Consider the following 121,896-nt stretch of genomic DNA (forward strand, 5'->3'; position numbering starts at 1 on the left):
GCATATGTGACCTGGTCATTGACCCTATACACTGCCCACTGGCTTATGCAAGCTGAAATCCTCCAATGGTGTAGAAATTGTGGGCTGTGGTGATCTTCACTGGTACTGTGGTGAAGACATGCAACTATGGTTTCAGGTCCTCTCTCAGGAGGTGATACAACTCTCTGATGATCTTCATACTGAACTGGAGTGTCCAAAATTATTGCTCCTCACTAGCCCGTTCATCAAAGTACCTCCGAGTTGGTGCTCTCCTCCTCTGGTGCTGGCTTTCTGCTCTTGGGTCTAAAAGAGCATCCTGCTCATCCTCCTTCTTCTCCTCATCTTCCAGATTTCACATGTACACAGGAATTCCAAAGGGCATCCCCACTGACAGTTGTCCTCACTGCAGCAAAAACTTTTGGGAGACACTATCCCTTTAGAATAGTGGTAAAGCAATTAATTTTCTCAGCAACTGAAATTTCTGTATCTCATAATTCTTGCTGACTCAGTCCTCACAAAGCTCAAAAAAGCTCTTTGCTTTTTGTTAGCAGCCCCTTTATATGTGGGCAGCTAGCACATGGACTGCAACCAAGGCAGGAGCAAGAGATCGGGACGCTGGTCGTTCTGACATTATAAACCCAACAAAACTGGTTCATTTGAGTACCTGAGCCTCCTTTAGGTGCAGCACTATGGGGTCTTCTCAAATGAGGACAGGAAGTTTGTGGCCAGTGGAATGGAATGGGTAGGATAATGCTAGCTGGACAAGCAGCAGAAGCTGACCACTACTCTGTGCTGATAAGCTGCATGGCTTTAGCAGATTAAACTCCAGCAAAATTCCTGCATACACTTGGGAATCTCTAAACCTAGGCTTTTGCTGCCCTGCAAAAAAGCCCTCTGGACTTAAGTAACTTGTGTGTGTCTTTAAGGGGAGAGGGTGAGCACTCCATATCGGGTGAATAGAAATGCTACCTATGTGGATTTCTCAGTAACTTGGTTTTGAGACTTTTAAGCATGGCAATAGGTTTCTGCATCTATCCGACACCTGGCTGACCTCCAAAAAATTTCTGTCCTATACTTTACAGGGATAATTTAGAAATTTGTGCTACCAGCACAGAGCCATGCCTGCAAGAAGAACATATTGAGAATTTGGGCATGCACCCCCCATGATTGTCCATCCATTAATTCCTAATAAACAATCCTGACAGGCAAGGCTCCACCTCAGCAGTGCAAACTCTTAAATTTACTCCTTTTAAGTCTTTCTGGGAATATCCCTGTGCCAGCTCCTGACTCCAGAGTTGTCATTTCCTTGTCTGTAACAATATTACCCTGCAGTATCAGAAGGTGGGAACTGGCCCAAGAGGCCTGGAATCCCCCCAGATGACTTGGTATGTGTATTATCCTGCTCTAATTCTTGCCACTAATTAGTGTTAGTATTGCCAGCTCTTAGGTCCTTGGCACAATGGAATGCATTATGTGGACAGAATCTAATGTTGATTGAAAGCCTTAGTTCACAAAGTACTGTGATTGACAGGAATGTGGATAATCCTCTAATTAAAAAAACAATAAACATAAGCATACTGTGGATTGTAATTATGAACAGACAGCTTGATTGCAGAACTAGCCTACAAGCTGAGTCTTTTACTGAAGTGCCTATTATCAAGCTATTGTACAATTACTTTAATTATTATAATTTGATTATACTTTCACACCATTTAAATAAATATTTTGTAGGGATAATTTTAAAAAGTTACTTTGACATTCGTAGGCGTCATTGGAGTATAAGATGGGTCATTGAGGTCACAGGCAATAGGATCACACGCTAGCTCTATTAATGATGTAAATTACGCTGAAGTTCTAATTTCCACCTCTGGCATCATCATGGCCTCCTTAAACATGACTGGCAATTTGTACCAAACCCTTGCCCATGGAGAGGAGACATTTCATCCCATCATTTCAGGATAAATGTGAGTCTAGGTCCTAAAGGTGAAAGTATTCTTATAACTGCTCCACCCAGTCTCTAATGAAGGCGACTAATGTTTTAATACAAGAGGAGTTCTAAAAAAAAATTAACAGAAGAGTATTAATGAAGCTTTAATTTTTGTAGTGTAGCTTCCAACCCCACTGATGTAAGTCAGACAATGCATCAGAACATGTTGTAGCTCAGTGTGAGTGTCTTTGGTTTGTTCTTTTTGAAATTTAACGTAGTGCAATGGATGTGAGCTTAGTTGAAGCATTCACAAGGAAATTGGAGCTATTCCTGACTGAACAAAGAGTAGAGGACTATAAGGTTTGGGCACAAACAGATTAAAACATATATAAGGTGCGACTTTTGAATCAGGACCTAGGTGCTGGATAAAGCTAGATGGGCTGAATGATCTTTCTTTTAATCTATATTTTTTATGGTTTTGTATTCAACAAGTCGATCTCCTGTTGTGTGTACTGGGGTCATCTGGGGCCTGTAGTGTTGTTTTCTGATGCTTCACGAGTTGATGTAATACAGCAAATTTGCTGAACCAATATCTCACACGACTGACACAATTGTTACTGATACTGAAAGATACAGGCCTCAGATATATTTGTAATACTATTTACCCACCACTTTATAAAATCGTCTTAAGATACATGTGATTTTGAGTGTTGTTTGTTATGCAAAATCTCATTCTCAGTTATTTACATTGTACAAGGGTAAATTCAGTGATCTCATGCACCTGGAATGGTGTTTCCAGTGGGATGCTGCAGGGCTCGGTACTAGGTCCTTTGCTTTTTGTGGTATACATTAACAATTTAGACTTAAACATAGGGGCCATGATTAAGAAATTTGCGGATGACACAAAGATAGGCTGTGTGGTTGATAGTGAGGAGGAAAGCTGCAGACTGCAGGAAGATTTCAATGGACTGGTCAAATGGGCAGAAAAGTGGCAAATGGAATTCAATCCGGAGAAGTGTGAGGTAATGCATTTGGGGAGAGCAAACAAGGCAAGGGAATACACAATAAATGGGAGGATACTGAGAGGTGTAGAGGAAGTGAGGGACCTTGGAGTGCGTGTCCACAGATCCCTGAAGGTAGCAGGACAGGTAGATAAGGTGGATAAGAAGGCATATGGAATGCTTTCCTTTATTAGCCGAGGCATAGAATATAAAAGCAGGGATGTTATGCTGGAACTGTATAAAACACTAGTTAGGCCATAGCTTGAGTACTGCGCACAGTTCTGGTCACCACATTACAGGAAGGATGTAATTGCACTTGAGAGGGTGCAGAGGAGATTTGCTAGGATGCTGCCAGGACTGAAGAATTTTAGCTATGATGACAGATTGGATAGGCTGGGGTTGTTTTCCTTGGAACAGAGGAGGCTGAGGGGTGATTTGATTGAAGTGTACAAATTTATGAGGGGCCTAGATAAAGTGGATAGGAAGGACCTATTTCCCTTAGCGGAGGGATCAATAACTAGGGGGCATAGATTTAAAGTGATTGGTAGAAAGATTAGAGCGGAAATGAGGAAATACTTTTTCACACAGAGGGTGGTAGGGTCTGGAACTCACTGCCTGAGAGGGTGGTAGAGGCAGAAACCCTCAACTCATTTTAAAAATACCTGGATGTGCACCTGAAGAGCAGTGACCTGCAGGGCTACGGACCAAATGCGGGAAAGTGGGATTAGGCTGGGTGGCTCGTTTCTCAGCTGGCATAGACACGATGGGCCGAATGGCCTCCTTCTGTGCTGTAAATTTCCTATGATTCTATGATACCAGTGATATAGACATGCTTGAAGCAAATACTGGCTGGAAATAGGGCTACAACTCTATGGCATTGATTCAGCACTGACCTGCAATCCTTTTGAGTGTGGTTCCCTGGTGGAAGTGTAGAATTGATGAATTTTGGCCCTGTACTTTTTGCTCTACATCCCATATTGGTTTTGCACTGTGTGCTCAAGGTGCTTACTTTGCATTGGCATCTGTAAGATGGCTTTGTGGTTAAAAAGGCAAATCATGTGACAAATAATAGATATTGTTTGAAGAAGTGACCAACTGGATAGATAAAGGGGATGCAGTAGATATGGTGTATATGTATCTTAATTAAGCAGTTGATACAGTGCCTCATATAAGAAGGAAAAAGAAGAAGATCAAAGGGTCCACCACAGACATGCCAGGCTGAACAATCACCATAGGTGGCTTCCAGCCTATTACCCACTGAAATCTATGTCTCCCTGTCTCCAGATCTAGACAGGGCTACTTCATTGCGACCCTTTGGCAATGCTTCACAAGGCTGCACCTCCCTCATGAAGCAGTAATTGAGTTATGCCAGCTGTCAGACAGCTTCAAGTACAGCTCTTAAGGGAGATGTTCAGCTGACTAAGATGCAAGTCCATTGCCAAATGAGTCCGACCATCACGGTCCCCCTTGGGCAACAAATTCAACTCAGTCTCTTGCTGACATGACGCTCTCATCTTTATCTTACCAAGGCCCCCTTTTGGAAATTGTTCTGCTACTTCTTGAAGCAGGCATTCCCCCACCATGCCCCAAATCATTCTGCAAAATCCCAATGGTGACAAAAACATTTAATTGAAAACAAATGAATTACAATCTTATTTTAACTTCAACCAGTGAGTCATAGAACTCTATTATGCAAGGGCTAATGAGACGCTTGCCTGTTTTTGACAGGTGCCTTGGCTGCCCAAATCAAGGACTCCATGAAAATGGCAGCGATGGGAACAAGGCACTAAATGCTGCTTCATGATTTTCATCACGCTACTTCCCATTCCCAACTGGCAGTAAAGCCAAAAATCAGGGCCTATGTGTATATGCTTATTGTAGTGGTTATTTCCGAAAAGCTTTAAAAAATGTTTCTTTGCTCTGACGACTTGGGGAAGCTGTTGCAACTATTCCCTGCCCCTACGGAAGAGAGGTGGAATTCTTCAGCCACACTCCCTTGGGTGTGGTCATGTTTGTTGGCTGACTATATCTCCAGTATCATTGCTGCTTCTGTTCAAATACAAGTAGATGTGCTACTGCCGGGTGAGGTGCAGCTGGAAATCATCAAATTTGGTGGAATATGATGTTTCTGACTATCACATCGCCACTGCTTTTATAGCACAAATCCGCTACTGACCTCTGCAGTGCCATTAGCAATAAACTTACAGCACGTACATTTTGAAAGATGTCACTTTATATACTTTGATGTACTGAATGATAAGTAGTTCAAACAATACTTTCAAATATTAAATATCTATTAGCTTTTGGTTAGCTTTACCAAGGCCCCTGAAATTCCACTGTAGAAGGATCTCCTAAATAGTCATGATTTTTATTTGCAAAATTTTGATAAACATGCACGCTGACCAGTCTTGTATATTAAACATAATTTCTGAAAGTGGACTTTATTAAAATAAAGACCCGGTTCAAATCACATAATAACAACAACATAGAATCTACGGCACAGAAGGAGGTCATTCGGCCCATCGTGTCCATGCCAGCCGAAAAAGAGCTATCCAGTTTAATCCCACTTTCCAGCACTTGGTCCGTAGCCCTGTAGGTTACAGCACTTCAAGTGCACATCCAAATACTTTTTTAATGAGTTGAAGGTTTCTGCCTCTACCACCCTTTCAGGCAGCGAGTTCCAGACCCCCACCACCCTCTGGGTGAAAAAATTTCTCCTCAGCTCCCCTCTAATCCTTCTACCAAATACTTTGAATCTATGCCCCCTGGTCACTGACCGCTCTGCTCAGGGAAATAGGTCCTCCCTATCCACTCAACTAGTCCCATCATAATTTTATATACCTCAATTAAATCTCTCCTCAGCCTCCTTTGTTCCAAAGAAAACAACCCCAGCCTATCCAATCTTTTCTCATAACTAAAATTCTCCAGCCTTGGCAACATCCTCGTAAATCTCCTCTGTACCCTCTCTAGTGCAATCATATCTTTCCTCTAATGTGGTGACCAGAACTGTACGCAGTACTCAAGCTGTGGCCTAACCAATGTTTTATACAGTTCTAGCATAACCTTCCTACTCTTATATTCTATGCCTCGGCTAATAAAGGAAAGTATCCCGTATGCCTTTTTACCACCTTATCTACCGGTCCTGCTACCTTCAGCGATTTGTGGACATATATTCCAAGGTCCCTTTGTTCCTCTACACCTCTCAGTATCCTTCCATTTATTGTGTACTCCCTTATCTTGTTTGCCCTCCCCAAATGCATTACCTCACACTTCTCTGGATTGAATTCCATTTGCCACTTTTCTGCCCACCTGACCAGTCCATTGATATCTTCCTGCAGTCTACAGCTTTCCTCCTCACTATCAACCACACGGCCAATTTTTGTATCATCTGCAAACTTCTTGATCAAGCCCCCCCAACATTCAAGTCCAAATCATTAATATATACCACAAAAAGCAAGGGACCTCGTACTGAGCCCTGCAGAACCCCACTGGAAACAGCCTTCCAGTCGCAAAAACACCCATCAACAATTACCCTTTGCTTCCTGCCACTGAGCCAATTTTGGATCCAAATAGCCACTTTCCCTTGGATCCCATGGGCTTTTACTTTTTTGACCAGTCTGCCACGTGGGACCTTGTCAAAAGCCCTGCTAAAATCCATGTACACTAAATCAAACGTGTTACCCTCATCAACCCTCCTTGTTACCTGTTCAAAAAATTCAATCAAGTTAGTCAGATACGACCTTCCCTTAACAAATCCATGTTGACTGTCCTTGATTAATCCGTGTCTTTTTAAATGACAGTTTATACTGTCTCTCAGAATTGATTCACCACCGAGGTTAGACTGACTGGCCTGTAATTATTACGTCTATCCTTTTCTCCCTTTTTAAACAGTGGTACAACATTAGTAGTCCTCCAATCCTCTGGCACCACTCCTGTAGCCAGGGAGGATTGGAAAATAATGGTCAGAGCCTCTGCTATTTCCTCCCTTGCTTCTCTTAACAGCCTGGGATACATTTAATTTGGGCCTGGCAATTTATCTACTTTCAAAGTTGCTAAACTCCTTAATACTTCCTCTCTCACTATGTTCATCCCATCCAATATTTCACACTCCTCCTCCTTAACTGCAATCTCTGCATTGTCCCCCTCTTTTGTGAAGAAAGACGCAAAATATTCATTAAGAACCATACCCACATCTTCCGCCTCCACACATAGGTTACCTTTTTGGTCTCTAATAGGCCCTACTCTTCCCTTAGTTATCCTCTTGTTCTTTATGTATTTATAAAACATTTTTGGGTTTTCCTTAATTTTACTTGCCAATATCTTTTCATGCCCTCTCTTTGCTTTCCAAATTTCCTTTTTAATTTCACCCCTGCACTTACTATACTCCTCTAGGCTTTCCGCAGTATTGAGCTCTCGGTGTCTGACATAAGCTTCCCTTTTTTTGCCTTATCTTCCCTGAATGCTCCTTGTCATCCAGGGGGCTCTAGATTTGGCAGCCCCTCCTTTTTTCTTTGTGGGAACATGTTTGCTCTGAACCCCTTGAATCTCCCCTTTGAATGCCTCCCATTGCACTGACACTGATTTACCTTCAAGTAGCTGTTTCCAGTCCAAATGAAACATATATTCAAATGAGTTTTTGTTAAAGGAAACATTTGTCCTCTAACTGTCTTGAATGCCTGACTGTAAACAAACAAGGCTCCACACCACGGAACATTGATCGATCTGTTTTTTTTTAGCAGCCATGTTCATTCACTGTGGCAGTTGCAGCTCATTAGTGTTTTCCCTGCTGACATATCAGACAATTTGTTTTAATATTCTCTATAATTTGTTCTAAAACACAGTGCCTAATAGCTATATATTACCCTAAAAATGTTAAGCTTTTAAATCATGGCTTGCTTATGATGTTACTATAATGCTATCTGACATGAAATCCATGCTTCAGGCACAACAACACTGCTAATAGAGGACCCGGTTACTTCAGTAATTTACAATGTGACAGCTTGACATACATTTTTTGTCCAAAATTAAGTAGTACAACGCGTCTGGATTTTTTTTACTGTGGATACTTTATCAGCCACATTGGATGCTAAAAATGTTAGCAATCTTTCTGACTACGAAATAGATCAATTTTATACGGAATGAAAACAGAAGATTCTGGACATACACGATAGTCTAGATTTTCCTATTAGCATTACTTTAAGGCTAGTGTTAACCCATTTATTTTAAAAGTTTAATGATGGTGTTAAAATAATGCCACTGGAATACCTAGACCAGAAAGTCCATTTGCATCTGGAACAAGAAATGATAAGTAATTGTTTGGATAAATTTCCTTCTTCAGAACTGGAAGAAGAGGCAGACGAACTTCTGAAAAACAAACAATAACAGCGAAAAGTTTCAACCTGACTTACGAGCATAGGAACATAGAAATATGATGGGCAGGAAACGACCAGCTGGTCCATCAAGCCTGCCCCATACTAATGATGCCTGGAGCATCATGACTAGATACTTCCTACCCCCTGGAATCATGTAATCTCCTGGGAGAAGCAAAAAAAACAGGGCCAATAAGGGGAAAAAAATCTGGAAAATTCCTCTCCAACACCCTCCAGGGGATCATATTGACCATGCGTACGCTGACTTTTAATCCAGTTACCTTCCATATGATGCGATCTCTGACCCAGCCAAGAACCGATCCAGCTCCCCCATGAAGGCATGCAGAAAGTCAACACCCACTGCACAAGCCAGCAACGCATTCCAGAGGCTCACTACTCTCTGAGAAAAGAAAAACTGCCTAACATATAGCCTATTCCTACTTTTGCATAGTTAAAACTCATGTCCCCTGATCCTCCCCAATCTGTCAAACTGAAATAATAGGCATGTAATCCAGCCCTTTCATTATTTTATATACCTCTACCAGGTCGTCTCTAAATCTACACTGGTTTAAAGTAAAAAGACCCAGCTCTTTAAGCCAGTCTGACAATATAATTACATTCCCGACATTGTTTTCTGTCATTATGAACTGCCTAGGCCCCAACCTCTGGAATTCCCTCCCTAAACCTCTCTGCCTCTCTACCTCTTTCTCTTACATAAAACGTACCTCTTGGACCAAGCTTTTGGTTGCATGTAATAATATCTCCTTATGTGGTTCGGTGTCAAATTTTGTTTGATAACGCTCCTGTGAAACACCTTGGGATGTTTTATTATTTTAAAGGTGCTATATAAATGCAAGTTGTTGTTGTTGATTGGGAAACAGCATAGGAACATACCTAAATCTGAGTATTTCCAGGAAAATGAACTGCTCCCTTTGTGACTGTGGGTGGAGGGGGAGCACAAGCCTGTGTGTGATGATGTTCCCAAGAAAGGAAGAGATTGGTTGTGAACTGTGGATTATAATAATTATGATTCCCTCTCACTGAAATGAGAGTAAAACTACTCTGCCATTCTGACTGAGAGAACACCCCAGTAAGAGGACAACTATGCTCCATCTGCAACATTTGAGAGTGTGGTTATGCTAATAGCTATTATTTCAACAAATAAGTGATTTGAAATTTAAGTACCTTTATATGTGTTAAAAGAATTATAATTTTTTTTTTCTTTTTAGATTTCACCTTTTTCTACATGAGTTTGAATGAAGACAGCATCTCAGCCCATTTGATCTCATCCTTACAGAATGCCAGCACTATCCTCTTCCTGTTATCTTGTTTCTGAATCAGAAAGTTGTGGGTTCAAGCCCCACCATGGACTTCAGCACATAATCTAAGCTGATATTTCAATGTGGTACTGAGGGAATGCTACGTTATCAGAGGTGCCATCTTTGGAGGCCCCATCTGCATGCTCAGATGGGGCTAAAAGATCTCATGGTATTATTCAAAGAAAAGCAGGGAGTTATGTCTGTGTGCTGGTCAACATCTATCCCTCAATCAACATCACCAAAAATTGATTATCTGACCATTATTTCATTTGTTGCTTGTCAAGCTGTACTGTGTGCAAATTGTCTGATGCATTTGACTGTAGAACAGTTGAAAAGTAATCCATTGGTTGTGAGGCACTTTAAAACATCCTTAGACTATGAAAGCTGCTCCAGAAAGGTAAATTTGTTTGTTCGAGTGGGTTAATTTCAGGGGTATGGAGACTGAGCTTAGCAATACAAAGAGAAAGGGTGGCACTCACAAATCTAGAGTCCCCTGGATGTCAAGGAGCATACAGGGTAGGATAAGACAAAAAAGGGAAGCTTATGTCAAGTACCAAGAGCTCAATACTGCAGAAAGCCGAGAGGAGTATAGAAAGTACAGGGGTGAAATTAAAAAGGAATTAGGAAAACAAAGAGAGGGCGTGAAAAAATATTGGCAAGTAAAATCAAGGAAAACCCAAAGATATTTTATAAATACATAAAGAGCAAGAGGATAACTAAAGAAAGAGTAGGGGCTAATAGAGACCAAAAAGGTAACCTATGTATGGAGGCAGAAGGTGTGGGTATGGTTCTTAATGAATGCTTTGCAAAAGAGGGGGAAGGATGCAGAGATTGTAGTTAAGGAGGAGGAGGAGGAGTGTGAAATATTGGATACGATAAACATAGTTAGGGAGGAAGTATTAAGGGGATTAGCATCTATGAAAGTAGATAAATCGCCAGGCCTGGATGAAATCTATCCCAGGCTGTTAAGAGGAGCAAGGGAGGAAATAGCAGAGGCTCTGACCATCATTTTCCGATCCTCCCTGGCTACAGGTGTTATGCCAGAGGACTGGAGAATTGCTAACATAGGTCCATTGTTTAAAAAGGGAGAAAGAGTTAGACTAAGTATAGGCCAGTCAGCTTAACCTTGGTAGTGGGCAAATTATTGGAAACAATTCTGAGGGACAGTATTAGTTGTCATTTAGAAAGGCACAGATTAATCAAGAAAAGTCAGCATGGATTTGTTAAGGGAAGGTCGTGTCTGACTAACTTGATTGAATTTTTTGAGGAGGTAACAAGGAGGGTCGATGAGGGTAGCACGTTTGATGTAGTCTACATGGATTTTAACAAGGCACATGGCGGACTGGTCAGAAAAGTAAAAGCCCATGGGATCCAAGGGAAAGTGGCTAGTTGGATCCAAAATTGGCTCAGTGGCAGGAAGCAAAGGATAATGGTCGATGGATGTTTTTGTGACCAGAAGGCTGTTTCCAGAGGGGTTCCGCAGGGCTCAGTACGAGGTCCCTTGCTTTTTGTGGTATATATTAATGATTTGGACTTGAATGTTGGGGGGGCTTGATCAAGAAGTTTGCAGATGATACAAAAATTGGCCGTGTGGTTGATAGTGAGGAGGAAAGCTGTAGACTGCAGGAAGATATCAATGGACTGGTCAGGTGGGCAGAAAGGTGGCAAATGGAATTCAGTCTGGAGTATTGTGAGGTAATGCAATTGGGGAAGGCTGCCAAGGCAAGGAAATACACAATAAATGGAAGGATACTGAGAGGTGTAGAGAAAGTGAGAGACCTTGGTGTGCACATCCACAGATCCCTGAAGGTAGCGGGCAGATAGATAAGGTGGTTAAGAAGGCATACGGGATACCTTCCTTTGTTAGCCGAGGTATGGAATATAAGAGCAGGGAGGTTATGCTTGAACTGTATAAAACACTAGTTAGGCCACAGCTTGAGTACTGCGTATAGTTCTGGTCACCACATTACAGGAAAGATGTGATTGCACTAGAGCGGGTACAGAGGAGATTTACAAGGGTGTTGCCAGGACTGGAGAATTTTAGGTATAAGGAAAGATTGGATAGGTTGGGGTTGTTTTCTTTGGAACAGAGGAGGCTGAGGGGAGATTTAATTGAGGCGTATAAAATTCTGAGGAGACTCGATAGAATCATAGAAAGGTTACAGCACAGAAGGAGGCCATTCGGCCCATCGATTCTGCGCTGGCTCTATGCAAGAGCAATCCAGCTAGTACCACTCCCTCGCCTTATTCCCGTAGCCCTGTAAATTTTTTACTTTCAAGTACTTATCCAGTTCCCTTTTGAAGGCCATGATTGAATCTGCCTCTACCACCCCCTCGGGCAGTGCATTCCAGATCCTAACCACTCACTGTGTAAAAAAGTTTTTCCTCATGTCACCTTTGGTTCTTTTGCCAATCACCTTAAATCTATGTCCTCTGGTTCTTGACCCTTCCGCCAATGGGAACAGTTTCTCTCTATCTACTCTGCCTAGACTCTTCATGATTTTGAATACCTCTATCAAATCTCCTTGCATCCTTCTCTGTTCCAAGAAGAACAACCCCAGCTTCTCCAGTCTATCCACATAACTAAATTCCCTCATCCCTGGAATCATTCTGGTAAATCTCTTCTACGCCCTCTCTAAGGCCTTCACATCTTTAGATAGAGTGGATAGGAAGGACCTATTTCCCTTAGCAAAGGGGTCAATAACCAGGGGGCATAGATTTAAAGTAATTGGTAGAAGGATTAGAGGGGAGTTGAGGAAAAATGTTTTCACCCAGAGGGTGGTAGGGAATTCACTGCCTGAAGGGATGGTAGAGGCAGAAACCCTCACTGCATTTAAAAGGTGCTTGGATGTGCACTTGAAGTGCCGTAACTACGGACCAAGAGCTGAAAAGTGGGATTAGGCTGGATAGCCCTTTTTTGGCCAGCATAGACACGATGGGCCGAATGCCCTCCTTCTGTGCCGTAAATTTCTATGATTTCTATGATTCTACGAAACATAGACTGGGGGTGGGGGGGGTGGCGGGGAAGGGCGTTGTGGAACACTGAGCAAGAATGAACCTGTTGGGGATAAATGAATATCCTTCAAAACAATATATGGGTCATGCAGAACAAGCACAGAACGGAAGGAGGGGCATCCTATATTCACAGGGGCACAAGAGGCCCTCCAGGCATATGCTCCTGAGGCAGTAATGGATGTGGTCAATGCCAGCAGCATAGCACCATGAACATGAATGCAGTGCGGGAAGAAGTTCAATGATTTAACACGAGTTGTCAAGATGCATGAGTTCAAGTTTCAAGTGGCATATCCTACCAACTGCACCACCAGCCGCATCCACTGCTCCACGCACTACACCCATCACCCACATACCAACAAACTCTTTCAATCAATACTCAACTCATCCAATCAGATGCTTCATCCCACCCTCACACATTACCACTGTTGCAAGCCGCACACCAACAACTTAGCAGCTATTCAACCATGACAGGCACATCAGCCAAACATCTTGCAGGACACTCACCGACACACCTTCCGCTTTCTTGCAGGAGAAGGTGGCACATACCAGGAGGCAGAAAGTGGCAGTGGCTCCATGGAACGTGAACCTGATGTCCTCTCTCAGGATGACAGCATTCCTGTCCCACCCCTGGCACTCTGGAAGTGCCCTTGCTGTTGCCTGTCAGCTAATCAGCCCACTCCCTGTAGAGTATTGAAACTTTATTATAGGAACAGGAGTAGGCCATTTAGCCCCTCGAGCCTGTTCCACCATTCAATGAGATCATGGCTGATGTGTGACCTAACACAAAATACCTGCCTTAGCCCCATATCCCTTAATACCTTTGGTTAACAAAAATCTATCAATCTCAGATTTAAAATTAACAATTGAGCCAGCATCAACTGCCATTTGCAGAAGAGAGTTCCAAACTTCTACCACCCTTTGCATGTAGAAGCATTTCCTAACTTCACTCCTGAAAGTCCAGGCTGTAATTTTCAGGCTATTTCCCCTAGTCCTGGTATTCAAATATAGGACACCTCCAAAAACAGGTACAAATGCATCAGCAGCCAGAAGTAATAATCCAGCAACTAACCTGTAATTACTGCAAATTCCCTTTAAATAGCACTGGTTGGGGGGTGGGGGTGGTCCTCCATGCCGTTTAAGATCTTTTCAGCTGTCGAGGTTAAGGCAGTGCATTGGCAGGAGCGTGGAATTCCAAATTAGCAGCGGTCCCTTTAAATCAGCATTGCACATTGATTTACATCGTAATCGCCCTACTCTACATGCTGCCAGCGCTCATTAGGTGCACGTGCGCAACCACCTTTACCAAGATGGCATCCTGCGCACATCACGCCGGAAGTGTATGCGCATGCTCAGACACCATTGTCGGGGCTTAGGTGTCCTTGTAGCGCCTACAGAACGGGCGCTACATGGCTCAATTTAGCCCCCAGTATCTTTGTTCTAAATGAGATGAAAGTCCTAGCCAGGCAAATTGGACTCTAAATAAATAAATCCACAAGGGCAGATAGTATTAATCTCAGAGTGCTGAAGGAGATTTGTGAGGCACTAACAATCATAATGAGGGAGTTAATGAACACAGGGAAGTACCAGAAGATTGGAAACAGGCTAATGTTGTAGCCATATTCAAAAAGGGTGAAAAACAAACACAGGCAATTACAACCAAGTAGTCTTACTTCCATTCCATGTACAATAAACTTGAAGACAATAACCCAGGTAACATCTGTAAACAATTTTACAACACCAAGTTATAGTCCAGCAATTTTATTTTAAATTCACAAGCTTTCGGAGGCTTCCCCCTTCGTCAGGTGAACGATGACGAAGGGGGAAGCCTCCGAAAGCTTGTGAATTTAAAATAAAATTGCTGGACTATAACTTGGTGTTGTAAAATTGTTTACAATTGTCAACCCCAGTCCATCACCGGCATCTCCACACCAGGTAACATCAGTCAACATGAATTCAGAAGAGGAAAATCCTGCCTGATAAAAATCCTTGACTTCTTTGAGGAAGTGACAACTCCGGTGGATTGTGGTAAGCCCTATGAAGTGGCGTATCTTGACTTCCAGAAGGCTTTTGATAACACAAAAGGTTATTAATTAAACTCAGGTTATGAGGATTCAGAGTAAACCCTGGGAATGGATTGAAAACTGGCTGAAGGGTTAGAAACAATGATTACTCATTAGAGGAGTTATGTCACAGTGAGGACTGCCTCGGGGCTCGGTGCTGGGACCATAACTGTTTCTAATTTACACAAATAACCTGGATTCAGAAACTCAATGCAAAGTGGTCAAATTTGCAGATGATACAAAAGTAGATGTGGCAGTGGAATGGGAAGTGGCAGCTCAGAAACTACAGAATGAGTTGAACAATAAATGCGAGTGGTTAGAACAATGGCAGATGACATTTCATGAAAATAAATGTAAAGTGCTATACAAAGGAGGAAAAATAGGTGAAATGCATAATCCATGAATGACTCAACGTCAAGAGTGCTACTGAGCCAAGGCTGACATTTTAAAAAGCCTACATATGAAACCAGCTGACCCCACCTGCGGACGCAGACTCCTCATTGCTGGACCCTACGCCTTCACAGAAATTGTAGTATCATGGCTTAGCCTAGCCTATCCCCTAGAACTAACTACCTTCCCACTTTTTGATAATTAAATTCAAACCAATAACTCTCTTTTTTCCTTTTTCCCACCTTTAAATGTAATTATGGGGTTGAAATTGTATTAGTAAACACATCTGCAGGAAATTCCCATTTGCATTATTTAAAACAAAGTCATTAGCCTAGTTAAAATAAATAGGTTAATAACTTCACTAAAATAATGCACACTGGAATTTAACACGGAGGAGTTTCCTTTCAATAGGTTCTGCTCATGTCAATACCTATCTCTAGCCAGGGGCCAGATAAGTGCCTACTCCCAGGCCTTTCCTTTCCCTTTCTGCGCCAGATTGCCAGAAGGACTGCAAAAGTTCACTCAGTGATTCTGTTGCTGATGTTCATCTACTTCATTCATCTACTATCTATATAAGTTTAAAGTCTGACATATTTCAGACGTCTTGTTTCAAAGTGTCAGAAGTATAAGAAAATAATGTTGTTTTTTTTTCTGACATGGAGCCAGAAATTTACAAGCATCTGAAAACTTCCCTCCCCAATAGCAATTAACCTCAGGATCTCCTATTTATAGCAATTTGTGTTTTTAAAGGGACTGGCCTGGTTAAACATCATTGCACAACAATAATATATTGTACATTACGTACTCCTGTTGTTAAAGTACAGTGTATCATCTGATTTACTGTGAGAAACACCAAGGAAGATCTTAAATAGAGGTGATCAGCGCAACAAATACTGGATGTTATAAATCATGGCTGCAAATCCTGTATAGTGCTGAACTGGGGTTGCCAACTCTGGTTGGATGTATTCCTGGAGGTTTCATCACATGACCATGTGCCTGGCCCCCACTCTCCAGCCATTGATTCATCCTTCGCACTAATTGGAAAAGAAACAGGCACTTTGTTACCCAATTGGATTCATCTTGACTGTTAATGAAACAGTCTTTTTCCCCATCTCCAATATTTTTCTAACTAATAAATGAAAGTGCTTGAAGAAAATGAAAAGTACTGAATTTTTTTTATGCCCCATGATTTTTCTCCTGGGTTGCTTGCAGCAGTGTCCTGGAGATTAATCATCAATTCCTGAAGACTCCAGGACAATCCTGGAGGGTTGGCAACCCTATGCTGAACTACTGGGCTATCAAAACTACAAATTTTCAGATGTCACTTAGGACATTACAAACTCTTTTGAGATTTTCCAGAAGACATTGGGTATTGCATTGTTGTGTTGAAGATTTCCCCAAGTTTCATCAGTCACCATTGGCAATCTCATACAGACAGACCAGAGGATGGTGAGTGTGTGAAATGGGAAATATCACACTGAGGCCATAGAGGGTACACATCTGAGGCTGGGGTCAGGGCACATTGTTGGGGAAGAGCAGTGGGAACTTTATTCTGCACACAACCCATGCTATACTTAATTTTATTTGATTCTGAGACCAGGGCTAGCCTTACACTTTGCAAGGCATCTGTGCAGCAGACATCCTGGAACCTCTTCAACCTTGATCAACAAATAAAAAGGCTGATTCTTCATGCTGAGTTGGGGTATGACACTTGCAGGGAATACATCGCGAGAAATTGTAAGCACAACTCTGTAGGGGGTGGTGGTGTGTGTCAGCTTCACCTCTGACTTCTGAGCGGTCCGAATCGCTCCCACTCCCTGGGTTCTAGACCTTGGACTTATTTGGGGGTTGTGACAAAGTGCAGCAGACAACTGGTTTTGGTGCAAGAAACTTTGACCTTTATTCAAGAGAGTAAATACAACACAACAATCTTAACGCTCTAATAAAATGGGGAACACTCCAGTACACACGAGGGAAATTAGTCGGAAGGATACCTCACCCCTCCCAATCCCACTGCATTAGCTAGGTTGGACTCTAAAGGACCAGGGATAATGCTCACCAAACGAAACCTTGACAGTAATTCACCCAGAGGTAAGTCAGAAATAGATTGTAGAGTGGAAACTTTGCGGATCTTCGGTTTTCTCCCGAGTTGGTTTTCTTTGATCACGGTGGCTCAATATTACCCGGTTGGTTGGTGGTAATATTCGGTTGGTTGTTTCATAAGGCCCTTGTTGCCGCGAGGTGTCTGATGGTCACTGCGACTATCGCTCTGGTTTCTTCTTGTGTGTCGGCCTGCTTCTAGAGCTGCTGTCCTTCCCTGTCGAACTGCTTTCCTTGTTGTCTGCTGGAAACTGCCTTCCTTTCAGAGACAGGCAGAACCAAGACAAGCAGCCCACCAGAGCCAGCAAGCCAGAGAGAGAGAGAGAGAGAGAGAGAGCTTTCGCCTTGTGGATGTCTCTTACAAAATGGTCTGTTTAAACAGTTCTTACAACCAAGTCCTTAAGAATCTTTGATGGCTTTTTTTTTGATGGTGCCTCATCATATTGTAATCGCTTCTCCCAATGGGTCATTGTTTTAATTCCGATTTAGAGCTTGTCACATAAGGCTTCCTTTTGTATCCAACCTCCTAGGTTTTGATGGTTTTGCTTTAAAACAAAGGCATGGCCCCACCCTGTCTGGAATAGTTGTCTCTTTCATCCACCGACCTTCGGGTAAGCGTACTCCAAGGCGGCCTTCGAGACACACGACAACGCAAAATCGTCGAGCAGAAATTGATAGCCAAGTTCCGCACCCATGAGGACGGCCTCAACCGGGATCTTGGGTTCATGTCACGCTACACGTTACCCCACCAGCGAACAAATGTTATCTGTTTTTAATATAATGGGTCATTTGCTGGCTCTCTCTGCCTTCCGGATGTTTCTGCCTCTCTCTGTTTTTTTTCTCTGTTTTTTTTCCCTGTTTGTCTTTTTGTTGAATGTGTATTCGGGGGTTCTGCAGGTGACACCTCTCTGTCTGAACACGGTGATTGCCTTGGCAACGGGCAGTTGCAGGGGCAGTCTGTAAACACCATGTATTGTTCTATATGTATAAATGCGTAGGCTTCAAGGAGCTCCTGAAACATTTACCTGAGGAAGGAGGAAGTCTCCGAAAGCTTGTGAATTTAAAATAAAATTGCTGGACTATAACTTGGTGTTGTAAAATTGTTTACAATCTTTCAATGGGAGTGATTGTCGACCCCCTGCTGTCCGTTTTGCATTAAAACAGAGACAAGTCTGAAGCTCCACGGTGTGTGTTTTGTTGATTTCGTCTGGTGACCTCTCAACTATCCTTCCATTTTAGGATTATAGTCAAGTTTTCCCATACTCAGGGTTTTTCTCTGAGTTTTGGGGGATCTGTGAATTTTGAGAATCTTACAACTCCCCTCTGGGAGCATGGAATGTGCCCTATTGTATTTTATATACAATTGCCAAATCTTTCTGTGCAAGATATTCAGATCTGAAACCAGATTACATAAGGAATTTACCACTTGAAATGAATAAATATATATTGTGCAAGCCATTAAGACACTACTAAAGCTACAATGAACAAGGGCATCAAATATTTTTGATCCAAAAAGGATGGTGAAATTTACACAATTTTATTCAAGGCTCCAGAAAGTTTCACAAATTTGAATAAACACAGTAATGAAATCATAGCATAATGGAAATTAATATTTCTTCCTCACACTTACAATAAATATATTTCATGAATAGTTGGATTCCTTTCCATCTAACTGCAGTACCACTAACATCAGTACACAATGGTACACAATCGAATTAAACTTTACGAACATTTTAATTAGCTCCATAAAGTCTCCATTGTTCTGAACATACAATCTATCAGTACTACCATGCAAAACTGTGTATTGACTGCAAGATACTGGCTGATGTCTAGAAGGTTGTTGACATTCTTCCAATGTTGCAGTTTATGCATAATTTTTGTTTGATTCTCCATATCAATAGTTAATCTATGATGAAACTGTACTTCCAACCTAAGCCATGGAGTACTATTTTGAATATGATCACTTGAAGTGTCTCGTTTCTATTAGCTGAATGGAGGCCATTCTGAACAGTTTGAAGCAACAGAAAAGCAGCATCTTTTAGCATTTACAAGCCACCTTTCTTTTAGGATACTCTCCATTTGGAAGCTTGCCTTGTGGTAATAATGAGAAAAACATCTTTGGGAAAAGGGCAATCAGTTATTTTACCAGCTTTCTCTCCACAAAAAGATCTTTGGTTTAGAAATCAATCATTTTTTAACTTTGCTCATCAGTGCTGACTACATGGTGGTTGTGACAAGTTAGAAACTGCTAGATAGCTCCCATTTAGCATTTAACTTTTTTTGCCCCTTCTTGCTTTTCCATTTTCTGGAAGCTTACTTGCATCCTCGCAGCAATTGGCATGAGAGGAGTTCATACTGAGGATTCCTAAAATTAATGTTGCTATTCATAAGACGCCAATGGTAATAAACACATAAGGGAAAATATTAAGAAATGGCACTTCTGGTGGGGAACCTTGCCCCACCAACAGTGTGTAATGGGAAACCTTGGTGTGCTCCCGATCCATTGGAATACAGTTTTGGAACAATACTTGGGCGATAACGGTAGCATTCTGCTATAGAAACCATTGCGTTTTGAGAAACTAAGCTCATTTCAATTGTTGCTCCTGTGTGAGCAGTCTGTCTATATATGTGGGCATGATGTGGAGATGCCGGTGATGGACTGGGGTGGACAAATGTAAGGAGTCGTACAACACCAGGTTATAGTCCAACAGCTTTGTTTGAAATCACTAGCTTTCGGAGCTTTGCTCCTTCGGCAGGTGAACTTCACCTGACGAAGGAGCAAAGCTCCGAAAGCTTGTGATTTCAAATAAAGCTGATGGACTATAACCTGGTGTTGTACGACTCCCTATATATATGTGAGCTTATGAAACAACTAGCACATTCCTCTCCCCCCAGGATGGATTCTATGCAGCTGCATAGGTCTGAGGTATCACTGTGAGGCAGAAATGGGAAAATGGTCCATTTCCCCATGCCTACTTTTATCAGTTCAAAATTCATCAAATATAAAAGAAACTTAGTATTGGACTGATTAAAGGTAATATGTAACAATGTATCTTGTCATTGTGAAACATCTGGGGTTTATCACCCAGAAGAAATAGTCTTGATACTTGGTAAATTGTTTTCATTTTATTAATGTCTCTATGAAACTTTCAATATTTTGTTGGAACTGTAGCTGTGAGAAGTTAACTTTGTAATCTTGGATAATGTATTCACACCAAGTGTTCCAACAGGTGGAGAATATACTTCACCCAAGCATTGCAATCATTTTTTTTATGTTTGTACAGAATTGTTCTGCTGGGTTGCTAAATTGAAGGCTATATTTAATCATGTGGCTTACAATTCATCTGCTCCCACATTCTGCTGCACATCCAAGCGTTACATTGCCTCGTAGTCTTGCTTCCTATGCATCAATAAAAAACTGTGACATGATTAAACTGCCAGTTGTACTCCATCCTGATTTATAGAAAAAATTGCAACCAAACAACTTTTATTGGATAAACAAAATACTCATTCAATATATGGTGCCAAAATTAATCATTTCATCTACACATTAAAACATTAAAAAAAAGCCCAACAGCACTTCAAGGGAGTAGGAGGTTTAAACCCTAGTTCAAATAGATCTTAATACCACAATTACAATTTTGGGTCTCTAGTAAGCATTTCCTTGGATTCAGTGACGTCAGTAACTCCCGTGAGTGGATCGCACACCCCTACGTACCAGAGTAGACTCATACTGCTCAATATTTTCTTGCACCACAGCATAGCCCGGGTGTAACAATGATGCTCCCTTGTGATCTGAACTGGATATTCATGTCTTTCGCACTTGTCTCCATGTGCCACTGCAATTTTTTATGAATACAGACCAACAAAACACCTCGTAAGATGAGGCCAGATTCAAATTGTTAAGCTGTTTTATTTCACAGAAAGTGAAAATACAGAGCAACGGTAGTGATTGGACTCACTTAAATCAATCTGTATAACTTGATTTCATTTAATAATACAAAAGTAATGAACATTCTACACTTTCCCATATTAGTAGGTTGTCATGCTTGAATTAAACAAAATAACTTCTAATTATCTTCTTGCGATTTCCTTCTGAACCTGGCAAAAGCTTGCCATCATAGCTTTCTGTTTAAAAATCTGACTGACTGCACGGGGTAAATTTTAACCCCCCAAGAACAGGTGGGTTAGGGGCAGGTGGGGAGTAAAAATACTCTGTTTTCAGAGTGGGACCACATCCCGGCTCCAACACGTTTGCTTCTGGGTTTAACCCAGGCAGGTTTGTCTGCGTGTGGAGAGCAGACACCAGGAAGTCCCTCCCCACTTAAAGCCGGTGGACCGATACTTCAAAGGGCAATGTACCTCATTGAGATACTTGAGGTACTTAATATTTTGCGTATTGGAATAATAAAATAAATTTAGCCTTACCTGTTTGGGTTTCCCATCGTTTTCCATTCACGTCGGGTGAAAGCAGGTGGGAAGGGCCGAATCCATGAGATGAATGCATTTATTGCACTGCTTGTGGGCCCAGAGGAGTAGGAGTGCATCATCCAGTACCAACAAGCTCGCCTGGCCAACAGGACATTCGCGATCGGCAGACCCCCCCCCCCCCCACCCACCCCGCCACCCACCCCATCCCCACCCCTTGATGGTGGACCCCCACCTACTTCAGACTCTTCATCCGACCTCCAGCGACCTCCGATCTTCTTCCCAGCACCCCCACCCCGATCTTTTTCTCAGCCCCCACCCCCCAAACTCCTCCCCCCCCTCCCAATCTTCTCCCTGGCCTCCCACCAATCTTCTCCCCAGCAACCCCTCCCCCCAGTCTCCTCCCGGGCCTATTATCCCTCCTTCTCTCCTGCCTGATAGACAGCCAGCCTGTCAATCAGGCTGGCTGCCAGGCGCGAAACCCGGAAGTGCAATTGATGGGCCTCATTGATCATGACCCGCTCACTTACCTTCCGGGTTTTGCACCTGGAAATCTTTGCCCCCGCTCCCTTCCAGCTGGAGTTAAAATTTACCCCCATGTATCTCATTATCTTTCTGTGTTCATAACCTTAAAGGAGCGTCTATGCCAGGCAAATCTTGTCAAGCACCTGGGACCAGGGACCTCCTAACACAATGGATGTGAAGTGTTAATCAATTTTTAAGACAGGTTAATAAATTGCTTTTCATTTACATGCTTTGGGTAAATATCAAAGCCTAACCTATTAGCATTTTACCCATATTTTGATTGTGCGTTTTTTTAAAACTTGTATGAATACACTTTGCTTTATGACATAACCCTTAAATGCTTAATACCTAAAATAATAACTAGCCACTTTAGAATGTCTTGCTCCTTAATTATTAGTTATTAAATTGTATCATAAAGAGTCAGATGGCAATTATTCCTGTCTGCAATCATTTTAAAGGTGGTAAATTCACCCAATCACAAAATCAAACTGTAAAATTCAGGCCTGAGACAATAAATGCAAGCACCAAAGTGGCGCACTGTATTGTGGTTCAATACATTGCAATCAAAGTAGTAGGCTAAGGATTTCAATCTACAATTTCCAACATAGCAAGTTATTGATCTCCCCCGTGCTGTCATGGATACATATGTTGTCAAATCAGAAATGTGTCTTGGTTCATATCATAAAAGACTCCAGCTTGGATTTTTGGCTCAATTAGATGCCATAAATGGGCACAATAAGTGTGTGCAAAAATGGATGAAAATCAGTTATAGAATCATAGAAAATTTATGGCACAGAAGGAGGCCAGTTGGCCCATCATGTCTGCGCCGGCTGAAAATGAGTCACCCAGCCTAATCCCACTTTCCAGCGCTTGGTCCGTAGCCCTGTAGGTTACGGCACTTCAAGTGCACATCCAGGCATTTTTTAAATGAGTTGAGGGTTTCTGCCTTTACCATCATTTCAGGCAGTGAGTTCCAAATCCCCACTACCCTCTGGGTGAAAAAAATTTTCATCAGCTCCCCTCTAATCCTTCTACCAATCACTTCAAATCTATGCCCCCTGATTATTGACCTCTCTGCTAAGGGAAATATGTCCTTCCTATCCATTCTATCTAGGCCCCTCATAATTTTGTACACCTCAATTAAATCACCCCTCAGCCTCCTCTGTTCCAAGGAAAACAACCCCAGCCTATTCAATCTTTCCTCATAGCTAAAATTCTGAAGTCCTGGCAACATCCTCATAAATTTCCTCTGTACCCTCTCTAATGCAATCACATCTTTCCTGTAATGTGGTGAACAAAACTGTATGCAGTACTCAAGCTGTGGCCTAACTAGTGTTTTATACAGTTCCAGCATAACCTCCCTGCTCTTATATTCTATGCCTCAGCTAATAAAGGAAAGCATTCCATATGCCTTCTTATCCACCTTATCTACCTGTCCTGCTACCTTCAGGGATCTGTGGATATGCACACCAAGGTCCCTCACTTCCTCTACGCCTCTTAGTATCCTCCCATTTATTGTGTATTCCCTTGCCTTGTTTTCCCTCCCCAAATGCATTACCTCACATTTCTCTGGATTGAATTGCATTTGCCACTTTTCTGCCCACCTGACCAGTCCATTGATATCTTCCTGCAGTCTACAGCTTTCCTCCTCACTATCAACCATACGGCCAATTTTTGTATCATCTGCAAACTTCTTAATCATGCGCCCTACATTTATGTCCAAACCATTAATATATACCAGAAAAAGGAAGGGACCTAGTACTGAGCCCTGCGGAATCCCACTGGAAACATCCTTCCAGTCACAAAAACACCCATCGACCATTACCCTTTGCTTCCTGTCACTGAGCCAATTTTGGATCCAACTTGCCACTTTCCCTTGGATCCCATGGGCTTGTACTTTTTTGACCAGTCTGCCATATGCGACCTTGTCAAAAGGCTTGCTAAAATCCATGTATGTACATCAAATGCACTACCCTCATCGACCCTCCTTGTTACCTCCTCAAAAAATTCAATCAATCAACTTTGTCAGACACAACCTTCCCTTAACAAATCCATGCTGACTGTCCTTGATTACTCCGTGCCTTTCTAAATGACGGTTTATTCTGTCCCTCAGAATTGATTGCAATAATTTGACCACCACCGATGTTAGACTGACTGACCTATAATTACTTGATCTATCCCTCGCTCCCTTTTTAAACAACGGTATAACGTTAGCAGTCCTCCAATCCTCCGGCACCATGCCTGTATCCAGTGAGGATTGGAAAATGATGCTCAGAGCCTCCGCTATTTCCTTCCTTGCTTCTTTTAACAGCCTGGGATACATTTCATCCGGCCCTGGTGATTTATCTACTTCCAAAGATGCTAATCCCATTAATACTTCCTCTCTCACTATGTTTATCGCATCCAATATTTCACACTCCTCCTTCTTAACTACGATGTCTGCATCGTACCTCTCTTTTGTGAAGACAGACTCAAAGTATTCATTACGAACCATATCAACATCTTCCGCCTCCACACATAGGTTAATTTTTAGTCTCTATTAGGCCCTACTCTTTCCTTAGTTATCCTCTTACTCTTAATGTATTTATAAAATGTCTTTGGAGGAGAGGGAGGTAGAGAGGCGGAGTAGTTTACAGAGAGAATTCCAGAGCTTAGGGCCGAGGCAACTGAAGACATAGCCATCAATGGTGGGAGTGATGAAAACCAGGGCTGTGCAAGAGGCCAGAATTGGAAGACCACAGAGATCTCAGAGAGTTGTAGGACTGGAGGAGTTTACAGAGATAAGGAGGGGCGAGGCCATGGATTGATTTGAAAACAAGGATGAGAATTTTAAAATTGAGTGTAGGTAGATAAAGCCATAGAAAAGGCCAATAGAATTTTGAGTTTTATAAATAGGAGCATGGAGTACAAGAGCAAAGAGATAATGGTATATTTGTACAAAACATTGGTTAGGGTATACTTTTGAGTGTCCATTATAGAAAGGACATTAAAGCCATAAAGAACATACCACATAGATTTGTCAAGATTGGAAAACTATAGTTATGAGGAGAGACTTGAGATACCAGCGCTATTTCTACTGGAGCAGAGAAGGCTAAGAGGAGATTTAATAGAAGTTTTTAAAATCATGAAGGGTTCTGATAGATTGAATAGAGAATTACCATTTCCTCTGATTATGGAGTCAGTGATGGCAAATCATCAATTTAAAGAGTGTGGAGAGGTTAGGAGAATTGTTGAAGCATGGAACGCTTTGCCAAAGACAGTGGTTGAGGCAGAGACATCTGTTAAGGGAAAAATGGATAAATATTTGAAGCAGAGGAAGATGCATGCTTATGGGGAAGAGCAGAGCAACGTGATTAGTTTTGGATTGATCCAACAAAGAGCCAACACAGAAATGATGGGTTGAATGGTCTCCCGCTGTAAATTTCTACAGTTCTATAATATTAAAATTATGGTTAGATGACATCACAAAGACATCCCCGGTATTTTGTAGCTAATTTGTTGGATTTAGGATCTTTCACCAATGTTCTGTTGTAGAATGGGCATTTAGGATTGCAAGGCAGCAATTGAATGCAAAAGTGAGTGTTTAAAGGGTGAAAAAAGACAAATTATGAGTTTTGAAGAATCTTTTATAAATGTCTGTGCATTTTTAACCATGTTTTTAGGAACATAAGAAATAGGAGTAGGCCATACGGCACTTCGAGCCTGTCATTCAATAAGAGCATGGCCGATCTTTGACCTCAACTCCACTTTCCCGACCGATCCCCATATCCCTTGATTCCCCTAGAGTCTAAAAATCTATCGATCTCAGCCTTTAATATACCCGACTGAGCATCCACAGCCCTCTGGGGGTAATGAATTCCAAAGATTCACAACCCTCCGAGTGAAGAAATTCCTCCTCATCTCAGTCCTAAATGGCCGACCACTTACCCTGAAATTATGCCCTCTAGTTCTAGAATCTCCAGCCAGGGGAAACAGTCTCTCAGCATCTACCATGTCAAGTCCTCAGAATCTTATATCTTTCATTGAGGTCACCTCTCATTCTTCTAAACTCCAGAGAGTATAGGACCATTCTACTCAATCTCTCCTCACAGGACAACTCTCTCATCCCAGGAATCAATCTAGTGAACCTTTGTTGCACCGCCTCTAAGGCAAGTATATCCTTCCTTAGGTAAGGAGACCAAAACTGTACACAGTACTCCAGGTGTGGTCTCACCAAAGCCCTGTACAATGGCAGCAAGACTTCTTTACTCTTGTACTCCAACCCCCTTGTAATAAAGGCCAACATACCATTTGCCTTCCTAATTGCTTGTTGTACCTGAATGTTAACTTTCTGTGCTTCTTGCACAAGGACAACCAAATCTCTCTGAATACCAACATTTAATAATTTCTCACCATTTAAAAAAATAGTCTGCTTTTCTATTCTTCCTACCTAAGTGAATAACCTCACATTTCCTCACATTATATTCCATCTGCCACCTTCTTGCCCACGCATTTGACCTGTCTATATCCCTTTGCAGACTCTGTGTCCTCCTCACAGCTTACTTTCCCAGCTAGCTTTGTATCATCAGCAAACTTGGATACATTACACTCGGTCCCTTCATCTAAGTCATTAATATAGGTTGTAAATAACTGATCCTTGCGGCATTCCACTAGTAACAGCCTGCCAACCTAAAAATGGCCCGTTTATTCCTACTCTTTGTTTTCTGTCCGTTAATCAATCCTCTATCCATGCCTATTTGTGCTTACTTAGGTGCTGAAAATGCTTTGTGCCATGGAATCTGGCAGTACTATATTTTGCTCAAGTCTTCAATTTCCCTATAGAAATGCAACTACTTTTATGTTTTTGGGAGAAGAAGTGGAGGAGTAACAGAGGGATGCCTTGCAAGTGAGGTTGCACCAAAGGAACACTGTGGCCCATCCGACATTACTGTCCTACCTGCAAACACAGGAAGAGATGTACTGACCTGGATTTGTCCAAGCAACTCTGGTTGGGTAGGCTCCGATTTACCATGGCAGTGGTGATCGAATTTTACTGCATGCTGCAATCTGACCTGCAGTCAAACTCCTCCATAGGCGCAACACGTGGCTGTGAAAATCACTTCAGCCCTTCTCTTTTATGTCTCGTGCTTACTGTAGGCGTGCTTTCCTATGGGGAAGGTAGTCTGCAGTGCTAAAGAGAGTAATCCCTCTCACATCCAACTCATGCAGTATAATTTCCACTTTGCCAGTAATGAAGCAGGGGGTTGGGTGCTGAGAACAAAAGTGGACCCACCACTGACCCCTGGGGTACAACATTTCGAACCCTTCTCCAATCTGAACTGCACGTATTTAACCTAACTCTTTCTTCCCCGTCAGTCAACCAACTTTCCATAAGCCTGAATTTTTCTAATCAGCCTCTTGTGAGACATCATATTGAACACCTTCTGAAAATCCATATATACTACATCTATTGCATTCCATTATCTATTCAATTGGTAACCTCCTCAAAAGAACTCTATTAAATTTGTCATGACCCCAGACTCCGTATGATGCCTCCACACTGTGTTTCCTTTCACTTCATTTCTACCTAGCATTTCTTTCTCCTCTCTACCTTAGCATGCGCTACGAACTGGTTAAAATGCCTTTTGCACTTTTCTAAATGTTGTAAGAATTTTTGTCCCTCATGTGGCCACTTACTGTTAAATTTTGCCTACACCATGATTTTTTTTGTCTCCTCATTAGGCTCGCCCTCTGCACAAGGCCAAAGCTGCACTGGGAGCTGTGAATAATTATGACAATAAGCTGACCGGAAAATTGCATACAGTCAGCACACTACAGATTTGCACTGGAACTTAGCTATTCTGGACTGAACTTTGCCAGTAATTGAAAATCTATCCGATATTTCATTACTTTATTAAGAATCTGTAGTTTGCCAGCTATGTGAGCACTTTAAAATGGCTTCTGAAAACTACTTTTTGAGGGAAATCCTCTGCTAATTTAGGGTAAATTGTTGATCCTGTGCTCCCAGCAGGCAGTCGTGATTAATGGAAACATGGTCAAAACTTAGTCTACAACACTGTAGCATCAATTCTTCAACCTTGGCGCACTTTGCATATACCTACTCAAAGAGAACAACTTATATTTATATAGGAACATAGGAACAGGAGTAGGCCATTCGGCCCCTCGTGCCTGCTCTGCCATTTGATAAGATCCTGGCTGATCTGTGATCGAACTCCATATACCTGCCTTTAGCCCATATCCCTTAATACCTTTGGTTGCCAAAAAGCTATTTATCTCAGATTTAAATTTAGCAATTGAGCGAGTATCAATTGCTGTTTGCAGAAGAGAGTTCCAAACTTCTACAACCCTTTGTGTGTAGAAATGTTTTCTAATCTCGCTCCTGAAAGGTCTGGCTCTAATTTTTAGACTGTGCCCCCTATTCCTAAAATCCCCAACCAGCGGAAATAGTTTCTCTCTATCCACCCTATCTGTTCCCCTTAATATCTTATCAACTTCGATCAGATCACCCCTTAACCTTCGAAACTCCAGAGAATACAACCCCAATTTGTGTAATCTCTCCTCGTAACTTAACCCTTGAAGTCCGGGTATCATTCTAGTAAACCTACGCTGCACTCCCTCCAAGGCCAATATGTCCTTCCGAAGGTGCGGTGCCCAGAACTGCTCACAGTACTCCAGGTGCGGTCTAACCAGGGTTTTGTATAGCTGCAGCATAACTTCTGCCCCCTTGTACTCTAGTCCTCTAGATATAAAGGCCAACATTCCATTTGCCTTCTTGATTATTTTCTGCACCTGTTCATGACACTTCAATGATCCATGTACCTGAACCCCTAAGTCCCTTTGGACATCCACTGTTTTTAACTTTTTACCATTTAGAAAGTACCCTGTTCTATCCTTTTTTGATCCAAAGTGGATGACCTCACATTTGTCTGCATTGAATTCCATTTGCCACAGTTCTGCCCATTCAGCCCATTCACCTAATCTGTCAATATCACTTTGTAATTTTATGTTTTCATTTACACTGCTTACAATGCCACCAATCTTTGTGTCATCGGCAAACTTAGATATGAGACTTTCTATGCCTTCATCTAAGTTGTTAATAAATATTGTGAATAATTGAGGCCCCAAGACAGATCCCTGTGGGACTCCACTCGTCACATCCTGCCAATGTGAGTACCTTCCCATTATCCCTACTCTCTGTCGCCTTTCGCTCAGCCAACTTCCTAACCAAGTCCGTACTTTTCCCTCGATTCCATGGGCTTCTATCTTAGCTAAAAGTCTCTTATGTGGGACCTTATCAAATGCCTTCTGGAAGTCCATATAAATAACATCCATTGACATTCCCCTGTCCACTACTTTAGTCACTTCTTCAAAAAATTCAATCAGGTTTGTCAGGCACAAATCCATGCTGGCTCTCTCTGATTAACTGAAAATTCAAGGTGTTCAGTCACCCTATCCTTAATTATAGACTCCAGCATTTTCCCCACAACAGATGTTGGGCTAACTGGTCTATAATTCCCCGGTTTCCCTCTCTCTCCTTTCTTAAAAAGCGGAGTGACATTTGCAATTTTCCAATCTAGAGGGACAGTTCCTGAATCTAGAGAACTTTGAAAGATTATAGTTAGGGCATCCGCAATGTGCTCACCTACTTCCTTTAAAACCCTGGGATGGAAACCATCTGGTCCTGGGGATTTGTCGCTCTTTAGTGCTATTATTTTCTTCAAAACTGTTGCTTTACTTATGTTAATTTTATTGAGTCCCTGTCCCCGATTCAATATAAGTTTTCTTGGGATTTCCAGTATGCTATCCTCTTTTTCGACTGTAAATACTGACGCAAAGTAATTGTTCAACATGTCCGCCATTTCCCCATTGTCAATGACAATATCCCCACTTTCAGTTTTTAAGGGGCCAACACTGCTCCTGACCACCCTCTTTTTCCTAATGTAACTATAAAAGTTCTTCGTATTGGTTTTGATATCCCTTGCGAGTTTCTTTTCATACTCTCTTTTTGTAGCTCTTGCTATCTGTTTTGTGACCCTTTGTTGATCTTTGTATCTTTCCCATTCGCCAGGATCTGTGCCATTTTTTGCCTTTTTGTATGCCTTTTCCTTATGTCTTATACTGTCCCTTACCTCTTTAGTTGTCCATGGCAGTTTTTTTTGGCAAGTAGAGTTCTTGCCCCTCAGGGGTATAAACTGATTCTGTATCACGTTAAATGTTTCTTTAAACATTTCCCACTGATCATCAGTCGTTTTACCCATTAACAGATTTGCCCAGTTTACTGTGGACAGTCTCTGTCTCATCCCATTGAAGTCGGCCTTGCCCAAGTCTAGAATCTTAGCAGCTGATTCACTTTTTTCCCTTTCAAACACTACATTGAACTCGATCATGTTATGATCACTATTGGATGGATGTTGACGCACAGTTAAGCTGTTAACTAAATCTGGTTCATTACTCATTACTAAATCGAGTATGGCTTGCCCCTTGTTGCCTCTAGGACATACTGCTGCAGAAAACTATCCCGGACGCACTCAAGAAATTCACTACCTTTCTGACAGTTGCTATTCTGCTTTTCCCAATCTATGTGAAGGTTAAAGTCCCCCATTAAGACCACTATGCCTTTCTTACACGCTTGTCTAATCTCTGCATTTATACAATCTAGCACTTCAGAGCTGCTGCCAGGGCTCCTATATACAACTCCCACTGTAGCCTTAGATCCTTTCCTATTTCTCAATTCAACCCATAAGGTCTCTGTTGGCTGCTTACCTCTCGTTATATCCCCCTTTATCATTGAAGTGATTTCATCTCTAATCATTAAGGCTACTCCTCCCCCTCTTCCATTTTCCCTATCACTCCTGTAGACCTTATAACCCGGTATAATTAGTTCCCAATCCTGACCATCCTGCAGCCAAGTCTCAGTAATAGCTATCATGTCATACCCTCCAATTTGAATTTGAACCTGTAGTTCATTTAATTTATTCCTTATACTCCGTGCATTTGTATATAGAACTCATAGTTGGGCCACACACCCTAGCCTGACCTTTAGCTTTGATGCTGGGTTAATCGCCTTACACCTTCTAGTTTTTATTTTATCTGTCATGCCTACAGTACACTTTCTTTCTGCTGCTCTACACTTTTCCCTTTCACTTGTTCTTGAACAACTGTTTGTACTATTTGTATTGTAGATTTCCCCTGGGTCTTCCCCTCTCTTGCTGCTCTCAACTTTATTCCCTTCTGACTCCCTGCTCAGGTTCCCATCCCCCTGCCACTCTAGTTTAAACCTTCTCCAACAGCACTAGCAAACACCCCCACGAGGACATTGGTCCCGGTCCTGCTCGGGTGTAACCCGTCACGCTTGTACAGGTCTCACCTTCCCCAGAACCGGTCCCAATGTCCCAGGAATCTAAATATAGCGCCTTTAGGATATAAAAAGCATCCTTGCTGGAAACAAGGGATTGTTGAATTTACTGTTTAATTTTTCGATATTGCAGGGAATTTACATGGCTGTCTGTGATGCAGATTACCATTTAAAAGGTGGAGTTGCAGTGTAGCAATTTGGGGAAATGTCCCTTTATCGCCACATGATTAAAATTTTGTAGTTCATTTAATGGGCTCTCTATCCTAATAATAAACTCCAGGCATAAACCATAGCTTTAAAAGAAAAGGATCATTTATTATATACCAGACAAATATGGACCTAGAGTTGAACAATATCTACAGTTCATACATGATTTAGAAGTGTTTTAACAACAAAGAAAGGAGAACCTTCAGACTCCAAAAGGGATAACCTTATTAGAGAAAAGGTCTATTTTACACTAACCCCTTAAAAAAAAATTACATATACTTTGAGTTGGCTCAGGCTCTGAGGTTTGTTGAGACCTTGTAGATGTCTCAATGCCCATGGGTAATTTTGGAGCAAATATCCTCTTCTCAGCATCAGGGCAGCAACAAAGGAAGTGACCAGGAAGAAGCAGCAAGGCAGAACTATGGCTTCCTCCAATTTTATAGGGTTCCCTTAATTGAGACCACACCTTTGAGGCAGTTGCTTGCCAACAATAGGCTTGTTCAAATAAAACTCAGGAATTGATTGGCACTCCCTTTATCTTTGATGTGGCTCAGTTATGCAGATTATATATAGTCTGCATGCACTTCCTGTGCCAATTTTTTTCATCATAAATTCCTATATCGCATTTATGATGGAAACTGCCTCTGTGAACTTATCATGCTATAATTAGACACACCAGTCAGTGGTGGAGCTATACTACAACAACAATGAATTGCATTTATAAAGTACCTTTAACATAGTAAAATGTCTCAAGGCGCGTCACAGGAGTGTTATCAAACAAAATTTGACACTGGGCCACATAAGGAGATATTAGGACAGGTGACCAAAAGCTTGGTCAAAGAGGTAGGTTTTGAGGAGTGTCGTAAAGGAGGAGAGAGCGGTAGAGAGGCAGAGAGGTTTAGAGAGGGAATTCCAGAGCTAAGGGCCTAGGCAGCTGAAGGCACAGCCGCCAATGGTGGAGTGATGAAGATCAGGGATGCGCAAGAGGCGAGAATTGGATGAGTGCAGAGATGTCGGAGTGTCATAGGGCTGGAGGAGGTTACAGCGATAGGGAGGCGCGAGGCCATGGAGTGATTTGAAAACAAGGATGAGAGTTTCAAAATCGAGACATTGCCGTACCTGGAGTCAATGTAGGTCAGTGAGCACAGGGGTGATGGGTGAACGGGACTTGTTGCCAGTTAGGATATGGGCAGCAGAGTTTTGAATGAGCTCAAGTTTATGGAGGGTGCAAGGTGGGAGGCCGGCCAGGAGAACAATGGAATATTCGAATCTAGAGGTAACAAAGGCATGGATGAGGGTTTTAGCAGCAGATGAGCTGAGGCAGGGGTGGAGACGGGTGATGTTACAGAGGTGGAATATATAGTGTGTCAGTTGAGTACTCAATTGTTCCAACCAACTTTACTTTTCTGCTTCCCAAATTGCTGTAAGTTTTGCTATTTAACCATAAGTAATAACACAAAATCAAAGTAATATAAGTAATATAAGACAGAACATATAACTTTAAAATTAGGACTGAATTATACCCTCTGTCTAACTCTGTTAACAGTTGTAAACAATTTTACAACACCAAGTTATAGTCCAGCAATTTTATTTTAAATTCACAAGCTTTCGGAGATTTTCTCCTTCCTCAGGCAAATGTTTCAAGAGCTCCTTGAAGCCTACGCATTTATACATATTGAACAATACATGGTGTTTACAGACTGCCCCTGCAACTGCCCGTTGCCAAGGCAATCACCGTGTTCAGACAGAGAGGTGTCACCTGCAGAACCCCCGAATACACATTCAACAAAAAAACAAACAGGGAAAAAAAACAGAGAAAAAAAACACAGAGAGAGGCAGAAACATCCGGAAGGCAGAGAGAGCCAGCAAATGACCCATTATATTAAAAACAGATAACATTTGTTCGCTGGTAACAGTGGAAGACATCGCTGTCTTCTAATCACCCACCTTCTATAACTCAAAGTGTCTCTTGCAGGAGATCGTCCAGCTCCCTTTTGACCACTTACAGCAAATTCACACTCATTACACTTACTGGTAACTTATTCCAGAGTTCAACAGCTCTCTACGAAAAGAACTTCCTAGCATCTAACCTAAATCTATATTTTCATAAATTGTACCTCTGTCCCCTAGTTTTCCTCTGCCTATCTAGTTCAAGTAACCTATCCACGTGGACAGAATTGAATCCCTTCATTATTTTGAAGACCTCAATCATATCCCTTCAAATGTAAGGAGTCTTACAACACCAGGTTATAGTCCAACAGTTTTATTTGAAATCACAAGCTTTCGGAGGCTTCCTCCTTTGTCACCTGACGAAGAAGGAAGCTTCCGAAAGCTTGTGATTTCAAATAAAATTGTTGGACTATAACCTGGTGTTGCAAGACTCCTTACATTTGTCCACCCCAGTCCATCACTGGCATCTCCACATCATATCCCTTCAAAGCCTTTGCTTTTCCAAGGTAAAGGGGTTGATTTTCGGATGTCTGAGCGAGTGCGTTCGTGGTGGGGGGGCTGCTAAAATTCAGGATTCTTGGGGCCGGTCCGCAGCCTGGCTCCAACCCGCCCACTTCCGGGTTCCCCAATGACGCGCTTAGATGTGCGCGCAGCCCCCTCATGCGGGACTCCTACCGGCAATTAAAGCTGGCAGGATCCCACTTAAACCAATTAATTTGATAGTTCAGGTCATTTGCAGACCTGATTGGGGGGATATTTTAGGACGGGTGGGATTTTCATCTCAACTGAGCGTGTTTCCCGTACTGGGGGAAACACTCCCAGGTGAAACAGACGTGTTGCAGCCACCAGCCTGTGGGAGCTGCAAAGGTCCATTTGACAGGTGGGGGGGTGGGGGGAGACCCTCACTCATTGCAGGAGGCCACTCTGTCACTTTGGACAAAGTTTGGCCTTCACCACCCTCCTCCTAACACAAAAATTCACAAACTTGGAACCTCAACTCCGCTGTGCAGACACATTTACCTACCTTGCGGACCCCCTCAAATGTACATCTTGCGGATGGGGGCCGCCATAGCTGCAGTCATGACCGCATCGGAGGGCGAACAGCATCACCAGTCTCGCCGGCCACGCCGTCCATCTCTGACACGTGGAGCTCCACAACACAGTGCTGTGACACATCCACCTGCACAGCAGGAGGGAGGGCAACTGCAGAGAGAGATGCGTCGCAGAAGGCACTACCCTCCCCACAGGGTCTACAGACCGAGGCTCAGTTTCCTGGACCTCTCTGAGGAACAGTGCACACGGAGGCTCTGAGTCACTCAACATGTAGTCGTGGACGTCTGCAGCCTCCTTGATGCCGAGCTGCTCCCGGCTGGCCTGAGCACCATCTTCTTACCTGTCGCTGTCAAAGTCACCACTGCCCTCAACAACTTCTCCTCCGGATCCTTCCAGGGTGCCACCGGGGACATCACCGGCGTCTCTCAGTTGTCTGCACAAAGGAGCCCTGCAAATACACCTACACCCACTCTGCAGTGACACAATGGGTGGCATCAGGTGTGGGTCTTCATGGTGATCCTCAGGAAAGGGAAGTATTGCACAAACCAAAAAAGATTTGCAAAGACGTGGCAGTAGTGGTGATAACAAATTTTAATGTGGTTGGCAAAACAAACAAAACTAAATCAAAAACATGACATTCTGTCATACACCCTTATGCATCCCCTTTGTGCTCACAAAACCTTAGCCTTATGTTTATAGGAACCCTTACATGGCACTACCCCTGTGGCTTCAGCAGAGGTAGTGGCAGGTTGCTCTTGTCCATGCCCTGACCGATGAGATGCTTTGCACGGACACGCTCTGGGTTTTGGTGCCCGTGAGGGCCCCTCCAAAGACTGCTCCACCTGCACCTGTACAGGGGCAGACTCGGCCACCTGGAGAGGAGGCAGCATTGTGGGTACTGGTTGAGAGGAGGCAACGGGTGAGATGTGGGAGCACTTTGAGTGGTGTCCCCACTTCCATGTCCCCTTTCACCATCATCCCTCTCCTGGCCTAGGCCCACATCACTCCTTCCACCCTGCTGGACGACAGTTTGAAGGACTTGTGTGAAGCCTTCGAAGGCCACTTGTAATGTATCTGTCAGCCTGTTTAAGGCGGCAGAATGTTGCTCACCCAGAATCCAAACAGCTGTTGTCAGGGCCTGAATGGACTCATTGTTGAGCCGTGCCTGAAGCTTGACGGAGGCTAGCCTTTCCTCTATCGTAGACATTCCCGCACCTACCCGCAACACTATCTCAGAGATGCCTTCACGTCCCTGTGACAGTATTCCACTTATGCAGGAGTTGGACCCCTCCATCCTCTGCGCAACTGTGGAGAGTGCGCGTGGCAACTGTTCCAGTTCCTTGGCAATGTGCTACTGGCCCTCGATAACTCTCCTTCTCATGGCTGGCCCCCAGCGTTCAGCATCTGGATCCAGCTGATCAGAGCCTGGAGAAGAGTGCCCCCACTGACGCAGACTCTCCACAGCTGCCCCTGCCACCAGGGTCTGCTCGTGCTCACATGTGCGTGGTGACTCACCATGTGCAAGCCCAATTAACTGAGGACGGGGACCCACCGAGGTGTGTATCTGCGCTGGTGGATGGCTGGCTCACTCAGATATGACGATGCACTCTCAGAGGCCGGCAGGTCCTCTGAGGAATCGCACTGTGCAGTCACGGTGGTCGCAGATGGGCCTGCAAGAGAACAGAAAGCAATATTTATCATGTGGACAGATGTTGAGGTACTTCAGATGCCAAGTGATGTTAAGATCATTCGCTATCATGAGTGCTGAGTGTTAGATTTCTGTCACCAGCCGTTTGTGCGCTCCTAGTCTCGGCGTCCGCCAGACAGGCACTTCAGCGTGTGGATTAGTTCAATTGCCTGCTGCTCCACGTCCGTTAGGACCACCTGGTGTGGCGGGCCCCCTCCGGTCCTTGCCCTCTCCCGGGCATTCTGGCATCTCTTCTCCTATCAAGGCAAAATACGGAGAGGCGTGATTGAGCGATGGTTGCATAGTGACCCGCTGCATGCATTGGTGTGAGTGGGGGTGACCGTGAGGGAGATACATGGGAGGGCGCATTTGAGTCATAGCCATGAGATTGTATGAGGATTGGGTTGCGTGGCAGTGTTCGAATGGGAACTGGGGCGGTGAGTAAGTGCAGGCAAGGTGAGGATGGTGGTTGAGTGGATGTGAGGAGTGATGCAAGAGCGTTGTGGTGGCAGTGCAGAAGGAGTTGTGTGGTGGTGGAGGTGATGTGGAAGACGGAATGTGGGAGAATGCGTAAGTATACTCACTTTGGCTGACGTGGTTAAGTCATTAAAGCGCTTACTGCACTGGACCCAGGTTTGGTATTCATTGCTGCTGCTGCTGACCTCCTCGGCCACCTCGAGCCAGGCCTTCTTGGTGGCAGAGGGAGGCCACCTCCTCCCATCAGATGGGAAAAAATGTCCCTCCTACACCTCACCCCATCGAGAAGCACCTGGAGTGAGGATTCAGAGAACCTTGGAGCAGCCTTGCCTCTGGGATGCTCCATGCTGCCAATTTGGCTCTTTGCTGCAGGAAGAGCATTGGAGGACTGCGCCTTTAAATAGGGTTCTGCCTGCTGACAGCCTGTGATGCGAGTGCACAGTGTGCCTGCTGCACAGGTCTGGAACGGGAAACCCGGAAGCGCGCATAAGTACCTTCAATTAGGCTGCGATCACTTGTGGTGCACCCCGATTTCACTGGGCGTGTTATCCTAAACTGGGTATAAATCAAGTATTCCTCCTCTGGACCTTTTGCAAGGCTACAATATGACGCACCAGGTGAAGGGAGCAAACTGGACACAATGGGCAGGATTTTAATATGCCAGTGGGACTTCCAGCTTCCTGAAGCATGTGCGCACCCAGATGGGTCTGGGTCATATGCGTTTTTTGGCGCGTTGGAGCCGGGAATCCTTCCCGCTCCGGAAATCCGTGATTTTGTTTGCCCCTCCGCCCCCAAACTTTGGGGATAAAATCATGCCCAATATTCTAGATGTAGCTGGACTGAAGCCTTGTACAAGGTAAGGATTGTACTTCTAGTCTTACATTTAATTTTCCTAGCTTTGCATCCTAACTCAATGGGCAGGAGAAGCTGGGGTTATTCTCCTTAGAGCAGAGAAGGTTGAGAGGAGATTTGATAGAGGGATTCAAAATCATGAAAGCCCGAGACAGAGTAGATAGAGAGAAACTGTTCCCATTGATGGAAGGGTCAAGAACCAGAGGACATAGATTTAAGGTGATTGGCAAAAGAACGAAAGGCGACATGAGGAGAAACTTTTTTACACAGCGAGTGGTTATGTTCTGGAATGCACTGCCTGAGGGGGTGGTGGAGGCAGATTCAATTGTGACTTTCAAAAGGGAATTGGATAAGTACTTGAAGTGAAAAAAATTGCAGGGCTACAGGGAAAGGGCAGGGGATGGGACTAGCTGGATTGCTCTTGCAGAGAGCTGGCACAGACTCGATGGACTGAATGGCCTCCTTCCGTGCTGTAACCATTCAATGGTTCTATGAACACCCTATTCACTTTCGCAACAGCCTCACGGCGTAGTTGTGAACTTTCAATGACTCATAAACTATAATCCCCTGGTCCTCATTCAAATTTGATTTTTTTTTAAGTTGAATTTTGAAAGCAAACAAAACCTCTGAGGGAAACAGATAGGAAAGGTTGGGAGTGGTAGGAGAGAAACTGGTGAGTGGGCCTCTGAGCACACACCCTTGGAGTGATCAAATGGGGTGGTGAGGAAGAGTGGATTGTGGGTTAAGGGAAAAGGTTGGGGAAGCAATAGAACTGATGGGGTGATAAGGATGAAGATTGGGTGGTGGATAGGGTGTCAACCCTCCATGATTCTCCAGAAATTAAAGAAAATCGCTAAAACACTGCTGCAAGCAACCAGGGAGAATCATTTTCCAATCCTCTCTGGCTACAGGCGTGCTGCCAGAGGACTAGAGGACTGCTAACATTGTACCATTGTACAAAAAGGGAGAAAGGGAAAGACCGAGTAATTACGAGTAAAGTCAGCCTAACCTCGGTGGTCAGCAAATTATTGGAAAAAATTCTGAGGGACAATATTACTCGTCATTTAGAAAGGTACAGATTAATCAAGGGCAGTCAGCTGTTGGACTAAAACCTGGTGTAATACTCCTTACATTTGTCCACCCCAGTCCATCACCGGCATCTCCACATCATTAAACTAGAGTGGCAGGGGGATGGGAACCTGAGCAGGGAGTCAGAAGGGAATAAAGTTGAGAGCAGCAAGAGAGGGGAAGACCCAGGGGAAATCTACAATACAAATAGTACAAACAGTTGTTCAAGAACAAGTGAAAGGGAAAAGTGTAGAGCAGCAGAAAGAAAGTGTACTGTAGGCATGACAGATAAAATAAAAACTAGAAGGTGTAAGGCGATTAACCCAGCATCAAAGCTAAAGGTCAGGCTAGGGTGTGTGGCCCAACTATGAGTTCTATATACAAATGCACGGAGTATAAGGAATAAATTAAATGAACTACAGGTTCAAATTCAAATTGGAGGGTATGACATGATAGCTATTACTGAGACTTGGCTGCAGGATGGTCAGGATTGGGAACTAATTATACCGGGTTATAAGGTCTACAGGAGTGATAGGGAAAATGGAAGAGGGGGAGGAGTAGCCTTAATGATTAGAGATGAAATCACTTCAATGATAAAGGGGGATATAACGAGAGGTAAGCAGCCAACAGAGACCTTATGGGTTGAATTGAGAAATAGGAAAGGATCTAAGGCTACAGTGGGAGTTGTATATAGGAGCCCTGGCAGCAGCTCTGAAGTGCTAGATTGTATAAATGCAGAGATTAGACAAGCGTGTAAGAAAGGCATAGTGGTCTTAATGGGGGACTTTAACCTTCACATAGATTGGGAAAAGCAGAATAGCAACTGTCAGAAAGGTAGTGAATTTCTTGAGTGCGTCCGGGATAGTTTTCTGCAGCAGTATGTCCTAGAGGCAACAAGGGGCAAGCCATACTCGATTTAGTAATGAGTAATGAACCAGATTTAGTTAACAGCTTAACTGTGCGTCAACATCCATCCAATAGTGATCATAACATGATCGAGTTCAATGTAGTGTTTGAAAGGGAAAAAAGTGAATCAGCTGCTAAGATTCTAGACTTGGGCAAGGCCGACTTCAATGGGATGAGACAGAGACTGTCCACAGTAAACTGGGCAAATCTGTTAATGGGTAAAACGACTGATGATCAGTGGGAAATGTTTAAAGAAACATTTAACGTGATACAGAATCAGTTTATACCCCTGAGGGGCAAGAACTCTACTTGCCAAAAAAAACTGCCATGGACAACTAAAGAGGTAAGGGACAGTATAAGACATAAGGAAAAGGCATACAAAAAGGCAAAAAATGGCACAGATCCTGGCGAATGGGAAAGATACAAAGATCAACAAAGGGTCACAAAACAGATAGCAAGAGCTACAAAAAGAGAGTATGAAAAGAAACTCGCAAGGGATATCAAAACCAATACGAAGAACTTTTATAGTTACATTAGGAAAAAGAGGGTGGTCAGGAGCAGTGTTGGCCCCTTAAAAACTGAAAGTGGGGATATTGTCATTGACAATGGGGAAATGGCGGACATGTTGAACAATTACTTTGCGTCAGTATTTACAGTCGAAAAAGAGGATAGCATACTGGAAATCCCAAGAAAACTTATATTGAATCGGGGACAGGGACTCAATAAAATTAACATAAGTAAAGCAACAGTTTTGAAGAAAATAATAGCACTAAAGAGCGACAAATCCCCAGGACCAGATGGTTTCCATCCCAGGGTTTTAAAGGAAGTAGGTGAGCACATTGCGGATGCCCTAACTATAATCTTTCAAAGTTCTCTAGATTCAGGAACTGTCCCTCTAGATTGGAAAATTGCAAATGTCACTCCGCTTTTTAAGAAAGGAGAGAGAGGGAAACCGGGGAATTATAGACCAGTTAGCCCAACATCTGTTGTGGGGAAAATGCTGGAGTCTATAATTAAGGATAGGGTGACTGAACACCTTGAATTTTCAGTTAATCAGAGAGAGCCAGCATGGATTTGTGCCTGACAAACCTGATTGAATTTTTTGAAGAAGTGACTAAAGTAGTGGACAGGGGAATGTCAATGGATGTTATTTATATGGACTTCCAGAAGGCATTTGATAAGGTCCCACATAAGAGACTTTTAGCTAAGATAGAAGCCCATGGAATCGAGGGAAAAGTACGGACTTGGTTAGGAAGTTGGCTGAGCGAAAGGCGACAGAGAGTAGGGATAATGGGAAGGTACTCACATTGGCAGGATGTGACTAGTGGAGTCCCGCAGGGATCTGTCTTGGGGCCTCAATTATTCACAATATTTATTAACGACTTAGATGAAAGCAAAAAGTCTCATATCTAAGTTTGCCGATGACACAAAAATTGGTGGCATTGTAAGCAGTGTGGATGAAAACATAAAATTACAAAGCGATATTGATAGATTAGGTGAATGGGCAAAACTGTGGCAAATGGAATTCAATGTAGACAAATGTGAGGTCATCCACTTTGGATCAAAAAAGGATAGAACAGGGTACTTTCTAAATGGTAAAAAGTTAAAAACAGTGGATGTCCAAAGGGACTTAGGGGTTCAGGTACATGGATCATTGAAGTGTCATGAACAGGTGCAGAAAATAATCAAGAAGGCAAATGGAATGTTGGCCTTTATATCTAGAGGACTAGAGTACAAGGGGGCAGAAGTTATGCTGCAGCTATACAAAACCCTGGTTAGACCGCACCTGGAGTACTGTGAGCAGTTCTGGGCACCGCACCTTCGGAAGGACATATTGGCCTTGGAGGGAGTGCAGCGTAGGTTTACTAGAATGATACCCGGACTTCAAGGGTTAAGTTACGAGGAGAGATTACACAAATTGGGGTTGTATTCTCTGGAGTTTCGAAGGTTAAGGGGTGATCTGATCGAAGTTGATAAGATATTAAGGGGAACAGATAGGGTGGATAGAGAGAAACTATTTCCGCTGGTTGGGGATTTTAGGAATAGGGGGCACAGTCTAAAAATTAGAGCCAGACCTTTCAGGAGCGAGATTAGAAAACATTTCTACACACAAAGGGTTGTAGAAGTTTGGAACTCTCTTCCGCAAACGGCAATTAATACTCGCTCAATTGCTAAATTTAAATCTGAGATAGATAGCTTTTTGGCTTCCAAAAGAATTAAGGGATATGGGCCAAAGGCAGGTATATGGAGTTAGATCACAGATCAGCCAGGATCTTATCAAATGGCAGAGCAGGCACGAGGGGCTAAATGGCCTACTCCTGTTCCTATGTTCCTATCTTCCTATGTTCCTAGATGCATTGGTATTAATTTTCCAAATTCCCTAGATTCTGGAAGGGTCCCATCAGATTGGAAAATAGCAAATGTAACTCCTCTATTCAAGAAAGGTGGGAGACAGGAAACAGAAAACAACAGGCCAGTTTGCTTAACATCTGTCATAGGGAAAATGCTAGAATCTATTATTAAGGAGGTTATAGCAGGGCACTTAAATAATCTAAATGCAATCAGGCAGAGTCAACACAGCTTTGTGAAAGTGAAGTCTTGTTTGACTAATTTATTCGAGTTCTTTAAGGAAGTAACAAGCAACGTGGATAAAGGGGATCCTGTCGATGTGGTGTACTTGGATTTCCAGAAGGCATTTGACAAGGTGCCACATCAAAGGCTACTGCACAAAATAAGAGCTCATGGTGTAGGGGGTAATATATTAGCATGGATAAAGGATTGGTTAGCTAACAGGAAACAGAGAGTAGGTATAAATGGGTCATTTTCAGGTTGGCAAGATGTAACGAGTGGAGTGCCACAGGGATCAGTGCTGGGGCTTCAACTATTTACAATCTATATCAATGACTTGGATGAAGGGACTGAATGTATGGTTGCTAAATTTCCTTGTGACACAAAGGTAGGTAGGAAAGTAAGTTGTGAAGAGGACATAAGGAGTCTGCAAAGGCATATAGATAGGTTAAGTGAGTGGGCAAAAATTTGGCAGATGGAGTAGATAACGTGGGAAAATATGAACTTGTCCACTTTGGCAAGAGGAATAGAAAAGCAGTATATTATTTAAGTGGAGAGAGATTGCAGAACTCTAAGGTACAGAGGGATCTGGGGTCCCAGTACATGAATCACAAAAAGTTTATATGCAGATACAGCAAGTGATTAGGAAGGCAAATTGAATGTTATAATTTATTGCAAGGGGAATGGAATATAAAAGTAGAAATGTTTTGCTGTAGTTGTACAGGGTATTGGTGAGACCACATCTAGAATACTGTGTGCAATTTTGGTCTCCTTATTTAAGAACGGACATAATTGCTTTCGAGGCGGTTCAGAGAAGGTTCACTCGACTGATTCCTGGGATGAGGGGATTATCTAATGAGGAAAGGTTGGACATTTGGGCCTGTATACATTGAAGTTTAGAAGAATGAGAGCTGATCTTATTGAAACATATAAGATCCTGAGGGGAGTTGAAGGGGTAGATGCTGAGAGGATGTATCCCCTTGTCGGAGAGACTAGAAATATAGGACACATTTTAAAAATAAGGGGTCTCCCACTTAAGACAGAGAATTTTTTTCTCTGAGGGTCGTGAGTCTGTGGAACTCCCTTCCCAAGAGAGCGATGGAGGCAGGGTCATTGAATATTTTTAAGGCTGAGTTCGATAGATTCTTGATTAACAAGGGAGTCAAAGGTTATTGTGGGTCGACGGGAAAGTATGGTTGAGGTCACAATCAGATCAGCCATGATCTTATCAAATGGCAGAGCAGGCTCGAGGGGCCAAATGGCTTACTCTTGCTCTTAATTCGTATGTTCGTCTGCGATGAATACAACACCAACAATTTGCATTTACATAGCGCCTTTAACATCCTAAAGCACTTCACGGGGTGATTTTCAAACAAAATCTGACACCGAGCCACATAAAGAGATATTAGGTCAGGTGACCAAAAGCTTGGTCAAAGTGGTAAGTTTTAAGGAACATCTTAAAGGAAGAGAGGTAGGGAGGGAATTCCAGAGCTTATGGCCTCGGCAATTGATGGCATGGTCGCCAATGTTTGAGCGATTAAAATCGGGGATGCGCAAGAATTAGAAGAGCACAAAGATGTCAGAGGGTTGTAGGAGGTTACAGAGATAGGGAGGGGCGAGGCCATGGAGGGATTTGAAAACAAGGGTGAGAATTTTAAAATCGAGGTGTTCCCGGACCTGGAGCCAACTTAGGTCAGCGAGCACAGGGATAACGCGAAAATGGGACTTGCAGTGAGTTAGGATACGTACAGCAGAGTTTTGGATGAGCTGAAGTTTACCGACGGTGGAAGATGGGAGGCCGACCAGGAGAGCATTGGAATAGTCAAGTTTAGAGGTAACAAAGACATGGATGAGGATTTCAGCAGCAGATGAGTTCAGGCAGGAGAGCTGACGGGCGATGTTATGGAGGTGGAAGTAGGCGGTCTTGGTGATGGAGCGGATATGTGGTTGGAAGCTCATCTCAGGGTCAAATAGGACGCCAAGGTTGTGAACAGTCTGATTCATCCTCAGCGGATGGCCAGGGAGAAGGATGGAGTCTGTGTCTAGGAACGGAATTTGTGGCAGGGCTGAAGACAATGGCTTCGGTCTTCCCAATATTTAGTTGGAGGAAGTTTTTGCTTATCTAGTCCTACAAGCAGTGTGACAAATCAAAGAGAGTGGAATGGTGGAGGGAGGTAGTGGTGAGATAGGGCTGGGTGTGGTAAGTTTACATGTGGAATCTGACGTTTTGTTTTTAGATGTCGTCTTCTTGGGGCATCCTAGGAGCCCTTGGGGGCTGCATTTTCCCACAACCCTCACTATCCGCTTGCAGCCACTGGCCACGGCAGCTCCTTTCCCTGTTAAACCACAGCATCCCATCCGCCATCTCCCATCCGAAAGGAAAGGAATAACTGAGAGGCAAAAAGAATTAAGGAGAGATAAGAGAGGATAAGTAACGGGGAGACAGTAGGGGCAGACAAATGAGTGACCAGATTCTGCAAATTACCCACCGGAGATCAATCAGCAGACAATATAAACTTCACAGCAGCAGTTCCAGAGGTTGACAGCTGTTAAAGTCAGAACATTAGAGGCTGTGAGTTGCTTTGATTGTGAACCTATTGAAATGAGATCTCACTCTCTGAGTGAGTCCGATACAATCTGCAGTCTCACAGGCAACTTTTGATTGTGAACCTAGTGAAATGAGATCTCACTCTCTGAGTGAGTCCCTGACACAATTTGCAGTCTCACAGGCAACTTTTGATTGTGAACCTAGTGAAATGAGATCTCACTCTCTGAGTGAGTCCCTGACACAATTTGCAGTCTCACAGGCAACTTTTGATTGTGAACCTATTGAAATGAGATCTCACTCTCTGAGTGAGTCCCTGACACAATTTGCAGTCTCACAGACAACTTTTGATTGATGGGTCTGGAGAGGGAGACGTTGTGACGTCACTCCGTCCCTGCGTGACGGCGGCGATGAGGTGGCCGGTGTGGGTCACGTGACGATCACCCCGGCTGGGCGCCGATGAGGTGACGGGAAGGTGAAAGGTCGCGGGAAGCGACTTGGTTTCCTCATCAACGGGTCCGCCGCCGCTGCTGCCGTTGGGGCTGAAGCCGGAGCCCCCCGTCCCCAGCTCGACAACATGAGGCCGGAGACAGCCGCTGTACCCCGTCTCGGGCATCTGTGACTGACACTGCGGCCGCCGGCTACAGGGTGGACTGGCTACGGGGAAAAGGAGCCGGTAAGTGAGGGTGAGCTCTGCACAACCCGCGTCCGGGCTCGGGCTCTGAGTGTGTCATCAGGGCTCGGGCCTGGCCTGGCTCGGCTCGGGCCGGGCTGGTGTCACTCAGGAGGCTCTTACTCTTACTCAACATTGGTCGCTGTTCTGAAAAACGAGCAGCGGCTCCTGCTGTTTAAAACGGGCTGGCGCCGTGTCTTCACTCTTTAACCCACTCCCCTGACGATGGTTCTGTGCCGGTGTCTGTGTCATTCCACTGTCAGCGTCCAGGAAATGCTGGGAATGAGACTGGTGATGGAAAGGCAACCAGGCAGATCCGCAAAGTAATTTAAACATCTCGGGCAGGTAGCTATGTTTAAATTAAGATTTTAAAAAATAAACGTGCATGCTTCAGTTTAATTCTAAAGCTTGTTCATTTTGTTTTTACGAGCTCTCAAAGTTAGTAACAGGAATGTGTTCTTGAAGTAAGGTGAAGGTTCGAGATCACGAATGAGTGTTACGAGTACAAGCAAGACACTTTTTAAATTTCTTTCGGATAATAATGTAACTTAGATTCAAAGACTGTTAGCCAGCTAACTTTAAAAAAATGTTTTTATGTTCCCTTATGCTGTTGCTACATTCTTACATGGGAAGTAATCGCTATTAACTAATAGTAATATTCAGGATGCTCAAAGCTGTTTTTATATATTTAAAAAATATTTAAAAGATGCACAAGTCATGTCTAGAGTATTATCTCTAGGCTCCTTCATTCACTGTCCCCAAAACTGTAATAGAGGGTTGTATATCTGAATTTGCAGATGACACTAAATTAAGAGGCACAGTAAGTTTTTGTAGCTGGGAGGAGGATCTTACAAAGGGACACAGACAGATTAAGTGAGTGGGCAAAACTATGGCAGGTGGAGTTCAATGTGGTGTAGTGTGAGGTCAACCACTTTAGATCTGAGAAAAACAATATAGAATATTTTCTTGATAAGCGACTCGGAGCTGTGGAGGAGCAAAGGGATTTAGGTGTATTACGTAATCAAAAAAGGCTAATGGAATGTTGTCCTTTATCTCGAGGGCTGAAATTCAGAAGTCAGTAAGTGATGCTTCAGTTGTACAGAACTTTGGTCAGACCCCATCTGGACTACTGCATTCAGTTTTGGACACTGAACCTCAGGAAAGTATTATTGGCTTTGGAAGGAGTATATTGCTGAATCACCAGAATTATACCAAGGCTTAAAGGGTTAAATTATGAGGCCAGGATGCATAAACTTGGTTTGAATTCTCTTGAGTTTAGAAGTTTGAGGGGTAATCTGAGAGGTATTTAAAATGATTAAGGAAATTGATAGTTTTCGTGCATTTAACTTATTTCCTGTGATGGGGAATCCAGAACAAGAGGGCATAATAAAATTTGAGCTTGGCCTTTTAGGATTGAAATCAAGGGGCACCTTTTCATACAAAATAGGTAGTAAAATCTGGAACTCGCTCTCTCAAAAGGCTGTGGGTGTTGGATCAATTAAAAGTTTCAAGACTAAGATCAATGGATGTTTGTTAGGTAAGTATATCAAGGAATATGGAACGAAGGTGGGTAAATGAAGTTGAGGTACAGATCAGCCATGAATTGTGGAACAGGCTTGAGGGGCTGACTTGCTTACTCCTGTTCCTATGTTTCTATGATTCTGTGATTAATGCTAGCATTGGAGAGCTTTCCTCACTAATCTTGACACACTTGAAGCTAATAAAAGCCTGAAGGCAGTGAATTAGTTGATCTCAAAGAGATTCAAAAACATAATTGTTGTTTCGGGGCCATTTAAACCTTGGTGTAAGTGTCCTCCAGTCAGGAAGGTAGTGTGGTCTGGGCAGTGGAGTACTCCATGATGTTGCTGTTGCTAAATTAGATGATATAGTATTTTACAATGACCGGGTGTAATGTACAGTATTATTCTGCTGCTGAGGTGGAGCTGGATTTAACTGGACCTATCCTTTAAAGCCAGAAAGTCTCAAGTTTATGCAGGATGTAAGATGGGAGACCAGCCAGGTGTAGAGGAACAGAGGGAAGTTGGAGTGTATGTCCACAGATCCCTGAAGGAAGCAGGATGGGTAGACAAGGTGGTTAAGAAGGCATATGGGATACTTTCCTTTATTAGCCTAGGCACAGAATATAAGAGCAGGGAGGTTATGCTAGAACTGAATAAAACACTAGGCCACAGCTTGAGTACTGCATACAGTTCTGGTCACATTACAGGAAAGATGTGATTGCACTAGAGAGGGTACAGAGGAGATTTGCCCAGGCTGGAGAACTTTAGCTATGAGAAAAGATTGGATAGGCTGGGGTTGTTTTCTTTGGAGCAAAGGAAACTGAGGGGAGATTTAATTGAGGTGTATAAAATTATGAGGGGTCTAGGTAGTGTGGATAGGGAGGACCTATTTCCCTTAGCAGAGGGTTCAGTGATCAGGGGGCATAGATTTAAAGTGATTGGTAGAAGGATTAGAGGGGAGCTGAGGAGAATTTTTTTCACCCAGAGGGTGGTGGGAGTCCGGAACTCACTGCCTGAAAGGGTGGTAGAGGCAGAAACCCTCAACTCATTTTAAAAAGTACTTGGATGTGCACTTGAACTGCCGTAACCTACAGGGCTACGGACCAAGTGCTGGAAAGTGGGATTAAGCTGGATAGCTCTTTTTGGCTGGCATGGACATGATGGGCTGAAATGGCCTCCTTCTGTGCTGTAACTTTCTATGATTCTAGGAGAGCATTGGAATAGTCAAGTCTAGATTACAACAGAGACTTCAAAAAGTACTTAATTGATTATAAAGCGCTTTGGGATGCCCTAACTTTGTGAAAGGCGCTATATAAATGCAAGTCTTTCTTTTAAAGCATGGATGAGGGTTTCAGCAGCAGATGAGTTGAGGTAGGTGTGGAGACGGGGAATGTTAGAGGTGGAAGTAGGCGGTCTTGGTGATGGAGCGGATATGTGGTTGGAAGTTCATCTCAGGGTCAAAAAGTATTCCAAGTTTGCGAATGGTCTGGTTCAGCCTCAGATAGTGGTCAGGGAGAGGGATGGAATCGGTGGCTAGGGAGCGGAGTTTGCGGTGGGGACCAAAGACAGTGGCTTTGGTCTTCCCAATATTTGGCTGTCACAGTGCGACAAATGAGACACAGAGCAAATGTGTGCAAAATGCAAGACTTTTAATATGTTAGTGGATTTTATGTTGTTTTGCTAAGGGGAAGGGTGAGGAGGTTTGATTAATTTGTGACTGTGCTGCTGGTGTCAAAGTCTTTTTTTGTTGTATTTATTAGTCAGTTAGTTAATTATTGGCTGGCTAGTTGTGATAGAAGTTGCATTGAATGTGCTTGCGTGATATTTAGTTTATTTGTAAATTTGTCATGGTATGGTTGGCTAGAAGATGATTATATATGTGTAGGTAATTTATAGATGTCCTATTCTCAAAGACTGATTTTATATATTTAGTGACCATTTAGTTAATTAGTGATTGGTTCATTATGGCTGAAGCTTCATTGGATTACAGCATTTATTTAATTGCGATTAGCATGTTTCCCATGAAGGATGATTGTATTTATTGAGTGTATATTTAATCAATTCTAAGCGGAAGGTATGTGGTGCAATGGGGTTTTGGAGGCCCAAATTAAATTTACTGATGTGGTAGGTTTGGATGAGGGGACCAAATGTAATATTTCCAAGTTTGCTGATGACACAAAACTAGGTGGGAATGTGAGTTGTGAGGAGGATGCAAAGAAACAGAAATGCAGGATATTTTTTAAATGGTGGGAGATTGGGAAGTGTTGATGTTCAAAGGGACCTGGATGTCCTTGTACATGAGTCACTGAAAGCTAACATGTAGGTGCAGCAAGCAATTAGGAAGGCAAATAGTTTGTTGGCCTTTGCTCCTGTGCTCAAATCCTCTTTGTAATAGAGATGTCTTACTGCAATTATATAGGGCCTTGGTGAGACCGTACCTGGAGTATTGTGTACAATTTTGGTCTCCTTACCTAAGAAAGGGTATACTTGCCATAGAGGGAGTTCAACAAAGGTTCACCAGACTGATTCCTGGGATGGTGGGATTGTCGTATGAGGAGAGATTGAGTAGACTAGGCCTGTATTCTATAGCGTTTAGAAGAATGAGAGGTGATCTTGTTGAAACATACAAAATTCTTACAGGGTTTGACAGGGTAGATGCAGGGAGGATGTTTCCCCTGGCTGGGGAGTCTAGAACCAGGGGTCACAGTCTCAGAATAAGGGGTAGGCCATTTAGGACTGAGATGAGGAGAAATTTCTTCATTCAGAGGGTGGTGAATCTTTGGAATTCTCTACCCCAGAAGGCTGTGGAAGCTCAGTCATTGAATACATTCAAAACAGAGATCGATAGATTTCTAGAAATTAAAGGCATCAAGGGATATGGGAATGGTGCAGGAAAATGGCATTGAGGTAGAAGATCAGCCATGATCTTGTTGAATGGCAGAGCAGGCTCGAGGGGACAGATGGCCACCTACTGCTCCTATTTCTTATTTTCTTAGCTCTGAAACTGAATGTTTTTTGGAGGCTAGATTTATTTTTTTGTCTGGTTCCTGGGAAGCCTAGAGGAGGTTTTGCAGGGTGGAATTATTTCCTCATAATTCAAAGTTGCTTTTTGAGAACTAACGGGAGTAGATTGCATCTATCTATGTATTTAAAAATCATACAATGTTACAGTATAGAATCAGGCCATTGGACCATCAATATTCCACATAAACAACCTCACCTAATCCCACTCTCCTACTTGCTTCCTGTATCTTTAACGTTCCCCTTTCAAGCAACTAATCTAATTCCCTTTTATTAAAATAAAGTCTCTGTTTTAGCAACAATTTGTGGCAGGGTGTTGCACATTCTGACGATACTCTGTAAAGATTTCTTTTTCTAACATCTTTAATTATTTTTGTCATTATCAGCGCCTCGTAAAAATCGGGGCAAAGTACTCATTTGTATCTCCGCTATTCATCCTCCAGGCGATTTTCTTTTTTCTTTTTTGTTCCTAACCAGCCCTACTCTCTCTTTAAAGATTAATTTACTTTAAAGTTCTGTACTATTTCCCTTTGTTCTCTGCCAGTCTTTCTTTAGATGCCCTCTTGGCTTTATTCATTTTTTTACTTCCACTGCATATTTTCCATACTCTGACTATCTTTTGTATTATTCGTGCTAGATTTGACACATGTTAGGGCAGACTGGCTCCCCCGAAAGATCACGGGATTCTCACGTGGGCCATTCTTGGGAAATCTCCTCCTGATTTTTCCATATGGCCAGTCTGCCCCAGGGCAATGCCTCTCTTTTTTAGTCTTATTTTAATTTATCTACTTATCCAAGGAACTCCAGCTTTTGTTGCACCTCTTTTACTTCTTGCCTGTGCTTTAATCATGTCCTGTTTTAAAGTTCCCATTATTTCTCCACTGTCTTATTTGCCAGTTTTTCTTTCCAATTTATCTGAGCTAGGTTCCTTAATTTATCTTTTTGAAATTTGCTTTTTTTCCAAGTCAAGTACCTTTTTATCTTTCCTCTCCTGTCAATTTTTATATTGAGCCTAATCAGCTTCTACTTCTCCTGGGCTCACTTAATATGCTTGCGATAATGGACTCTTTAACAATTTAGTTAAACTCACTGGCCTGTAGAACCATAAAAGTTCACACAACAAAAGAAAGTCATTTTGTCCATTGGGTTTGTGCTGGCTCGTTGCTAGAGGAATCTAAAACTAATCCCACTGCCTTGCTCTCTCCCAATAGTCCTGTATCATCCTCTGCTTCAAATATTTATCCCATCTTCCCTAGGAAGATGTAATGGTCTCTGCCTCAAACACTTTCTGTGTCAAAGCATTCCATATTCTCACAACACTCTGTGCAAAGAAATTTCCCCTAACCTAGGAACTCCAGCTTTTGTTGCACCTCTTTTACTTCTTGTCTGTGCTTTAATCATGTCTTGTTTTAAAGTTCCCATTATTTCTCCATTGTCTTATAGATAAATTTAAAATAAGACCTAAAAAGAGGCATAGCCCTGGGGCAGACTGGCCATATGGAAACTCAGGAGGAGATTTCCCAAGTGCCCCAAGAATGGCCCCCATGAGAATCCCACGATCTTTAGAGATAATTTTAAATTGCTGACCCCTTGTCACTGACTCCCCAACCAGAGGAAATAGTCTTCCCTATTCATAATTTAAAAAACTTCTATTAAATCTCCTCTTAGTCTTCTCTCCTCCAGTGGAAATAGTCCCAATATCTTGAGTCTCTTCTCATAACTATTGTTTCCCAACCCTGGCATCAACTATATGAATCTATGCTGAACGTTCTCTATAACTTTTAATGTTCTTTCTATAATCCACAATTACATGTAGTACTCAACTGTGACCTAACCAATCTTTTGTATCAGTTTATCATTACTTTTTTGCTCTTGTACTCTATGGGGTTTTAGAAATGGGGGCAAATTCTATTAGCCTTTTCTTTAGCTTTATCTATCTGCACTTGCACTTTTAAGGAATTATATATTTGAACCCCTATGTCTCTATTCACCACAGTCTTCAATGTCTTTCCATTAAGTGTGTCCTCCTATTCCTGTTTTTTCTCTCAAATGTATTGCCGTACACTTATCCACATTTAGGTTGGATCTGAAATGGCCAGGCACATGGCAGATGAAATTTAATGCAGAGACATGTGAAGTGATTCAATTTGATAGGAAGAATGAGGCAATATAAACTAAATGGTACAATTTGAAAGGGGGTGCAGGAACAGAGACACCTGGGGATGTATATACACAAGTCTTTGAAGGTGGCAGGACAAGTTGAAAAGGCTGTTATAAAGGCATTGGGGATCCTTGGCTTTATAAATAGAGGCATCGAGTACAAAAGCAAGGAAGTTATGCTAAACCTTTATAAAATGAATTTCAAGTAATTGGTAGCAGGATTTGAGGGGAGTTGCAGAGAATTTTTTTCACTGAGGGTGATGGGGGTCTAGAACCTGCTGCCTGAAAGGGTGGTAGAGGCAGAAACCCTCATAGCATTTAAAAAGTGCTTGGCTATGCACCTGAAATGCCGTAACCTACAAGGCTGTGGACCAAGAGCTGGAAAGTGGGATTAGGCTGGATAGCTCTTTTTCGGCCGGCAAAGACTTGATGGCCTCCTTCTGTGCTGTAAATTTCTGATTCTATGAACACTGGCTAGGACCCAGCTAGAGTATTGTGGCCATTTCTGGGCACCACACTTTTTAGGAAGGATGTCAAAGCCTTAGAGGGGGTGCAGAGGAGATTTTCTGGAATGGTACCAAGGATGAAAGACTTCAGTTACGTGGAGAAATTGGGGTTGTTCTCCTTAGAGCAGAGAAGGTTAAGAAGAGATTTGATAGAGGTATTCAAAATCATGAAGGGTTTTGATAGAGTAAATAAGGAGGAACTGTTTTCAGTGGCGGGAACATTGGTAACCAGATGACACAGATTTAAGGTAATTGGCAAAAGAACCAGCAGCGACATTAGGGGGGAAAAAATTTACACAGCAAGTTGTCATGATCTGGAATGCACCTCCTGAAAGGGTGGTGGAAGCAGATTCAATAATAACTTTCAAAAGGGAATTGGATGACTACTTGAAGGAAAAAAAATTGCAAGGCTGTGGGGAAAGCAGGGGAGTGGGACTAATTGAATAGTTCGTTCAAAGAGCCGGCACAGGCACGATGGGCCGAATGGCAGCCTCCTGTGCTGCGTCATTCTATGATTTATGTATACTAAGAACAAAAGTGAACTCAGCACTGACTTCTGGGGTGCACCAAACCTTCTCCAATCTGAGCAGCAATCAGTTGCTCAAACTTTGTTTCCAGTCTGTTAACAAGCATTCTCTTGAGATACCTAATATGCCTTCTGAAAATCCATAAATGTACATATACTTCATTCTCTTCTGATTGGTTGCTCCTTCAAAAATCTCTCTTAAATTTGTCAAATATAGTTTGCCTTAACAAATGTATGGCGGTTATCTTAGATTAACCTATGCATTTCTAAATGATTACTAATTTTATCTCTAATTATGGATTCTAAGACTTTTCCCACAATTGACATTAGACCCAATGTATCTTTGTTTCCTTTCTTGAAGATAGGTATTGCATTGGCTACTCTCCCATCCAATGGCACAATTTGCATGTTTTAAAAAGCTTGAAAAATTGTGGCCAGAGCCTCTGTTATCTCCTTTCTGATTACTTTCAACTATCTATGTTGCATGCCATCAGGACAGTGACTTATCGACCTTGAGTTCTGCTAATTTTTTTCAGAACCAGTTTCTTTTCTCAGCTGTTCTGTTCTAATTGTTCTCTACAGTCCTCTGGTACACCTACTTTCTCACTTTCACCATAATTTGTAAAAAGCAATGCAAAATATTTATTTAATATCTCTACCGTACTTCATCTTTTACATTTAGACTCTGAGTAGTCTTACCCTTTAACTATTCTTTCACCTTTTTATATTCTTACAAAAGTCATTACTATTTATTTTTATATTACCCTCTAACCTTTCTTCATATTCTCTTTTAGTCCTCCTAATCTCTCTTTTCACTTCCACACTACACTTTCTATATTCCTTATGATTTCCTTCAGTATTGTTAGCTTGAATTTTATCATATGCTGCCCTTTTAAGTTTGTTTAGTTTCAATCTTCCTCTTTTTTGCACGGAACTTTATTCTTTGCCTTATATGAATATATTGATTTTGTGTTTTTTTTTACTGCTGATCTATTGATCTGTATCCCCAATGTCCTTGCCTATTTATTTTTATTTTTAAGTGCTTCACCTTCAGTGTAAAACGTTGGATATTTGTCTGGCTTCCATCAGCCCAATAGTTCATCGGTTATATTTTGACTTGAAAATATATTGTAGACAATTTGGATTTTTACTTGTGTTGTGTTGCTCACACTTCAAAAGTGGTCTTCGCAGTGACTATATTGTTATCCCTTCCAGCTGGAGCTGTTTAATTGGTGAAACTCAGCAGCATTTTCGCAGAGGATTTCACATTTTCTAACATAGTCCAACCTGTAATCAGTGTTTCAGAAACTGCTGTCCTACCTCAGCAATACAAACAATTGCACCTTCAAATCCTCCTCTACTGTAATTTAATCTGCAGAAACTAGCCTGTGAAGGATTGAGCATGAATTCGAAGCAAAAGAATCTATTAGGTACAGCATATACTGGTGTAAGACTCTATTTGGCTTTATAGAACCAAAAGCTCTAATCTAACAAATTACTGCTTTGCTAACCCAGGAATGTGTTGTCTGGCAGTGATGTCAGCACGTATCAAATGCATCTACTTCCTGAATCTGGCATTAGATAAATAATAAGCAAAATGATCTTATCAGTGTAGCATTGAGTCACTAGGTGTAATAGGATCTTTCTGTAGCAATAGTTCTAGCCTTATGAGGGCTGATAGCTAACGATCACAATATGAACAATTTTCTTTATAAACATACTTGTTGATGGAGTATCTTGACTAATAAAAATGGCAGAACCTCCTAATTCAATAGGTGTGTTTTGAATTGCAGTGCAATATACCAGCTGTATACTGAAACAAACTAACTTAGCTCAGGACCAAAAAGGAGATCTACACGTGGAGGCAGAGGGCATGGCTGAGGTACTAAATGTGTACTTTGCATCTGTCTTTACCAAGGAAGAAGATGTTGCCAAAGTTACAGTAAAAGAGGAGGTAGTTGAGATACTGGATGGACAAAAATTGATAGAGGGGGTACTAGAAAGGCTGGCTGTGCTTAAAGTAGATAAGTCACTCGGGTCGGATGGGATGCATCCTAGGTTGCTGAGGGAAGTAAGGGTGGAAATTGGGGAGTTACTGGCCATAATCTTCAAATCATCCTTGGATACAGGGGTGGTGCCAGAGGACTGGAGAATTGCAAATGTTACACCCTTGTTCAAAAAAAGGTGTAAGGGTAAACCTAGCAACTATAGGCCAGTCAGTTTAACTTCGGTAGTGGGGAAACTTTTAGAAATGATAATCTGGGACAAAATTAACAGTCACTTGGATAAAGGTGGATTAATTAAGGCAATCCAGCAGGGATTTGTTAAAGGCAAATCGTTTTTAACTAACTTGATAGTTTTTTGATGAGGTAACAGAGAGGGTAGATGAGGGCAATGTGGTTGATGTGTATATGGACTTCCAAAAAGTGTTTGATAAAGTACTGCATAATAGGCTTGATATCAAAGTTGAAGTCTATGGAATAAATTGGGCAGTGGCAGCATGGTTATGAAATTGGCTAAGTAACAGGAAACAGTAGTGGTGAACGGTTGTTTTTTGGTCTGGAGTGGGGGGTATACTGTGGTTTTCCCCAGGAGTCGGTACTAGGACCACTGCTTTTCTTGATATATATTAATGACTTGGACTTGGGTGTACAAGGCACAATTTCAAAATTTGCAGATGCCACCAAACTTGGAAGGGTAGTGAACAGTGAGGAAGATAGTGATAGACTTCAAGAGGACATAGACAGGCTGGTGGAATGGGTGGACACGTGGCAGATGAAATTTAATGCAGAAAAGTGAGAAGTGATACATTTTGGTAGGAAGAATGAGGAGAGGCAATATAAACTAAGGGGTACAATTCTAAAAGGGGTGCAGGAACAGAGAGATCTGGGGGCATATATGCACAAATTGTTGAAGGTGGCAGGGCAGGTTAAGAAAGCATACGGGATCCTGGGCTTTATAAATCTATGCATTGAGTACAAAAGCAAGGAAGTTATGATGAACCTTTATAAAACACTGGTTCGGCCACAACTGGAGTATTGCGTCCAGTTCTGGGCACCACGCTTTAGGAAGGATGTAAAGGCCTTGGAGAGGGTGCAGAAGAGATTTACTAGAATGATTCCAGAGACTTCAGTTATGTGGATAGCCTGGAGAAGCTGGGCTTGTTCTCAGAGCAGAGAAAGTTGAGAGGAGCTTTGATAGAGGTATTCAAAATCATGAAGGGTTGAGACAGAATAGATAGAGAGAAACTGTCCCCATTGGCGGAAGTGTCAAGATCCAGAGGACATAGATTTAAGGTGACTGGCAAAAGAACCAAAAGCAACATGAGGAAAAACTTCTTTTACACAGCGAGTGGTCATGATCTGGACTGCACTGCCTGAGGGGGTGGTGGAGGCAGATTCAATCGTGGCTTTCAAAAGGGAATTGGATAAGTACTTAAAGGGAAAAAATTTGTAGGGTTATGGGGATAGGGCGGGGGGAGTGGGACTAACTGGATTGTTCTTGCAGAGAGCCGGTACAGACTCGATGGGCCAAATGGCCTCCTTCCATGCTGTAACCATTCTATGATTCTCTCGGGGAGCCTCCAGCTGCAGCAAAAAGGAGTATGTACAAGCACATGTTGGTTTGGAAGAGTTTTTTTCCATCAGTATGGATAACGTTCAGTTTTTTTTAAATTGGGAATTTAATACATCAAATTAGCACCATGTTGTATCTTAAATGGCACAACAACAATAACTTGCATTTATATAGTACCTTTAACGTTGAAAAGTGTCCCAAAGCACTTCACAGAGGCGTAATAAAACGTGGATGCCGAGCCAAAGAAGCAGATATTGGGACGGTTGACTAAAAAGCTTGGGCAAAGCAGGAAAAGAGTCTTAAAGGTGAAGAGGGACATGGAGGGGTTTAGGTAGAGAATTTCTGATCGTGGGGCCTAGGTAGCTGAAGAGACAGCTGCCAATGGTGGGTCAAGGAGGGAGGTGCACAAGAGGCCAGCGTCAGAGGAACAGAGAGTTTGGGAGGGCTGTAGAGCTGGGGGAGATGGGAAGAGGCTTAGGAAATGGGCAGCCAATGCAGGTCAGTGAGGAACGGGGTGATGGGCAAGTGTGGCTTGGTCCAGGCAGCAGAGTTTTCAATGAGCTGAAGTTTACGGAGGGTGGCAGATGGGAGGCTGGCCAGGACAGCATTGGAATAGTCGAGTCTGGAGATAATGGCATGATTAGGGTTTTAGCGGCTTTTAAACCGAAGTAGGGCAGAGGCGATGTGGTGATATCGAGGTGGAAGTAGGCGGTTTGTGATGGAGAGAATGTGGACTCGGAAGCTCAGCTCGGGGCCTAATAGTACACCAAAGTTGTGAAAATACGTGTTTGCAGTCAATAACATTTTTGTAGATGGATTTTAAACTTTTACTTATAAAGTGCCTTGTCACATCTTTCAAAAATATCTTTGAATGCTTCACACACGATAAATTTAGTTTGAATAATTTGATACTTTTGTCTGTGGGTTTGAGCTTCTTACTTAGTCCATGAGCTCATATTTTAGGTTGATATTCCAGTCCAGTTCTGAGGGAGTGCTGCATTGTTTTAGAAGCGTGTCTTTGCATTGAAATATTAAAAATCCAATGGCATTACTTGAAGATGAGCAAGGACTTCTACCAGTGTCCTGGCCAATATTCCTCCCTCAGCCATTTACAAACTGGTCATTCCTGTTTATGTAATGTTGCTGCAGAATGGCTGCTGTGTTTGTCTACATATGTCACCTGACTACAAAAAGTAACTCATTGCCTGAACGGCTTGGAGATGCTTCAGTGATGTGGTAAGGTGCTACATAAATGCAAGTATGTGGTAAATATTCAAGAAAATTTAACTATTAGTGAGCTTCCCATCTAAATACTCAAGCACATATGTCTCAACACAGGCAAATTCTTTTTGTTGAATCAGGGATTCTAGCATGAGCCATAAAGTTGGTCTACTGCAACCACAGGGCAAATAGGAGTTTCTACTCTTAGAAATATCCCACCCCCCTCCCCTGCTGTTTTTACATTTGTACTTTTATTGCCAAGGTAAGTTCTCCTTGTGAGGTCAACCTGGACTTATACCTCTTCTGTCAAAGGGGCAGACAAACAACTTGTTCTAGACCTTTATTCAGAGCCCCCTTTTGTGGGTTGCCAGGAGTTGAATTATGGTCTAGGTTGAAGTACCCATTTTTTCCCCTCTTCATGCTGGGCAAGAGGATTTTGGGTTGGACATAAAGGATGGGTGTCAAATTTTAATGATACCAAAGTAGAAGGAGTAATCAACTGCCAGGAAGAATTCAAGGGGACATAAACAGGCTTGGATAATAAACAAATAAGTGGCAGATGCACTTTAATACAGAAAAATGTGAGGTAATGTATTTTGAGAACAAGAATAAAGAGTGGACGTATACCTTAAATAATAAATTTCTTAGTTCAGTGAAAGAGAAAAGGGATCTTGGTGCACAGATATATAAATCTTCAGAAATGATTGGACAGGTTTAAAAAAATAGCCATTGAGATGGCTAATGGGATTTTGGGGATCATAGTGAGACAGATTGAATACAAAAGCAGAGAGAGGGCATGCTGACTACAAAATGTTGTTTAGATCACAATTAGATTACTCTTTGCAGTTTTGGACTTTTCACCACAGGAGGCATATAATAACCCTGAAAGTACAACACAGATTTACTAGGGATGAACTATGGTAGCATAGTGGTTATGTTACTGGGCTAGTAATCCAGAGGCCTGGACTAAAATCCAGAGTCATGAGTTCAAATCCTGCCACGGCAGCTGGCGAATTTAAATTCAATTAATTAATTAAATTCAATTAATTAAATAAAAATCTGGAATTAAAATACATGATGGCCATGAAACGACCGGATTGTCGTAAAAACTCATCTGGTTCACTAATGTCCTTTAGGGAAGGAAGCCTGCCGCCCTTACCCGGTCTGGCCTATATGTGACTCCAGACCCACAGCAATGTGGTTGATTCTTAATTGCCCTCTGAAATGGCCTAGCAAGCCACTCAGTTGTAAAATCTCGCTACGAAAAGTCATAATAAGAATAAAACCGGACGGACCACCCGGCATCTGACCACGAGGCACCGGACACGACAACAGCAAAACACCAAGCCCAGTCGACCCTGCAAGGTCCTCCTTACTAACATCTGGGGACTTGTGCCAAAATTGGGAGAGCTGTCCCACAGACTAGTCAAGCAACAGCCTGACATAGCCATACTCACAGAATCATACCTTTCAGCCAACGTCCCAGACTCTTCCATCACCATCCCTGGGTATGTCCTGTCCCACCGGCAGGACAGACCCACCAGAGGTGGCGGTACAGTGATATACAGTCAGGAGGGAGTGGCCCTGGGAGTCCTCAACATTGACTCTGGACCCCATGAAATCTCATGGCATCAGGTCAAACATGGGCAAGGAAACCTCCTGCTGATTACCACCTACCGTCCTCCCTCAGCTGATGAATCAGTCCTCCTCCATGTTGAACACCACTTGGAGGAAGCACTGAGGGTAGCAAGGGCACAAAATGTACTCTGGGTGGGGGACTTCAATGTCCATCACCAAGAGTGGCTCGGTAGCACCACTACTGACCGAGCTGGCCGAGTCCTGAAGGACATAGCTGCCAGACTGGGCCTGCGGCAGGTGGTGAGCGAACCAACACGAGGGAAAAACTTACTTGACCTCGTCCTCACCAATCTACCTGTCGCAAATGCATCTGTCCATGACAGCATTGGTAGGAGTGACCACCGCACAGTCCTCGTGGAGATGAAATCCCGTCTTCGCACTGAGGACATCATCCAACATGTTGTGTGGCACTACCACCGTGCTAAATGGGATAGATTCAGAACAGATCTAGCAGCTCAAAACTGGGCATCCATGAGGCGCTGTGGGCCATCAGCAGCAGCATAATTGTATTCCAGCACAATCTGTAACCTCATGGCCCGGCATATTCCTCACTCTACCATTACCAACAAGCCAGGGGATCAACCCTGGTTCAATGAGGAGTGTAGAAGAGCATGCCAGGAGCAGCACCAGGCGTACCTAAAAATGAGGTGCCAACCTGGTGAAGCTACAACTCAGGACTACATGCATGCTAAACAGCGGAAGCAACATGCTATAGACAGAGCTAAGCGATTCCACAACCAACGGATCAGATCAAAGCTCTGCAGTCCTGCCACATCCAGTCGTGAATGGTGGTGGACAATTAAACAACTAACTGGAGGAGGAGGCTCTGCAAAGATCCCCAATCTCAATGATGGCGGAGTCCAGCACGTGAGTGCAAAAGACAAGGCTGAAGCGTTTGCAACCATCTTCAGCCAGAAGTGCCGAGTGGATAATCCATCTCAGCCTCCTCCCGATATCCCCACCATCACGGAAGCCAGTCTTCGGCCAATTCGATTCACTCCACGTGATATCAAGAAACGGCTGAGTGCACTGGATACAGCAAAGGCTATGGGCCCCGACAACATCCCAGCTGTAGTGCTGAAGACTTGTGCTCCAGAACTAGCTGCGCCTCTCGCCAAGCTCTTCCAGTACAGCTACAACACTGGCATCCACCCGACAATGTGGAAAATTGCCCAGGTATGTCCTGTCCACAAAAAGCAGGACAAATCCAATCCGGCCAATTACCGCCCCATCAGTCTACTCTCAATCGTCAGCAAAGTGATGGAAGGTGTCGTCGACAGTGCTATCAAGCGGCACTTACTCACCAATAACCTGCTCACCGATGCTCAGTTTGGATTCCGCCAGGACCACTCTGCTCCAGACCTCATTACAGCCTTGGTCCAAACATGGACAAAAGAGCTGAATTCCAGAGGTGAGGTGAGAGTGACTGCCCTTGACATCAAGGCAGCATTTGACCGAGTGTGGCACCAAGGAGCCCTAATAAAATTGAAGTCAATGGGAATCAGGGGGAAAACTCTCCAGTGGCTGGAGTCATACCTAGCACAAAGGAAGATGGTAGTGGTTGTTGGAGGCCAAGCATCTCAGCCCCAGGGCATTGCTGCAGGAGTTCCTCAGGGCAGTGTCCTAGGCCCAACCATCTTCAGCTGCTTCATCAATTACCTTCCCTCCTTCATAAGGTCAGAAATGAGGATGTTCGCTGATGACTGCACAGTGTTCAGTTCCATTTGCAACCCCTCAGATAATGAAGCAGTCCGAGCCCGCATGCAGCAAGACCTGGACAACATCCAGGCTTGGGCTGATAAGTGGCAAGTAACATTCGCGCCAGATAAGTGCCAGGCAATGACCATCTCCAACAAGAGAGAGTCTAACCACCGCCCCTTGACATTCAACGGCATTACCATCGCCGAATCCCCCACCATCAACATTCTGGGGGTCACCATTGACCAGAAACTTAACTGGACCAGCCATATAAATACTGTGGCTACGAGAGCAGGTCAGAGGCTGGGTATTCTGCGGCGAGTGACTCACCTCCTGACTCCCCAAAGCCTTTCCACCATCTACAAGGCACAAGTCAGGAGTGTGATGGAATACTCTCCACTTGCTTGGATGAGTGCAGCTCCAACAACACTCAAGAAGCTCGACACCATCCAAGATAAAGCAGCCCGCTTGATTGGCACCCCCATCCACCACCCTAAACATTCACTCGCTTCACCACCGGCGCACTGTGGCTGCAGTGTGCACCATCCACAGGATGCACTGCAGCAACTCGCCAAGGCTTCTTCGACAGCACCTCCCAAACCCACGACCTCTACCACCTAGAAGGACAAGAGCAGCAGGTACATAGGAACAACACCACCTGCACGTTGCCCTCCAAGTCACACACCATCCCGACTTGGAAATATATCGCCGTTCCTTCATTGTCGCTGGGTCAAAATCCTGGAACTCCCTTCCTAACAGCACTGTGGGAGAACCGTCACCACACGGACTGCAGCGGTTCAAGAAGGCGGCTCACCACCACCTTCTCAAGGGCAATTAGGGATGGGCAATAAATGCCGGCCTTGCCAGCGACGCCCACATCCCGTGAACGAATAAAAAAAAAAGAACGGTCTGAGTTACTAGAAAGGCTGGAACAAGTGAGGCTGTATTCTCTCTCACTTGATTGAAGAGGACGTGCAGGCAGGAAAGGCTGAAAGGTCTTGTGCGCTAACATTTCTAAGTTTCTAACCTGCATCTCAAACGCTGGTGGTGCTGCTCAGAGGTACACTACTATTTGTGAATTTGTTAAAAAAATTGAATAGGAGGTGAAAAATTGTTTCGTTGAATAAGAGCATTCAAAATTGAAATAGACAAATCCTTGATGCAACAGAAAGGAGGATGTTTTGCATCAAGATATAAGGGGGATGAAAATGACCTAAATGGGTTCTGTACATGAATCTAACAAGAGCAATGTGGCCTGAATGATTTTTTTTTGTTGCCTTTTCATATGTTCTGAAGCTACAGTTATAAATATACAAAGTTGTATGTTTCTTGAGATACTACCTGCAACAAATTTACAGTTTTCATTGTTTTGTTTGACATGTAGCCTGTGCAAATCAGCAGAAGAGAGACAGCTTCTGCCACCATTGGTGGGATTCTATGAAGGTGTGATCATGGAAGGACTAATTATAGAAGATGATATCTCTATATTGAACCATGAAGAAGCAAGCCCTGAACTAACACATTTCAGAGATAGCCCTATTGCAGTTTCTTCAGGCGATGAATCTGTCGCTTCCCACTTTGCACTTGTCACAGCTTATGAAGACATCAAAAAACGACTGAAGGAAACGGAGAGTGAAAATTCTTTCCTGAAGAAAAGAGCCCGGATGATGGAAGAAAGGGTAAATTATTTTGTGTTAAACTGTACAATTATAATATTTGGTTTTGAAGAGTTGTTAATATGGCAGAGATTAATATTTCACAATCTAATATACAGTGTAAAAATGGTGAATAGTCCATTAGTTTTTTGAGTAACTTCTGAAGTATAAAAGCAGGATTCAAGTTTACGAGTTTGCTAGTTTGTATTAAATAAACATGCAGAAATTCTATATCCCTTTTCATGTTTAAAAATTGTTTTTGTATCTTTAATGCTACATTGCATTATCTGACATAAGTTTAACAAGAGTAAACATGGATTGAACCAATTATAAAGAATGAATTCTATTAACTGTGTCTTTTCCTGACTTTTACTGAGCTGTGTATATAAGTCACTCATAGATAAGTCTTTAATGCCACTGATGGACTTGATGTATTTAATATCTTTTCTCTGATGAAAATAATTTATTATATCATGTCCTGAAACTGAACTAATGAATTTCTGGTTTGTGTGATATGCCATTTGCCATGTTTTTGATGGGAATGTTTGCATTTAAGCATAAAGTATAGAATGTTAAAAGGTCTGTTCAGCCTATCAAGTCCACTCCTTCCATAGACCATGTACATTCTATCCTATCGTGGAATCTACCATTTTATTTCCTAATGGAAAGTTCTGCATAATGACTTCCTGGACATCATAAGTTATCAATGCAAGGTGCATCTATCCTTGCACACCAGTAATCAACTCTGGTCCTCTGCCGTCCACAAACCATGTTTCTTTTCTTTCTCCTTCTCTAGCAGTGCTTAAGTACTCCATTCCCATGAAGTATTTAATCAACATATGAACCATTATGTTGCAATTGTTGTGATGTGTGAAATCATTGGGCTGAGGCCAATTTGAATTTAGGCATGTAGTGTGAGACTACCTCAAGGAATTTGAAGCCAGTTTCTGTATACGTCCAACTGGTTTATTTTTAAACTTCAAAAAAAAATTCCAACAGACTGTCCCTACATTTTTAGACAGAGTAAAGAGCTGACAGAATGGTTGACTTTTTGCTAACATGGAAAAAGGAATAACCTGCATTCCATTTTAAAGCAGACGCTGGTGTTAATCTGTCACCTGCAGTTTAAAGATGCCATTAGTCTATATTTAGTCCAGGAACTTTCAGGCCTTTTTGGCTGAGAGATTGTTCTACATATCCATGAATCTGCAGTGGTGTCGCACCTTATTTCATTACGGCTGTAAGTTTCTCCCCTCTGTTGCAACATTTCTCTATAAGAATACATCTTTGATGTGGGAAAAAAAGATAAATTACCTATGGGAATATTTGTACGGAAAAGGAACTCAAGGTACAAAATAAAAAGGCACTCACTATCCATGGTAAAATACTTCAGATGTTGAGATTTATATTGTTGAGCAGGAAGAGGCATCATAGCATATAGTTCTAATCTGCACATGAATTTGGGATGAAAAACTGATATGAAAAAAGACAACACTATAAAAGAAGCAATAAACAAGCTGTTAAATTTTCAGTTACAGTTTACGGGTAAATAAGTTACACTTTTTTCCTATGCCTAACATAGTGTAATGGCCTTCATTAAGTTATGTCAAAACAATGTACTAGTGCTCTAAAATAAACAGCATTTCTTTGTAAAAAGTTTTTATTAGATAGTGTGTATAGAAGAAAGTACCAAAAATAAGAGTGAACAGTGGTGTATTGGTTGTGGTACTGGACCAGTAACCCAGATGTTGAGTGCAAATTTCACCATAGCAAATTGTGAAAATTAATTCAATTAAGTGTATGCTTCCATTCCTTTTTTTCCCCCTCCTCCCAAAATGTATTACTGCATACTAATCCACATTTAAGTTGCATCTATCACTTGCCTGCCTCGTCTCTTAACCTGCCTGTTTTCCTGTGAACATTTTGAAATTTTGCTACTGTAAAACACCATTTTAAATTTTCTGGTTCATCCTGTCTTTATCAATTGTTCTGAAACACTCACTGATATTGTACTTTCTATTGTGAGTATAGATTTGGTTTAAGATCTGAATGCTCATCATTCATTTTGAAGTAGATAAAAGCTTATGACAGGGCCCACGTTTGCTTAACCATCATTTGCACAATGGTCGTAGATGGTGGATGAGATCGGCTGTGCCAATGTTTTGGAGGAGAGAGAGGAGAATTGGGATAGGTTGTCCGTGGAAGGAGTGGACTTCGTGAATCAAATGGCTTTTTCTCTTTCTATGCTTTGTTCCTTTAGGAATAGATTTCACTTCAATATCATACTGTATCTTTATAAATGGCATATAAATTGAAATGTAAAAATGAGTGCCTTTTAAGGCATGTTATTAAATCATACAAATACCATTTGGGGGGAAAAAAACAGCTGCCTTAGCTAACACTAGCTTTACTTTGAGATTAAGATTCACTCAAACACAGTACTAACACACAACTTGGTCCTAAAGACAAAATAATTATCAGGCTTTGTATAACTTATTACCGTTGAGGGTCAGAAATAGCATTTCTGAAATTTGGCATTCAGTTCAACAGTATCAATCTAAGAGGCCTCACTAGAAGTTTGCATCTCTGTGTATGTAAATATACGATGGAGGGTACAAGTGACCTGCTGCCTGAAAAAGGCATTACTTTTTTATGAATTTTTTTTGCTCCATACTTTCAGCTCCTTAATGCTTCTCTGGACAATGAAAAAAGTTCTTTAGGACAGGAAGAAGTGAATAAAGCTTACCAGGCTTATCGGGAAGTCTGCATTGAAAGAGACAAAATGAGACAGAGACTGGAAAGAATGGTACTATCTATAGTGTATTTTTACTTTGATATATTGTAAGATTACAGATGTAGATGTTGAAATTGTCTTTCATGCATGTATAAAATCTAAAGAGAAAATCATTTAATATTTTATAATCTGATATTAATTTTATGTGGAGTTTGAATTTTTGACATATTGAACATATCACTGGTGTAATTATGAATTTATTGTAGTGTTCTTGACCTTTTATGTCCTCGGAGCCTTGTCAAAAAAAGAGTAAAAATCTAGGTATTGCAATATATTCTATGTTGATAAACTGAAGATATTTTAATGAAATTGGGTTTGGTATGGTTTGCATGCCTTTTTCTGTGGCCGTCTTCAAATGAAGTAGCTTCATTAACGTTTGCGTAGCTGGGAGCAGTGGAAGTTCCCTTCAACTGTCAGAGCTGTTTACAATCTGCCAGATTGGCATAAACGAGTGACAGCTCTTCGTCCTTTGCTACAAAGTTTTCAATTGTGATTCGGTGTGATTCTTCAGCGTTAAAGGGGCAGAACTTGATCCCAAAATAACGGAGGAGCTCAACAGTGCTGCCAGTTTTTAGTGGTGAATCGAAGCAGCAAGTTCCCATGTTTGCACATGTGCAGTAAAACGCTAAAATCGTGAACTTGCTCCTAGTGATGAGCGGGCGATATGACCGCTTCGAATTGAAGGGCCATTGCCTGCTGCAATCAGAGAAACCATTGATGAGGGGTAAACTTTCTCATCTGCCCAGCTGGAAAGTAACTAATTATGCCATCAAACAGGTATGCTTAAAAATAGCAGGTCCAAACTAACTTTTAACAGCATGGATAGTTTTAATGACTGCCAATCAACTAAAAATTAACTTTTAAAAATGTGGAGTCTCATATTACTCCTTATTCTAATTGTTTTTGGCCATTAAAAAAAATTAAAAATTTTTACTTTTCCCTTCCGCGTCTTCAATTTAATTCAATTATTTCTTTGGCTTTTTATTTTTTTAAAAATGTAAATTTTTTTTTATAATGACTTACAGAATAACTAACTTTAAATGAATGAAGTCTGCTTGCCTGCTTGAGCAATGATGCCTGAATCTGTGGGCGTGACTTCTCTTCCTGACAGATTTTGTGGGTGTGTCTTCTATTCTCACAAACTGTTCCATGCACGTCAACTCACTCTGCTCAGAGGCTGAGTTGATAGCGCACAATTTTTTAAAAGTTCAACATCAAGCAAGTCGACGGTACAGAGCCCACAATAAATATTTAATTTAATTCGCAAGAGCTTTGGCGAGTGTTGCCTTGCCGCTGTGCGTGAGTTCTAGCCCAGTGAAGACTTTTTTTTTGTTGTACATGTCACACTACTACTGACAAAAAAAACTTTTGTGTTTCATAAAGATCAAAGAGCAGATGGATTCCGTGCGAACTCTGAACGAAACTCTTCAGGCTAAAGAAGTAGAGATTCTTCAACTCCGAAGTGAAGTTGAAACCCATCAAGGTAGATCCTTCGTCTATAATATTTTTGGTTGTATATGAAAGCTGAAAATATAACTGTGCTTGTTGCTAATAAAAAGAAGTCTTAGAGTTGTGAGGAATAGGGTTTTTATGTGAATTGAACATTCTACATTTTGTTCACCCTAACTGTTCCATGAGTAAATACATTGCATATTATGGTACTGATCAATACCAGGAAGGTCCCAGGTTTGATCCCTGGCTTGTTCTGAGTTATTTAATCTTGGCTAAGGTAATGAAGGGGCATCCGCTGACTTTGGAATCCCTGGCCTAAGGAATGAAATAAGGAGCCAAAGTTTCTGCACTTAATCATTATCCAGTGATTGCTGATGGAATACGCTTGTGTGATAAGGCTTGAATGTAGTATCTATCTTGTTGGAATAACCTGCTGGCACTCACTGGCATAATACAAGAGGAGATCAAATTATTGGAGAGTGGTTCCAGCGATACTGACAATTCGCCAGGAATGAAAAAGGAAAGAAAATTGGGAGGGGCAAGGAAAGTGTGAAAAAAAGTTGTATTTTTACATAGGAATAACAAAATGGCAAAATGTGCTTAATATTTTTAAAAATCATTTGAAAAGATTGCAGAATAACCTAAGTAAGTTGTGTTTTATTCACTTGACCCCTATTCTGAAATAGCACAGATGTATTTAAGAGGAAGCTAGATGAGCACATGAGGGAGAAAGGAATAGAAGGATATCCTGATAGGGTTAGATGAAGTAGGGAGGGAGGAGGCTCGTGTGGAGCATAAACACTTTCATAGACCAGTTGGACCGAATGGCCTGTTTCTGTGCTATAGTTTCGATGTAACTCGACATAGATAAAGTATGCAATTATTTTTCAGGCAAGTCAGTTTTTACCCTGGGTATACACAGAAATAAATGCAAATATATTGGAGTTTAAAGTAGGTCAATAAATATAACAAACATGGCTGTATTATTGTGGATTGAGATGACATAATAAAAGATGTGACTCAAAGCAAAAAAAATGACTGATCGTGCTTTAGATGGTTGTGAATACAATTACTTTTAAAATTTGTTTGGTGTAGCTGTTATAGGAACATTTGTGTTCAGTGTAGTTTTTCTATTTTGTGCAGCTGAAGGGAACATAGCAGTTGTACTCTTTCAAGCCTATGTGAAGAGAGAAAATAATCTTGTTACGATCATCCTAATGCCATGTAATACAATTTGCACACCTCACTTGTGGTATAAATGCAGCATGAAAATCCCATCATGGAGCTGCCAAATCCAAAGTAGCTTTTTGTCAACACTACAAATGTAGTGGTCTGCAGTTTCACTCTAAAATTTGGAGCCAATGCGTTGCCTCAATCAGCGTTTATATCTAGCTGCCAATGCAAGTCCAACCCCTTCGTGGCTATAGGCAGATAGATGTAAGGTAGTCTATATACATTTCTTTTTACAACTTTCTCTGAAGCTCACATTAACAGTGTAAATAGGGACTTATTGAATCTTGCACAGTGCACTGTGCTTGCAATGATGCTTTAAGAGTTTGAGGAAGGTGGGCATCCAATTGTGTGTGGCTAGTATAACTTGGTTGGTACAACTTGGGAGATATTATTCAATGTTGACAGGTTAAGTGTAATATGTTATGCAGTTATATTTGTTATAAAAATTTACATTTCATTATGAAAGTTCAAGTCACAGTTACCCTAACCTCCCTCCATCTTGAAGTAAAGTACCAATGTGCAGCACTTGAGTCAAGTAATCCAGGTTTAATTCTCCTCTCCTGAGGCCCAGTTCTCAGCTTTGCTGAGTGGAGACCAGGTATCTCCTCTTAGGAAGGGAACTAAGAGAGTGAATCATTGGGTTTTTGTAAATCTTCCAGTTGCTATATGAGAATAGCATTGGCAGAAGACTGAGTGGGTCACCCACATCATTTGAGAGATGTGAGATAACAAGTCTCTGTGGGGTTACTTTCACACAAGGTAAGTGGTAAAATACTCATTGCGGGACGTGGTATCCTCCATTACACTTAACAGTATTTATGGCAGGAAGTAATTTACATTAAAAATACTTGTTCCCCTTTCCTACCCTAATGGTGAAATTTTCCTTTAAATTGTATGTAATGATCTAAATTTTCTGACCATAATAACGATCGTATCCCGTTGAAAACAAATGAGCTGCCATTGATGTTACGATTGGAAAACCTGAACCATCTTGTCAGCTGTTAGTGAATACACCAATTATGTTGGGTCCATCACACAGTTGGGATCAAACAATCCAGGAACTAGTACTGGTGGGTGAGCTGATAGTGGAACAGTCAAGAAATGGAGATGGACAGGGAGAGAATGGAGAGAAGAGACATTCTTCATTATTTACTAATATTAATCCAAACTTTTAAGAAAATTAACATAAATACAGAGGTTAAAACTCATTACAAAACATGAAACTTCAAGTTTTTGATGGAGGAATTTTATTACAAACGCATAGAGATCTTTGATAAATTCTTTATAAAGAAGGCAAGACAGTTTCTGTAATTTTTGTCAGCTAAGTCTTTTATAGTATTTATTTTTCATTGTTTTGTAGTGATGGATGATCTGCACAGAACCCAGAATTCCTGGGATTTAGAAAAATCAAATAATGAACTGAAGATGCACACCCTGAAGCAAGAGTTGGAGATCCTTAAACGGGAATGCAATTTCCTTAGAGTAGAACTACACAATTGCAAACTGAAGGTAAATTGAAGGTTTCGTTCATGAATTATTGCCTATATTCCTGTACAACAAGGTACTATTCAAGTGGTCATACCATTTTAATTGTGAAAATTAAATGTTTTTAAAAAAAAAGTTACAGATGAACAACTTATAAGGAGGTACAGAATAAGGGAAAAAGGGGTGGGGAAAATGACTACAATCACAAGAAAAGAAAAAAAAAGATCTGTAAAGTCATTAGGTAGAGAACAGGAGGTGATAAAATGACAAATGATGATGGCATAAGACGAAAGGAGGTATGATGAGAGAAATGAGAAAAATGAAAGATATGTGCTGTCAAGGATTGGCAAGTAAAATAGTAAATGAGCAATGGGATGCCTTCAAAGAGACTAGAGTACAGACTAGGCACATTCCCATGAGTGGGAAAGAAAGGGCATCCAAAGCCGGAGCTCCCTATATGACTAAAGATACAGAGATTAAAATGAAACAGAAAAAGAAGACATATGATAAATGTCAGGCTCATAATTCAGTGGAGAATACAAAAAGTACAAAGGAGAACTGAAAAGGAAATAAGAGTCAGAGAGTGTATGAGAATAAATTAGCAGCTAACATAAAAGAGAACCCAAAAGTCTTTTATAAACATATAAATAGTAAAACGGTAATCAAAGGAAGGGTGGGGCTGATAAGGGACCAAAAAGGAGATCATCTTGTGGAGGCATGGCTGAGGTACTAAATGAATACTTTGTATCTGTCTTCACTAAAGAGGATGCTGCCAATGTTACAGTAAAGGAGGAGATGGTAGAGAAATTGGATAGAATAAAAATAGATAAAGAGGGGGTACTAAGAAGGTTGGCAGCACTCAAAATAGAAAAGTCACTTAGTCAGATGGGGTGCATCCTAGGTTGCTGAAGGAAGTAAGGGTGGAAAAGGGTGATCACAATCTTCCAATCCTCCTTAGATATGGGAATGGTGCTAGAGGACTGGAGAATTGCAAATGTTACACCCCTGTTCAAAAAAGGGGAGAGGGATAAACCAGCAACTGCAGGCCAGTCAGCCTAACATTGGTGGTGGGGAAACTTTGAGACAGTAATTTGGGACAAAATTAATTGGCACTTGGAAAAATATGGGTTAATGAATTACTGATTTATTAAAGGCAAATCTTGTTTGACTAACTTAATTGAGTTCTTTGGTAAAGTAACAGAGGGGGTTGATAAGGGTAGTGTGGTTGAGGTGTGTATGGACATTCAAAAGGCATTTGATAAAGTGCCATATAATAGATTTGTTAGCAAAATTGAAGCCCATGGGATTAAAGGGGTAGTGGCTGCTGGGTACGAATGCACAGATTTCAGAAGGGAAAGTCATGCTTGACCAACCTTATTGAATTCTTTGAAGAAGTAACCGAGTAGACGAGGGTAATGTAGTAGATGTAATCTATTTGGATTTTTAAAGGGCCTTCAATAAGGTACCACACGGTGGTTGTTCACAGTTTACATTGACGATTTGGACTTGGGAATCGGAAGCCCAATTTCAAAATTTGCAGACGGCACCAAATTGGGAGTGTATTTACTACAAAGTAAGAATGCATCAAAATGCAAGAAGACATTAATAAACTTGGAGAGTGGGCATGTAATTGGCAAATGAATTTCAATATAGATAAGTGTGAGGTGGTGCCTTTTGGTAGGAAGAATAAGGAGGCCACCTACTGCTTGGATAAGGAGTCTAAATGGGGTAGAGGAGCAAAGGGATCTAGGGATACAGATACACAAATCACTGAAAGCAGCAATGCAGGTTAATAAGGCCATAAAAAAGCAAACCAGGCACTGGGGTTCATTTCTAGAGGGATAAAATTGAAAAGCAGAGAAGTTATGTTAAACTCATAGAACCTTGGTTAGACCACACTTGGAGTACTGTGCACAGTTCTGACCCCCATATTATAAAAAGGATATAGAAGCATTGGAGAAGGTGCAAAAAAGATTCCCAAGGATGATAGCAGAACTGAGAGGGTATGCTCATCAGGAAAGGCTGAACATGCTGGGGTTCCTTTCTCTAGAAAAGAGAAGGTTTAGGGGTGAGCTGATAGAGGCCTTTAAGATAACGAAAGGGTTTGATAGGATAGATGTAGAGAAAATGTTTCCACTTGTGGGGGAGTCCAAAACTAGAGGTCGTAAATAAGATAGTCACTAATAAATCCAATAGGGAATTCAGGAGAAACCTCTACCCAAAGAGTGGTAAGAATGTGGAACGTGCTACCACTCAGAGTATTTGAGGCAAATAGCATTGATGCAGTTAAGGGAAAGCTAGATAAACATGAGGGTGAAAGGAATGCTGATGGGGTTGGATGATGTAGGGAAGGAGGAGGCTTGTGTGGAGCACAAACGCCAGCATAGACCAGTTGGGCCGAATAGCCTGTTTGTGCTGTAGACTCGATGAAATTAGCTAAGGGATAGAAAGCAGAGACTAGAGGTGAACCATTGTTTTTCAGACTGGAGGGAAATGTACAGTTGTGTCCCCCAGGGGTCAGTCTTGGGACCACTGCTCTTTTTGATACATTAATAACCTGGATCTGGGTATGCAGGGCATAATTTCAAAGTCTGTAGATGACCCAAATCTCGGAAATGTAGCAAACAGCGAGGAGGATAGTAACAGACTTCAGGAGGATGTAGACTGGTGAAATGAGCAGACACGTGGCAGATTAAATTTAACACGGAAGTGTGAAGTGATTCATTTTGGTAAGAATAATGAGAAGAAACAATATAAACTAAATGGTACAATTTTAAAGGGGGTGCAGGAACAGAGAGACCTGGGGCTGTACATGCACAAATCTTCAAAGGTGGCAGGACAAGTTGAAACAGCTGTTATGAAGGCATACAGGATCCTTGGCTTTATAAATAGATGTAAGGAATCTTACAACACCAAGTTATAGTCCAACAGTTTTATTTGAAAATCACAAGCTTTCGGAGGCTTTCTCCTTCGTCAGGTGAGTGTCGAGATTCATTGAAAATTACCGCATATATAGTCATAGAACAATGCCTGGTGATTACAGATAATCTTTCCAACTACCTGTTATCAAGGCCATCAAATGAATTGAATAGTGTTCAGACAGAGAAACCTTAGATACCCCAGACAACTGAATATACAAACGGCCAGAGCGAGAGAGAGCCATCCGAAAGAGAGAGAATTACCAGTTGTATTAAAAACAGATAACTTTTTTTTCCCTGGTGGGGTTACATGTAGCGCAACATGAACCCGAGATCCCGGTTGAGGCCGTCCTCATGGGTGCGGAACTTGGCTATCAATTTCTGCTCGACGATTTTGCGTTGTCTTGTGTCTCGAAGGCCGCCTTGGAGAACGCTTACCTGAAGATCGGTGGCTGAATGTCCTTGACTGCTGAAGTGTTCCCCGACTGGGAGGGAACCGTCCTGTCTGGCGATTGTTGCGCGGTGTCAGTTCATCCGTTGTCGCAGTGTCTGCATGGTCTCGCCAATGTATCATGCTCCGGGGCATCCTTTCCTGCAACGTATGAGGTAGACAACGTTGGCCGAGTCACAGGAGTATGAACCATGTACCTGGTGGGTGATGTCCTCTCGTGTGATGGTGGTATCTGTGTCGATGATCTGGCATGTCTTGCAGAGGTTGCCGTGGCAAGGTTGTGTGGTGTCGTGGATGCTGTTCTCCTGAAAGCTGGGTAATTTGCTGCGAACGATGGTCTGTTTGAGGTTGGGTGGCTGTTTGAAGGCGAGTAGTGGAGGCGTGGGAATGGCCTTAGCGAGATGTTCGTCGCCATCGATGACATGTTGAAAGCTGCGGAGAACATGGCGCAGTTTTTCCGCTCTGGGGAAGTACTGGACGACGAAGGGTACTCTGTTGGTTGCGTCCTGTGTTTGTCTTCTGAGGCGGTCTATGCGATTTTTCGCTGTGGCCCGTCGGAACTGTCGATCGACGAGTCGAGCGTCATATCCCGTTCTTACGAGGGCGTCTTTCAGCGTCTGTAGGTGTCCATCGCGTTCCTCCTCGTCTGAGCAGATCCTGTGTATTCGCAGGGCCTGTCCATAGGGGATGACCTCTTTGACGTGGTTAGGGTGGAAGCTGGAAAAGTGGAGCATCATGAGGTTGTCCATGGGCTTGCGGGAGAGTGAGGTGCTGGGGTGCCCGTCTTTGATGGAGATTCGTGTGTCCAAGAAAGAAACCAATTCTGAGGAGTAGTCCATGGTGAATTTGATGGTGGGATGGAACTTGTTGATGTTATTGTGTAGTCTCTTCAGTGATTCTTCACCGTGGGTCCATAGGAAGAAAATGTCGTCTATGTATCTGGTGTATAGCGTTGGTTGGAGGTCCTGTGCAGTGAAGAAGTCCTGCTCGAACTTGTGCATGAAAATGTTGGCGTATTGGGGTGCGAATTTGGTCCCCATGGCTGTTCCGTGTGTTTGGGTAAAGAACTGGTTGTCGAAGGTGAAGACATTGTGATCCAGGATGAAGCGGATGAGTTGTAGGATGGCGTCTGGAGATTGGCTGTTGTTGGTGTTGAGTACTGAGGCCGTTGCAGCGATGTCGTCATCGTGGGGGATACTGGTGTAGAGTGCCGAGACGTCCATCGTGGTGAGAAGTGTTCCTGGTTTAACTGGTCCGTGGGTGCTGAGTTTTTGTAGGAAGTCTGTAGTGTCGCGACAGAAGCTGGGGGTTCCCTGTACGATGGGTTTCAAGATGCCCTCGATGTATCCAGCGAGGTGCTCACACAGGGTTCCATTGCTTGATACGATAGGACGTCCGGGTGTGTTGGCTTTGTGTATCTTTGGGAGGCAGTAGAAGTCTCCCACGCAGGGAGTACGTGGGATGAGAGTGCGTAGGATGCTTTGAAGGTCTGGATCGAAGGTCTTGATCAGTTTGTTGAGCTGGTGGGTGTGTTCTTTGGTCGGATCTGCGGGTAATCTTCTGTAGTGTTCCTGGTTGTCCAGTTGTCGGTATGCTTCTTTGCAATAGTCCGTTCTGTTCTGTATGACGATGGCTCCTCCTTTGCTGGTTTGATGACTATGTTGCGGTTGGTCTTGAGAGCGTCGATGGCGTTGTGCTCTGGTGACATTCTGGACTGTCTTCTGAGTGCGGCTGATGAATCTGGCATTGACGCATCTCCTGACAGCTTGAGCATACATGTCAAGCTTAGGGCAGCGACCCTCTGGAGGAGTCCAGTTTGACTTTCTTTGATTGCTGTACCGCAGATCCCTCTGTCTGCTGTTCTGGATCGTTTTGTCTCATTGGGTTCGCTGCTGAAATCTTGGGATTTGTAGAAGAATTCCCGGAGCCTCATTCTCCTGATGAATTCCTCTGTGTCCACCGCTAGACCGATGGGGTCCATTCTGGTGGTGGGGCAGAAATTGAGCCCTCGGCTGAGAACTTCGATTTCCTCTGGTTGAAGGGTGTGGGCGGACAAATTGACTATAGACTTCCCTGTGGTTGCAACTGTGGTACCGGGGGAAGCTTGGTCGATGCTGGTGGTGATGCCGAGTTTCTCAAGCTTCCTACTCTTGGTTTTCATGTAGGCAGCGTAGTTCCGTTGCCTCGTCTGTTTGGCGGTGTCTCGTAGCTGGTCTGCTGTGTCCTGAGTACAGGTTGAGAGTATGGACTCTATCTTGGTTTCGAGGTTGCGGCGTCTGCTGTAGAGTTGGTGTACGAGATGGTTGCGGAGTGTGCGAGAGGTACGACGGCATAGAGTAGAGACATAGAGTACAAAAGCAAGGAAGTTATGCTAAACCTTTATAAAACACTGGTTAGGCTCCAGCTGGAGAATTGTGGCCAATTCTGGGCACCACACTTTCGGAAGGATGTCAAGGCTTTGGAGAACGTGCAGAGTAGATTTACTGGAATGGTACCAGGGATGAAAGACTTCAGTTATGTGGCGAGACTAGAGAAACTGGGATTGTTCTCCTTAGAGCAGAGAAGGTTAAGGGGACACTTGATAGAGGGGTTCAAAATCATGATTGGTTTTGATAGAGTAATTAGAAGAAACTGTTTCCAGTGGCAGAGGGGACAGATTTAAGGCAATTGCCAAAAGAACCAGAGGCAACATGAGGAAAAAAAATTTCTGCAACGAGCTCTTATGATCTGGAATGCACTGCCTGAAAGGGTGGTGGAAGCAGATTCAATAGTAACTTTCAAAAGGGAACTGGATAAATACTTGAAGGGGAAAAATCTGCAGGGCTATGGGGAAAGAGCAGGGGAATGGGACTAATTGGACAGCTCTTTCAAAGAGCCGGCACAGACACGATGGGCAGAATGGCCTCCTGTGCTGTATCATTCTATATACAAGACCCAAAGAATGTATGTGTGGTTAAGCAGAATAACGGAAGGGGAGGGAAGCATAGAGAAACTGACAAAGTGGAAGGCTGGGAGTGTGCTGGAAGAAAAAGGTAGGTAGACACCAGGGATGCACATCACCCTGCCAACCATGTACCAATGGGAGATTCCTAGTATAAAGATGAGGTGCTGTTCCTTGTGTTGAGCTTCACAGGAGCAAACGCTGATTGGGTGATCACTTTGCTGAACAACACCTTTCTATCTGCAAGTGTGACCCTTGAGCACTGGTTGCTCGCTACTTTAATTCTTTGCCCGATTGCAACTCTGACCTCTGTCATTGGCCTTCTACGCTATTGCTGGCCTCCAATGAGGGCACATGAGCTGACTGTGACCGGCAACCTCTGAGCTCGGGCCTGGGAAGGCTTGGCTGCACACTGATATCTCAGCTGTTGCCAGGACCGTCTGGCACTGCTGGCTTTGCGGCACCAGGACTGAATGAGGAAGTGGTGAGGGAGCAGGCATGCTGTAATCCTGAGAGGAAAATATGCACTTCTTCAATGCTGCCCCTGCCACTTGCATAGGGCGGTGCCTCAGCATTCTCACTGATCTGTGGGAGAGCAGACTGTAGGAATATTTCTGGAAATGTGGGCTGCAGGTAAGCAGTCTTATTACTCTCCTGGAAGCACCATGGCACTGTCTAAATGTAAGTTGTTGTATATCTGTCCACTAGATGGTGATCTAATCCTTTTTTTAAAAAAACCTACTTGAACAAAATCTAAGCAAGAATTTTTAAGCCTTTAACATTGCCGGATAGCTATTTTGCATTAATGCCCAGTCCTAGCAGTTAACGACCAGGCAATGACCATCTCCAACAAGAGAGAGTCTAACCACCTCCCCTTGACATTCAACGGCATTACCACCGCCGAATCCCCCACCATCAACATCCTGGGGGTCACCATTGACCAGAAACTTAACTGGACCAGCCATATAAATACTGTGGCTACGAGAGCAGGTCAGAGGCTGGGTATTGTGCGGCGAGTGACTCACCTCCTGACTCCCCAAAGCCTTTCCACCATCTACAAGGCACAAGTCAGGAGTGTGATGGAATACTCTCCACTTGCCTGGATGAGTGCAGCTCCAACAACACCCGAGAAGCTCGACACCATCCAAGATAAAGCAGCCCGCTTGATTGGCACCCCATCCACCACCCTAAACATTCACTCCCTTCACCACCGGCGCAGTGTGCACCATCCACAGGATGCACTGCAGCAACTCGCCAAGGCTTCTTCGATAGCACCTCCCAAACCCGCGACCTCTACCACCTAGAAGGACAAGAGCAGCAGGCGCATGGGAACAACACCACCTGCACGTTCCCCTCCAAGTCACACACCATCCTGACTTGGAAATATATCGCCGTTCCTTCATTGTCGCTGGGTCAAAATCCTGGAACTCCCTTCCTAACAGCACTGTGGGCGAACCGTCACCACACTGACTGCAGCGGTTCAAGAAGGCGGCTCACCACCACCTTCTCAAGGGCAATTAGGGATGGGCAATAAATGCCGGCCTTGCCAGCGACGCCCACATCCCGTGAACGAATAAAAAAAAAAATGTAATGGACAATATAGTACTTTTCTTGTAACCCTTTCAGTACCATTGATCAAAAAACTAATTTCAGTGGCATTTTTCTCTCTGCTATTGACAAGTCTTTTCTCACATTCTCTCAGGAGCACTAAGATTTTCTGCCTATTTTCTAGTCTAATTCAGGCTTTCATTGGATAAGTTGTTGCTCATGCACACTTTCCTGTTATCTAGACTATAAGTACCGTGTCTTATTTTTTCCTGTGATGAAATGTTCTCCTTGTTGGAAGTAGCCATTTTTTATATAGTTTGGCCTATTATTGCATTAGTGACTCTGGATCAGGATCAAAACAAAAATTCTGCTCTCTCTCACAGCACCTTTTACTTTCACCATAAACTTGCTAAGCATGCTGGTAAACTTTTTAAAGAAAAACATTCTGTCCTCAAAATATTCTCAATTTCAAAATGTTCTTTTAACTTAGGATCACTACAGTGAAAGATATAACGGTGATTCCCTTAAATGATAAAAATTTTGTAAGAAGTGGTGCTTGTAGGCTTAGATGTTTGTGGCTGGTGACCATTTAAATCCATTGTGATGCATTTCACTAAATTATGAAAGAGCAATTGCAGTAACCGCTTAGAGCATCATAACTTGTTACCATTTAACAATAGCATCTGTGGGCATTATCTAAGATGCCTTCACATTAGCTTGGATCTCGGAAGAGTGAGCAAACGGAGCTGCTGGCTTGAATTTAGTTTTGTAATGTGCAACCAGTTATCATGTAAATTGGCTGCACTGCAAAGGCCCAACATTCTGTGTATGCACAAGTCTGGCATGACATTTTGGAGTAGTTACTGTATTATTAGATCACTATGAAGATGACAGTGTTTACTTTATGACACCACATCAGCAGCAGCAGCATGTTTTCTAGTCTCAATAAGGCCACTAGCAGATGAGAAACCCGTTTAGTTATGCTTTGAACTTTTACTTGAAATATTTATCTCAGGTTCATCCTTTCAAACCACTCCCATAGGCAAGCCCTTGTTCCCTACAAACTGGGTTATGCCTTTACCTGCCCTGTGTCTAGGTATTTGCAGGGAACCTAGGAGTCAAAATGAAAACCCCCTTCACTGTATTTCGGCTTACAGCTTATAATCCCGTGCCCTCATGTGACTTCAGATGGTGGTAGAATGAACACTTTACCCGATTGTGGCTTAGGCTATAAACTGCCAAACAGATTTATTAAACAGTAAATGGGTAAGTGAATAGCAGCAATGACACCATGTAGATTTATAGTAGTTGCAGGCTTTACTAGCCCTCCTCGGAAGATTTTTTAAAAAGTCATGTTTGCTGAGCTTTTCACCTGTGCGGAAGATCCTGAAAATTGACCTTACATGGTGGTTTGCTCCCAGCTTTCCACGGAAGCTCCCTTGCTATTTATATCTCTGATGACTTCGGACAGCTCGACAGACTGAGATATACTTTTAAAATTTGACAGAGAATAGAAATTTGTTGATGTACCTCTTAAATTCAAACACAGCTGTCAATCAAACAAAACTCTCAGGCTGCTCGTATTTGAACTGAATTGGACTCCTCCCTCGGATACCTGTTGCAGATAGAAAGTCTGTCCTGGACCCCATTAAGTATCAAAATAAGAGGTCTTTAATCTCTCCTTCCTCAGCCTTCTCCAGGGTGGCCATGGTGCATAGGGTGACCATCACTGGAAAGGTTAGGTTTTAGCATTCACATGATATACCCAGTTCTTATGTAGTCAGTTGAGTATCTTGACATGTTATCAACCACATCGTATCTCTCCACACTGTGTATAGACCCAGCCAGTGGGCTTGTAATTTGTTATGCCTCATTGGTAGTAGAACTAGCATGCCCTGGCCTACCTTGTACTCCTGGTCTGGCATTGGGGTCTTATCAGCTTTTCTGGCACTCCTGCACCAGTTCTAGATTCTGTTGTGTGCGCTCGGCCAAAATCAGGTCATCCTTCAATTTGAGCGCATGCACATTATCGGAGGACTTCTCTGACTTTTCTGAATAGCATTAATGGACCGTGCACTCAACATCCGTATAGTAATTCAAAAGGAGAAGCCTATAGATTCTTGGATTTTTAACCTCCCTGTAGGCAAACAATAAATATGACAAAGTTTTATCCCAGTCATTTAGGTTATCCTCAGTGAATGTGCACAGAATGGGAGTCTCTACCAGCTCATTTGATGATGGAACAGGGTAGATTGAAGTTGTTTTATTTGATACTGTTGCCAAGTTGAGGCATAAACCTAGCCCCCGATTAGAAAACTATCTCTTCGGTGGCACCCGATTTATTTTAAACAATGCATTAACCACAGCATCTCCATCCATTAAGCGCGTGTTATCATGTCTGGATACAGACATATAGTCTACTATGGTTAATATGTACCATGTCCCTAATTGATTCCTGACAGACATGGGACTCATAATATCTTTGCCCACCCACTTGGAAGGTCCATTAATAGTGGGTAAGAGTTGCAATGGTGGTGTTGCAATTGCCCAGTTTTCCCATATGCTGACATTGATCATGCATTTTACACAATTCAGCATGTCCTTAGAGATACCAACTAAAGTGGGCAACAGTGTGTCTATTGTATAGTTTATCCACTGATGTCCTGCAAGAGGATGTCATGGGCTGCCTTTAGTAAATCTTTTTGATGTGTCCCCAATACCACTATCTGGCTGAACACTTCCAGTTCCTGTCTGACAGCTGATTTTGACTTGTAAAAAAAGCTTGTGCTAATAACTATACCACCTCACTGTGCAGGCTATGGACACCTGATGCCCCAGGTAGCCTGAGCTCATGCACCCTTTAACATATCACTCTGCTCAGCCTTTATTCTCATTACCAGACTAACTCTTGATGCACCCTTTATCTGGCTGTTCAAGAGCACGTCAGTGTTGTTTCTCCTGGCAAGATTACACCAATATGCCACCGGCTGAGGGAGAGATAAGCTACAGAACCTGGCAGCTGAAGAACAATATAAAAGTGGCTTAAGATTGTGAGCTCGCCACGAGCTTCTTCTCTTGTAAATGTAAGCTTCAAGTAGTAGCTTCTATTTAAAGATTGCACTGATTACTGCTGTTAGATTGTGACAGATAGTGGAATGCCACGTTAAATGCAGTTGCTTCCCTGTTATATTTACAATCTTAAATTTCTGATTTTCTCAAGGTTAACTGCAGATGAATGAAATAAAATTGCACATGTTTGTGTGAAAGCATGAATCCAAGTGATGAAAATTGGTGAAAGTGAGAGACAAAGGTCAATGATTATGTGGGTGTTTTGTGTGATAAATGTGAGTGACTACGTGGGTGTCTCAGATGGCCGTGTGTATCTGTGGGTGGCGGCATAGGTGAAGTGTGGGTGACTAGGTAAATAACTGTGGTTTTGTGTAGTAAGCGTTTGGGACAAGTATAACTTAGTTTACGCACATACTTTTTAAATTTAGTTTCCAGAATCTTGTTAAGGAACATATACTTAATAAATCATTTCTATCTCATCAATGATGTCAATAATATCCTTTTACCATGCATCAGAACCCCTCCCCTTTCCAAACCACTAATATAGAAATATGCCTGGCTTCCACCCACTTCTTTCCAGACAGCCAGGTGGTGATTACCAACTTGTTTGTTTGCGGAATTGGGTACAGAGCTACATCCTTTCAACACGGTACGACATTTTGTTACGGGAGGGGGTGATGTAAATTTGTGTTGCTTATTCCTCATTGTGCATTACTCTTTCCCCGTTCTTCGAAAGATTAGTATTTTTTCTCATTCATCAGTATCCACATGCAGGTGTGATTATCTACCATATTTGATTGGAGCAATCTCCTGGGACACTCAACCCTTGACGAATTTTGAACTATGCTTCCTAATTGACCTCTCCTTAGCTGTAAATAAAAGCCTCATTGTGGCCACTTTGGCTACTCTTTTTTTTACTCTCCAGCAACATTCTTGATTATTGTTTGTTTAGCTGAAGAATAACACATATTTTTGACTCTATTGCCTATTGCATTTTTTCATTTTTTTTATTTTTCAGTAATAGTTGTGCCATGTTTAACCTTGCGTTCATCATTGCAATTGTTTCCATGCATTCTTGATCTTTGATTAATACTGACTCAAATTCATAATTTCCATCCAAAATAATAAATCCTTTACAGCAACTTATGCGCAAGCCACTACCCTATCTTACATTGTTTCATAGTGCATGATGTGCTGGGAGTGGCAGCAGGTCAAGGGTGCAAGTTATCTGGCACCAACAGCTCTTAACTAGCTACCGATCACTATTCAAGTTGTCCTGCTACAGAAGAATGGGTAAAATGGTTGGAGCAAGGCACCTCAGCACTGTTCCATTCAGTGAAGGAGCTGTGGAAGTCCTGGAAAGAAAGGTTCCTTTTGTGGAACTGTGTGCCACTCTCCAGTGAAGAGCAGCCTGGATGGAAGTAGCAGAACAAATGTTAATGCGGTCTCACCTATGCATTGAACCTGGGAACAGTTGAGGAAGAAACTTGCTGCTCTTGGGAAGGTTGCTCAGATAAGTACTAATATTTTTGCTCAATTTTACAATGTTGTCTTGCAGCGATTCTTAACAGCACTTCTCTGTGAGCTTGATACAGCAATCTGGCAACTGTTCATGTGCTTTCCAAATGGGTAGGCATGTTGATGTTGCACCAGGGCATTCTGCATTGCTGGCATAACAAAACATTTGTCCTGTGGCCCATGAAATGTGACGAGCAACAAACACTAAGCATGCTACCATACAAAGTAGTTGCATTCTGCATGTTCACACTCTAACACAAGATGACTGCTGCTCTTGGATGCTGGGTGATGTACATATTCTCTCTCGTTTCTTATTTGAATATATGTCCCTTTTCTATCTGCTTGCAGGCGACGACCATACTTCGCACTGTGAGCGTGCTGCAACCTGTTAAGGGGGTGGGGAAATATGGTAATCCAACCTGCAAGCCATGACCTTTTATGAGGAGAGGGCCCTGGAGATTCTGGGTGGAGCCAAGAGAGTGTGTGGGAGAAGTTGAGGCTAAATTCCCCCTCTTTTTTTCTCCCTTAAACAAGCTCACTGCTTTCTTTGCTATTCATTCTTTCTCTTTGTTCCCTTACTCATTCATTCTCTTGCACACAGGCATGCACTGCAGAATAGCACACTACAATGTCTTGTCATGTAAGCTCTGTTTCAAAGAATATTGTACTACCAGTATTCTAACATATGGTATTCTTCTGTCCCTGTGTTGAAGAAAAGGAGGAGCAAAGCCCAACCTCATCTGAGACCTCACAGCACCTTGCTTCACCCACTCCTATTGGGGCAAGCATTATCATGGTGGGGGAAAGGATCAATTATTGAATTGCAGGAATAGGTCTTGGTGAATCACTTGCACAAATGAGGAGGTGCAAGTGAATGTGGAAATGGAGGAGTCATAATATACCGGCTGAAGGGCTCCTTCAGCTGCTGAGCCCAGGATTGACCTCGTAAGGCCTGCTTACAAATGCACTTTTAGCTCAGCATTAGCAATTCATGTAGTCATTTAATTGTTGCCAAACTGTGATGTGTATACTGCTTGAAAGCACCTATGGAGGAGTCCACAACCTATATCTCTACCATGACCATCGGTCTGCAGCTCAGTCAATCATTAAGAGTATGGCTCACCACGCTGTCACAGTGGCGCCCTCCTTGGCTGAGGACCTAAAAAGATTCAATGACTGGAGTCCACGGTCTTTAGAGCCCCAATCTACAGCAGCTTGTCTCCTCTGTGTTCAACATGTTGGGGAACCAGATTGTGCAGGGCTTCATTAACTTGTTGCTACTCAGCATTCAGCTCCCACACAGATTCAGGACATGCTGAGGGAATGTACAGCAGCAGGGCATAACAGGAGTTGGCACAGATGATGGAACTGTCTCCCAGGACAAAACCACATTGTTATCACGCTATTGCCCTACTTAAAAGGTTGACCGATGTGTCACTGAGCATATAGGCCGAGGAAACAGACATATCAATGTTTGTGCCGGTTGCAGGGCCATCTATTGACCTAGCACAAGGAGATGCTGAGTCACCTCTATCTTTGGAGGCAGACATCCACCTCCCACTGGGGAACACTTGGAAAGAGTTAGGAAGTAGAAGACACATACCATACATTTTCAGTAAGGGGGAGCAACAGAGTAAAAGACTGAACAAGAACACATTTGTACCACACACTTTGAGGGTTAATAGGAGTTAGAATGCCTAATACTGGAATGTGTTTGACAGTTGTTTTGGGCAGATTAAGGTAGTTGGGTGAAATGGTGCTCTCCATGGGTTTTGATGCATGACTGTGCCATTGGAGGTGATGCTTTGTTTAGCAAGAGTGTTGGACATATGTGCAGATGGCTATTGTGTCCTGGATGCTTCAGGCACTTAACTAAATGTGTCCTCTATTAAAGCCTGCCTTTTGACTTGCTGAGTAGCCAGTTCCTTGTGCAGAGAAGTCCCCTCTCTCCTGCGTGGGGTCACTTTCTACCATTAGTTGCCTGTCTTTTTCTGCCTGCTTGCTTCAGCAGGCCCTGCTTCATAATGAAGTTGTGTAGCATGCAGTAGGCAACAATAATTTTGTATACCTTGGCTGGATCAGTCCAGGCATCTGAACCTTTATTTTAGGATAGCCGGGTCTTAGTGGAGTCAGGTCAGCTTCACCAAGATGCTGGTAGAGAAAATTCTCCTTGGGTGTCTCAATGGGTTAAGCAGTTATGGCTGTAGTGGATCGCCTTAATTTACTATCCATCCAGCCTTCCTGCCCTTGAAATAAAGGTGGCATTGGAGTAAAATGAATAAATCATGGTAACTGGCATTAACCTACATAACTTTGCGTATGTTCACAGATTAGCTGCAAATTCATGGAGTGGAATATCTTCAGTTCATGGAGGGTGTATTTTTAAGAGTAAAGGTCTCTAAGGCCACATGCATGTCATCACTAATGCCCTGCACTTTGGGCAGTCCAGTTGGATGGTAAATATGCAGGGACCTTCCATGTTGCTGCCAATTTTCCATAGGGAAATGGATGAAAAGAAATCACTGGTCAAACAAGGGATCTGTGCCTTGCATGGTACAATTGTGCACTGCAGGTTGCAAGATTTAGCAGATTTCTCCTTCAGTTGCTTGGAGTGATCCATTGGTGTAATTGTTGTCGTGACCAACACTCAGAGTCATCTCTGTTCTGGAGGTGGATTTCAAGTTTGGCTGCAGAAATGTGTATAGTTATGTTACTGACTCCTTGAGAAATTGCAGTCTCTGTATAAAAGCGGCTTAGGACGTGTCCAAGCATGATTGTCTGGCCTTGTGAACACAGATGGCAGCATAAGAGTGGGTCTTAATTGATCATCTCAAATGCAAACACACACTTGTGTCATGCTTCCATAAGCTGCAACTACAAAGTGAAGCCCAAAGGGATATCCCATACATTCTATATAGGCAGTGCTGAATGAAGTCCCTGGAGAAACAAATGTACTCTCCAAAACAGTAAAACCACTAAATAGCAAAGAAACCCTAGAATGGATGGAAACAAACAGCAGCTACTCATGACAATTCAAAACCAATGAGTCCACTTTAAGGGAAAGGACCCAATATATAGGAAGGACATATATATGGGAAGGACGATAGCATAGTGGTTATGTTACTGGACTAGTAATTCAGAGGCCTGGACTGTTAATCTGGAGAAACGGCAGCTGGGGAATTTAAATTCAGTTAATAAAAAAAATAAAAATCTGGAATAAAAAGCTAGTATCAATAATGGTGACCATGAAACTACCGGATTGTCATAAACCTGCTGTCCTTACCCGGTCTGGCCTTTGTGACTCCAGCCCCATAACAACGTGGTTGATTCTTAACTGCCCTCTGAAATGGTCTAGCAAGCCACTCCGTTCTACAATCCTGCTACAAAAACCGGATGGACCACCTGGCATCGGACCACTAGCCACTGGACACCACAACGGCAAACTAAGCCCAGTCGACCCTGCAAAGTCTTCCTCACTAGTCTGTGGAACAACTCTCCGAATTTTGGCACCATTCCCCAGATGTTAGTCAAGCAGTAGCCTGACATAGCCATACTCACAGAATCATACCTTTTCAGTCTGCTAGGCTCCTCCATCACCATCTCGGCACAGTGGTACACAGTCAGGAGGGAGTAGCCTTGGGAGTCCTCAACATTGACTCCGGACCCCATGGAGTCTCGTGGCATCAGGTCAAACATGGGCAAGGAAACCTCCTGCTGATTACCACCTACCGCCCTCCCTCAGCTGACGAATCAGTCCTCCTCCATGTTGAGCACGACTTGGAGGAAGCATTGAGGGTAGCAAGGGCACAGAATGTTCTCTGGGTGGGGGACTTCAATGTCCATCACCAAGAGTGGCTTGGTAGCACTACTACCGACCGAGTTGGCTGAGTCCTGAAGGACATAGCTGCCAGACTGGGCCTGCGGCAGGTGGTGAGCGAACCAACACAAGGGAAAACCTACTTGACCTCATCCTCACCAATTCACCTGTTGCAGATGCATCTGTCCATGACAGTGTTGGTGGGAGTGATCACTGCAAAGTGCTTGTGGAGATGAAGTCCTGTCTTCACACTGAGGACACAGTCCATCGTGTTGTGTGGCACTACCTCCATGCTAAATGGGATAGATTCAGAACAGATCGAGCAGCTCAAAATTGGGCATGCATGAGGCACCGTGGGCCATCAGCAGTAGAATTGTATTCCAGCACAATCTGTAACCTCATAGCCTGGCGTATCCCTCACTCTACCATTACCACAAAGCAAGGGGATTAACCCTGGTCCGATGAGTGTAGAAGAGCATGCCAGGAGCAGCACCAGGCGTACCTAAAAATGAGGTGCCAACCTGGTGAAGCTACAACACAGAACTACATGCATGCTTTTGCCTGAGCTAAGTGATTCTACAACCAACGGATCAGATCAAAGGTCTGCAGTTCTGAATGGTGGTGGACGATTGAACAACTAACGGGAGGTAGAGGCTCCAAGAACATCCCCATCCTCAATAAGGCAGAGCCCAGCACGTGAGTGCAAAAGACAAGGCTGAAGCGTTTGCAACCACTTTCAGCCAGAAATGCTGAGTGGATGATCCATCTTGACCTCCTCCCGAGATTCCCCACCATAACAGAAGCCAGTCTTCAGTCAATTCGATTCGCTCCACTTGAAATCAAGAAACGACTGAGTGCACTGGATACAGCAAAGGCTGTGGGCCCTGACAAATCCAATCTGCCAGTTACCGCGCCATCAGTCTACTCTCAATCATCAGCAAAGTGATGGAAGGTGTCATCGAGAATGCTATCAAGCGGCACTTACTCACCAATAACCTGCTCACCGATGCTCAGTTTGGGTTCCGCCAGGACCACTCGGTGCCAGACCTCATTACAACATTGGTCCAAACATGGACAAAAGAGCTGAATTCCAGAGGTGAGGTGAGAGTGACTGCCCTTGACATCAAGGCAGCATTTGCCCATGTGTGGCATCAAGGAGCCCTAGTAAAATTCCAGTCAATGGGAATCGGGGGGGGGGGAAACTCTCCAGTGGCTGGAGTCATACCTAGCACAAAGGAAGATGGTAGTGGTTGTTGGAGGCCAATCATCTCAGACCCAGGACATTGCTGCAGGAATTCCTCAGGGCAGTGTCTGAGGCCCAACCATCTTCATCTGCTTCATCAATGACCTTTGCTCCATCATAAGGTCAGAAGTGGAGATGTTCGCTGATGATTGCAGAGTGTTCAGTTGCATTCACAGCCCCTCAGATAATGAAGCAGTCCGTGCCCACATGCAGCAAGACCTGGACTGGACAACATCCAGGCTTGGGCTGATAAGTGGCAAGTAACATTCACGCCTGACAAGTGCCAGGCAATGACTATCTCCAACAAGAGAGTGTCTAACCACCTCCCCTTGACATTCAATGGCATTACCATCGCCGAATCCCCCACCATCAACAACCTGCGGGTCGCCATTGACCAGAAACTTAACTGGACCAGCCACATAAATACTGTGGCTACAAGAGCAAGTCAGAGGCTGGGTATTCTGCGGCGAGTGACTCACCTCCTGACTCCCCAAAACCTTTCCACCATCTACAAGGCACAAGTCAGGAGTGTAATGGAATACTCTCCAATTGCCTGGCTGAGTGCAGCTCCAACAACACTCAAGAAGCTTGACACCATCATTGCAAAGCAGCCCGCTTGATTGGGAACACAGCACCACTTGCACGTTCCCATCCAAGTCCCACACCATCCTTACTTGAAAATATATCGCCGCTCAGTCAAAATCCTGGAACTCCCCACCTAATAAGGGCAATTAGGGATGGGCAATAAATGCTGGCCTTGCCAGTGACGCCCACATCCCATGAATGAATTTTTAAAAAACTCTATATACTGCCCATTTTATATAGGCACATTATGGGGCCATTACCTCATTTAACCAATGTTTAGAGCCTTAATTAGTCTAATGTACAGCAAAATGCACCACAGGTGCTTCAGGACTGCATTATGGTATTGTCAGATCCATATGTACAACACTCAAGTATGGAATCAATCATTCTAGCCATATAAATCAGGTGTTGCTAAAAGTAACTCCCATCCCATAAGATAAGAATCATACACACTGGAACAATTAGTTCCTTTGTGAGTGAGGAACATAATTGATGGACAATTTCAGAATACCAAAGTTAGAGGGGAGGGGCAGCCATTTGGTGAAGCAGCTCAGTAAGTATCAACACCTTATCAGGAGACCTAAAGGCTTGCTCTACCAAGATATTTTGGAGGGGGAGGTTCTTGCAGCTGACCGCTATTCAGTGTTAGTTTTTAACCTATTAAAATGGAGCATTCAGGAATTTGGTGAAAATGTGCTAACCAATACAGTAAAAGTAGTGCACAGAAGAATTTTTTGTTCTTTGTCAGATATCTTTAACAGAATAGTTTGATGTTATAAGAAGTTGATATTAAAACATTTTTTTTACTAATTATTTTGTCGATGAGCTGTAAAGATGAAAAGTAAAGAAACCTGGCACCAAATAAATAAAACAAAGTTTTATTGCAATTAAGAACTGAGGAGTTTGTAAGAAAGTCGTCCCTAATCATTGCTCAAGTAATAGTGTAATTGAAAGACTATTAAATGGTAGGATCATACAAGTCACATGACCTGTGTGAGCTTTTTTTTGCAAGGAGTAAAATTGTGCATTTGAATTTTCATTGTGAAATAGCATGAGCACATTTCATTTTGTTGTATCCTCCTTTTAAAATGTTCTTTTTATTGCAGGAATCAAGCCTGGATGAATGTATGTCCAAAAGAGAGATTCTGAAGGATGAAGAGGCAGAGAGGTATGCTGAAGCCATTATTTTGTGTATGTTGACAAAAGCAATGATGTGCTCTACATGAAGAATTTCTCTTTGCTGAACCAGGTTTTGGCCCTTTTAATAGTTTGAACCAAGGTTGACAAATCCTTACTATAGTACTCAATACTTCTTCCCTCTGTTGGCATTACTGGAAGCTCAAGTCAGCCTGACTTCTTTCCCCTCATAGAAAGGTGAAACTGGAGAGTACATTTGTTCCTGTCCACTCTTGTTGCCTCCTAATTGAGTGGCATTGGCAGAACCTGAAAGCAGGTCACACACTTACTTCTCTGTTGCCGAAGGAATGTGGGATTGAGGAGATTAGGCAAAAGGTAGAAAAAGTAGAGTGTAACATAAAACAGTGCCTACTAGCCAGCAGCGCACACCATTGTTGAGATCAAACTGTGACCACAAAAATTCAGATTTTATGTGGATGACCCTTTGCTGCTGCTCCTACGCTTGTAAGAAGTGCTTGCAAACTGCTGAGCACTTTTGAGAAAAACTTAAATAACTGATGAGGATTGGGTCTTTCAGACCTGTGAAAAAAAAAGTGATAATGCACTCTCCTTGGTGTGATATCCTGTCTGTTGCTGATTGCTATTGAGTCTGGTAAAGTTGGTGTTATTGTGACACCAAATAACATCTCACTCCATTTGCTTTCACTTCCCTGTGAGATTATGTCCTAATTCTGTGTTTTATAATCTCTTCTAGATCTGCTTAACCTTTTTAAAAAATAAAATGTGGTTTTGATGCATACAATATGCAATGCAGTGACATAGCAGTTTAGGTTTTTTCCCTTTTTTTGGATAAATTTTGTGCTCAAGGTGAGGGATGTTAGTGCTGGAGTAGAACACTTTGACGTTGCAAGCACCCAATTTTAGCATTGAGCACTCCTGAGTCAGGTCTAGCATGTAATACAAAGCCCTATAATGTGTTCCATCCTCAGAAAAGCACGCTCTACCGCACTGTTGTAGTATTTTTCCATTCCCCACTCTAGCCATCCTATGGCATCTCTGAGACTGCCAGTTGGTGTCTAGCTTTCAAAATGTTTCAGCTTGTCTTTCAATAATGCAGCACCTAATGACTCAGCTAAGTCTGGGATTTGTTGATGTTACAGTGTCAACTTTGAATTTAAGAGTGAAGTACCTTCAAGCAAAGCTAGAGTTTAGAAACATCCATTTTCTGTGAGTAGTAGCCTTCCACGTTATGGTGGAGTGTATTGATTTCTCTAATTTTCAAGATGTGGAGATGCCGGTGATGGACTGGGGTTAACAATTGTAAACAATTTTACAACACCAAGTTATAGTCCAACGATTTTATTTTTAATCCCACAAACTTTCGGGGGCTTTCCCCTTCCTCAGCAGAGGTTGTTGGTTCAAACCTTGTTTCAGGAGTTAAGCACCTTGGAAAAGGTGCAGAGGAGATTTACTAGAATGGTGCCAGGGATGAGGGACTTCAGTTACGTGGAGATACTAGAGAAACTGGGATTATTCTCCTTAGAGCAGAGAAGGTTAAGGGGAGATTTAATAGAGGTGTTCAAAATTATGAGGGGTTTTGATAAAGTAGATAGGGAGAAACTGTTTTTTCTGGCAGGAGGGTTAGTAACCAGAGAACATAGATTTACGGTAATTAGCAAAAGAATCATGATGAGGACAAACTTTTTTATGCAGCGAGTTATGATATGAAATGCACTGCCTGAAAGGGTGGTGGAAGTGGATTCAGTATTAACTTTCAGAAGCGAATTGGCTAAATACTTAAAGGAAAAGATTAAAGGGCTCTAGGGAAAGGAGTGGGACTAATTGGATAGCTCTTTCAAAGCCTAGATAATGCATGTTGGTTGGTTGTTTGTCATGGGGGGCTGGGGGAAGGTATTGTAACGAAACTTGATCCTATGCTCATCTGACATCTGCAAAGACACACTTTTCTGCAGGCACCTCTGATGATAATCATATGAGGGAGCTCTGGCCTGTTTTGTCTTTAAACTCGCTAACCGAGGAACACTGTAGTGCTCCCAATACTTCCTGGCTGAGATCACCCTTAATGCAGATGTAAGAAGAAAATACTTTTAACTATCTTCTAAAGAAATGTGCTTTAATTCTGTTGTACATAAACAAAATGTAGTGCATGTTTATGAAAATGACACATTTCTTAAAGTAAGTGTGAATTTCATACATTATGCTACATGCACAGTGCCAAGCGTCAATACACTGTTCAGTAAGTTAGGAAATAAAATAATAAATCTACCAATATTTTGAGGCCTTTGGTCAATTGGTTTATACTATTTACTTTGGCACTATTCTTTCAAACATGCTTAAGTGTTATTTGAAACAATCATAAATAGCTGAAAAGAATACATTGGATACTACATTTCTCCCTCACATATATGCTTGTGTATCTGTGTAATAAAAAAAAAACGTACATACGTGTGTATACAACAATAAAAATTGCTTTGTAAATGGGTAGGCAGTGTGAAAAACAATTGCATGAAAGGGTAAACATACACCCACATAGATCAGCATGGAACACTAGTGGACACAAAATCACATCTCTTATCTGATAACCTTTTTGATCATTTTTGTTACAAAACAGATTCCTGTAATTGAATGCTTTTAATAAGTACTAGTGATATTAGCCTCTGAAATTGAAGCACTGAGATTTAAAAGGCTTTTATGTTAATAAAAATTATGTCTAACAAAATTGATGCTGAAGAGTACACTGGTGAGCCAAAAGGTTATCTTGACGAATGGAAAATAATTGTGTGTATATAAAAAATGTTTTAAAAAGAAAATATACAAACTCAAATTATATAAATAGAATTATTTACTACCAGTATATTCAGATACAAATCAAATTCTCAGATGGAAAGTGTTTGATGAAATTCAAAATCACTTCTTTCAAGCAGCCTGTTTTCTCTTTGCTCCTGTTTTTCCTTTCAGGGGGAAAAGTCTCTGTGCATTATATTTATCCCAGAGACAAAGTTATAGTGGTTGCCTTTGGAATAAATGCATTGATTAATTTTATTGCTTTATTTTCTTCTGATGTTTCCTCTTTCTCAAAATGGTATTTAGGACAAGGGGCTATAGATAGAAATAAATTTGAGTGGCTGGGCAGTGGTAGAAATAACCAGGAAAAATGAAACTAATCCTGGCATTAAAGAGACTGGGATGGGGAATATTACACACGTATGGTTGTAGATGGAGGTGGCTGAAGATGATGTGAACTAAACTGGAGCTATTGCAAAGGTATTTAGGGAAGGAATCACCAAAACCAGCAGTTAGACAATAGTCTAAATCGAGAGCTGAGTAAGGAACTGATTTAATGAACTGAATGACTGTTACAATGGGCCCGATATTAGGAAGGCGGCGGGTTGGCAGCGGGGGGTCGACTGGGCGCGTGGGTAATGCGCCCAGTGAAATCGGGGTGCTCCGCACACGATTGCAGCTTGATTGAAGGTACTTACCTTTGCTTCCAGGTTTCGCGCTGGAAAGCTGCGCAGCGAGCAGATTGCGCATGCGCAGCATAGGCTGTCAGCTGGAGGAGCCCTATTTAAAGGGGCAGTCCTCCACTGACTGATGCTGTAGAAAGGAGCCAAAATTACAGCATGGAGCAGCCCAGGGGGAAGGGTACTCCCAGGTTTAATGATGCCTCACTCCAGGTCTTATTGGATGGGGTGAGGGGGAGGACAGAGATCTTCTCCTCCCTCCCTTCTCTTTCCCCCCCCCCCCCCCCGGGCGGGCGGGAGGAAATGGCCTGCCTCTGCCACCAAGAAGGCCTAGCTCGAGGTGGCAGAGGAGGTCACCAGCACCACCAACATATCACGCACCTGCATACAGTGCAGGAGGCGCTTCAATGACCTAAGTAGGTCAGCCGAAGTGAGTACACTCACTCATTCCCCTACACTCTGTCTGCCACATCACCGCCCCCACCCCACATCTCCTTCTGCACTGCCAACACTGCTGTATCACATCACTCCTCACACCCACTCAAAGCTCATCCTCATCTTACCTGCACTTACCTTGCCAGTACTCATCCCCTCACTACCACTCAACCCAATCCTCATACAACCTCATGGCTCTCTCATACTCACCCCCTCGTGCATCTCTTTCACGATCAGCCTCATCCAACCTGCCACTACCTATGCTGCAGCCATAGGGCATGAATCACATATGTGCAGTAGGAAGCGTAAGGTAAACGTGTTGAGCATGAAGGGGATGCACAAGGGTGTTTGAGGGTTTGTCATGGTTTTTACTTCTATTTAATTTCTGATCAACTCACCGGCGAGGCTGGTGATGCTGTTCGTCCTCCGAGGAGGTCGTGACTGCAGCTACGGTGGCCCCCATCTGGAAGATGTATATTTGAGGGGTTCCGCAAGGTGTCTGGACACCGGGGTAAGTGTGCAAGTTGGTGAATTTTATTGTTAGGAGGAGGGTGGTGGAGGCCAAACTTTGTCCAAAGTGACAGAGCGGCCTCCTGCAATGAGTGAGGGTCAACCCCACTCCCCCCGCCCCCCCACCTGTCAAATGGACCTTTGCAACTGCCACAGGCTGCAACACGTCCATTTCAACTGGGAGTGTTTCCCCCAGTACGGGAAACAGTCCCAGTTGACTTGAAAATCTCACCCCTCCTAAAATATCAGGTCTGTAAACGACCTGAAGTATCAAAATAATTACTTTAAGTGGCATCCCGCCGGCTTTAATTGCCGGCGGGAGTACCACATGCGGGGGCTGCGCGCACATGTCAGCGCGTCACTGGGGAACCTGGAAGTGGGTGGGTTGGAGCAGGGCTCCGGACCCGCCCCGGGAATCCCCGATTTTCGGAGCCCCCCGCCACGAACGCACCCGCTCGGGGGTGCGAAAATCGAGCCCAATGTATCATGATTTATTGTGTGCAATGGAAGAACTGTCACAGATACAGATGCCAAAAATTTGCTTGCCACCTAAAACTGAAAAATTGCAATAGCTCCATAGTCACATTAGGAGAGATGCGGCAGGAATGGAATGATGTGAAATACACCAATGTGTATTTTTTAGCCTTTCTAAAGGCTGTATGGGGGGAAAGAAGTGGCCTGCAAAAACCAATTGCTGGCAAAACAAACGTAAGAAACAGCCTGTGGGTAAGTGATGGCTGGCAAAGTGGAGATGCTGCTGCATGCAGAGGGTAGCCCTGTTTGACACTCCAGGACACCCTCCCCAGAGGACAAGTGATGGCCGTTAAGCTCAACATTGTGTGCACTACTCGCAGAACCTGGGAACTGATGCAGAAGAAGATGGCACACCCAAACAAAACTGACAAGGTAAGATTACCAACAACCTCACTTAACAGGTTAAAGGGCCAGATATGCACACCATAACGTGTTGCCTGTCAACCTGTTCCACATTTACTGCTCGCCCGTGCCCATCCCTCTCACAACCTTACAGCTCTTTCATTGCTTCTCATCCATATCAATACTCCAGCGGGGCAAACATTGAAGCTTCAACTTAATATTGAAAGTCTTGGTGCAGTCAAATCTTCAAGGATCTTCATTCCTAAAATAATTTTAACATAGCCTGGATGAAAGGTGCATTCTTACTTACTAATGCATAGGATCAGCTGCAGGTTGTGCACATGTCTTTCACTATTTAGGTATTCCTTCAGCTTACATGTCAGGACTACTTTTCTGCTTGCACGACGAGATGGCACATAATACAAGGGAACAGATCTGAACTGCAGGACTCAGAAATTATAAGCCCTAAATTTCTTTGGATATCCTGACACAAAGCAATATGGAAGGAGCAGGGAAAGGTGAAGCCATAGATCTCCCCAAGCTCAGAGTCAGAGTTGGTACCATCCAGCTATTAAGTCTGGTTCCACGTCTCACTCATTCCCACACAGGCATACACAAAACCACACAAACATCACAACTGTATTGCTTCATCACAAAGATTTCACCTCTAACTCTGCCCACTTCCGCCCCCACCTCAGTTCATTTGCTGAAACCTTCATCTATGCTTTTGTTACCTCCAGACTCAACTATTCCAATACTCTTTTGGATGGTCCAATATCCTCCACGCTACATAGACTTCACCTTATCCAAATCTCTGCTGTCGGCATCCTATCTTGCACCAAGTCCTACTCACCTATTGTCCTTGTCCTCGCTGACCTACAGTAGCTCCAAAAACACCTCAAATTTTAAAATTCTCCTCCTCTTATTTAAATCCCTTCATGGGGTTGCCCCTCCCTATCTCTGTAACCTCCTCTCCCACAAACTCTACAATCCTTTGACTCTGGCCTCTGCATTCTCGCTTCCCTTCGGCCCACCATTGGCAGCCATAGCTTCAGCTACCTCTGTTTCATGCTTTGGAATTCCCTTCCTCTGCCTCTCCACCTCCCTCTCCCACATCTTAGACCAAGCTTTTGGTCACCATTCCTAGTATCTCCTTTGGTTCAATGTCCATTTTTTGATTATGCCTCTGTTCTGTTGGGTGTCTTGGGAGGTTTAAGGGTACTATATAAATGCAGGTTATTTGTTGTTATAATGAGTTCTTTTTGAAGGTGTGTCTTGGAGCCATCATTCTAACATTTGTCCCTTTTCTAACGTCATAGATGAGCAGCCAGCCAGCACCGACAGAAGTCCAGAACAAGATAGCACCTCACAGCAGTTATGTCTCTCTTATCAGTGCTTACAAGCAACAACGCAGCTACACCTGAGGATGTGGTTAGTGAACTTGAGAAGGTAGCAAGAATAACTTGCACAGGTGTAGAGGACCAAATGGTGGTGGCAGAGGAAGGGCAGGAACCTGGCACTTGGATGGCCACACGGCCCCTTTACTGTGGGAAGTGCAGCAGTGTGGTGACATTAGGGAACCATATCATACTGCTGTTCCTGTTAAGTGGAAACAGATGAAAATGCTGACTGCATAAGTATCATAACCTGTTATATCCATGTGAGGGCAGCACATTGACTGATGTTACAGTTGATTGTTATTCTAGCCCAAAAGACGATGGAGACGGAAAAGTTGAGGGCGGAGATGGCTGTGGCTGCCACTGGCAGTATCATCTCTATGGCGCAAGTTGGTTACAGATGTACTTGTAGAAAATGTCATTGCTCTGCAACTGGATTCCTATTGTCCTGGAGCTTTGATCATTGCCATGTAGGTGTACTAGGGTCTGCAGATATGATTGATATAATGGTGGGTGTAGACAGTTCGGCGGTTCCTTCTGATTTCTTCTGCACGCCTTCTTCTTTCATCTTGTATGAGTTCAATCAAGAAATACTGTATTTAGATGTCTTAAAACTCACCCCCGTTATTCATTTTCACTTGCATCACAACACACAAATTTGCCAATTCTTATTGGTTAAGATGATGCATAGTAGTAGAGCATTATGTTCTAACTGGAACAGTCAATAGAATTCCTTAATATGAATTCAGTAAAAGGAGGTACAATTAGGCAGGGCTCCTGTTCTCCTGCCAGAGCTGCCGTGTTGAATATCGGCGTACTGGAAGGACTGTAGCTGTATATTTCTGATCCTACTTTGAGGTGATGCATGCTGGAATTATACATACAACCCATCACACCTTTCATTCTCTACAAATGTTTGAAAAAGGAAGGAAATTCAAGTTCAACTATAGCATATACAGGACACAAGCTCCCATTAATGGTTATGAATAATAATTATCCCAGCAGTTTGACTTAGGCGTATGAATGGATAGTGTATAATGCAGTTTGAATTCTGGCGATTGGGTTCATTTTAAGTTGACTATATTGAATATTAAAAATGGAACCAGTTAATTGCAGAATCTCAAACGCTATAGTGATTACATAACCATCTAGTAGGATGGTTCATGCATTTAAAAATACCACATTGTTAAACAGTAAATGCATTTTTTTTCCGTTGACACATATTACTATAGCAGTGGTGAGAAAAGATGCGCGGAGCATATGTGTTGATACAGAACAAGTGTGTATTGCATAATGGGAGAATGTATTCATTTTTTCAGTCACGAGTGCTTAGCTGTAAGCCATGTAACCATAATCTCTTGAAAAGATCGCAAACCATTGCTTAGATATGCCTAAGTATTTGTGCGCGGAGGAGATGTGTGATAATAAAAGGCACGGGTTGGTTTGTTCTAATGTACTATTAAGGTGGTTGTCTTCCGTTTTTGCTTTTGTTGTCTTGTGTTCTTCTTGTGCTCTGTCATGTTTGCTCAATGGTGAATTATGTAAACACTGATTTCTGTTAATGTAATTCTGAAAATGTATGTCTTACAGGAACCAAAAGCCTCTTATTGAAATTAGTAATATTTCACATTAGTCATTTTTCCTTGCAGTTATTTACATCTTAATTTTACTAAGTTTCTAAGTCAGCAATTACTAAATGTAGCATTTGATGGATCTTAAATTTATGATGTGCTGCAAGTAATGGAATATTAAAAATGAAATCTTTTTATTTGCTGATAAAGACTGAATTTGAAACCTTGAGTGTTTTAAAGAAAGTCAGTCCTCCTTGCACCATTGCCTTCCCATATAATTTATCTATTACATTTTATAACCTAAAGCTTTGCTTACTTTTGAAATGATTCCATACAGCCCAATCTGGGCACCACATAGATGAAGCCAATGGTATGAAGTGATTGCTTTATTGGTATTCACTGCATCGTGACCCCGTTAGAGAAAATGAATGATTAATGAATTAATGGCAAATTAGTTAGCTGAATTGAAAATATGCTTAGTAATAGAAAGCATAAGATAATGGTAAATGGAGGAAAATAAAGAACTTGTAGGCAAATATGGCTCTCAATTTGCACATAGTAAGGTTCCACAAACAGCAAATGAAATGAATGACCAAACAATCTGTTTTTGGCAATGGTTGAGGGAGGAATGTTGACCAGGATACTGGAAGTGCTCTTTGCTCCTCTTTGATAATCCCATAATTGTATGGGATTTTTTACATCCATTTTATCAGACAGGCTGGACCTTGGTTTAACGTATCACCCAAGGTGATGCTACCTCCAACAATGCAGCACTCCTTCAGCACTGTATTGAACTCTCAGCCTAGATTATGTGCTCAAGTTCTGGATTCAGGCTTGAACTCACATGCTTGAGTGCTACCACTGAGTCAAGATTACATCTCTTATAAAGGTGGGTGTTACAATTTTGGGTATGCCATAGATACCTTCTCAGGTTCAGTGGCATCAATTGCTTTTATGGGAGTTGACTCGCGCTGCCCTATATCTACTTGTATGATAGTGTAACTGAAGAACATGACAATATCATCCTCTTGTGATCTTTTCCTTGCCCATTAAGCTGAAGCTGCCCCTAGGTTCCCCCCTGCCCTAGCCCTGAACCTGCACCTCTCTCTAATTCCTCACTTATCTCCATTTGTGCCATCTTCGAGCTCATCCTGTCTGAGACCCACCTTCTGCTCCCTTGACCACATTCCTACTAAACTACTGACCTCCAATCTTCCTTCCTTGTCCCCATGGTAGCTAACATTGTAAATGGTTCCCTCTCCTCGGATGCTGTCTCCCTCCCTTTCAAAACCACTATCATGATCCTCCTCATGGAAAAAAAAACCACCGTGATCCCTCTGTCCTTGAAAACTACTGCTCCATCTCCAGCCTTCATTTCCTCTCCATAGTCCTTGGGACGTGTTGTTGCCTCCCAAATCCGTGCTGATCTTTCCCACAATTCCCTGTTTGAATCTTTCCAATCCAGGTTTTTGCCCCTGTCACAGCGTAGATGAGGCCCTAACCTGTCACACATGACCTCCACCGTGAATATGACTTTATTGCGTTATCCTTTTTCGTCTTCCTCACCCTCTGCAGTCTTTGACGCAGTTGAGCATACCATCCTCCTCCAACTTCTCTCCTCTGTTGTCCAGCTCAATGGGACTGCCCTCATCTGGTTCCATTCTTACCCATCTCATCCTCATTTACATGGTGCCCCATAGCGATATCATCTACATACAATGACTCAGAAATTGCACTGAGTGGCAAACAAACCTTACCTGCCACTTATTAGTGAAAAACTCACCCACAAACTATTCACTGGCTTCTGGGCACCAACTTGCTTCAGTGGTGAGCTGCAAAAAGTCCAGTGTTCTTTCCTGGGCTTCTGTGAGGTGTGAGAGCGGGGAAAGGATCTCTTGCCCACCCCCCGCCCCCCCCCCCAAGCAACCAACCAGTCGGCTTGAAGCATCCTTGACAAGCCACGTAGCCTAAGAACTAGGAAGTGTCAGATCAATTTAGTAAATTCACTATAAAATCAGTTAGAGAAAGTGAAATAAAGAGAGAGTCAGATTATAAGACAGAGATAAGAGACAGAAAGAATAAGTTTCTAAAAAAAAAATTTTACATTTAAAATTTTAAAAAAATATCTAGCTATTAATATCAGGAGGAATGAGACTCCATGTTTTTAAAAGTAAATTTTCAGTGCCAGAGAGGTTGTTTTGTAGTCATTAATACTTAGCAGAGTTATAGTCTTCAGCCCCCTACTACAAACTCCGTACCCATGGCGCTGATTCTATCCCCCTCCCCGGCCACGGTCTCAAGTTAAACCAGACTGTTTTCAACCTTCAGCATTCTATTCAACTCCTAGCTGAGCTTCCAACCCTATATCCCCTCCATCACAAGCACCGTCTACTTCCACCTCAGTAACATTGACCGCCTCTGCCGCTACCTCATGCTATCTGACTGCTTAAACCCTCGTTCATGCCTTTGTCACCCCCAGACTCAGCTATTTCAATGCTCTCCTGGCTGGCCTCTGTAAACTTTAGCTCATCCAAAACACTGCCTGTACCCAATCCTGTGCCAAGTCCCGCTCGCCCATCACCCCTATCCATGCCGAGTACACTGGGTCCCACTCCCCTAAGGCATCATATTTAAAGTTCTCATCCTTGTGTTTAGATCCCTTCATGGCCCGTCCCCTCTCTATCTCTAACAACAAAGGTGCCTGCCTTGGCTCAGTGGTAGTGCTCTCACCTCTGAGTCAGAAGATTGTGGGTTCAAACCCCACTCCAGAGACTTGAGCCTATAATCTAGGCTGACGCTATTATGCAGTACTGAGGGAGTGCTGCACTGTCGGAGGTGCCGTCTTGGATGAGATGTTAAATCAAGGCCCCTGTCTGCCCCCTCAGGTGGACGTAGAATATCCCTTGGCACAATTTGAAGAGGAGCAGGGGAGCTCTCCCGGTGCCAGTGTCCTAGCCAACATTTATCCCTCAACCAACACCTAAAACAGATGAACTGGTCATTTATAGGCAGGTCACCAGCGAAAATGATTTGAATATCGGTGGCAGCAGCCCTGAGGTAGGTCCTGGATGAGAGGGCTACGCGATCAGGAGGGAGGGGGCGATTGTGGGGGGAGGAAGTACCAGGAGAGGGAGGAAGGTGGTAATCAGGGTGGGGTGCGGGGGGTGAGCGGTGGCCAGCAGTGGCCTGTGGTGTTAGTGGACCCGGGAGGAGCACTCCTGCAACTCCTTTCTCCACAGGTAAATATTTTTTAAAAACGTAACTTTTTAGTGGCAGCCTGCGGTAATCCCTTTAAAGACCGCTGATTAGACTTGGTTTTCCTGAATGCAGCTGGTCCTGCGCAGGCTACATTCAGGATAAACCAATTTGGTAAAGGGGGCATCATATAGGTGTTGCTTCCTTTGCATATGCAAATAAGGGACCTGTTTCAGGCGCAGGCTCTGGATGCCTCTTTTGATGCCTATACCAATGTGGCGGGCGACGCACTTCTGGCTCAGAATGCACGTGCACACACAGACCACCGTATTGGACATCTTTGCGCCCATTTCACGCCTGTAAAATGGGCACAGCATTATCGCATTTCTAGGCTCACATGTTGCTCTTCCAGGGATGCCTAGGCCAGAACTACAGCTCAGATTTTGGGCATACAGTCTGAGGAAAGCTGTCTGGTGATCCAACTCATTCTAGACTTGTGGATGTGGGACTTAGCGAAGCTTAGGATCAGACCAGTCAGAAGGACGTCTGTTTTGCTCTCCTTGCTCGTTGTATGACTAGAATAAAGCGGTCCTACTTCAGACAGACTGCTGGGAATTGTCAGTTTGGTAACATCCTGATCGCATGGCCCCCTCATCCAGGACCTACCTGAAGGCTGCTGCCACTGATATTCAAATCATCTTCGCTGGTGACCTGCCTATAAATGACCAGCTCATCTGTTTTAGGTGTTGGTTGAGGGATAAATGTTGGCTAGGACACTGGCACCGGGAGAACTCTTCTGCTCCTCTTCAAATTGTCCTGGTTTATGTAGGAACTTGATGCCAGACATATCAGACCCTACCAGACACAATCAAGTGCCTCCCCTTAAAGGGTGACAACGCTAATATTTTGCAGCGTGCAGGTTCACCCTTATCTAGTCTGGCACCTGGATAGGACAGTTCTCATACTCAATCCATCTTTTTCTGAGTTTCACTTGCCTCACAAATAAAACTTTAGCATCTTATTTTATAAGTTATTCCATTGCGAGAAAGTGCACAAGTATGATTGTATACAAGACATTATACTTTTATGTAAATAAATGAGGCAGTTACTTTTTGCATTGGACCAAGACTGCAAGGAAAACCCATTTCTCTTCCTGTTCTGGGAAGGCTTGTAAATGCTTTACAGTTTTAGTACTCTTGCTGTTTGGGGCCCCTGGGACCTCCTCCATGCCCAAGTTTTGCGAGGCTATGTTGGCAGCATGGAGCCTCACTACCAGTTAGCATGGGCGGTGAAAGGGGGTGCACAGGCTCACAAGCGCAATTTGTTGTACTCCACATCTTGCAGTAAAGAAATAGGGGAAGCACAAGGAAGTTGTGCTGTGGTCCAGCTCCGAAGCCTTGTTTAAATTGCTAAATTGATAACCATTGGTTCCATGGCAAATTTCATGTTTCCACTGGCCCATATAAAATGGACTGTCGACTGACCTGCAGAAGTAGGCTTCTTACAGCTGTCTATCACAAGAAAAGTTGCTGGAAATTTGTTCTGATTTTTGAGTAAGCATTTCCTCACTGCATTAATTCCTGTTGTGGTAAATGGCTAAATGTTCATATTGCGAGACTTTGATTTAGCAATAGTTTTCCTCCAATACTCTGGCTTGTAGCTGCAATTTAACACTCTGCAAACAAAAATGCAGAGAATGGGATTTTTTTAGGGAGTTCCTATAATGCTTCACAATTTAAATGAGGAGCATGTGTTTCTGAGAAGGTGCAAATGAAGATATGATGACACAAGGCATTTTGTTTTTCTTTTTATTCATCCTTGGGATGGGGGTGGCGCTGGCAAGGCTGGCACTTATTCTGAATCCCTAGTTGCCCTTGATAAGGTGGTGGTGGCCTTCTTGAACCACGTGTGTGGTAAAGGTACTCCCACAATGCTGTTAGGTAGCGAGTTCCAGGATTTTGACTCAGCAACGATGAAGGAACTACGATACATGTCCAAGTAAGGATGGTGTATGACTGAGAAGAACTTGGAGGTGATACAGCTCCCATGCACCTGCTGTCTTTATCCTTCTAGGTGGTGGAGGTCACGGGTTTGGGAGCAGCTGCCGAAGAAGCCGTGGCAATTTGCTGCATTGCATCCTGTAGATAGTACACTGCAGCCACAGTACACCAGTGGCGGAGAGGGTGGCTGTTTAGGCTTGTGAGTGAAGTGCCAATCAAAAGGATTTGTCCTGGATGGTGTCAAGCTTCATGAGTGTTGCAGCTGCAGCCATCCAAACAAGTGGAGAGTATTCCATCACGCTCCTGACTTGTGATGTAGCTGGTGGAGAGGCTTTGGGGAGTCATGGCATTTATGTGCCTGGTCCCATTGAGTTTCTGATCAGTGGTGATCCCCAGAATGTTGATGGTGGGGTCTCAGCGATGGTAATGCCATTGAATTTCAAGGTGGTTGGTTCGGCTCTCTTGTAGATGGCCATCGCCCGGCACTTGACTGGCGCAAATGTTACTTACCACTTATCAGCCCAAGCCTGGATGATGTTCAAGTCTTGTTGCATGCAGGCGTGGATTGCTTCATTATCTGAGGAATTGTGAATGGAGCTGTACACTGCAATCACAGTGAACAGGCCCATTTCTGAACTTATAATGGAGGGCAGGTCTTTGATGAAGCAGCTGAAGATAGTTGGGCCTAGGATGCTACCCTGAGGAACTACTGCAGCGACATCCTTGGGCTGAGATGATTGGCTTTCAACAACCACAACCCTTTTTGTGCCAGGAATGACCCCAGCCACTGACTTCAGTTTTACTAGGACTCCTTGGTGCCACACTCGGTCGAATTCTGCCTTGATGTCAAGGGCGGTTACTCTCACACCAATTCCACCCTTGTATCCATGTTTGGAGCAAGGCTGTAATGACGTCTGGAGCCGCGAAGTCCTGGTGGAAGCCAAACTGAGCATTGGTGAGTAAGTGCTGCTTGATAGCACTGTTGATGACTCATTCCATTACTTTGCTGATGATTGGGAGTCAGCTGATGGGGCGTTAGTTGGCCAGGTTGGAATTGTCCTGCTTTTTGTGGAATGGATATGCCCAGGCAATTTTCAACATTGTAGCTGCACTAGAACAGCTTAGTTAGGGGTGTGGCTAGTTCTGTAGCACAGGTCTTCAGCATTACAGCCGGGATGTTGTCTGGGCTTGTAGCCCTTTCTTGTCCAGTGCACTCAACAGTTTCCTGGTGTCACGTGGTGTGAATGGAATTGACTGAAGACTGGCATCTGTGATGGTGGAGACCTCAGGCAGTGGCCAAGAAGAATCATCCAAGGCACTTCTGGCTGAAGATGGTTGCAAAGGCTTCAGCCTTTTCTTTTGCTGGACTTTGTCATCATCTTGCATGCAGTATTGGATGAGCAGAAGTTTCCTCTAACTAAATATTGGGAAGGCCGAAGCCATTGTCCCTGCCACAAACTCTGTTCCCTAGCCACCGACTCCATCCCCCACCTTAGCCATTGTCTGAGGCTGAACCAGACTGTTCACAATCTCTGTTTTCTATTTGACCCTAACCTAAGTTTCCAACCCGATAACCTTTCCATCATCAAGACAGTTTACTTTTACCTCCATAACATCACCTGTCTCCACCCCTGTCTCAGCCCATCTACTACTGAAACCCTCATCCATGCCTTTGTTACCTCCAGACTTGACTCTTCCAATGCTTTCCTTGCCGATTTCCCATTTTCCACCCTCCATAAACTTGAGCTTATCCAAAACTCTGCTGCCTGTGTCCTAACTCACACCAAGTCCCGTTCACCCATCACCCCTGTGCTCACTGACCTACATTGGCTCCCGGTCTGGCAATTCTCATCCTTGTGTTCAAATCCCTCCATGGCCTCACCCCTCCCTATTTCTGTAACCTCCAACATCTCTGTGCTCCTCCAATTCTGGCCTCTTGCGCATTCCTGATTTCCACTGCCCCACCATGCTTTCAGCTGCTTAGGCCCTATGTTCTGGAATTACACACACACACACACACACACACACACACACACACACACACTCTTGCTTTCTGCTCCTCCTCCTTTGGGACACTCCTTAAAAACTTACCTCTTTGACCAAGCTTTTGGTCACCTGTCCTAATATCTCTATGTGGCTTGGTGACAAATTTTTGTTTGATAACACTCCTGTGAAGCATCTTGGGATGTTTTACTATGTTAAAGGTGCTATATAATTGCAAGTTGTTGTTGAGGATAGGAATGTTCGTGGAGCCTCCTGCTCTCTTTACTTAATTGTCCACCACCAATCACGACTGGATATGGCAGGGTTTCAGAGCTTTGACTTGATCCATTGGTTGTGGGGGTGCTTAGCTTTGTCTATAGCATGCTGCTTTTGCTGTTTAGCAGGCATCTAGTCCTGTGTTGTAGCTTTACCAGATTGGCACCTCTTTTCCAGGTATGCCTGATGCTGCTCTTGGCATGCTCTTCCACACGCTTCATTGAAACAGAATTGGTCATCTGGCTTGATGGTAATGGAGGATTGAGGGATCTGCCTGGCCATGAGGTTACATTTTATGGTGGTATTCAATTCTGCTGCTGCTGATGGCCCACAGCATCTCATGGATGACCGGTTTTGAGCTGCTAGATCTGTTCTTAATCTATCCTACTTAGCACAGTGGTAGTTCCACATGACACAACAGATGTCTGCCCCCGACCTTATCCCAGGACTCACATTTACAAACTCGAACACTTAGGCACACCAGTGAAGATGTGGAAAGAGTTGCCTTGTGAAATAATAATGAGGCCAGTCCACTCTGCAAATTTTTGGATTTCCCATCATCCCACTAAGTTCATGGCTGACAGTTCTGTTACACACCTCCTAACATCCCCCACCCCCAACCGGTGATCTCTTCAGCCTATTGGTATTTTAATCAGCTTTGAAACCTAGCTGTTCTACCAGTGCTCAAATGCAGCTAAGTCTCACAGTAGTCCTAACCAGATAGATGGGATGTGATTGTACTGCTAACTAGCAGGTTAGTTCACAGAACTGTGCTAAGGGAAATCTGTTCCCAGTAGCTCAACCCTATAAAGTAGCTATCCTACATATGTGTTCTGCTAAGTGAATTCTACTATATTTGTTATACTATCCGAAAAATCATTGTTTTAAAATTGATAGTCAAATGATTGGATTCTGGAGCCTTTTACAGTTGTAGACTTCCTGATTTTTTTTAAGCAATGGGATAACCTCTTACTATAGTAATAAGCCTAATCACTAACTGCATAACGTATAAAATGAATCATTCCCTGACCTGCCATTAAAAGATTTCATTCCCAAAAAGTTGGTAAATATGCAAATATGTTATGAAACAACATTTTGGCGTGGCACTGACTAATTCACTGCTGGTAGAAGCAGGTAGAGCGGCTGAATAATTCAAGGGTGATACTTTTGTTGAGGCTTTGCTTCTGAGCTCTTCAGACTGTGGTGGTAATTGTAGATGGACCGAGATTTAGGCTAGGATACAATATATTTTTGTTAATCAATGACACTGCGAGCTTGAAGGCATTGCTTACCCAAATGTTATTTTGGAACTGAGTTAATATTAGTGAACACTCTAAACTCAGAATGCTTCAATGATTGTGTTAGCTGAATTATGCATGTTAATCAAAAAGTTAGTTTGCAGGTGCTGCAGGTGATCAAGAAGGCCAACGGAATGTTGGCTTTTATTGCTAGGGGGATAGAATATAAAAACAGGGAGGTATTGCTGCAGTTATATAAGGTATTGGTGAGACCGTACCTGGAATACTGCATACAGTTTTGGTCTCCATACTTAAGAAAAGACATACTTGCTCTCGAGGCAGTACAAAGAAGGTTCACTCGGTTAATCCCGGGGATGAGGGGGCGGACATATGAGGAGAGGTTGAGTAGATTGGGACTCTACTCATTGGAGTTCAGAAGAATGAGAGGCGATCTTATTGAAACATATAAGATTGTGAAGGGGCTTGATCGGGTGGATGCGGTAAGGATGTTCCCAAGGATGGGTGAAACTAGAACTAGGGGGCATGATCTTAGAATAAGGGGCTGCTCTTTCAAAACTGAGATGAGGAGAAACTTCTTCACTCAGAGGGTAGTAGGTCTGTGGAATTTGCTGCCCCAGGAAGCTGTGGAAGCTACATCATTAAATAAATTTAAATCAGAAATAGACAGTTTCCTAGAAGTAAAGGGAATTGGGGGTTACGGGGAGCGGGCAGGAAATTGGACATGAATTTAGATTTGAGGTTAGGATCAGATCAGCCATGATCTTATTGAATGGTGGAGCAGGCTCGAGGGGCCGATTGGCCTACTCCTCCTATTTCTTATGTTCTTATGTTTGCATTGTGGGGTCAGAAGCTCCTCAAACCCAGTAAGCTGAGCCTTCCAGTTTATGTTCGCAAGTGAGAGAGAAGTCCGAGCTGGCGGCTCAATAACCTCAATTTTGATCAAAAATGCCCAGAACTAATGAGAGAAATATTAAGAAAAGACAGGTTAATTTATCAGGTGTAAACCCTCAGCTCTGGCGAAGCGTCTTTCATCTTTTGTTTTCACAGGTGCTACTGGATGTGTTGTGCAATTGCAGCATTTTCCATTTTTGTTAGATTTTCCAGCATTGCAGTTTGTTTTTTCGTTTTATTTGGTACCAAATAACTAGGAGAGAATAAAGTAAGAAATAGATGGACAGGCAAGTCAAATTAAAACACTGCTTGAACTGGATCCATTTTTGGATTGGGAGAATGATGTTCATCTGCCATTCTCTAGCTTGGTTCAGTGGTAGCACTCTCACCTGAGTCAGAACCTTATGCATTCAAGCCTCACTTCAGTCTACAAGATCCCACGGCACTTTTAAAAAAAAAAATAGGGAGCTTTTCCAGTGTCAACCTTTTATCCCATCAACCAGTGCCACCAAAACCGATTAGCTGGCCATTTAACTCATTGTTTTTTGTGGGATCTTGCTGTGTGCAAATTGGCTGATTCGTGCAAATTGGCTGATGTGTTTGCCTACATTACAACAGTGACTACACTTCAAAAGTAATTAATTGGATATGAAGCACTTTGGAATGTTCTAAGGATGTGAAAGGCACTATATAAATGCAGGTTTGATCTTTTTCAAATTCGGAATGGTGTGCTTGAATCCATTTTTATTCAGAGCTGCACAGACAACAAACATTCAGGGTTGGCTCCCCGCATTTACATTGTTCGAACTGACTCGCTTATCCTGACAGCAGAATTATAGATCCACGTATTCGTGGGGCTTTAGTGCCGTTGGGAGAAGGGAATCAAGCGTGTTTACACTGGAGTGCAGCCAATGGAGAGAGACAGACCGGGTCTCTGATGTAGTGCAAAAGTGATCCATGATGAACATTGTTGAGAATGGGAAAGGCAACCCTGGAGATGGGAGATGGGTAAAACCAAAGTCATTACTTAATTAATTATAATCTCTGTCTTTGTAATTTGAATTTTAAATGAGTAATGGATAATTGAGAGGGAATACAAGGCAAGAATCTCAGCATGGATTCAGATGTCCAAAGGCACACGAACAAAGTTCAGAAATGCTTTATAATTATCACGTGAACTCCAAGATGAAGTTACAGACTTTTTAAAAAAAACACTTTATACACAGGGTAGATTTCCCATTATTTTAAATGGATGGAAACAGGCGATTGTGATTAAATCTCTAACTTTATTTTTATCATTAACTGAGAACTAATTTTGTCTTTGCCAGTACTGAATTCTGTGATCTGCTGTCGCTTATTTTCAAAATGAGAGGATTTATGGAGACAAAGACAAAATTACAGTTTCATCTCTTTCCTCACCCCGCCTAATGCTTCAACCATCAGAAACTTAAACAGGATCTGGTGATATGGAAGGGGGCAAAACTGCAAATTAACCATTTTCAGGTTCACTTGTCCAGTAAATTTGTGTTAAGAATTTGTTTATTATCTAACCGGTAATTATAGGTTTCTCCTCTGGGAGGAGCTCACGCATAGATAAACAACCTCATTTTAACACATTTTCCCCTTTCCTTCTGTAGTGAAATATTGTTGCAAAAAGTAACTATGTAATAGAATATTGAATCATGTTTAGGTGACATTTTTACTCCTTTGAAAATTTTTGTTATTTTGTCTCTCACTGCTTTGGATTGTGTAAAGATACAGTGTTACCTATTGTTTGAGGTGTAGATCCCTCCTTTTAATCAAGCCAAAAATGTACTTTAATCCCCAGATATGCAAATAGAATTGCAAGTGCATTGACTGCGTAATTGGATTTGAACTATAAAGTCAGAATTGCATTTTCAACAAAGCATTGCTTAACATTAAAGTATATGTTCTCTAAACCCTGGAACTCCCACCTTTGCATCTTTGCTTTGTCATCCTCCTCCCTGCCTTCAAAAGCCTGCATAAGTACCTCCTCTTCAACTGTGCTTTTGCCCCCTGTTAATTCTCTTTCCCCATCTCCAAGAAACTGAAATGTTTCAATTAAACTCTCTTCTCAGATTTATATTGTTTTCAGTGGCTATAAATTCACCTTTTCTCACCTACAACTAGTACTAATTTGTACATTTCAACAAGTTTTATTGCATTTCTAAAAGCATTTCATTAGGATACCAATGGGTTTGTACCTGTAATTCCATAAACCAGGAGTTACTGATCTTAGCTGTGGTATTGTGGCAAGGTGCCAAGCAAAGACAATGAGTAGGTGTGAAAAATTAGAAAGGTTGCTACCACCAGCAAAAGTGTGGAGATGCCGGTGATGGACTGGGGTTGACCATTGTAAACAATTTTACAACACCAAGTTATAGTCCAGCAATTTTATTTTAAATTCACAAGCTTTCGGAGGCTACCTCCTTCCTCAGGTGAACGATGTGGATGATTTCCACATCGTTCACCTGAGGAAGGAGGTAGCCTCCGAAAGCTTGTGAATTTAAAATAAAATTGCTGGACTATAACTTGGTGTTGTAAAATTGTTTACAACCAGCAAAGGTGCAATGGGCCGAATGGCATCTTCTGTGCTATAATTCCTATGATTCTTGCATATCTCATTACCAGCAATAGAGACTGGAAGCACATTAGCGGCTTCCTTCTGTGGCTGGTGAATACTTTGGGCAGTTTAAGCAAGGAAGAGTTTTATTTGTTTTGACTGTCCAACTTTGTGCTCACTGTTTTAAAGTGTTATATTAAGAGGGCTTTTTTTTGCCAGTCTGTGTCAGAAAATATTTCTATTCCCCCATCTCCCATCAGTTCAGAGTATTTTTCAGATGCTTAGTGATGTACAGTATGTTTTTCCTGTGTGTGTACTTAAGAGCCAGATTACTGAAACTTGTTGAAAAGCTTCCTCGGTAGAAAGCTTTTATCTACGGTTCAAAACTTCATGCCTTGGGGACTGCTTTTCATATGTGGATTCCTGATATTGTCGCTTTCAACTTGGTAGCCCAAAAAATGACAGTAATAGGATTTCACTTCAGTAAGAGTTCTTTAGCAATTATGTTGCTTACCTCCTTTCAATATGCTGTAAAGTCAAAATGCAACCCACAACTCTAGATGCTTTATGTGCCAGAAAGAGTCCTGTGAAATCGACTGGCCCTGAGCCTGCTGATCCAAGAGATGGGCACCCTAGTTTGAAAGGGATATATTTGTCACCAGGGTCAGCTGAGGAGGAGTTGGTTGTACAGGAACTCTTAGGAGGACATGGTGATGCTAAGATCACCATTCTAAATCTTGGGTTGAAGCTTTGTCAATCTTGGCCAGTAAGGGCACCGGCAGTCTGAGAGTAGATCGTTTTATTAGGTTCAACTAGAACAATCTAACACTGAGGATCATTCATCCCTACTGTGATCTGAAGACTGAATAAGCATCTTCCTGAAAGGAGGGTTTGTCCTTGCATGCCATGGTGAGGATAGCCTTGGGGTGCTGTTGTTCTCTTGAAATTTTTCAGAGTGCCCCTACTTGACTGACATTCTTGAAAGCTGTCTCAATTTGTAGCATGAAAACCATGCCAATAAACCTGGTGGCAGGCTGTCTGTTCCTAAACTGAGACCTGTGGAAAGATTCATCAGTCTCAAGTCGCTTATGCATTCGCTCACTACATTTCTACATCTTTGCCTTGCTGAACTTATGTAGGATTGAGAACACTACCATGGAATCAACCTTTAGCAGTACCGAGGTGTTATACATTTTACTTACTTTGGGTTCTACTTGGGCTTGCTTACACATCATTGTTGTAGTTTGTGGTTGGAGACATGTGAACTGCCTCCAAAAGTTTCAGTCTGTCTCTTTTGGAAATCCCTGTACAAAGGTTTAATCTTTGGTCAGGATTTACGCTGCCCCAGTGTTGTATGCATCTAGCATTCATGTGGTCTGATCCTATGGGATAGGATCACCTAGATTCCAGGTTCTCTTTGTCCAACATTTCATAATTGTGATTTCCAAGGATCCGTGCAGAAACCTGTGGTTGTGTTAGTGAAGCTTCTGGAATGAAGCTTCTGGAAGTTTCCTGCTCATCTGGTGGACTATGGAGTGGTTTCTAGATATTCTGGCACCCATGGATACCAGTTGAAAGATGAACTCCCTGATTGAGGAAGCCAAGTTGTCAAACTTAAGGACCATGATCTATCAGCATTGTGGGAAGTGTGAAAAGGCAGCCAATGTGAGGCAAGAATTTTCAAAGAGGCTGCTGTCACAACGATGCTACCCTTAGTCTGTGGTGACTAGATAGCAGGTGGGGGGTGGGGGGGCGTGCTGATTTATGACTGCCAACTTCCCCTGCACTGGGCAGAGCATGTGGCATATAACTTTGGCTTTTTCAGAGTGAGAAAGGGAGAAATCAGATAGAAATCAGTAATCCAGCAGATCCAGCTTGCCTGCAGACAGGAGCTGACCACAGCCCCTTGACAGCAGACTGGTAGCTGGGGCTTACAGAAAAGCTGGAAGGTTTAACAACCTTCAAAATGGTTGCAGTGCTATTGTTGCTGGTACTGGTCAGTGTCAAGGGATGACACTGTGTGGATGTAACAGTGAGAGTTTGCAGCAACAGTGGAACATGAGTACTGGCTCACTCCAGCAGGTTGTGAAGGGTCTGAAGAATCTGAAATTCAGTGTTTAGTTTTTTAAAAAATTTCTGGAAAGATTTCTTTGTTGAGCAACTGATTTTGTTCTGTAATTGCCAACTCTGGCATGGTCTTTTATTGTCCATGAGGCTGCATTTTCCATTCTTCAATTTCTATATCTCCTTTCCCCTCATAGTTTGTGAGTATGTTCTGATACATTTTGTGTACCTAAAAAAAAATAAGATTAATCATGACTTTTTTGTGAGTAATCCAGGAGTCAACTTTTGAAAAGTGGCAAAATAAATGAAATCGTAGCACCTCCCTTATTCATTTGAAAGTAGAATCTGACCTAAACATTGAGCTGTAACTGCTGACTGACCCAATGTTTTGGTTGCACAACTGGCTGAATATGGTTCCTTACATATTTCTTCTTCCACTCCACCCATCAGACCTTTTCTGCAAGAGAGAAACTAAAGCTTAATCATTTTCCACAAGTTGGCTACTGAAGATGAGCCATTGAAATTTATGTCTGGTAACCAAAAAGAATTGATGGGCACAAGACACCACATTAAACACTGGGCTTTATAGCCTTACGTAAAAGATAGCAATTGGCAGAAATGAAATACAAACTTATTTAAAGTTTTTTAAACTTTGAAGAGTATAAATGTGAAAACGTCCATATTATTATAGAAGAATAGCCATGCACCTTCATACCTTGTTTTTTGTTGTTTTAGAGAGGCAGAAGAAGAATAGAGCACATTTTGACCAATATCCAATGACTATTTACTTTTAAAAAAAATCCTGTTAGTCCAAAGTTTGCTTCTTGAAATGGTTTATCTCTTTTTTAAAAAAAAAATATTGTTCCTAAGGCTCTTTTCCCAGATACTCATTGAAACAGCTGTTTATTTTAACAGGTATTATTAATACATTATTTTGCTTTTTTATTGTGACAAAGTAGACAGTGAAAGAATTTTTTTTATTTTAGAGAAGTTGGTCTGCAAAAACCATACCAGGATCTGAAGAGAGAAATGTCTAACTTACATTTGGTGACAAAGACGCAAGCTGAACTTCTGCGAAAACTGTTAGCCACACAGGGTTCAACAAAGAATGGTAAGTAATGTAGTGTGTGAAAGGGAAATGGTCTGCCTTTAACCACTGATTCTATCAATGCCAATAAAAGAGCAGCTATCAAAGATATCTTGTCAGCATCTCATGATAAGCTGATAAGTCTAAATACGTGAGCTACAGACTGGCCTTCATATGTATTAGTTCTGTCTATCTCGTGCTGATCAGCTTCACACATAAAGGTGTTGCTCATGCACAACAAATATGTTCTGTACTTTTTTTTTCTGTTCCCCTTGTGGCTTCTTCTCCACAGTTCAGAACACTACTAGATGAACTACCCTTTGCAAGCAACGCTGAGGTGTGACCCAAGCCATTTTGTAGAACCTTGATGTCCAATCTCTCAACTTACAGGAAAAAAAACACAATCTGAATTTTTTTTTAAAAAACAAGTCTGCAAATTGAAAGATTGATATAAAACTAATTGTTTTGAATTTTATTACTCTAATTACAAATGACCCTAAAAGAGACATGAATTACCCCATTTCTCAGATTGTGATTTTAATTTTGTTATAGCAATCTGACTGAAATCTGTGCTGCTGCTGTTTTTTGCTACAGTATAAATGGTAATACTGTTGTCTGTTCTACTTCTAGTAGTGAAGTAGATGAGAGCGGTTCTGCTTTGATTTAGAGAAATGTCATTTTTTCAGTAAAGCCTTTCTCCTTGTCACATTTGTCAGTTAAAATGTACTTCGATTCAAATTTTTTTTTCTGAAAGGACAATTCATTCAGTTAATAAAGGTTCCATGTTTCTCTAGTTTGTCTTTCATACCCTTGAGAAAATGATTTTGTGCATGACATAATAGTAATTGTAAACTATACTTTTCAAACTATCAAGATATTTCAGTGTTTAAAAGGATTAGTATTTCCAGACAGAGCTCTCAGGTGTTTATATAGGAGCAGGAGTAGGCCATTCAGCCCCACAAGCTTGTTCTGTCATTCTATTGGGTCATGGTTGATCTGTACCTCAACTCTATTTACTCTCCTTTGCTCCATATCCCTTGATACCACTACCTAACAAAACACTTGGTATTGAAAATTTCAATTGGCTCAGAATCCACAGGCTTTTGGGAAGAGAGTTCTGGATCTTCACTACCCTTTGTGAGGCAAAAGTGGTTCCTGATTTCACTCCTAAATGGCCTAGTTCTAATTTTAAGATTATACCCTCATGTTCTGGATTCCCCCACCAGATGAAATAGTTTCTCTGTATCTACCCTATCGAATCCCATTATCATTTTAAACATCTCTATTGGATCACCCCTCGACCTACTAAACTCAAGGGACTACAAACCAATTTTTTGCAACCTGTCCTCAATTTAACCCTTTAAGCCCCGGTATCATTCTGATGAATCTGTGTAAAGTGATTTTCCTTACAAAGGTGGGGTTGGGGGGAGGCACTGTGTGCAGTGCATGTTTTGGGAAGCATGGAAGCTACAAAAGACAATTGGTGCCTGCAAGAGGGTTAAACAGCACACCCTGTGATGTGGAGATGCAGGTGATGGACTGGGGTGGACAAATGTAAGGAGTCTTACAACACCAGGTTATAGTCAAATAAAACTGTTGGACTATAACCTGGTGTTGTAAGGTTCCTTACATCAGCACACCCTGTAGCATCTCTTTCAAGATCCATCTGGTGACAACTCTCCTCTGAGGCAAAGTGTCTGGAACCTGCAAAGCTTTAATCCACAAAAGCAGTAGGATGTCATCCAAAACCTTTTTATAGGATGACTGTGTTCAGACTCATGGTCCTGGCATGTTATTTGGTATACTGTGTAGTACTTCAAGTCTGATCCACCGCTGCCCAAAATAGTCGGTGCGCTTAATGTGTTATATTTGTAATTGACTTCAGTGGAAATAGCGCATGGTTAGCGCCATTTGCCTGATATAGGTGGCTGCCCGTGATAAGTGTGGACGGAGTAAGTGGTGGGGACTGTATCTATACTGCTCTTTACGTGGACTACAAATTTAAGGTGAATAGCAGCCAATTTTTATAGTAGTCTTTCAGTGAACGCACCAGAAAACTGTATTATTAAATTTGGTATAAACATGTATATTAATTTGTGCTAGACCTCCTATAAATTCTATAGTGATGGAAAAACCTTAACCAACCTCACATTTGCCATAATTTTATATTACCTCAGATTCATCTTCAATGAAAATTGTTTTTCCTAGAGCTCTGTGGTTCTCTTCGGATAAAAGGGTTTTTTCTCTTTACAGGGCTTAACTTCAAGGTCATACGGTCACTTTCACCTTTGCACCCCCTCAACCATATTATTCATGAGCCTGAAATATACTAATCAGAATTATTTCTTTACCATAATTATTTCAAACCAGTGGAATTAATCTCAACAGGTGAGGGTGCCCTTAACAATAATTTATTTTAAAGAGTAAATTAGTAATGCTAGTCTTAAAGATAATCTTTAATATTGAATTCTTCCTCATTTGTTCAGTCTTGATGTACAAATGAATTCTCCATTAATAACTTAATGGAGGGAACACTTTGGGCACCAAGGCCTTCAATTTCTTGCATATTTGCGGCCAGAGACACGCGCAGTCGGGGCGCAATGCAAATATGCGGCCTAATAGATCGAGGAATTTTGGGCTTGAGTTACGAACGTAAGTACAATACACCTAAATCTCAGAGCATCATAAAAGATCTAGATCGATCCCTCCGCCCGCGCGCATCTCCGCTCATAAATCTGGCTCCGTCCCCACATTTCATGTGCGAGCTCCTTGCAATTGCGCTTGTTCAGAGGATCTCTCAAATTGCAGCCAGATTTTCAGACGCACAGGCACTCGTAGTCACCTGATGCCTGCACAAATCAGCTGATTCAGGAAGTATTGAAGCCATTCTCATCTCTTGTTACTGCAGAGAGCCATTGTACACTCTATCTTAGAAATAAAAATGACACTTTTGCTAGCTCTACCCCTGCTTTGTGTTCTAATGGAGGAGGCAGAGCAAGACTAAGAGAACTGGACTGGAATCCCGAGAAATGAAACGCCACAGGCGAAGACAGCACCCTATGTGTAAGTACCCGACCCAGAGAGTGTATAGACCTCGGCTGACGTTCCAGGAGAGGAACTGACTCTGCGATGGCTGCGCTTTACAAAGGAAGCCATCGTCCAACTGTGCAACTTGCTCCGAGATGACTTAAAAGCCCCAGTCCACATGTTGCAGAGCCTTAACTGTAGAAATGAAGGTGACCACAGCTCTCAACTGTTATGAGTCTGGATCCTTCCAAGCATCCAGCGGGGACCTATGCAGGATTAGTCAAGGGGCAGTGAGGGCATTCATCAGGTAACTAATGTCCTGTTCTGTAGGGCGGGAGATTTTGGGATATCTGCATGGAGCAAAGGCAGAGGGCATTAAGTTTCTACAGGATTGCTGACTCCCCAGAGTTTTGGGTGCGATTGACAGAACACACGTGGCACTGAAGGCTCCTCTTCAGAACCCGTAAAGCTGCATGAACAGAAAACGCTACCACTCCCACAGCGTTCAGGTGGTCTGTGACGCCTGGCTACACATCTTGCATGTGAACGCACAGCATGCAAGTGCCTGTCAAGATGTGTTCATTGTGCGCAACTCTGTCATTGCGCGCATGCTCGGGGCTGGGGGCCCAGTGGAAAGATGGATAATCGTGACAAGGCTTTTACGCCCTGCTGCTGTGGCTGATGTCTTTTCGTGTCTTACAAACAAAGTAAAGGTACAATCAGGTATATGTGCCCACCAGGCAGGTCATTGAGAAGACTATTGGGGTTCTGAAGAGCCGCCTCAGGTGCTTGGACAGGTCTGGGATGTCCTCCAATACTCCCCAGAGAGGGTAGCAAGGATAGTCATCTTGTGTTGCGTCCTGCACAACTATACCATGACTAAAGGTCTGGGTCTTGACATACCACGAGAGGAGCAAATTGAAGCAGAAGGACCTGTGCTGCGAGAGCCGGAGCCGAGGGACATGGCCCGTCCGTAGGAGGCAGCTTGTGGTGCAGGCTTTTACTCAATGAGCATTAGCCTGCAGAGGTCGCATAGGAGCTTTAGGAACAGGAGTAGACCATTCAGCCCTTGGGCCCGCTCCACCATTCTATTAGATCGTGGCTGATCTGCATCTCAACTCCATTTACCCGCCTTTGCTGTCCTCGATACCCTTACCAACATAAATCTATCTATCTCTGTCATGAAACGCCAATTATCCTAGCATTCGCAGCCTTTTGAAGGAGAGAGTTCTATATTTGGCTCCTGAATGGCCCAACTCTAATTTTAAGATTATGTCCCCTTGTTCTTGATTGCCCCACCAGAGGAAATAGTTTCTTTTTATCTACCCTATCAAATCATTTTAACATTTTAAACACCTCAATCAGATCACCCCTCAATGGAATACAAGCCAAATTTATGCAACCTATCCTCATAATTTGACCCTCTAATCCCTGGTATCATTCTGACACAGCTCTCTAACTTCAAAAAATGTTCTATTACAAAATGTTTCATAACTTTTTAAGTGCAAATTGTTACAAATAAATATAAATGTTGACTGAAAAAGCTGAACTATATTTAGAAATTTAACTAATAATAACTAGACACTGAGAAACCTTTTAATTGTGATTTTTTTTTTTATTGCAATGTTAAACTCTCTTTTTAGAAATTTGAAGAACTATTTACAGGAATATACCTTTAATCAACATTAATAAATGTTACACACCATTGGCAACCTGAGTTCAACCAATGTAAACTATAAATTCTTTTACCAACTTTTTCAAACATGAAAAATTTGAATAAATATTTAACTCTTTGAAATGACAACATCCAGGCTTGGGCTGATAAGCGGCAAGTAACATTCGCGCCAGACAAGTGCCAGGCAATAACTATCTCCAACAAGAGAGTCTAACCACTTCCCCTTGACATCCAACGGCATTACCATCGCCGAATCCCCCACCATCAACATTCTGGGGGTCACCATTAACCAGAAACTTAACTGGACCAGCCATATAAATACTGTGGCTACGAGAGCAGGTCAGAGGCTGGGTATTCTGCAGCAAGTGACTTACCTCCTTTCCACCATCTACAAGACACAAGTCAGGAGTGTGATGGAATACTCTCCACTTGCCTGGATGAGTGCAGCTCCAACAACACTCAAGAAGCTCGACATCATCCAGGACAAAGCAGCCCGCTTGATTGGCACCCCATCCACCACCCTAAACATTCACTCCCTTCACCGGCGCACTGTGGCTGCAGTGTGTACCATCCACAGGATGCACTGCAGCAACTCGCCAATGCTTCTTCGACAGCACCTCCCGAACCCGCGACCTGTACCACCTAGAAGGACAAGAGCAGCAGGCACATGGGAACAACACCACCCACACGTTCCCCTCCTAGTCACGCACCATCCCGACTTGGAAATATAGCGCCGTTCCTTCATTGTCGCTGGGTCAAAATCCTGGAACTCCCTTCCTAATAGCACTGTGGGAGAACCTTCACCACACGAACTGCAGCGGTTCAAGAAGGCGGCTCACCACCACCTTCTCAAGGGCAATTAGGGATGGGCAATAAATGCTGGCCTCGCCAGCATCCCATGAACGAATAATAAAAAAAGATTTATTAAAATTAGCAGCTATAACACATCAAAATCAACAAACCGTCAGTGACAGTCCCGGTGTTCCAGCTTCCCCCCTTCTTGGCAAAGGAGGAGAAAGAGGAGGTAGTAGAGACAGGTTTAAGATTCCCACTACTCCCTCAAGGCACCCCACTTGCACCCAGTGCCATGACGAGCCCTTCAGCCAGCTGCTCCCCTGAGCAGACTGTCTCCTAGTAAACTCGGGGCTGGAAAGGTGGGGCGTAGAAAAAGATGCCGGGCTGATGAGTCGTGGGTCTGTGATCAGTCATGATGATGGCTGTGTGCTCCTGGACCAGGGCTGCTGCTGTTTGCATCCCAGGAAGGAGATTCAAAGCTGCCTCGTGCAGCCTGCTATGAACAGCTGTTGGAAGGCTGGAGCCAAAGCAATTTAAAATGGCTCCTGCATCAAGTCAGACTCTCGGACATTGTCGCATTGGTTTTCCCCCTGTTTTATAGACTATTCACCTGTGCATGGAGTGATAGCTACTCTGGAAAAAAGTTAGGAAGACCATATCCACGGCAAGTAATCTTGACATTATTGTATCCCACCAAGTAAAGCCACTGGTATCATAAATTGTGTGTAACTTGCCTGGAATTTGATGAGATGCTGTTTTTCCTTTTTTTAACAACTGTAATCAGGAAGTCCGTTTATATCTTTCTGACAAATAGTCAACCTCAAACTCTTGGGGATGAGGATAGGATAACAAAGCACAATTGTAATTGACTCTTATTTTTCTATGGTTTATGCATTCAGTTCAGTGTCTAGATGACTTGGTGCTTGACTGTGGAAAACTGGAGCTCAGTTCTTCTGGGGCGATTTATCGAGCACCACGTACCTCTTCAAAGGATAGTGGTGTGAAAATTTCCAATTTTACTACAACTCGCCTTGTTCAGCAGGATACAGCAGCCTTATGTGACCAAGAGTTCCTTGCACCATGGACAAATTCACGACCCACACCTGTTGGCAGTGCTGCTTTGGACGAAAATGGTTCTTGTGGTAAGGGCTCATTTGATGATAACTCATGGGTTTTTCCTAGTCCACCATTGGACAACCCAAGCGATGCAGCCTTCTGGAAAACTGGAAATAGCTCTGCCTCCTCTGTTATGAAAATTCCTGCTGTGAACATGCGTGATGCAGACATTGTGTTCAGGAGCTGAGCTGTAGAATCGTGAGCTTTCAGTTAAGTAAGAACTTCTGTTTGCACAATATTTTAGAAATGCAAACATAGTTAGAAGCGAGTGGATGACCAGGCGATAGTATCTGTTGATGCTTCTATATCAGTATCTCAATTCAGAAAGTAAACTGTTTCTAGAATTGCTGATAACCTTTACAGAATGCACCAAGACTCAGAAATATTGCAAGGTGACTTTATTTTCTTTCTCCAGTTAATAGTCCATCTTTATATCAAACAAAAATGTTATGCAAAATTAGCTTTTCTTTTCTATAAACTGTGATCTTCACTTGGGCACAGCTGAGTTTGGGAGATGATGCTGAAATTCTCAAACTTGGCCTCTTCTAAGAAAGTCTTGACACTGGAAAATCTGTAATCTGTAATAAATTCAAATCTGCTAAATTCTGTCCAGCATGAAAATCAAACATAAATTTTATTTGAAAAAAGTTTGTTTTATTCTGTGGAGAAAGAAATGTTGCTCATCCTTCTTGCACTGATATCACACTATCCTGTTATTTTTGATTCCTCTAAAAGTGCCTCCATATTTAATGGAATATAATATTTTTTTCCAGAAGCTTCGCTTAAACCCCACTGCCATTCCCGCCCCCCCCCAAAAAAAAACTGCAAATAGTTGCTTTAAAAAAATTCAAATACTGAGATTTTTTAAACAAAATTGTACAATAGTGTATTTTCAGTGTGTACATAAGCAATGTAATATTGTCATGTAGCCCGTTGTGTTTGTCAGTGCATTCTAGCAACGGATGGTCTGCTCTAGATCCTGATAAAAGGCTTCATTCTAATTGATGCTCAGCTATTTTAAAGCTGCAAAATGTCAATATTTCCTATTGAAATTCATTAATACTTACCAAAAATATAATAATTAGTCCATTTAAAGGTTTTTTAACATATTGAAATGGAAAATTTAGATGGCCACATGTTAGTTCTCTGTTCAGTGGAATGGGAGAGCTGGATTTGCATTCCACTGTTCGAGGGCTTTCATTCTCAGGATTGCTCCAGGAGGTCAGTTCACTAACTCGGTCAGGCTACCCAGACACAGCACAGAGTGAAGAAGAGATGCCCATCAGGAAGAGAGGCAAAATTGGCCAGGGATCCGCCTTAGATTGCACTTAGCACCTCATAACAGTATTGGCTGAAGGGAAGAAAAATTTGTGGTTGCCTACAGGAATCCACAGTGAACAGCATGGGAGGTTAGCAAGGAGGATTGATTGAAATAAAATGCACTAAAATGGAAACATTTAAAGATCACTCTGTTTCTGTGCTACTGGAAATCTGCATTTAAGAAAAGAATGGTAGAGTTGCATTCAAATTGTAGATGCCTGGGCAGGACTAATTTCCATTTCAGAGCAATTAGTATCACTGCAAACTGTCTTTTAAAAATGTTCTCATCTTTCTGAATATTTGAGTGCTGTTTCAGTTCTTAATCTGTTCAGAATTTTAACAGCGACATGTTACAAAGAAAATGAGATTTTGCATCTTTATGTTGCTCGATTGCACTCGTTTGCAGTAAGAAGCAGTTAAATATTGATTATGTCCAATTTCAGCAATTTATAGCTCGTTAAAATACAAAGTGAAGCTTAAACAAAATTCTGATTTTTCAATTATGGTCCAAACTGTTTCTTTGTACATGTGTCAAATGATTTTATGGACAGTAACGGATAATGTAGCCCTTGCAGATCACTATTAATACACATTGTAGTCATTAATTTTTGGATTGTGGAGCGCAGTTATATATGTGATGCAATATATTGATTGAATAAATTAATGACTAAATATTCTCAAAGGTGTGATGTTAATTATTTGCTGAGGAAGAGTTTCTCCTGTTTTGCTTACTTGTATCTTTTAGTATATAAGTGGCATTGGGAATCTAGGTTCAACCCCAACAAGATATTGGGTGGGGGGCGGTAAAAGGAGAATTATGATAAAGAAGGATCAACAGAAGAAATATTTATTTTTACATGAAAGACAACAAGTAAGGAAAGTGGGACTCACAGAAATAGCTCTCTAGATTAGTGCTAGTATGCTTTTCTTTTTCCCCTTTGAGTTCTGACCCTCTCTTGTTTCCTGTCAAGCTGTTGACAATAAAGCATCCCAGGGGTCCCAAACAATTTTCTAATGCATCCAGTCTGTTATGAAATCTAGTATTCTCAAACCCTAGGCTACAGCTTGGTCAAACAATTACAATTGTGTATTTGTTTTTGGAGGAGAGAAAAAAACAAACCATTTTAGTATTGCCCTTTTAATCTGGTCTCAAGTCCAGCCAGCAGGGGTAGTTGGACTGAAGT

At 42.7% G+C, this 121,896-nt stretch overlaps 1 protein-coding gene across 1 annotated transcript; it reads left to right on the plus strand.

Annotated features, from left to right (window-relative positions):
* The first annotated feature begins 45,194 nt into the window (after positions 1-45,194).
* azi2 (5-azacytidine induced 2) lies at positions 45,195-121,388 on the plus strand. The gene is made up of 8 exons (XM_068002750.1): positions 45,195-45,457; positions 62,705-62,999; positions 65,656-65,781; positions 67,153-67,252; positions 69,815-69,963; positions 89,136-89,197; positions 112,679-112,803; positions 119,176-121,388. The coding sequence occupies exons 2-8, from the start codon at positions 62,772-62,774 to the stop codon at positions 119,577-119,579; spliced, it is 1,194 nt and encodes a 397-aa protein (XP_067858851.1). The 5' UTR covers positions 45,195-45,457; positions 62,705-62,771; the 3' UTR covers positions 119,580-121,388.
* Positions 121,389-121,896: the final 508 nt, after the last annotated feature.

Source organism: Heptranchias perlo, chromosome 2 (genome assembly GCF_035084215.1).
Source record: "Heptranchias perlo isolate sHepPer1 chromosome 2, sHepPer1.hap1, whole genome shotgun sequence".
Taxonomy (NCBI): domain Eukaryota; kingdom Metazoa; phylum Chordata; class Chondrichthyes; order Hexanchiformes; family Hexanchidae; genus Heptranchias; species Heptranchias perlo.

Coding starts and splice junctions, on each gene's coding strand:
- azi2 (XM_068002750.1), top strand. CDS start 62,772: ATGGAAGGACTAATTATAGAAGATGATATCTCTATATTGAACCATGAA. Junction 67,253..69,814: donor TGAAGTTGAAACCCATCAAG/GTAGATCCTTCG, acceptor ATTGTTTTGTAG/TGATGGATGATCTGCACAGA. Junction 89,198..112,678: donor AAGGATGAAGAGGCAGAGAG/GTATGCTGAAGC, acceptor TTTTTATTTTAG/AGAAGTTGGTCTGCAAAAAC.